Source organism: Ictalurus punctatus, chromosome 29 (genome assembly GCF_001660625.3).
Source record: "Ictalurus punctatus breed USDA103 chromosome 29, Coco_2.0, whole genome shotgun sequence".
NCBI classification, from domain to species: domain Eukaryota; kingdom Metazoa; phylum Chordata; class Actinopteri; order Siluriformes; family Ictaluridae; genus Ictalurus; species Ictalurus punctatus.
Window position 1 is genome coordinate 8,840,205 of NC_030444.2, and position 115,894 is coordinate 8,956,098.

A 115,894-nucleotide genomic window follows, 5' to 3' on the forward strand; every position below is an offset into this window, starting at 1 on the left:
GGATTTCAAGAAACAAGTCCTAAACATGACCGCAGTTAACATGCAGCACTGTGGACACTCAGGCTTGTGACAGTAGGACATCATGTCCTTGAAAGCATGACATACTTGAGTCTCCTGCTGCTATGCAGCATGTCATAAATGGTGGGAGAGACTGGGGGACTGGAGAAGCCTGAATAATGATGCTTGGCTATGCACTCATTTACAGTCATGTAAAAAAAAAAAAAGAAGAAAAAAGTATACTCTACGGAAATTGTTGGCTTTTTTTGTTTGTTTGTTTTTTTGTTTTTTGGTTGTTGTTTTTTTTACATATTTGGACAAGCAAACATTTGACCATCATTGAAACAGTGCCTTTTAATAAAGTTGATATACTTGAACAAAACCATAAGGAAAATTAGCCTTTTCAGTCATTTAGTCAACAGAAATATCAATAGATGATATTGATAGTGATATTGTTCTGTGGAAAAAGTACAGTAAGTACACCCTTGGCCTCAGAAGCTAGTATTGTCACTTTTAACAGAAATAACGTCTTATAGGTGTTTTGCATAATTGTCCACCAGGCTTGCTGGAATTTATGACCACTCTTCCATACAAGATTCTTCAGCTGCAAGATGTTTGAATGATTTCTTGCATGTACTGCCTGTTTTAAATCTCCTCACAAAATTTAAATGGGATTTAAATCTGACAAGTTTTGACTAGGCCATTCTATTAACCTCCATTTCTTCATTTTGAGCCATTCATTGGTGGATTTGCTAGTATGCATAGGATCATTATCCTATTGAAAGGTCCATTTTTTTATTAATCTTCAACTTTCAGATAGATGGCCTCACATTATCTTCAAGCACTCTTTGATACGATGCAGAATTCATAGTTGAATCAATGAATGCAAGCTCTCTGGACCCTAAGGCAGCAAAGCAACCCCAAACCATAACATTTCTACCTCTGTGCTTCACAGTTGGTGCTTCTCCTGAAAAGCTGTCTTTGGTCTGGGCCAAACATGTCTGCTGTTACTGTGGCCAAACAACTCTATCTTTGATTTGTCAGTCCAGAGCACATTATTCCAAAAGGCCTGGTCTTTGTCTATATGCTCATTAGCTAACTGTAGTCTTGCCCTAATGTTCTTTTTAGACCGCGAAGGCTTTTTCCTGGAATGCCTCCTATGCAGGTCAAATTTGTGCAATCTCTTTCTGATTATAGACGCATGCACTTTGACAGCATCCCTTGCAAGACTTACTAGCAGATCCTGTGATAAAATTTTGGGGTTCTTGGAGACTTCTTTTTGCATCAGACGTTCTGCTCTTGGGCTGAATTTGCTGGGACAGCTAGTCCGGGACAAATTGGCAGTCGTTTGAAATCTGTGCCATTTGTAGATTATTTTCCTTACAGTGGAATGATGTATTTCAAATCATTTGGAGATCTTTTTAAATCCCTTGCCAGACTCATAAGCATCCACAACCTTTTTTTTTCTGAAGGCATTATATATCTCTCTAGATCTTGCCATGATGACACCACACACTTCAATAGCAAAGGGAACAGCAGACACTCGATACGAGAGGGGTATAAATAAGACAGGTTCCACCTGCACTCCCTAAACAGGTTCTAATCACTAGCACCCAATCCTGAACACCTGATTCTAATTTCATGGATTTGAAGGGGGTATAAATGTATAAATGTAGGGGTGTACTTGCTTTTTCCATGTGACTGATCTGTTTTTGTTAATTTAAATTGTGGAAAATTACTACAAAATGTCTACAAAATTACATCATCAATCATTTGATAGAGTGTATCAACTTTATTCATAGGCACTGTTTCAAAGAGGATCAACTGTTTGCTTGTCTATATATCTATCTATATCTATATCTATCTATATCTATATCTATCTATATCTATCTATATCTATATCTATATCTATATCTATCTCTCTCTCTCTCTCTCTCTCTCTCTATATATATATATATATATATATATATATATATATATACACATATACACATATACATATACATATACATATACACACACGCACACACAGTATCTCAGTGAGTGTACCCCTCACATTTTTGTAAATATTTGATTATATCTTTTCATGTGACAACACTGAAGAAATGACACTTTGCTACAATGTAAAGTAGTGAGAGTACAGCTTGTGTAACAGTGTATATTTGCTGTCCGCTCAAAATAACTCAACACACAGCCATTAATGTCTAAACCACTGACAACAAAAGTGAGTACACCCCTAAGTGAAAAAAAAGATTTAAAAAAATAAATAACAATGTAAAATTAAGATATCAATAAGTTAATGAATGTCTCCCTGCCTGACTCCCATATTGTCTCCCTGCCCTCATTGTGTGAGTACCGAATTGAGCTCTCTTTAGCGGCTTATTGCGCTTGGATAGTCAAACAAATACACACACATCATGTCAAAATGCAAGTCTGGCTGAGTATTCATGAAAACACAGTCAGTTATGTCTTAAGTGAATGTAAACAGTTGGGAAAGAAATCGGAGGTCTGTCAATACAGTATATTGGGCCTGTGCATTAGGTCTTAAAGTGACAGCAGTCTAAAAAAACCTGCTGCTCTGGGTGTCATTAATGTTAATCAAACCAAAGACAAAGAGAAAAATCACTTACTCACTCATTCGACTGAATAACTTCAGTAAATTTAATAAGAATCATCGTACCTGTCATACAGTGACGTCTATTTTATTTTACATGTAATTGCTTTATTCAATTTCCGTAGTGTTTCTTACATGAATACTACTGATAGACCTACCTGAGAAAACGTATCGTTATCGTTAATGTCACAGTTCAAAGGTAGAGACGGAAGCAAGCACAGATTCTCAAACATGTAATAAACAAACAAACAACAAAACAAAGACACTAAGATAATTAGGCAAAATACTGTGGCTAAGGCTAAACATAAACAATGAAACAAAACATGCTACAGGGACAAAGGTCAAGATAGACAATACATAAGATAAGGAAGCAGTACAAACAGTGGCTATTTATGAGTGTTCGTTAAACAGAAACGTGATACAGGTGCAGGTGGTCATGTGACAATGATGTAGTATGGTGCAGTGGCTGCTGGGAAATGAAGTCCAGAGTTACCTCCTTGATATATGACAGAACCCCCCCAAGGGCGCCTCTCCCGGAGCACCCAAAATGCACTCCCTCCCTCTGGTGATCCTGGCCCCTGGGGCAGAATGTCCCCAGCTGAACCAGGAGACTGAGCGGCATCCTCAGCGGAGCAAGAAAGCAACGCAATGTCGTCAGATGAAACAGGTAAGCAGAGCGACGTCCTCAGCGGGGATGGAGCTCAGAGAGACATCCTCTGCGGGGGAGGACAGCATAACAACTTCCTCAGCAGGACAAGAGAGGGGAGCGATGTTCTCCGCGAGGCCCGAGGGAAGCTCCAAGATTTCTGCGAGGCCATAGAGGTGATCAAGGTTCTCCACGAGGCCAGAGAGGGGAGCGAGGTTCTCCGTGAGGCCAAAGGGAGGAACGATGCTCTCCGCAGAGCATGAGGGGGAAACAATGCCCTCCGTGGAGCAGGAAGGGGGAGTGACATACGGCACGCAGTAAAGAGGAACGACGTCTTCAGCGGAACATGGAGGCAGAGCGACGTCCTCAGCGAAGCAGGATGGCAGAGCAACGACCTCAGCCAAGTAGGATGGCAGAGCAACAACCTCAGCCAAGCAGGAAGGCAGAGCGACATCTTCAGCTGAGCAGGAAGGCAGAGCAACGTCCTCAGCCGAGCAGGAAGGCAGAGTGATGTCCTCAGACGAGCAGGAAGGCAGAGCCAAGTCCTCAGCCAAGCAGGAAGGCAGAGCCAAGTCCTCAGCTGAGCACGTAGGCAGAGTGATGCCCTCAGAGGTGGAGAAAAGCAGGGTGAGTCCCTCAGCAGAGCAGGCAAGCACAGCGGCGTTGTGCGCAGGGTTGGCGAACAGAGGGGAGCACTTGGGTATGTCGGTAGATGGAGCAACATCTTCAGCCAACCAGGGCGACTGATCCGAAAGATTGAGCGGCGTCCTCAGACGAGCAGGGAGGCTGACTCATGTTCTCCACTGACTCCGTCCGCTGGACCAGATCCACAATAGGGAAGGGAGGGTGGGAGATGGCACCAGCCCAGTCAACAGGCTCCCACTTGTACCCGGACTTCTCCATGTCCTCCTGCAGCTTGGTACTCCTCCTCTTGTTGGCGCAGCATAGCATAGTTCTCCGTGAACATAGCTGGCAGAGTGAAGCCCAGGTTTTTCATGATTCATCTGCTGCTTCCGAGTTTTAGGTCTTACGTTTTGTCACGGTTCAAAGGTAGAGATGGAAGCAAGCGCAGATTCTCAAACATTTAATAAACAAACAAACAACAAAACAAAGACACTAAGACAACTAGGCAAAATACTGTGGCTAAGGCTAAACATAAACGATGAAACAAAACATGCTACATGGACAAAGGTCAAGATAGACAATACGTAAGACAAGGAAGCAGTACAAACAGTGGTTATGTTAAACAGAAACGTGATACAGGTGCAGGTGGTCATGTGACAATGATGCAGTGGCTGCTGGGAAATGAAGTCCAGACTTACCTCCTTGATATATAACAGTTAAATAAGATTGTAGTCAGATCACCCACCCCTAAACTTTGGTATTTAGTGATTCCAGTCTTGAATTTCACAAACAACGTGAAATGTACTTCTTAATGTAGTAAATATCATAAACCCTTCGGATAGCGATTTTTTTTTCTTTCATTTTGGGAATTAAAATTTTAAAAGTTACAATATCACAGCTGTGTTCAGAAATGAGTTTGTTGTCATTCATAGACAGATTAAAAGCAGTAATAAAGCATGAGGCTTGTTGTTATGACATGCTGCTAAATGTAACTCTACTCTGTATTCTCTTTCTCAGCCTATATAACTGTGAGGGAGATACCTCAAATCATTGAAATGTTAACTCGAACTGGTGGACACAATATAGTGTGATACAATAGCAAAACAGGTTCATTTGTATTTTCATACACTTGTAATATAATAAAAGAAAAAATATCCCTTTTTTCTTTGAAACCATAGGAAATTAGTTGAAGTGCTAATGACATGAAATTTAAAAAATTAAATGGCAATGGCAAGATGTAATAGTGTATTTTTTGTTACATTTATGTTGCCATTGATTTGTGAATGTTAAAATATTAATTTAACAGCTCAGTGTTGAGTTGACAATTGCAATTAATTTTATTTCAATTTAATTACTTTCTGAACTTGGCTGGACTTGACTCAGACTTGAGTCCACGCGGACTTGCACTCGATTGGTTAAGGACTTTGTTTCGACTCAAACTCGACAAAGGTGGACTCGGACCCAACACTATTAACACATTATTTGATGTTTTACTTTGTGAATTTATTTATTTATTTTTTAAAATATACACTCATTTCAAATCTGATGACTGCAACACACTCCAAAAAAGTTGGGACAGTTGACTGTTTACCACTGTGTAACATCAGCTTTTCTTTTAATAACACTTATTAAGCATTTGGGTGCCGAAGACACCCGTTGGTTAAGTTTAGCAAGCACAATCTCCCCTATTCATCCACTATGCATTTCTTCAGCTGCGCTGTACAGGGCCTTCATTGCCTTATTTTGCACTTCATAATGCACCACACATTCTCAATCGGAGACAGGTCAGGACTGCAGACAGGCCATGCTAGCATCCGCATGCTCTGCTTACACAGCCATGCACTTGTAATCCGGGCAGAATGTGGTTTGGCGTTGTTATGCTCTGGATGGCAACATATGTTACTCCAAAATGTGTACATATATTTCTGCATTAATGGTGCCCTCACAGATGTTTCCCATGGGATAACTGACACACCCACATACTCTGACAGGCGCTGGCTTTTGGACCTGATATTTGGATGGTCCTTTTCCACTTTGGCCCGGAAAACACGACGGCTGTTTTGTCCAAAAGCTATCTGAAATGGTGTTAACTGTTAAAGATTCACCAAAGTATTCCCAAGCCCATGTCAGGATATCCATTACAGACTCGTGTTTTTAAGACAGTGACGTCTGAGGGATCGGAGATCACGTGCATTCAGAAGTGGTTTACGGCCTTTCCCCTTTACACCCCCATATTTGACCAGATTCCTTGAATCTTTTAATTATATTGTGCACTGTAGAAGGTGAAATGCCCAAAATCCTACCGATTTGTCTTTCGGGAATGTTGTTCTCAAAGTGTTGGATTATTCTCTGAAGCATGTGTTAGCAGACTAGCGAGTCTTGACCCATCCTTGCTCTTGAAGGACTAGGCCTTTTTGGAGGCTCCTTATATACCATGACTAGACGATTGCCTCACCTGTTTCACATCACCCTTGTATTTCAACTCGTCACATCGCTGTTAGTCCTAAATTGCCCCTCTCTCAACATTTTTCTAATGTGTTGCATGCATCAATATCAAAATAAACATTTACCTTCAAAAAACTATGCAGTTGATTAGGTAAAACATCAAATACCTTGTCTTTATACTTTTTTTTTGTTTGTTTAAATACAAGCCAAAGTACATTTACAAATCACTACTCTTTGTTTTATAGCATTTTCCTTAATGTCCCAACATTTTTGGAATTGAGGTTGTAAAATGTATATCCATTATACTTGTAGCAGGCTATGTATTAATCATTGCACCCTGTTAACCTTGCCATTTTGAGTTGATTCAATGGATTTGTGAAGGTAAAGGTGCATATTCCATTCCATCGGGTCATCTGTGATTTCATTTTCCACTCACTGGAGGGTTCATATTATAAATTGATGTGGCTGCTTATGTAATAATCAACACACACACACACACACACACACACACACACACACACACACACACACTTAAACTGCTTTGTTTCATGTGAACAATAAATTACAAGAAAACTGATAGCATTTTTCTGTACTGATTACACAGTTGAACATCCATGCTAAATAAATGCCAAGTGGTTTCTAGAGCAGTGATAAATATTACACACACAACACACACACACACACACACACACACACACACACACACACACACACACAAACTTCACTGATTTTCATGCTAATGAGGAAATATCTTATTGACAACAAACAACAAAAACTGGCATAATTGTTTCACTAAAGCTTGTAAATGTCTGGTCTAATTTCATTTGCTTGACAGCAGGGCTGTCAAACATCTCCCCATCTTGTGAAAGAGCAAGATCTACTAAAAAATGTAGTCCTCAAAATCAGAATTTATTTATTTATTATTATTATTATTATTATTATTATTATTATTATTATTATTATTATTATTATATCACAGCACTGTTGAATTGTGCAGAAAGTTGGACAGGTGTAGATTAATTTTATATAACTTTTATAATTTTCTGTTTTATTAATTTCAGGAATAAGAAACAAAAACGTGAGAGAATGACTGTAGCTACTATAAGCGACAACAGGAACTAACTTGTCTCACAGACATTCCACAACATTAAATGTAACTATAAATGGCTAAAACTCCTGTTGTGTTATTCATTAATAGATTCATAAAATCTAATCTGTGACAAATTACTGTAGCATAAAAGTCTTTTTGACATGCTGTTACAGGAAAATAATCAACTTTGTCATGGTAAAAGTAACTCATTTTCACACTGTGCCACATCTTCACCCCCACCCTCACCCCATCTTTGATTATTTTCCTTTAACAAATGGCATGTTTTTTATTCCTTACTGAGCCAATGAATATTTCACAAGAAATTGTTTTCTTGGCCATGAAGTCATAGTAAGACCCAGGCTAACAGAATCAACCAGGTGGATTAAAAAAACTATGGACTTTGCTAAAGACATAATTCTCTACAATAAAAGGTACACAGTGGAGGAATGTCATGGGCTTTGGAGAGGAGGTAATAGAGGCTAAAATTAGTGGCTAACAGACAGTCACCAGGCTATGTCCATCAAGAGCTATTCTGGCACACTGAAGTGTTTTGGCGCCTCTTAAAACTTGCTGACATGCATAACAAGCCACAGTTTCTCCTTAACAAGCACTGCAGAATTATGGGAGGAAAAGCACGTTCATCATGCCACTAAATCCCATGAAGGTTTATGAATTTAAAGTATGGGCAAGTCAGTCAGTTTTCCTTGACAAATGTTCTATGGAAGTACTAGGTGATTTTCTACAGGTAATTTTCCCTAGGTTGGCTTAACTCAATTCCTGGAGTTTAGCCACAATCCTACTGAGATTTGTGTGTTCCTTCTTTTAAAAGCCTTGGTAATTATCTAATGAGTAAATCAGGTTTGCTAAATAGGCTAGATAAACTCTGTGCAATGCTCTGTGCCTATGTGGGGGTCTGACACCACTGTAATAATGTATTAAATAATATGAACCTGCATAATACAGCTGCATGTTCTATTTCTCAGGCAGGTTCCATAATTGCACCTTCTATTCATGCTGAATTATTTATTTTCAATTATTAACATTCCTCTCTTCTGAGGAACAACATTAACTGATAGATAGAGGGGTTAGCTATGAATTTTTCTATGGTAACACAATTCTCTGGAGGCCAAAATTAGCTGCTAACATGCCTTGTGGGATAAATTTGTTATCCTGTTCATTCAATTATAAATTAGAAGAATTATATAAAAATAGACAAATACCATAGAAGATTATATCAACTTCTTTGTCTATACTGCAGTGCCATCTAAGACGATAAGCTGCTACCTTAATAATAAACCTTGAGTCACCAGAAACCTGAAGGCCCTCATGAATGAAGAGAAAAAGGTCTTTAAGGCAGGAGCCAAAGGGGAAGTGAAGTGTGTGCAGTGGGGGCTGAAGGTTAGAATCAGAGATAGTAAAGAGGATTACAGAAGGAAATTGGAGGGCAATCTGCAAAGTGGCATGACCAGAGAGGTATGGAAATGAATAAGAAAATCTCGTGTTACAAACTGCAATGTGACCAACAATGAGCAGTGAGTTTACTAAGGCAAATGAGCTAAATCATTTCTATAATCTCCCCCTTCACCCATTGTCATCCAGGGTACCTCCGCTACACACCCCCTCAACTGGCCTACAGCTGCCACCTTTCTACCCATCCCCCAGGGCAGCTCCTCACCACTACTTCACTGGTCCATCATCATCATGACCAACACATAGTGATGAGAACCCTTCACTGCACCCCTCTCTCCTCCATCCCCCAGTAGGAGTGACAAGTCATCATAAGTTTCAGCTGATGTTGTCAGCTCTAAATTGCGGAAGACCTGCCCAGACCAGCTATGCAGAGTGGTACAGCATATATACAGTCTGAAAGTGGAAAATGTCCTGAGGCTGTGGAAGACATCCTACTTGGTACCTGTGCCTAAGAAAAAAAATCCAAAGAATCTGAATGACTAAAGAACAGTAGCACTGACATCACATCTCATGAAGACCATGGAAAAGCTAGTCCTTGATCACCCCAGAAAGCAGACAACCATAACAATGGATCCCCTACAATTGGCTTACTGGCCACTTGAGGTGGTGGAGGATGCAGGAACATTCCTGCAACACAAAACTATCTCCCACTTGGAGAATTATGTGAGAATCATGTGAGAATCATGTTCTTTGACTTTTCAAGTCTGTTTAATACCATTCAGCCCACACTCCTGAGGGACAAGCTGAGGTCTGCACAGGTGGTCAATGCTCTGGTGTAATGGATCAGAGACTACCCAACCTGCAGACCTGTGTTTCTGATAGCAGATTATTAGCAGCACGGGTACTTCTCAAAGGACTGTTCTGGCTGCCTTCCTCTTTACTTTTTACACCATACATTTCAGGTACATCTCTGAGACCTGCCATCTACAAAGGTTCTCATATGGGACAGGAGGGAGGGAAGGAGGGGGGTGATAGAGGAATGTGATCAAAAGCTGTGTGGAGATGTCTCAGCTTAATCATCTTTGGCAGACTACAGGAAAAACAAAATAGATTGTGGTGGACTTCTGCAGGATGAACTCGTCTCCAGCCCTGGTGACCATACAGGTTCACAACATTGAGATACTACAGACATACAATTACCTGGGTGCACAACTGGATGACATGCTGGGATAGTCAGGGGAACACAGACAGTCTTTACAGAAAGGAGTAGAGCCAACTCTAGTCTCTGAGGTCTGAGGTCCTTCGATGTTCATTGCAATCTACTACATAGTTTTTATGAGTCAGTGGTGTAGTATTATCTTATATGTAGCTGTGTGCTGGGGTAGCAGCTTAAATGGTAAAGACACCAACAGACTCCACAGCGTTATTAGATAGGAGCGCTCAGAATGGACTGAGACTCAACTGATGGTCGAGAGGCGAATGCTAGCCAAACTCTCAGTCATTAGTACTAAACCCAACCATCCACTCCATGCTGAAATTATTGCTCTGCAGAGTACAATGATCAGCAGGCTCCTTTTGCCTCAGCTGTCACAATGCATAACCCTGTCATCACTCTCATCATCTAGTTAGCTTTTCTGTTAGTTTCTTAACTGCACAGGCTTCTGCATTTTCTTCAGTCCAAGGCTAAAAAATCAAACTAAATTTTCCATAATTTATGTCAAAAAGTGGAACTTTCATATATTCTAGATTCATTACACATAAAGTAAAATATTTTAAGCCTTTTTTGTTTTAATCTTGATGATTATGGCTTACAGCTCATGGAAATCAAAAATCCAGTATCTCAAAATATTAGAATAATCCCTGGCACGTACCGGGCAGAGCCCCGCCCCCACCTCGGCCACAACCAGAAGCCGTGGATGACTGTGGAGGTGTGTACACTGCTGAGGCCTGGAGATTCTGCTTTCAGGGTAGGTGACAAGGCGGCCCTAAGAACAGCAAGGGCCAAACTGTCCCGGGCCATCAGAGAGGCGAAGCGCGCGCACACACATAAAATCCACAGTCACTTCACGGCAACTACAGGACAACATCACCTGCCTGTGACAATGATGCCTCCTTTCCAGATGCGCTGAACAACTTCTACACTCAGTTTGAGGCGCAGAATGACGTGGTGGGAAGGAAGACCATCCCTCCTCCCAACAACCAGGTACTGTGTCTAACCACGGCTGATGTGAGGAAAACTCTACTCAGGGTCAACCCATGGAAGGCTGCTGGACCAGACAACATTGCTGGCAGAGTGCTCAGAGGATGTGCATACCAGCTGGCAGATGTACTCACTGACATGTTCAACATCTCCCTGAGCAGCATTGTCGTTCCAACGTGCTTCAAGGCCACCACCATTGTCCCCATGCCGAGGAAGTCTTCAATGTCCCGCCTCAATGACTACCATCCGGTTGCACTCACATCCATCATCAAGAAGTGCTTTGAGAGGCTCGTCCTGGGGCACATCAAGATCCTGCTGCCCCTCTCACTGGACCCCACTGCAGTTTGCGTATCACCCCAGCCGCTCAACGGATGATGCCATCATCATCACCCTACATCTAGCCCTCACCCACCTGGACAAAAAGGACACCTATGTTTGAATGCTGTTCATAGACTTCACCCACAGTCATTCCTCAGCAACTGCTTGGGAAGCTAAACTTACTGGGCCTGAACACCTCCATCTGCAACTGGATCCTGGACTTCCTGACTGTAGGACCTCAGTCAATCTGGATCGGGAACAGCATCTCCAGCACCACTACACCACAGGGGCCCCCCAGGGCTGTGTGCTCAGTCCACTGCTGTTCACTCTGCTGACTCATGACTGTGCAGAAACACACAGCTCCAATAACATCATCAAGTTTGCTTATGACATAACTGTGGTGGGTCTCATCAGAAAGAACGATGAGTCAGCATACAGAGAGGATGTGCAATGGCTAACAGACTGGTGCAGAGCCAACAACCTGTCTCTGAATGTGGACAAAATGAAAGAGATGGTTGTTGACTTTAGAAGAGCATGGAGCGACCATGTCCACTGAATATCGACGAATCCTCAATGGAGATCATCAAGAGCACCAAATCCTTTGGTGTCCACCTGGTGGAGAACCTCATCTGGTCCCGCAACACCAGCTCCATTGCCAAGAAAGCCCAATAGCATCTCTACTTTCTGAGAACGCTGAAAAAAGCCCATCTCCCACCCCTCATCCTCACCATGTTCTACAGAGGAACTATTGAGAGCATCCTGAGCAGCTGCATCACTATCTGGTTTGGAAATTGCACCTTATCGGATTGCAAGACCCTGCAGTGGATAATGAGGACAACTGAGAAGATCATTGGGCTCTCTCTTCCCTACATCATAGACATTTACACCACACGCTGCATCCGCTAAAAAGCCACCAGCATAGTGGATGACCGATACATCCCTCACACAAACTCTTCACCCTCCAGCCGTCTGGAAAAATACTCAGAGACTGGACTGACACACACACACACGCACACGTGCACACACACACTCTGAACTGAACACCATCCCACTCCCACTGTAATATTTGCATATTTCCTCCATCGACTCTATTGTATTTTTGCTGCTACTGTACTTATAAAAGATGTTGGATTTCATTTCTTGTCACTATTACGCACTTTACCTGTTTGCTACTGCAATAACCGCTGTGTCCATATTTGGTATAAGGTAATCTGCGAAATACTAAGTCATAGCATGTTAAGTTTACATTTACACCTTTTAAATTATTTTGTTACTCTTTGGCACCTATCTTTTGCACTACCAATTGTATATTGGACATTAAAACTGTGTACTGGTCGGCGCTGAACTGTCACTTACTGTCCCTATTGTCCTGTTTTAGTAGTACTGTACTGTCTTGTGTTACACATTTGCATGTGCACTTTATGTGCACTGTATATGGTTGAAATTACAATAAAGCCACTTGAACTTTGAACTTCTTAATCTAGCATTTATTTTATATATTATAACTGTAAACTGTTATTTTGCATACTGTTATTTTATTTAATTGTCCCTCTCAGCATGGTCCTGAACACAACAAGTGCTGCTTTTATGTTTTGTTTTGGGTTCTTGTTTGCTTTTGTCATGTGCCATTCGTCCTGTCCTAGTTCTGTCTCTAATGTGTTCATCTGTTCTATGCCTTCATTTAAAAAGAAAAAAAAAAAAGAAAAAGAAAAAAAAGTTATTCTACCTTGTTGTTTCTGTTCAGTGTTGCGAAGTGTTATGTCCAGGCATTGTTTTCTAGGCCCTGTTCTGAGTGTAGTACTTCCTGGTTTTGACGCTCACCCTGTTTTCACCGTTTTATGATTATGTATTATCATAGTTTGTTGCTATTTGGCTGTGTTCTGATCCCTGTAATGGAAGGAATCTTGGATTTCGTGCCATTCTAGGTGAACTGTTTTATTATTATTATTATTATTATTATTATTATTATTATTATTATTATTTAGGTATAAAGTACATCTTTTGGAAGGGACATTACATTTATTTTCATTTGTAACATTCCACGGATTCTGATGATCTTTTCTGATTTTCTAAACCCTATAACAATAGCAAATAATATAATACGGTATTACCAATTTTAGGATTTGCTCATTTATACACAGATATACAAAGTGATTCAAGCCATTTTTAACACATCTTTGGTTAAAAAAAAGAATTTAATATATTAAATGTTTTAATTGTTTGATCTCTATGTTCTGCTGCCTCATGGCAGCTAATAAGAGTCTGACAGAAAATGAAGTCTCTGGTGCCTTGTAGAGAGAGAACATTAGCATAGAGCTACCATATAATCATGTGGTTACCATGACACGTCTGAAACAGCTTGAGGGACTTCCTTTATGGGATTTGGAACACAACTAATGAGAAGGCAAACAGATTAGATAATGAAACCTAAGTCCGGTTGTAACACCAGAGTGAAAGGCAGCAAACATACTGATTATGGCTTTTGGAGGTTAGTCTAAATGTTGTTAGTTTACTTTGGGCTGTAGTTTACTCTGGTGATATAGCATGAAACTAGTGCAGATTCTTGTTAGCTGAGTAGAAACTCCAGTAATAGTTCAAATGAAAACTAATTTTCACATTCATAGAAGTATTTAAGTAATGTCAGGTTTATCCAGGATAATCACAGGACATTTTTTTTTCTAATAATCTTAAGGTGCCAAATAGTTATGATGAAAGTAATGATGCATTGTGTAATGATGACAATGGGGTTCTGTTTGTGTGGAGGTCTGGGAAATCCATGTCAAGTTTTAATGAATACTGAGGTTCTTCTGTCAATAATATACTTTGTCATCTCTACTTTAAGAAAACATAAATATACAGTGATGAGAAAAAATATTTCTTGTGTTTTTGTGTATATCTCATATTAAATAGTTTTAGCTCTTCAAACGAAATACAACATAAAACAAAGGCAACCTGAGTAAACAGACAATACAGTTTTTATTTATTTATTTTTATTGAAGAAAAAAACATGTATCCAACACCTATCACTCATGTGAAACACTAATTGCCCCCTTAAACTTAAAATCTGATTGTGCCACCTTTAGCAGCAATAACTCCAACCAAATGCTTCCGAGTGCTGGAGATTGGTGTTTCACTTACTTCTAAGACTAGGACTTACTCCTATGCTTTGGATCATTGTCTTGCCGCATAATCCAGTTGTGTTCGAGTTTCAACTTACGGACTGAAGTCTAGACATTCTCCTTCAGGATTTTCTGCTAGAGAGGAGAATTCATGTTTCCCTCAATTATTGCATGTTCCCCAGGCCCTGAAGCAGCAAAGAATCCTAACACCATCACACTGCCACCACCATGCTTGACCATAGGTATGATGGAATTCTGTGTTTGGTTTACACCAGATGTAATGGGACTACTGTCTTCCAAACAGTTCCACTTTCAACTCTTCAGTCCACAGAATATCCTCCCAAAAGTTTTAAGGATCATCAAGGTGTGTTTTGGCACAATTCAGACGAGCCTTAATGTTCTTCTGGGTTAGAAGTGGTTTTCACCTCACCACTCTTCCATGGATGCCATTTTGTCCGGTGTCTTTCTGATAGTGGCATCATGAACAGTGACCTTTATTGATGCAAGAGAGGCCTGTAGGTCCTTTGGTGTTGTCCTGGGCTCTTTGGTGACTTCCTGGATGAGTAGTTGCTATGCTATTGGAGGAATTTTGGAAGGTCAGCCACTTCTGGGAAGGTTCACTACTGTGTTGAGTTTTTCCATTTGGAAATAATGTCTCTCACTGCTGTTCTTTGGAGTCCCAGAGCCTTTGAAATAACTTTGTGGCCCTTCAAAAACTGATGTATTTCAATCACCTTCTTCCTCATCATTTCTGGAATATCTTTCAATTTTGACATAGTGTGTTACTGGGTAAGACCTTTTAACCAACTTTATGCTGTTGAAAAAGTTCTATTTAAGTGTTTATTTGATTGAACAGGTTTTGCAGTAATCAGGCCTGGTTGCGTCTAGTCCAGCTGAATCCTATTATGAATGCCATTTCATAGATTTGGGGAAATTATTAACTATGGGGGCAAATAAATTTTCACACAGGCCCAGTTAGTATTGTATAACTTTATTGCTTCAATAAATAAAAATTGTCATTTTGTGTTTACTCAGGTTGGCTTTGTATTATCTTAGATTTTGCTTTAATTTCTGAAACAATTTAGTATGACAAATCAGGAAAATTCTTTTTCACAGCACTGTATTTTCCCTAAATGTACACTTTCTAACTTTGCTTTGATATCTGCCTGCAAAGATTATGTTTGGTAATGAGCCAGTTTAACAACTGCAGCAGAAAATTCTGTCAGTTTGCCTAAAAATGTCTAAAACCTTGCTAGTTTCTCATGCTTTCATTAAGTTTTTGGATGGTTACATGCCGTATGCAATTGACATAAGCCTAATAAACTCCTGTAACCAGATATCAGCTATGAAAATGAGAAGAGTGCTTAGACACTCTGTATAGATGACAGTTTTAAAATGTTTAAATAATGTAATATAAAGACATTAATAAAAAATAAATTCAGTCAATAAAACAGAAATTACTTTTACCTCAGGAGACTGATGTGGATGATATTAATTATCAAAGTTAGATCTGATCTCACATTTTTAGCATTTTTAGTAGTAATCTAATTATTGACCTTACTCTGAGTAAGACAATATTGTGATTAAGATGTTTGCATGAGTCGCTTTTAGAATACTCCTTTCATGTTCAGGTTTTACATGTTATAGAACATAGATCGATTAACAGCACACGTCATTACGTCCCCACGTCACACCGTCTGACGTTCCCTCCAGAATTTCACGTATCAACATACAGTTCGTCTTCATTATGGTACCGTATACAGTTTTGGGTGTTTTTATTTAAAATTTTTACAAACGCTTCAAGTACGGTTAATTATTTGTCATGCTGTACGTGCAAATAGACGACTGCTTGAAACCGTGGGCTGCGTCCCAAACCGCGTACTTACCTACTACATAGTAGCCGAGATACATGTATTTCGTCTACTATAGGCCTATAGTAAGTAAGTACGCAGTTTCGGACGCAGCCGTGCTCTCTTGGTTGCTGTAAAATGGTTGAACACTGCCATGTGTGATCGTGTCCTGTTGCAAAATGCGGTGAAAACTCTCACACGACGTTAATAGTGTGATTAAGGTGTGTACATGTCTGTAATACACGTCAATAATGCGACTAAAACAGGAGTACTCCACATGTCTTAATTCCATTTGTGTTTACTTCGAGTATGACCTTAATCGGATTAAGGGCATTAAAAATTGCTGTTTACATGGTAGTCTCTTAATCAGAGTATTGTCTTAATCAGGTTAATATTGGGTTATTGTTGCCCATGTAAACGTACTGACTGATATATAACAAACTCTCAAGCTCTTAGGGCTCTAAAGTACTGAAATGCAGAACAATGGAAGTGCCCCTTTTCTTCTTCTTCCTCTTCTTCACATATCTGTTACAATTCTGCCAAGTGTAAGACACTGTCTTCCTCAAATCAGTTCTGAAGACTTAATAGTTCATGGGAAAACTTCTTACTATCCTTGTTTTACAACATTTCTTCTAATGATCTTATATTTTGGATTGCTTTCTCAGTACACTCCTCTTCAGGTTTGGTGGCTACATTTCTACAGTGAATCATCTAAACTCATTGTAATTTTAAATGGAAATAATTCACTAAACTGTGAAAAATATTAAGTGAATAAACCTTATTAAAAAGAAGAACACAGTTAAGAAGAATGCATGTTTAAACATGAAACGAATAACCTGGATAAATAAATGGGTATTTCCCATTTTTGTCCTCAACTAACATTGAGTTGTGTGGAAATGCACTTCAAGATGCTGACACTTAAAAGTGAAGTCCTTTAACCTTGGTCTAACATTGCTATCATTAGCAACTCCGCATAGCATGCTCTAAGTTTCTCACATGTTTTACTTTCAGCTGAGGTGTAGGAATTCTGCAGATGTCAGCACGTATCACCATTTCACTCAGTATTCAGAAGATAATGCCCTTGCCACTAGGCAGGAGACAAATGATTAAAGTGATTTGTGGTGACTGTAAGAGATGAGCCATCTGTTGAACACTTTGTGGTGCAACTAAGTAGACAGTTTTTCCTCAGCACTGTTTAAGCTATTCAATTTCAGTGCTGAATGAAATTACAGTTAAAGCTTGGGTTATTCGACCCAAGAACAACTTCAACGTTGATGAATACACCATGGCAAGCTGCAGCTTGTTGCAGTACACATATAGATACTTAGATAACTCAGATGTGCAATGTTTACCAATTCCAATCTTGTCAGGGTGGCTACCAGATGTCAGATAATCCAATAGTCCATTGCTGACTGTTGTATCAATAATCTGGCCCCAGTATTGGATGTCTAAGTTCACCTCAAACCAATCCTTGCTAACTGTCTAACAATCTAACCATGCTAACCAATCCTCTTCACAGATCTTTAGCTGTGTCCGGATATCCCTACTACCCTACTATACAGTAGGCGAAAAGCAGTATGCCAAATGAGTAGTATGTCCAAATTCTCAGTATTCATAAAACAGTAGGCAAGAAACACGCAGATGACCTACTGCTTCTGCTGAGATTCTGAGATGCTGAGATGATGGAACCACTGGACACTGTGGATACTGCACTATATCATAAGGCAATGGGATTGGTGCGGAAGAGCTATCAGAATCAAATATGGCACGTCGGCTCTTTTGAAGCTGACAATGCCAACATGGCGGATGTAGCACATCCAGATTGTATTCATGCTTACCACCTATACTGATCAGTACATACTGTATTAATGGTCGAGCAGTAGGTACTGAATAAAATGCAGTAGCTACTGTCACATTATGCGATTTCGGATGCAGCCTTAGTGTTATCTTCTTTCTGACATTTTTGGATTAAATTAGCAAAACCTTGAGATTGGAAAAAAAATACAGAATTAAACTGTTGTATAAATGTAGTTAAGTAGTATATATCAGGGGTATCAACTAAAATTTGGTCCAGCTACATACATTTTCTTGCTTACAAAGGCCAGGAATGGTGACAACAATTACATTTTAATGCTCAATCATTAAAACTTAGTGTTAAAAATAAGTTTGAAGTATTCATATTTTGTTTCACAGTTGTGATTCATGTTACCGCCATTGACTAGGGCCATGAACTCTGAACAGATAAGACATCTGGTTTGAAATTGATGCATAATTAAATTTTTTGTCCATTGACTTAATTATCTTTAAACATTCTATTTCTGAAACTGACTCTTTTATTTTTAAACAAGTCATGTTAGTATGCTGATCAGAGAAGGTAAATAAAATGAAAAATCTTTGAAACTCTGAACACTATCCTTTCTGTGCTAATATCTCTAGCCCTGTAGCTAGTCTCTGATCTCAGGAACAGCCATCAGCTAAATATTTTACATAAATGCTTGCTATTAGATAAGCCTCAACAGAGGTTCTGCTACAGACGCTGAGCTGGTTCATATTTAGAAAACCGGAGTCAATGAACTTCAGCTAGTTTTGTAAATATATTTATCAACTCTGCTACAGTAAATATTTTTCCAAATACTTTGTGCTGGTCATCTGAAATATTTTGGTGGGTCTGCATTCAGTTGATAACCCTTCACATATAGAATATAGCACAATCATATTTCCCAAATCTAACATTTTACCTACCAAAGATCCATTCTACCAGAGAGAATTTAAAGGCTACATAGCTTCTATGCATATACGTTCCAGCTCTTTAATGTGAGAGATGGAAATTCTAGCTTTTTGCAAAGCCATCAGTTTATAGACAGCAGGAGTGCTGTTGTTTTGAGCCTGGACCTCAAATTGGAAGTGAGCTAAATCAATAAGATCCAAAAACAACAATATTGATTTGAATCAAAAAGGCAGACAAAAATGCTGGTGATTTATGACATTGATTCCTGCAGTAAGTGCAGGATGCTCAAGAGAGAAAGGGTTAGAATACAACTGGGTGAGTTTCAACTCTTATCCTCAGAGTTTTCTCTCTGTACTGTTGTCCAGGTTTGCTGAGGTTACCTTAGCTGGCCTAGCCTGGAAGAGGACACTTCTACTGTGCAACTTTTCACTCAACTGCCTGAATAAAAACACTTGCTTTAGGTGATATTACCTGGACATTCAATTGCTTGATTACAAAACAATCAAACCCCAGGGAATCAAGCTTATACCATGATTTTGCTGGTAAACAAATAAAGTATGGCTTGGTTAGAATTCAGCAACTTGAGGACAAACCAGCAAATTACTTTCCTTCACTGACTGGAATAGACAAACTCCAATTCATTTGACTTCATGTCTCTGGCATCACTAAACTCTTACAGTATCTTGCAAGTTAAGAGGCTTAATGAGTGACAGACTATCTGGTTGAACTTAAAGGTTAGGCAGTACTTTCTGCTGACAGGCTAGCAATGGGAGCCATCATGAACTACCAGATAGCCATCTGGTAAAGACACTACATACATAGACAGGTTCCTCTTAAAACCACTTGGATCTTATTTCAGCCTTGTCGGGGTATGGCATGGTAATGTGAAATGGAACACTGGATGGATTCCACTATTCCACCATATTGGTCATCAACTGTAACATGAACTGCTAACATCTTGATCTTCTCTTTGCTGAAACATGATGCCTTCTTGCCTTTTAAGGGTCAATCTAGTCAAACCTTGATATTTATTTTTGACTAAATATCCATCTCCAATATTCTTAATTCTTTTACTTGATTCCTTTCCTTTCTTTCTACCAAATATAATGTAGCCCATCAACACACCTCCAAAGCGAGCTCTTCCACTTCAAACTGCTTCTTGGCCATGCGGTTTTCCCCAATAGCTTTATGATAGTAGATCACCATGACATCGTACTTCTTCATCACAGATTTGTAGTTTTTGTTGGTCAGTTCATGGACACGATCCTTGCCATCATACTCGGGGATGTCCAGGACTTTTACTCCCCAACAGAGAATTCCCCAGGTGAGGAGAACAACTCCAAGCCACAAGCCCCACTTCATGTTCCCGACACTTCAATCAGTAATAAAAAATCAAAATGGTTTCCTAATTTTTTTTCTTTTTTTTGCTTTGTTCCTAACGGGAGGTCACATAAACAGTTAGGAACAAGGTCCAGTCCGTGTGTCTGCCGCCCTGAAAAGAGCAGGACTGATAATTCACACGTCCTTTTAAACACACACATGCACACAAATCTTGCTTATGACTCTGGGAGGGGGTGAGGGTGAGGAGGGGTAAATTTGTTGGAGAGAAGTTGGACTTGCATAGGCAACATGATGGAAGCAGTGGAAGAAGGTATTAGCAGCATAAAATCAGACCAGGATGTGATTGGATAACTTAAATAAGGAAGGGTGGATATGTCAAAAAGGTGGGACCAAATCTGAGCACCTGTTTAAACCACCAGAGGGGTACTGGGGTAGTGAGATGGACACTGATATGGTCCCTCAAAGAGACATAGGTACAGTTGAGCCAGCGATCAAGGCAATAAGATTCCATTTCCATATTAAGTTTTGATGACCGCTTCAACCCTAACTAAAAATAAGAGCTTGCTTGGACAGTGAAAACAGGGAAGTCTGTGGCTCTCATGCCTGTGCTGATTATGCATACATTTAGCTCACAAACTCATTTGGCTCTATTCCCTTTGTAATGCAGCAAAAAAAAAAAAAAAAAAAAAAAAAAACATGTATGTAAAATTTCTATTTCATTTATAAATCCAAAGCTAAACCAAGGAGAGTTCGTGTATGTGAGCCTGAGCCAAACAAAAATGTATATACAGACTCAGAGAGCTAGATGAGGCAGTGTCAAATTTACAGTGTGTAACTGGAGACTAGAGTTATTAATAAGTTTGACATATGACCTCTGTTCTTTTATTCTGTTGACTCAAACAGATCATAGCATTTGGAGAGGTCAAGCATGGAAAGAGGTGGAGTGTAGCCAGAGGTGGGTAATACAGCCAAAAACTTACTTTATTGAAATAAAAAAAGATAAGGGACATGGAATAAGGTACTGTATGCTTCTGTGAGCTCAATGTACTGTACATGGACTCACATCTCATTTAAAGCTATGATAAAAGCCATAAGAGTGGAACAAGAGAAGCTATTATTCCTCACCTTTTTCCCACCTGTTTTTGGACAAATCTCATTTAGAGGTTGATGAAGTCCATGATGATTGATTGATTTGACTGGTCACTTGAATTGACTGGGTTCAATTCAATCAATAAAAGTTATTGATAAGCTAAACTACTATAAATAATAACTTAAAGATAAGTAGGTGAATAATATAAAGGATGTAATATATATATATATATATATATATATATATATATATATATATATATATATATATATATATATGTTTATATATATATATATAATATAAAGAACTTTAAATATTGGACTTAATGTCTTTTTTTTCCTCAACGGACATTTGAATTGCCCCACATTTATTTAATAAATAGTTAATAAAAATTAAAATAAAATGAAAACTGTATTGACCTTAAGGGGTTCCTTGGCTACACAAGAGTTGAGAGCCTCTTTTTAGAAGATATTCATAGGCACAGGAAAATTGGCCACTTGGTGTGTTGGCTGCATAGCTTCCTAGACATATCAGTAGCTTTAAAAAGATTATATATATATATATATATATATATATATATATATATATATATATATATATATATATATATATATATATATATATAATACTAAGGTTACTGAAGACATGGATAAAAACGAAACAACAGAGATTACACATAGCCCCAGTTATTATTTGCTTATTCACCTGTATTATTTCTTTACTACACCTGTAATTGCAGGTAGACTATCATTGATGGGTATGTTAGTAACACTGTTGCTATGCAGATAGTCTTTGATTAGGCTACCCACTGCGCCACCATGCCATTAGCTTCTCATGTGCTGGAAGGTATTTTTCTTCATTTTACACAGATTCTCAACTGCCAAATCGTCAGAATGGTTGATTAGGAACTACTAGCAAGTCCTCACACAGGAGGTGGTAATCAGAATATTGGTGGAATAATGCAGTAAAAAATTAATTCATACCCATCTTCTCCAAGTTTATTGATATATTGCAAATCCACATTTTATGTGTAAACCACTACATGGAAACAGTATGGTGACACATCAGTACAACAGCACCACCAATGGTCATTAAGAACAATATACAGAATTATATGAAGAAGCAAGGTTGGGGGTGATTTCTTTCTAACCCCAGCTGTACATTCATGCAGCCTATCAAAGATAGTCATGCCAGGTGATTCCACAGAGTGAAACACCCCTTAAATCTGATTTCAAATTTAAATTTCAGTAGCAGTGATTGAGAAAGCACATGTGAAACACAGTTGCAGGTATAATGAATATGAATCCATCCATCCATCTTCTATACCGCTTATCCTTCTTCAGTGTCACGGGGGAACCTGGAGGCTATCCCAGGGAACATCGGGCACGAGGCAGGGCACACCCTGGACAGGGTGCCAATCCATCGCAGGGCACACTCACATACACATTCACACACCCATTCATACACTACAGACACTTTGGACATATGAATATGAATTAGATGGATTATTTACTATGTCATCCTTTGTAGGTAGACTGAGCACACATTGTCTAGTCAAAGTACAAATTACACATGTCTAGTGTGTGTGTGTGTGTGTGTGTGTGTGTGTGTGTGTGTGTGTGTGTGTGTGTGTGTGTGTGTGCAATGAGATCTCATGATGTGATGCATTACTCAACTCTAATAGTTTGTCAAGCTACTGTTAGTTAATAGATTTTTAATATCAGATTTTAATAATATTAATATCATCATCACCACTTTAAACTATGCATAATGTTGCAAGTAATGCCATATTGCTTATTTAGGTTAATCATATTCCTAAATGTGTACAACACCAATATTAATCAACTTATCATTTGCTGAAGGTGAGAATACATTGAAATATTATCAAAAACAAAGATCAAGGAATTTTTTTTTTTTTTTTTTTTTTTTTTTTTGGGGGCAAGCACCGACATTCAGATTTCTATTAATGCATTCATTTCATGTGGATACATAAGAGGCTATGCAGAACATCTAGAAAGTAAATATCTAGTGCAGCTATTGATCTCATTTTATCAGAAAAACAGCAGTAACAGTGAATTGGAAAGTGGAATTTAGATCTCATAAATAAATCCCACAATCCTACACCCATATGCAAAGCATGAAAGGAAGAAAAGAAAAAAACGAGTAGGAGTGATGGAAACAAGATCTGTATATCAATCCCTATATACTGTGGATGAAAAAGAATCAAGGAAGTAACTTCAGTGTACTTTAGTCATCGTTTGCAAACATGCAACAAGCAGGCCCACTCTACAGCGCCCTCACATGGCAGAGCCCAAAACAGACCACTTTCCAACTTTTACCTGTATATTTGTGCATCGTTGTGTGTGTGTGTGTGTGTGTGTGTGTGTGTGTGTGTGTGTGTGTGTGTTTGCCCGCACATGTTTGTGTGTGTGTGTGTGTGTGTGTGTGTGTGTGTGTGTGTGTGTGTGCGTGCGTGTGTGTTTGTGTGTGTGTGTGTGTGTTTGCTCGCACATGTTTGTGAGTAGGTGGCTATGTGGGTGTTCTGTTTTCTTGTGTGCAGCATTTTTCATCTCTTAATCTCTGTTTATGCTTGAGACCAGCATTTTTCTGAACCTACATATGGACTGTGAACTAAAACCAGATAGCACCAAAGCAATGAAAATTACTGTACCTGACTGCAGGTGCAAAGGAACAGAGGAAAAGGAATACGGAGAGAGAGTGAGAGAGCGAGAGAGAGAGAGAGAGAGAGAGAGAGAGAGAGAGAGAGAGAGAGAGAGAGAATAAATTGCACACCTAAAATCCAAAGAGCTTATTAAGCGAATCAATGGTCGTGACCATGATGTTGCATTTCAACTCCAGGGAGATAGCTTCTGTTTGTACCAGAATGTTCGATCTTTTATCTTTGCTTTACATGAATGCATTAAAATGCTTATCAGTAAATAAACATCAAAACTATTATTATGACATGCTTACCACACTTTTATTTAAAGTTTACCTATCCTGAACATGAACATGAAAATCAACCATATCCTTGGTAAACCTTTACTATTGACGATTGGTTTACCTCACACATCTGTCTTCTATTGTAATCATACTTTTATTTCATTTCTAATTGTAATTTCTCTTGCATCCTCAGGATGATCAGTATGGATGGTCCTGGGTTCTTGTAAAGCTGTGTTGTGATCATTTGTTAATTTAAGTATGTTTAAAAGGATGTTAAAAAGTAGCCATATGCCAGTAAAATGGAAATACTGATTGGATGCACAATACTTGAAGACATAGGAGCCAGGTGGGTTGATCTATTAAGCAGTCTTTTTAGCTTTACTGTTAGGCACTAAATAGTGCTTTTCAGATGCTCGATTTCAGATAATCAAACATAAATAGAACAGTTTTCTTGTGCTTTTAGCTAGCTTAGTCTCTGCAGGGTTTCCATCTTTCTCTGGGCAACATGTTGACAAAAATACAGGCACATATTTAGGCTTCTGTAAATAACACACAAGTGTAGAGAATCACTCATTATATGCTCACTGCCTCCAACCCCTCATTCTCTCTGAAGAAAATTAGTACCCATGAGGAATCAAAAGTCCAAGGGCTGAAGTTTGACCTGATCCATAATCCTCCTACCTGGGCTGAGTCGAAGTAAAGGTCCAGGGGTGGAAACATCTCAGTGTGTTTCAGGTTGGATAACAGTGTTGATGAAAATTTTGGTATTGCATGGCTAATGGGTTAAGGGTTATGGTTATAGAAGGCATTGGTTCAGGTCCAGCTCTACCCCTGCAATTTTGGTTCTGCTGCTCAAGCACACCGCTATTGACACAACACCAGACGCACCCTGCCATTGATTACCCACCCTAGTGAGAGAGAAAATCCACCACAGCCTGTTTTTTGTGCAATCAGTTATGTCCTGGTGATGTCCAAATAATTAGGCACAAACCTGCAATAATGGGAACAGCCAGCCCCAAGCACTGTCTCACCTCTTTTTTGGTCTTGGGTCTCAAGCAGGCTGAAATTATTAAATTGAGAACCCATCTGACCATGCCCCAATAGGAAGCCCTGACAACATCCTTCTACCCACCCAAAAGCATACTTTTTAGTGTTTGCTGTGAGTTCGGCCCATCTCAGGGATTTCAGGATAGTTCCCAAATGCTGTGCCACTGCTAGCCATTTCTATAGATAATTATATTATTAAAAAGGCATACAAGCTGAACGTAATTTTGTCCATGAATTGTTGAAATGACCCTTGAACAAGCAGAAAGGTTGTTACAAATTGGTGTAATCCATTTGGATACTGGAGAAAAAACTGTCAAAGGAATCTGCCAGTAACCCTTACTCAAGGGTCCTTACTCAAATCGAGTGTTGAATAAAAGAGAGTTGTGCTCAACTGATTAAGCAGTTCATCAATGCACAGCAATGGAAAGCATCAAACTGCAACACTGCACTGACTTTTCTAAAGGCTGCTGGCCCAAATTTAGCCTATTACCCAAAGACACTTAAAATTCAACATAGAAGCAAATACTCACATCTGTGAACCCAGTTGGAGATAGAAAAAAAGACACCAGCCGTGAGTGAGAAGAAGCAAGGGTCCAGATTTATTGGTTCCATTCCACCACACGAGATCCACACCGATGAGAATTCTCAGAAGTGATCTGACACCTGGAGCTCAAGCTCCAGTATTTATACTGTATTTACACAGTAGATAACCAATATATTTCAGAAAGACTATGATATCAATACCAATAGGGTTAAAAAAAGAGCTCATCTACATTACCATTTTGTTTTGAAAGAAGCTTATCAAATCTACCATTATGTTTTGAAAGAGGACTTTCTGGATACCATTATGTTTTGAAAGAGGACTTTCTGGATACCATTAGGATCGAAAGTGGGAGAGAGACAAAACAATTTAGAGAGACCTTGGTCTCACTCGCGGAGGCAGCTTGACTCAGCTACCCTTATAAATGGCTACTCATGGTTTTCTCTTAAAATTAAGGCCTTCCTTGCGAAACAAGAATCTTTATCATCTGAATTATGAGTAAGTTTCTTTTACATTTTTCTGTATTTATGGTTTATAATTTACTTTCATATTTGCTCTATACCTCTATTTTCTATATAGTTATACTGCTTGCAAATGGTTTACTGTACTTCCTACTTCATAATATCATTATATTACCCTTCTAATATCCTACATATCCTACTACTCTTTATATTACCCTTATAATATCTTAATGCTCCTTTTTATTATTCTTATAAAGTTATAATGTTATGTGTGTGTGTGTGAGAGAGAGAGAGAGAGAGTGTGTGTGCGTGGGTGTTATGTCTGCACGCCTGCCCTTGACTGTACGAGAGTGTGTGTGTTTCTCAGCCTGCACGCCTCAGTTCTTATATTTCTCTATGACTAATAAACCATAGTGTGTTTACTCTTAAAAGATCTTAAAGTGTGAATCCAATTCGTCAATATCCGCCTAATACCGCTTCTGTGTGTCTAGGTGCCCGTCGTCATTTTTCCTTCTCTCCTTTACTGGAGGGGCTGGATTTGAATCTGACCATTCTTCTCTCTTCTCACCTGTCAGTCCGCTGTACTCTCAGTGGTCTCCTTATTTCTCCTTTGCTGACTATCCCATGTCACCAGGACACACCCCATTTTCTTCCCCCTACCGCTCTCCCCAAGATTACGCACCCACCAGTCTTGTGAATTTTCAATAAAATTACATATTACTCATACTAGGTCTCCCTCATGTTTATTTCATGTCACTTTTATCCAAAACAAGACCTCTGGACCAGTTCACTGTGGAAACTAGGACCACAGTGCTGTTCCAATCTCTATGGATCTCCTTGATTCCTCCCATGTCAGTCATACCCTGGAGTTCTTCCTGAACCACTTTTTTGTGTTCAGGTAATCTGTAGGGATGGCTGCATACAACCATTTCCCATTTCAATGTGGTCTTCTATGTAGTTAGTGAAAACAAGTAGTTTCACGTACCGTAGAGAATACGGAAGCAGATGCAGGTGACAGATTCAGGCAGTATAATCCAGAGGAGTAGTCAAAGTTCGTAGTCGAGAAACATTCGAGGGTCACGCAATCATGCAAACAAAACAAAATGTGGAAAGACAGAAATCGAGGTTGGGGGACGTAAGCAATGGTCAAAGTCACTTTGCAATAAACACCGTAGAAAAGGCTTGGATAACAACAGAGAAACAAATCAGCTGAACGTTTATTTCGCAAAGTCTGCATGCATACAAAGTATCTTATATGCTGTGGTGAGAGGGTGGTAATGATTGGCTGCAGGTGTGTGTGATCAGAACTCCAGGGAAGGTGAGCGCAAGTGGGAAATGTAGTTCTCAGCGGCCATGTTTGAAGTAAGTGTTCCTTCTCGGGAAACCGAGTCGTGGCTGGGATGAGATATGACAGAATGGCCCCCCAAAAGGCTCACTCTGGGAGCAGAGTCCTTTCTGGGTTTCCCCCGAGGTCGTGGACCGGGAAGTTCAGGGTGAGCTGCATGGAAGTCCTTACAGAGCTGTGGGTCCAGGATGTCTTGCGTCGGAATCCAGTATTGTTCTTCTGGTCCGTAGCCCTCCCACTCAACTAAAACCCCTCCTGCGCCTAGAGTTGAGGATATTCTTGATTCAATTCAATTCAATTCAATTTTATTTGTACAGCACTTTTTACAATAGACATTGTCTCAAAGCAGCTTTACAGAAATCAAGTATGCAGGTTGCCCATCGATCTCCAGTGGTACAGGAGGGGTTTCGGAGGGCACCTCCATGGCTAGAGGTCCTGTGATAACGGGCTTAAGTCGTGACACATTTAAGGAGGGGGCTATGCGACTGTGTTGAGGTAATTCCAGACGGTAGGTGACCTCATTGATTTGTTTTAGGATCTTGAATGGCCCCGTGTATCTTGGGGTGAGTTTTTTGCAGACATGTGGTTGTCTCAAGTCCCTTGTGGACAACCAAACCCTATCGCCAGGCTGGTAATGTGGATGCTCACTGCGGCGGCGATCAGCTCTACACTTGTAGGTGTGTGCTGTCTGTCTCAGGCGCTGGTGTGTGTTGGACCAAACGTGTTTGCTCCTCTGGAACTACTGATCCACTGCTGGTGATTCTGTGGGAGTCGCATTCCAAGGAATCAGTGGGGGTTGGTAACCTAGTATGCACTGAAATGGTGTGAGGCCCGTGGCTGAGTGTTGTAGTGAATTTTGTGTGTACTCGGCCCACGGGAGGAATCTGCTCCAATCCTCGGGATTTGAGGTACAGAATGTCCTAAGGAACCGGTTTAATTCCTGGTTGACTCGTTCCACTTGGCCGTTAGCTTGTAGGTGATAACCAGATGTGAGATTGGCGGTGATCCCCATTTTTTTCCATAAAACTGGACCATTCCCTGGATGTGAAGTGAGGTCCTCGATCACTGACTATTTCCTCTGGGATGCCAAAGTACCTGAATACATGCTGAAATAGTAATTCGGCTGTCATGAATGCGGTGGGCAGGGCGTCTAGTGGAACGAGCCTTACTGGCTTAGAAAATTGGTCCACTGTTACTAGAATGGTTGTGTTACCTTGGGACTTGGGTAGATCTGTAACAAAGTCAATAGAGATATGTGACCATGGGCGTTCTGGTACGGGTAGAGGTTTGAGCTTGCCAGCAGGAAGTGTCCGTGGTACTTTACTCTGATCACATGATGAACATGATGCCACCACTCTGTGTATCTCTCTCTCATATTAGGCCACCAGTACTTTTCCCATAACAGATGGTAGGTGCGTTGTGCCCCTGGGTGACCTGTGCAAACCACCGTGTGGGCCCAGACGATGAGTTCCTGTCAGTACCATTCAGGCATGAATCATCTTCCCAAAGGGCATGTTTCTGGAACTTGTGACTGGGGAATGTTCTCTAGCGCTTGATCCAGCTCCCACTCCAGGGCACTAATAATACATGAGGGTGGTAAGATGTATTCTTCGTTGTTCCTCAGAACCTCAGTGTTGTCCAGAAGAGACAGGGCGTCAGCCTTAGTATTCTTGGATCCGGGTCGGTATGACAGGGTGAACTGGAACCTGGTGAAAAACAGTGACCATCGGGCTTGACGGGGTGACAACCTCTTTGCAGTACGTAGATAAGTTCTTGTGATTAGTGAATATGATGAAAGTGTGTAGCTCCCTCCAGCCAGTGTCGCCATTCTTCCAGGGCTAGCTTAACAGCCAAAAGTTCTCTATTACCCACATTGTATTTTCTTTTGGCAGGTGATAGTTTACGTGAAAAGAATGCCACAGGATGGAGTTTGGCCTCTCTCCGAAACGCTGTGAGAGAACAGCTCCTACGGCTCTCTCTGATGCATCGACCTCAACCACAAATGGTTTGGGTGGGTCTGGGTGCTTGATAATGGGAGCGTTTGTTAAGGCCTTCTTCAGCTGATCTAGGGCTGCTTGGGCAGCTGGGTTCCATGGCAGGCGTTTAGGCTTTCCTTTCAAAAAGGACGTCAGTGGGTTTGCTGTGGAGCTGAAATTTCTGATGAACCTTCTGTAGAACTTGGTAAAACCCAGGAATCTCTGTAGCTCCTTCATGGTTGCAGGCGTAGGCCAGTCTACTACTGCTTTCACTTTTACTTGGTCCATGGTAACCCCCTCAGGGCTGATGATGTACCCCAGAAAGGAAATGGTGTCCTTAAGGAACTCACACTTTTCGGCTTTGATGTAAAGCTGGTGCTGGAGTAATCTTTGCAGGACTTTACGGGCATGGTGAACATGCTCCTCCTTGGAACTGGAATAGACAAATATCGTCGATGTACGTGATTACATTACGTCCCAGCATGTCCCTTAAGACATTGTTGATTAGACACTGGAAGACAGAGGGAGCGCTAGAAAGCCCATACGGCATTACCAGGTATTCCTAGTGCCAAGAGGTGGTGCTAAAACCCGTCTTCCACTCGTCTCCCTCTCTGATCCGGACCAGGTTGCATGCACTGCGGAGGTCCAGCTTTGTGAAGATGGTGGCAGCGCGAAGTTGTTTTAGAGCAACTGGTACTAACGGAAGAGGGTTAGCGATACTTGATACAGCATTGGTTTAAACCCCTGTAGTCTATGCATGGTCTTAGCCCTCCTCGCTTCTTCTCCACAAAGAAGAATCCTGCGGAGGCAGGGGACGTAGAAGGTCTTATGTAACCCTGTTGTAGTGCCTCTTGGATGTACTCCTCCATAGCTCTCTGTTCAGTCTGTGATAGTGGGTAAACCCTTCCTCGGGATGGCGTAGTTCCCAGAAGCAGATCAATGGTGCAGTTGTAGGGCCGATGAGGTGGTAATCCACTAGCCTTTTCTTTGCTAAACGCCTCGCTGAGGTCCTGGTATTCAGTGGGAATGTGGACTGTGGAGGTTTTGTTTGGGCTCTCGATGGAGGTGGTTGCTAGCGTGATCACGGGTGTCTGAAGACAATGGTTGATCCAATGGGGGGACTAGTGCGTGATCTCCTTGTGAGTCCAGGAAATAATTGGGTTGTGGTGTTCTAACCAGGGGAGGCCTAGCACCACTGGATGTCTGGCAGACACCGTGACATAGAACACCATGCTCTCCTAATGGAGTGCGCTGGTCCGGAGGTTGAGTGGTTCAGTACAATGCGTGATGAACACCCCCCCCCCCCCCCCCCCCAATGGGGGCCCTATCAATGGTGTGATTAGTGGACGAATGGGGATGTTGTGCTGCTGTATGGTGGTCTGGTCAATAAAAATCCCTGCTGCTCGTGAGTCACTCAGTGCTTCTAAGGTACAGCACAGTCCTGAATATTCTACTATGACAGGTAGCAAGAATGCAGATTGAACTACGCTCTGGGTTAAAGGACCCAAACTCACCCCTGGCTGATGTAGCTTAGCCGTTCCATTGTTTCCTACATCATGGCATTGCTTGAGAGGGCATTGTCTGACGAAGTGCTTCTCCTCACCGCAGTAGAAGCAACGAAGCTTGTGACGCCGTCTCTCTCTCCCCTCCGTATTAACCCGCGCCCATCCCAGCTGCATGGGTTCAGCGGGGAGACTTGGCACCGCAATATCCGCCTTGCTGCATACTGGGCGGTGGCTCTGTAGCAGGCGGTCTAGGCGAATAGCCAGACTAATAAGTGAATCTAGAGTTAGCTGATCATCGCGACATGCCAGTTTTGTCACTATATCTGGGTTCAATCCCTGGTGAAACATAGTCTTGAGGGCGGGTTGGTTCCATCCACTCCTGGCCGCGACAGTACGAAACTCTAAAGCATAATCCGCTACGCAGCGTGTCCCTTGCTTCAGGGTCAGTAGTTCCTCCCTGGTCTCCCGGTTGTCTGGAGAGTGATCAAAGACGATCCGAAACTGCTCCGTCAGTTGATCCATGGTAGTGATGGTGCTGTCTCCCTGTTCCCATTCCTCCGTGGCCCAGAGCAAAGCTCTCCCGGTCAGTAGCTCCATGAAATGGATCATTTTCCGACTCTCCGGCATGCCTGGGTAGCTGGAGAAAAACAGGGAGCACTGGAGGAGGAAACCCCGGCAGCGTGCCGGATCTCCGTCGTATTTCTCCCGCGCCGGTATGGGAGGAAAATGCGTAGTCGTCCGTGTAGTGGTGATCCATCACCACTAAACCTGATTGAGAAATCTACATCAATTATACATACACTGATTATTAGCATTATCAGTCTTTACCATATGGTATAACACTTTTCTGGTCTAGTACCATGTGAAAATGATAGAAGCACCCACACAGCTAGGCTGCCAAATTGTAGCTTCAATGTTTTACAACTTCTCAAGTAAAAGCCACTACCACTTACAAATGGCTAGCCAAAAAATTAAAGCATGGCACTTCCACTACCCTTAATTCACTCTCTGGAATGCTTCTGCTATGAACCAAGCTGCAGGGGGGAAGAGGCACTTGCACATGGCAGTGGTACATGTTGGGGTTTGTTGATGTCTGAAATGTCTCATGGTACCTGGCGTTCATCCTTGCTCATCCTCTGCCAGTCTGTGGGATTATTGTAGAGACACACACCATCGCCCACTGGCCTTATGAGAGCCAAAAAGGCACTAAGAGATGTCTGAGGTGCTCAGTGTTTGGGGCTAGACAAGCTGTTGACAGACTTTGGTGCCAGGATGAGAGGCATGTGGGCTAGAAAATCAGCAACAAAAAAAAGCTTTCAGAAGGTTTTGCACATAAGTGTGCTCGGTTCTGCTTATAATTCTTTGTCAGTATTTCAGGAATAATCCTGTTGCTGAGCAACTGCAGCCCTAATAGATGGCAGTCCATGGGAGATGAATCAATTTGGAGGGGATTTTTTTTTTTCATGCTTGTGTTTACAGATTTGTATAGCTACTGTCCCACTTTAAAAGTCTTAGTCTTGGGCTTCCAGTAACTCTGTCAATATTATGTGATTTTTCATTATTGTAGAAAAAAATTTTTTTTGCAACTATTTGAAAGTAAGTGTGAGTAACAACTGTAATGGCAGCCATTTTGCCCACAGTCCATATAGCTCAGTGAGCCTAAGAGCAGGGTACCAGAGCAAAGCAGTATGGCTTCACAATCTACTTGAGTTGGTAATTATGGTATGACATGAATCCAGAGAAGCTGTAAATAACTAGAGGTTGGTAAAGGCCATTAATTCGTCTATTAGCATGGTGAGATGGCACAGAAAGACCTGCTTGCTTGCTTTTAGGTGTGTTTAGTTGGATGACTTGCCTGATAAACCTATTTACAACAGAATACACTCATAAGGCTAGCACACACACATCCACAAACACACACACACACACAAACACACACACACACATGCTTTATATATGAATGCAATAATTTGGCTCAACGGAGTCATTAGGATCTACAGTATGTGCAGAGATTTATTAAATCACAATCCAGAATTGTAAACATTAAGCAGACAGTGGTCATACACAATAATGGCATCAAACATCAAACCAACAAGGTGAGTCCAAAGTGTAATGAAACAGATTGTAGTAAAACAGTCAAGGCACAGGAAACAAATAGAAAAGCGAGGCTTAGAACTTACCCAATTTAAGAGAAAGGATTTGCATTTAACCATTGCATGACTGGGCTTTATATAATACAGTCCCCTCTTAAAAAGTATTGAAACAGCAAGGCCAATTCTTTTGTTTTTGCTGTACACTGAAAACATTTGAATTTGCGACCAAGAGGTGAATATGACACAATATATCAGAATTTCAACTTTCATTTCCTGATATTTAAATCTAGATGTGTTAAACAACTTAGAACATGGAACCTTTGGTGCAGACCAATATTTAGGTGTACAAAAGTATTGGAACAGGTTAAAGTAAATAACACTTAATATTTGCTTGCATATCCCTTGCTTTCAATAACTCTATCAAGCTGGCAACTCACTGACATCACCAAACTGTTGCACTCTTCTTTGGTGTTGCTTTTCCAGGCTTTTACTGCAGCTTCTTTTAGTTGTTCTTTGTTTTGGGGGCTTTCTCTCTTTTTGGTTTCCTCTTCAGGAGGTGAAATGCATGTTCAGTTGGGTTAAAGTCTGATAATTGACCTGGCCAGTCTAAAACCTTCCACTTTTCCCCCCTGATGTTGTGTTAGCAGTGAGTTTTGTGGCACTGTCTTGCTGTATGATGAAGTTTCTCTGAAATTGATTGGATGCATTTCTCTGTAAATTGGCAGACAGAATGTTTCTGTAGACATCAGAATCAATTCAGCTGGTACCATTAGGAGTTGCATCATCAATAAAGATTAGTGAGCCCATTCCAGAAGCAGCCATGCAGCCATGATTTCTGAGCTCGTATGTTTTGGATTATGAGCAGATCCTTTCTTTCTCCATACTTTGGCCTTTCCATCACTTCAGCAGATGCTAATCTTGAACTACTAGAACTTTTATGGCTCATCTCTGTATTTCTCTGTGAATTCCAATCTGGCTTTCCGATTCTTACTGCTGTTCAGAGTTTTGCATCTTGTGGTATGGCTGCTATATTTTTGCTCTCGAAGTCTTCTTGTCTTGATTGTGATACCTTCACCCCTGCCCTGTAGAGGTTGTTGGTGATATTATTGACTGTTGTTTTGAGGTTTTGTTAATAGCTCTCACAATGTTTTGCCATCAAGTGCTGTTATTTTCCTTGGCTGACCTGTTAAATGTCTGGTTGTTAGTACACCTGTGGTGTATCGATAGATTTTCCCCTCTTTTCTCAGCTTCAAAATTACTTGACAACTCTCTAGTATTCATGTTGGTTTATCTTTTTAAACAACAAATCCAGACATCACATGCAAAATCCGGGGCATTTTTAAATGTATTTTATTCATTTTAGTTTGCAACCTTCCCACAATATTTTGTAAAAAATATATATTGGTTATACACGATATAACCAAAAATATGTGCACACTTGACCATTCAGACATTCAGAGCTACTTAACTGTTTAAACAATCAATCTAACAATGCACACCTGGGCAACAATAAACACCTGTCAGTCACATGTTCCAATATTTTTGATAACTTGAAAAGTTAATGAGTCCAAACAAATGGTGCCAAGTTGTTTAACACATCTACATGTATATGGAAATATATGGAAAGAAAAGCTGAAATTCTGATCTATCTCATATTCATCTTTTGATCACATATCCAAATGTCATCAGAGTACAGCAAAAACAAAAGAATTAGCCTTGCCATTAAGAAACTTTTAGAATTTTCTAGAATCGCTAGAATTCAGGAAATGGTGACCTCTTTTGTCGAGGAGGGGGACTTTCCTGGGCTGTTGTGACAATGACCATACACACATTTCTATGTAACAGCTCATTTCTGATTACAGCTACAGTTTACCATGATATTCATGTTTTAATATTGATGTAAAATATAAATCAACATTTGGACAAGCAGTGGATGTTTTTATGAGCAGAATTTAAATAAAAGATTCAAATTGTAACAACTATGAAACACCTAACATTGTGAAGACAAACATCATGGTAAATCACATTCATCATGTGACACCGCTTCTTTGCATCGCTCCGCAGGGTGTCAGGAAGTGAAAGCCGCTCTAGCACCAGACAAAGAGGGTTTGAAATGACTCTGCATTTTCTTTGTTACTTTTTCAGTTGATGCACTCCCCATTCAGACACACACACACACACACACACACACACACACACACACACACACACACACACACACATTTGCCTTACTATCCATGTGTTCTTTCCATTAAAATAAGTAACTATTAATGCAACTAATTAACACAGTGTCTAAAAGGAAACCTTTGGGTGCTTAAAAAAAAAGTGCAGTTTTTTGGAAAAACAGCAGTCTCGTGGGAAACAGCCAAATATCCCCACGGGGTCAAAACTGTCGGATATTTCTATCCTTGTTGGGACATTTGATATAAGATATACAGATTGCTATTAATGTTGCTATTAATCTAAAATCTCTACCAAAATAATTCAGCTATTTTATTCATTTAAAGCTTATTGTTTCGAAACAGCCCCAATGTCAGTCAAATTTCCATTTCTGAGAGAGAGATAGAGAGAGAGAGCGAGAGAGAGAGAGAGAGAGAGAGAGAGAGAGAGAGAGAGAGAGAGAGAGAGAGAGAGATTCATGCCTGCATACAACAAACAGTTCTTTCAGAGAAAGAGACATCACAGAGTGTGTGCAAGGGAGAGGAACATTCCAGAACATCAGATGACACACAGGCATGTGCTCTCACTCGCTCTATCTTTTGCCCCATCCCATTTTCGTCTTTCTCATACATTGTTAATAAAAACACATTCACACAAAATACCTATTAATCTTTTAAGATAGACTCAACCAAGAATATGAATGCTCTTTTTCATGTTTCCTATCTCCTACCAGTTTTATTTCTTAAGCACTTTCCTCTACTTTCTGCCAATTAAATGATCTTGTGATGGAGAGGAAATGACTTCCCCCATTATACAGTGCTGTGAAAAAATATTTGCTCCATCCTGATTTCTTCTGTTTTTGTGTATATCTCATACTAAATTGTTTCAGAAATTAAAACAAAATCTAAGATAAAACAAAGGCAGCCTGAGTAAACACAAAATGCAGTTTTTAAATGATAATGTTATTTATTGACACAAAAAAATGTACTCAATAGCAACTGGGCCTGTGTGAAAATGTATGTGCCCCCATAGTTATTATTTCCCCAAATCTATGAAACTGCATTCATAATGGGGTTCAGCTGGACTAGACACAACCAGGCCTGATTACTGTAAACCCTGTTCAATCAAATCAACACTTAAATAAAACTGTTTCAACAGCATGAAGTTGGTTAAAAGGTCTTACCCAATAAAATACTATGCCAAAATGGAAAGAAATTCCAGACATGATGAGGAAGAAGATGATTGAAATGCATCAGTCTGGGAAGGGTTACAGAGCTATTCCAAAGGCTCTGGGACTCCATAGAACTACAGTGAGAGACATAATCAATAGTGAACCTTCCCAGAAGTGGCTGACCTTCCAAAATTTCTCCAAGAGTACAGCAACTACTCATCCAGGAAGTCACAAAAGAGCCAATAACAACATCAAAGGACCTACAGGCCTCTCTTGCATCAATGAAGTTCACTATTCATGACTCCACTATCAGAAAAACACTGGGCAAAAATGGCATCCATGGAAGAGTGGTGAGGTGAAAACCACTGCTAACCCAGAAGAACATTAAGGCTCGTCTGAATTTTGCCAAAACACACCTTGATGATCCTCAAACCTTTTGGGAGAATGTTCTGTGGACTGATGAGTTGAAAGTGGAACTGTTTGGAAGACAGGGGTCCCGTTACATCTGGTGTAAACCAAACACAGAATTCCACAAAAAGAATATCATATATACAGTCATGCATGGTGGTGGAACTGTGATGGTGTGGGGATGCTTTGCTGCTTTAGGGCCTGGGAAACTTGCAATAATTGAGGAAAACATGAATTCTACTCTCTAGCAGAAAATCGTAAAGGAGAATGTCCGGTCTTTAGTCCGTAAGTTGAAACTCAAGCGCAACTGGATTATGCAGCAAGATAATGTTCCAAAGCATAGGAGTACTCCTCCTAGAAGTAAGTGAAAGACTGATCTCCAGTTGTCAGAAGCGTTAAGTTTCAGTTACTGCTGTTAAAGCTGGCACAACCAGATTTTAAGTTTAAGGGGGCAATTTGTTTTTTCACATGGGTGTCAGGTGCTGGATAATTTTTTTTGCTTCAATAAAATAATAATAAAATAATAAAAACTGTATTGTGTGTTTACTCAGGTCGTTTGAAGATCTAAAACTATTTAGCATTAGATATACACAAAAATGGAAGAAATCAGGATGGGGCAAATACTTTTTCAGAGCACTGTAATCTCTCTTGCTTTCTCCTGAAGTTCTCCTCTCATGTTTTCTTACAAGAGCGTTCCTAATTTCGAGGTAGGCAAGCTTTTAGGTAAGCTTTTGCAGTGTGCATACATTATTACAGAGCTTAGGTTACTCTTCTTTGGCCTTGCAACTACAAATAAGAGCAAACTTTGATTGCTTCACTTCCTTGCTTAGGAATAAATGTGAATTGTGTTCCACCTGTCTCTAAAAACTTCCAGGTCTGGTGCTGGATTTTTTTTGTACTCTATCCCTAAGCGCTTTCTTATTTTCATCCCCTTCTCCAGTTCTATGAAATGTCAGTATTTTCTGTTTCAGGCCTTCTGGTGGTTGTTTTCCCAATCCCACTGTTTCTTGACTGCTCATAGCAAAAGTGTGAGAGTTTAAGCCTGTTTGAACTATTCAAACCTTAAATAATACTTATCACTGTAATAATTACTTAATAATAACTGCTGAAAGACTCCATTTTTGCATAAACTGTTAAATTAAAGGATCTTTTTTAAATACTTTTATTTGGAGAATCAAGTAATTTAACCATGTAAATTGCAGACATTTGTACTCAATTAGGAAGAAAAAATAAAAAAGAAACACTGTCTTATGGGCAGTGTTAATACTATGCAATGATCTCTAAGCTGATATCATACCAGTGAATTATACCTAACATCCTACCTTCATCTCACTTATTAGCATTATAAACTGTATACACAACTACTGTTTAAAACAGGGTGTGCTGTTACAGAAAAATAATAAATTCTGCAACAGTGTGATGTAGCCTGATATGAAGCGGAGTTACTATTACCACCCCAAAGTTGAATATTTTCCAGTGTCAGTATGTCCTAAAATGTTTTATTCCTTTTACAAAACAGCCATTTGCCAAAGATTACAACTGTTATTAATTACAGATGATGTCTGTGGCAGCAGGAGCATGGTCAAGCATCTGCTGTGGTTAGAGAGGAGGCGGGTGGACTGGCAGGTAATGTGTGATGATTCTCACTTGTGCCTTATTACAGATAGGCGACTAATGTGTGTTTCTCTGTGTTTTCAGGAACACAACCAGAGAGAGAGAGAGAGAGTGCCATTGTTGGCAACACACACGCACACACACAAACACACTCACAGAGCATGAATTTGGACCTTGAACTTGAACCAGGTGAAAGCTGAAAAGTTAATAAAGGCCCCTTTTCAGTTGGGTGGTTTTTTTTTTGTTTGTTTGTTTGTTTTTGTTTTGTTTTTTTGTGCACTGAAAAGCATTGTGAAAATGAAATGTTTAACTTTGTTAAAAAATTTTAATATTTCCCAAGTCCTCCTTCCCACCCATACATTCCCAGGCTCTACAATGTAATACTTTAAACCCATTTATAAATAGATTTAATGTTGGGCAAATTCATCCGCAAAGTTTCATTATCACTTACATTCTAGCAGCTCATTCCCTCATCAGCCTCTCTTTCTTTCTCTCTCTTCAAGCTTTTCATGTTACTGTGATAAGGGCCTGAAGACTTTCCTGTGTTGTAAAACTTAAAGGGACAGATTTATCTCTGACTGCAAAGCACTAACACTGGAGGTTCTTTCCAAAAATGCCACATAAATGTCTCATCACAAAAAACAACACCATATCAACAGTTTGTGCCCCTCTGAAAGTTGTTACGATTATAATAAAGATTATGTATTAGAACAAATGCATTAATATAAACCTGGCAGTGGGAACTCTTGTCAGAGCTTCTGTTAAGGAAAGTTAATCAATACCTTCTGACGAGTCAGAATTGAGTCAAACAGAGTATTATTCTTTCTTATTTTCCTGTTCTTGTCCTTGAACTCTTGGTTCTTGACGTGTGTGTGTGTGTGTGTGTGTGTGTGTGTGTGTGTGCGCGCGTGTGTGTGTGTGTGTGTGTGTGTGCGTGTGTGTGTGTGTGTGTGTGTGTGTGTGTATTACAACCAACCAAAACAAAATATGACAATAATGGTTTGGTAGTTCAGCCAAAAAAAGCTGCACTACACACTTAATAAGACACGTGGTCAAAACCTGGAGCTGTGTTTTATATAGTTGCACAACAGCAGCAGCTCTCATTTAGTGAGTGCCTCAAGGGCTTCAATTAATCAGCATTACAACAGTCCAATCCCTCCACCTTCCCTGAGAGCTATACTTCATTAGATGCAACCCAGAGAGACACAAGCTCAAGCACACACAAATCTCAGTCTATCACTCACTCTTATCAAATAGAGAAACAAACAGGTAGCAGTTCCATTTTGAAACTGATTTTATTATTTGCATATAACTGCCATAGTGATATTCAAATCTACAGTATCTGATCTTAAGATTACAGTGAAAATACCTGTTTCACTTTTTGCCTGTGCCTACATTCCCTCTGTCTTTCTCTCTTTCTCTGTGCAGATCATATGAAGTGAGAATAGCTTTCTACTGGAGGCTTAAATTTCTTGAGGCATGTATATGTTAACAAATATCCCTCTTACATTCTTATAACCATGGGATATGGGCCTGGAAAATGTTAATGAACTGAACTGAATAATGTATTCTGTATCTTGCTTGTATTCAAGGTGCATCTCCTAGTTATTTTGCTGCCAACATTCACACAATTGTATATTTTGTTTGCTCTCATATACAAATCAATGTGCTCACTTAAAATTGATCCTGTTGGATGTGAATTTGCTTTGCATAAGCATAAAATTGTAGGTGAACTCTCAATTCATGCTGCTGTCATACAAATGTACTCTTTTTGCATTTAAAATGCATAGACATGCCTAAATTGATCTTATTTACACACAAACTTTCTGTGGGGGTACAAGGTAGACGTGTCCCCCACGTTTATTGTATTGTAATGTACTATAGTACATTACACAGTACTCATACACAGTGCTTACCTAATGGGGACTATTTAACTTGTGTATCCTAATGAGCTCTGCAATGACACTAAAATCTATGAATAGTCCAATAAGAAGTGTTAACAGTTGATGTGGGAAGTAGAATAAGCTCTGCACTGTATGAGTCTAAGTTTTTTCTTGTTTCTGTGGCATCCGTGTCCTCCATTAAAACGGATTATCCTATTTTTATGACTGAAAATTTCACTCAACATTGTGTAATGTCAATATCCATTGTGCGTATAAGCCTAGTGTATCCTGCTGTTGTCTATTTTGCATGGAATAGTTTACAATAGCATCATCAGATTTTCATCATCAATAAATTGAAATGGGTTGTGTGACACTGAGCAGTAACAAACAAGATTAAATATCTATTGCTTTGACTGGAAAGTTAACAGTATTGCATCATCTGTATACATTTACTTTTCATATTTGCCCACATTAATACAACATGTAAGAGTTACTATATTTTGCTAGGACATAATAGCTGTATTGCATTGACGAATCTACTGCATCTCTGAGTGAATGATCTATACACAGTATCATAACAAAAATCTGTTTACAGCATTCCCCAGCTGAGTCGTCATTTCAGACAAAACCATGCTAGCTCACTAGATTTTCATATATATATATATATATATATATATATATATATATATATATATATATATATATATATATATATATATATATACCAAACTAAGAAATAAATAACCAATGCTATAATTCTACCCCTCCATGTTTGAACCTACTATCCAACTTAACCTTTTTTTGGTAACAATTTGAGAAGAAATGGCCAAATAAATTCAGCTAGAGTGACCAGCAATCATGCATTAAAACAAAGTTGCACCTAAAGAATGAACTCTGGTACAACCAAAGAAATCCTAACTTGTACATCTAATAGCATTGCACCAGGCAAAGGAGAGACTGTGTTAAGGTTTGAGCAAGATAGATTGGAGTGTGGGTGTATATTTTTGCATGAAATCTGTGAGACCAGAAGGAATCATGCTCACTAATTAAACTATTGTGCTCATCACTTTTGGCACTAATGTAACAGCATACTTTATCACCTTCTGTACTAGAACAAGCTGAGATTGAATAGCTGTTTGAAAAGTACAGTTTAAACCACTCAGATACTCTGACTACAACGGCTGTACTGTGAGCCTGAAAACATGCTTACATCATGTGTAGCATATGCCAGAACCATGTGCCTTATGCTGTTTTGAGGTTGTTGGTCCAAGCCACACTGTTCTCTGTGGTATTTTTATAGATGTTGGAGTGGTAGTAGTATTGATAAACATCATGCTCAGATTGTCAGCAAGCTGTGAGTTAAGTTTGTATGTTAATTTTGAATATCTGTATTCAATCATTTTGAAAATTGGAAATGAAATGAGATACATGTGAAATTTCACTCTGCATTAACAAACTATTGCAAAGATTAATCTTGTACAAGGTGTAAAATTAAGAGACAGTTAGTTATTGACCAGTGCCTGTGTCTAAATACCAAATAGGATACTAAAGTAGGATATAGTATGTGAGAATTATAACTACGGTAACATGTGGTGGTGGTCGATTTGGTTACAGTATCAACCCTATTATTCATGTACAGTATATACAATATAGTATGTTTCCATACAAATGTTTTGCAAATGTTATGTAAATTTCCAAAACGTCTACAGCATGTGTCATTACATCTTTAATCAATGAAAGTTCTTTCAGCAATATTACTTAAGAAAAACTCCAGCCAAACAGTCACAACCACAAAATTGCTGTGCCATCATTCATTTATTCATGCATACATTCAGTCAGTCATTATTCAGTAACTGCTTTGTCCTGGTCAGGAAAGTGGTGGAAGCACTGGATGTGAGGATGGACAGGATGTCAGTCAGTCACAACTTTTATCATTTATTTGATAAAAACACCTATAGAGCACCTCTTATGTGCCAACTCAAATGTGACTTGCACTTATTTTCCAAGAATATTATATTTCTCCACCAGATAACTTGGAAGCACTGCAGACAGGCAGCTGGTATAACTGGGCTAACAGGGCTGTCATTCGACAACAAAAAGACATCAATCTAAGTGTCATTTTTAACATATTTTTCAGTCCATGCCACTGATACAGCTGTAGCACCTTATCAGCAGCTATTGAGAATATGTATGTAAATTAAATTTGCGGGTGTAATGAACATAAATTAATTGGATTATTTAGACTTTTAATTCAATTTTTTTAATCCCAAAAATGCTTTTGGATGAGAGAGTAATAACATAATAGGCTAAGCACACATTCTTCAATCAAAGTACAATTTACACAAAAGTTAAGATGACAGACACGTTAGTTGTTTACTATGTTTGGCATTCAGAGGAAACATGAACTCAGTAGAGCATTGTAGACTTGAAGCATTAGAAATAATGAACGAAGCTGCCTATCTGCTTTTAAGTGTATGTTTGTAATAGTTTGTTCCACAATATTCTTATGTCAGGGATGAGACCTCATTTGTCATTGTCAAGCTTTTTTGAGATATTTCTTCCCTCCCATCTAATATCTCGTCCAGCCGTCACTGACTGCAAATAATGTTGCAAATACGGCAAATAATGCATGAATGTCATGAAAAATGTTTTCTTGTTGAGGTACACTCAAAGCGAGGTCCATGAAGACATGGTTTGCCAAGGTTGGAATGGAAGAACTCGAGAGGCCTGTACAGAGCCTTGACCTCAACCCCACTGAACATCTTTGGGGTGAATTGGAACGCTGATTACACACCAGGTCAGTAACGCTCGTGGCTGAATGGACAAATCCTCACGTCATCACTCCAAAATCTAGTCGAAAAACTAAATCTGAAATGGGAAGTTCAAAAAGCAAATATGAGTATGATGGTCAGGTGTCCACAAAACTTTTGAACATGGATAGATGAACGGATGGATGGAAACATACATAACAAAAAACGTGTACATTTTGCGATATTTAGGTGCATTTCGACTACTTATTCCACCAGGGCAGAAATGTAACGTTATCATAAAATCAAATGGCTACAATCCACACTACACTCTACTGCCCACTGTGTCCAGAGTCGGTACTGCAGCACTCCAGAGTTCCCACAGAGAACATTCCATTCTCCTCCTGACATCCGCTTCACCCCATCTTAATCTTTAAAGGATATCTTTAACTCTTCCGTCAAAATACAGGGTTCACTTATACCTTCAGAAAATGTGTTCTTTATCATTGATAAGAACGTTAATGTTGTATTTTTGCTCGCTTGACGGTCCGGATGCGGCACGCCGGAAATGGAAATGGCGAGCGCTGAAAAGAAAGGAGGAATGACGAGACCGGATAGCGCGGTGACATCAGATCCGAAAAAATGTGTGTGTGTGTGTGTGTGTGTGTGTGTGTGTGTGTGACGGCCGTGTTCGGCAGCGTGTGACAGGAAAAGAGGGAGGACGGGCGAGAGAGAGTGAGAGAGAATCACACACACACTCAGAGAGAGAGAGAGAGAGAGAGAGAGAGAGAGAGAATCGCACACACTCAGAGAGAGAGAGAATCACGTCCACCCTGAGAGAGAGAGAGAGAGAGAGAGAGAATCACACACACTCAGAGAGAGAGAGAATCACGTCCACCCTGAGAGAGAGAGAGAGAGAGAGAGAATCACGTCCACTCTGTGTGTGTGTGTGTGTGTGTGAGAGAGAGAGAGAGAGAGAGAGAGAGAGAGAGAGAGAGGCGGTTTCCATTCGCAAGCCGGCGAGACAGCGGATGCACGCGCGCGGACGCAGTAACTTCGCCGGGGTCGGAAAAAAACGCATCGATATTTTCGTTGTTAACTGATTTAATCGATATTTTTTTTCATGCTTTGCTCCCGCGGGTTGTTTTAATTATTTGGACTTTGGCACTTGCAAATAATTCACAGCTTTACCTTCTATTCCAGCAGTAAAGAAGTGAGAGGAGAGCGATCATCACCATCCAGTCTCTCTCAGTGACTCAGTGCTACACCCAGAGTAAGTACAGGATGCCAATATTATTTCCTTTGACATCTTTCATACCTGATTTCTTTCATTCCTCTGTCCTCATGTCCACACTTTGAGATTCCACAGAATTCTCATAACTTGTCATGTCAGTGTCATGAACTGGGCGTGCTGTGACCCGTTAGTCAGATGGAGAAGTTAATCATCAGATGTCTTGAAGTAGCTCGAACTTGACACCTGTCTTGATTTCAACTCATTTATTCCTGATGATACCTCAACAGAATTAGAATTGATACCTAGAGAGTTGTATTAATTCAACAATTTATCATTCAACGATTAATCATCAGCTGGGTAGTAGTACTTCACTCAATCCTGTAGTAGCTACATTCTGTTTGCATTGAACATTATGCAGTGCGAATACACAAAATAAAAATATTCATACAATAAGTTCCATTAGGAGCAAAGGTAAGCGCCACAATATGACATAACCAAACAGATGGAGATAATAACGGAGCACACCGACATGATTAGAGTCTCTCTGTCCAGATCGATCCATATCGCCAGCTTTGACACTGTGCATTTAATTTTTCAGTCATGCCAGAAACCTGATTTGATTGCATTTTGAGACTGCATTTTTGAGACTGATTTTTGACCCCAGTGTCACGATCTGGGTGTGCTAGTCGGGTGGTAAGGTTACTTATCAGATGGATCTTGTGGCTATATATCATGAAGCAGTTTGAACTTGACACCTAAGGTATTATATTAATATCTAGGGAGTTGAATTAATACCAGCATTGTTGCATTACCATCTACAGTGCCCATGTACATCCAAACTAGTTTACTAGTTCATTCAATACAGTACATCCTATTTTAATGACACTTCTGATTAAGATGAATGCCGTGAGAACATACATACAGTAAAACCCTACAATAGCAGGTAAGCACTAGGCTGTCCAGAATAAAGAAGGCATTTGATCTGATTGAGATTGGCACAGAGCGCAGTCATGCTTAGAGTTGTCCTGTCCAGATTTTTCCATATCGACTGACTAAGAGAGTGACAAGAGACTAAGTTCTGCAAAAAGCATCCTGACTAAAGCTTCCTGGAATGCTAGCCATGAGCTAGACCAGTGTGGAATAAAACCTGCCAGAATTAAATATTTGATCAAAATGATAAGTATATAAATGTGTGTTTCACGGTCCCTTGCCTATTGTAGTGTTTCTGTTTTGTCGCTACTGAAAAAAAGCAGCAAAGCACAAACATCTTCTCTTCATCCACTTCCTGGCTCAGTGTGTTTGTGTGTATTTGTGGTTTCAGGCAAGGATTCAAGCAGTTGTTGACAACCAAAAAAATTCTCTCCATGCCTCTCTCTTATTTTTTGACTTGTCAAAAGTGGAAAAACTGCACTTTTCCAACTGCTTCTGCTTAGATTCCTGTTTTTTATTTTATTTTTTATTTTCATTGCATTTTCTACTTTGTCAGATCCTTAAACCCTGTCTCCCTTGCTGTCCCAACCCTGCTCTTTGTTTTTCACTGAGCTTCCCCCTTCTGCACAATGTAATTTCCGCAGGTCTGTCATTCACATTGTGCAGCCTTCATTATGTATCAAATAGCAGCAGAATCTCTCAGTGCAAAGGCAACAGATGTTTTTTTCTGTGCTGATAGCATTTGATGAGATAGGTAAGGAAATGTAATATAAAAACACGGCATGCTTTAGAGCTGTTATATAAGAATTCTTTCGGGGTAGCGGTTTTGTCCTGAATTTGGCTCTGTGTGTGTGTGTGCGCGCATGTGTGTGCGGACTTCCTTTCTAGACGTGCTCTGTTAAAATTTTGGTGCCAAATTGCAGGCCTTTCGAGTACCACAGGTTTTGGAAAAGTTGATGTCCACAATGAGATCACATTTCGCATGGTCCTCTGCTGTGGGAAACAAAGAGATCCAGTTATTTTTCCACTGTGAGAATCATGATCTTCAGTAAATGATCAGTAGGTGTGATAGAATAGTCTTCTAGATACATGTGTGTGAGAGTGTGTGTCTGAGCATTGGAGTTATTAACCTATAAGCCATCAGCTACTTGCCTTATTGCTTGTCCCGCTCAATGATCACACTGCCATTTTAAGAAATGAATCAGCATTGATTTTCATTGACTTTCCCCCTCTACACAGAATCAGCATCAAAGGTAATTGGTTTTGATATCCAACCCTTTGAAGGAGTGTTTTTACGTCATCCAACATGAATATTCCACATGAAAGATCAGGATGTTCACTGAAGTGGAAACACACAGGCAGTGGAAAAATCATGTAGCAGATCATTTTTGTAAAATGAATTTGTTTTGTGAACAGCAGTGTTGGCTTGCATGAAGCGATGGTTTTGGATTTTTATTACATAAAAAAAAAATCCATCCATCACTGAAGCATAAAGTCACCCATGCATTCTTTTATTGACCTGCTTGTCTAGCTTGTCATACATCATCCTGTTCAATCAGTTTGAGGCATGTATGCTGCTATTGTTTTGTTTAGTTTTAGGTTACAGTAGCTCTCCAATAATTTCTCCAGTTTGTCAAAGATAATCAATTTTTGTGTGGTATGTGCTCTTTGGACAGAGAAACTTGACAATTCACCCCAGTTAATCAACACATCCTGAGGTTATTGTGTGAATCATGAATATTTTAATGTATTTACATGATAGCAGTTTGTATCCAGTCATGTACAAATTGTATCAGTGGAACCTTGTCAACTTATGATTTATCCAACTGTTATTATTGAATCTTCTGTGATGTATTTAACAACAACTGCAAACAAAAAACAATGTTGTCTTGTTCAGTTGAATGATAGCAGAATTTATTTTTCTGTTGCCTGATTTAAGTTGTGTGGAACTATTTTTTGAGATAGGTGATACCAAGATCTACCAAAATACCCATCTGCCTAAAATTAGCTCCTCCTTTTACACCAAACACTGAGGTGACTTCTTTCTTTTCACTCAGCCTCTTTGTCTTTGACCAAACTTGAGCAAAACTGCATCTAGCAGCATTTTTTAAATTTATTTAGATTTTTCCATGATTTTCTCCATAATTTAGTTATAACAAATTCCCACCCATCAGGCAGCTCTTCCCTATCACAAGACAACTACCAACATGTGCTTCCTCCGAGGCACGTGAAGCCAGCCAGCCGCATCTTTTCGAACTGCTGCTCATTCAAAGTCGGGGGTGGTGTAATACGCATGAGCTCAGACGATTGGCTAGTATTCCTGAGATTGATGTGGGAGAGAGAGAGACCCCTCCCTCCATGCTGTAACTTTGAAAGCATGACCAGTTTTGCTCTTTTGGGCTCCTGGCCACAGATGGCTGTAGGATCATTAGGATTTCAACTTGCAATCTCCAGATGATAGAGAGAATGCTTTTCTGTTGTGCACCAGGATCAGAATGTAACACAATATGAGTTGTAGATTAATAAAAAAAAAAATCGATTTAATTTCAAATAGGCCCAAGTCAGGACAACAAACGACAAAGCAATGTGCTGGAAATATGTTCTCCCTCATTTTCTGCCTAATTTGGTCACCAAATTGGTCATCCATATAGCTGCCACTGTCAGTTTAGGACTCCCGGTAATGGATAGCTGTGGCATCATTGGGATTCATATTCATGATCTCTTTAGTGATATAAGTATTTCAGATATATTATTATATGATGACATACTGCACTTGCACTTGCTGTCTATAAGGGTATAAAATGACTACCTGACTATTAATTGTGTTAATCATGCACGTGCATATAAACTTGAGCAAGAGTACGAGCACAGATGAATGAAGACATCGAGAACATCACGTCTTACTCTTTGCTCATAGTCACAGTCATAACTTAACCAGTGTGAAGCCATCGGCCCACAGTCCATCTGACTGATCTAGACTCTCCCACACAAACTGCATTACCCACTACCCCCATGACTGGTGTCAACGCCATTCGGACAAACAGGTGTGCCCTCTCTGGGTATCTGGCCAGTGTCCAGAACCTGTTAGGCACAATTTACAGCATTAAAATGCTGAGCTATTAGCAGCAGTCAACAGCACTGAAAGCTTTTAGCATACGTTCCTGTTTATTACATGCTTATTAGAATGTGTGCCGCTAAACTGTAAATACAGTGTGTATGTGATAGTTGTAGTAGAGCACTAATGAATGCTCAGTTATGCTTGGTCCAAAGGTGTTTATTATTTTCTAAAACATCATCTTTGACAGTAGTTCCAGCTGCAAGGGTTATATTAATGTGCTCTTGACATAGAAACTTGTACAGTGGGTGCACCACATAAACGAATAAAAACATTTGGTTATGGTGGTGTTTTCTCTATGGAGATGAGGTTTTTTTTTTTTTGCTTTGTTTTTTAGCATTTTTGGAAGGAATCTCGAGTGTCTACAGTATGTAACAGGCTGTAACTGTAGGTTTTCTAACATGGGGAAGTCTTCAGGGTGGAGACTTTCCAGTTTCTTGGTAACTTTTACAAGCTGCATTTTTGGTTTTGGTTTCACAAGAGAGAAAAAAGGGAGGTGGGTGAGGGAGCAGCTGTTAGACTATACACTTAAATACATTTTTAAATACAGAACTGTAATCAATTGCAAACTAAAAAAAAAGAAGAATACAACACTACAGGGTAGTCATTGAATATTTTCCTATAAGAGCATGAACTAGTGTTTTATTCTTTACATACATTACAGTATGCTGCAGTGACTGTAAGACCCTAACCATAGTTTATGTTTGTGTTGTGGACATCTGATTAAAGTGTGAGTGATATCTTTACTGTTATTCTGATAGTTATTTTAAGTGTTTGTATGAGCAGAATCTGAAATTTATTGTACATTGAGCATGCCACTGTATAACAGTTTCACCACACAATTTTTATCGTCCAGTTGAGAACTCAGTGTGGAAAACCTGGCGTAAGGTGTGTCATATTTGCCCACATTTACATCTGATATGGCTAGTAAAAAACTATCTACAGGTGGTGGAATATCTTAAAACTGTCAGCATCAAACACACACATGCACGCACACACACACACACATATATACAGAGTAATGGCGTAAAACACTTATGTGGATTGAATTGTCAAGGCAATTGTCAAGTCTATACCAATAACAATCCATATTTTAGATCCACACATAACTTTGGATTGAAATGTCCCTATATTTTTCCATCCAATGTCAGTTCTTTCAGCATTAACACAAGGGATGTATTCAAACATGAACACATTACTTGGATTGAACACATGATACGGTCAAATGAATACAGATACAAATCATACGTGCCCTATTTTTTAATTTACTTTTGGCATTATTTATACTCAGATAATGCTTGTGGGACAAAGATAGACAACGCTGCAGTTACAGTGGGGTTTTTTTATGACATGTTGACACTACTGGCATTTCTACATCTGGATTTTTATCAATGAATATAAAATACAACAGACCAAAAAAATAAAACCCTTCTGGTAAACCATGCACACTTCAAGTTTAAATCTGAATACAGCTACAGATATGAATATGGAGCCCTAAACAGATACAGATATTTTTTTATTGTTCTTAACTGTTAATTACAGTTTTGTTTTGTTTTTGTAGTAGAAAGCTGGAACAATTTGAGAATAGGCAGCTCCTGAACCAGCACCAGCCCTTTATCAGGGGAAGAGTCTTTTTGTAATGAGTCATGAAATTATTTCACATTGATTATTCTTTAAACATTCAGGCAGCAATTATAAATTCTTATATGACACCATATGAGTTATAATGATGTTGCCACTTGTAATCACTTGTAGTAAGCATGTGATTAGTAATTAAACTGGAATGTGAACTGTAAATATGATGTATGTTCCATTTGTCGTCACTTTAATGTAAGTGACGATATCAGACCGTGTGTTATATCGGCAAAATAATAGTGTAGTGAGGAGTACTGTACGGGTAGGCTGGGTGATGAATCATGTATTAAACCTCACAAAGTTAGATTCACTTGAAGTAGTTCAAAAGAATCAAATCACTAAAATGAGTCATGACTCAGCACTATTATCCTGTCAGTTGTTCAGTGTTTGGTGTAGAGGCAGAGTGGGCAAAATGGTTGAATGCATTTATTGTACTGATGCTCATGATAATTGGGCAATGACTATTTTATACTGTAGAGACATTCAGTATAAACATAAATAACTGGAAAGTGGCAGATGATGTAATGTTCACACACTACCACCTACATTTTGTTTAAAAATTTAGAGTCTTTGTGTGTGGGTGTGTCTTTGAGAGAGTAAGAAAGAAAGACAGTAATCAGAATTCAGAACATGTGCAAGTTTTAGTGTCTGTCTGTGTGTGTGTGTGTGTGTGTGTGTGTGTGTGTGTGTGTGTGTGTGTGTGTGTGTGTTTGTCCAGTCTGCAGCTGTGACCCTGGCTGAACAGTGAGGTTAAGTCATCCTGTTCCCAGTTCCTCCTTCCTCCCTCTCTCTCTGTCTCTGTCTCTCGCTCTCTCTCTCTCTCTCTCTCTCTCTCTCTCTCTCTCTCTCTCTCTCACACACACACACACACACACACACACACACACACACACACACACACTCACTCACAGCTTTTGTCTTTATCTGCAATGCACTGATAATGCCCACACTGCTACCACAGTAGACCACTGTTTGTGTGTGTGTGTGTATGTGTGTGTGTGTGTGTGTGTTGGTTTAGATTGGTGTCAGAATGCAAAGCACTGAACATTCAGATAGATACTGCTGGGCTGAAGTGAAAGAGAGTGGAGGAGGAGAAGAATGAGAGAATAGGAAATGAAAGCTTTGACAAGCTTAGGAATGTGAGACTTCCTTTCTCTCCCTGTCTCTCAGTTTCTCTCGGGATCTTGTTAGCACCTGAAATGCAAGGTGTCACATTTTCACCATATTGCTCTGTAGAACTGATTGCTGCTTCATGCCATAGCGCAGTCTTTTATTACCACAGTATAATCCTATTCATTTAAAGGAGCTTTTGACGTAATATCCACCTACCACACCTGTAGCATATGAGAAGACCTTATATTTACATTCACTGTCCATTTTATTTTGGCCAAATGTCAAAAGTTCACAGTGAATGGTTTTCCCATGCGATTACACATGTACAGTCAGGTCCATAAATATTTGGACATCGACAAAGTTATTGGTATTTTAGCTGACTACCACAGTATATTGGAGTTGAAACGAATATTTCAGTGTTATTTAAGTACTGTAAGGCAGTTCATACAGGATTTTGCTTTTTTTTTTTTTTGTGATTGTTGTGGCCAAAAATGCTTGATTTTCCTGCTGCTTTTTGCAAAATTTGCAATGCAACTTGAGTTTTTTATTCTTTTTTTGCGAAAAACTACTTGAATTGCCGAAATCGCAATTGCACAAAATTGTTTTGTCTTTCACAGTGATGTATGCTGGTAAATGAGACCTTTTAGCTTTATTCATGTTCGGTACACATAAATCAAAGAGGGCTTTGGATGAATGTGCATTGTGATGACATGCAAATCTGCAGAAAATCTGTCGTCATTTTGAAAAATTGCCAGCTCCTCCGAAAACTGCGGTTCCTCACATTTTAACCGACTAAAAGTAATCATAAAAATAAATAGTCATTTTTAATACTTGGTTACAAATCCTTGCAGTCAGTGACTGCCTGAAGACTGGAACCCATAGACATTACCAGACACTGGGTTTCTTTCTTGTTGATACTCTTCAAGACCTTTACTACAGCTGTCTTGAGTTTCTGTTTGTTCATGGTGCATCTTGCCTTCAGTTTTTCCTTCAGAAATTGAAATCCATGCTCAAATGGATTCAGGTCAGGCCTTTGAAGAACATTTCCCTTTTTTACCTTAAAAAAAGTCTTGGGTTGCTTTTTAAGTATTCTTCGGGTCATTGTTAATCGGCAGAATTCATCCTGCTGCTTTTGTCAGCAGTCACGCCATCAATAAATACAAGAGAACCAGATCCATTGGCATGCATACATGTCATACATGACATAAGATGCACATGGCATAAGATGAGGTGGTATGCTGTGAATCATTAGCAGTTCCTTCCCTTCTTCATACTCTTGATTCACCTGCCCAGGAGATGTTCTACACATTTTTGGATGTGCTTGGCAAACTGTAATCTGACTTTCTGTTTTTGAGGCTTAGAAATGTTTTACATCTTGTGGTAACCCCTCTGTATTTACTTCACTCTGGTGAAGTCGTCTCTTGATTGTTGACTTTGACACATGTATCCCTACCTCCTGGAGGGTGTTCTTGATCTGGCCAACTGTTGTGTAGATGTCTTTCTTCACCAGGAAAAGAATTCTTGTCACTTGGCACCCTTGTTTTCCATGGTCTCCCAGGTATAACCGTATAACCTTTTAATGTTCCTGAGCTCAACAGTGCTTTCGTTCTTTTTCAGAATGTACTCAAGAGTTGATTTGGACATGCCTAATATTTTTGTTATATCTCTGATGGGTTTGTCTTGATCTTTCAAAAAGACTAATGATGTCTTGCTTCACTTGCAGTGACAACTCTGTGGACTTCATATTATAGTTATAGTTAACACACTTGAAAACACACTTGAAATAAACTCTAGACATGTTATCTGTTTACTTGTAAGTGAAATAATGAGGGAATAACATACACACACATGGCCAAGCCACAGTTGAACAGCCAATTATCCAATTATTTTTGATCCCTTAAAAAGCATATAAAATGGCCTGTAATTCCTACAACATTAATCCCATTTGGATGTAAATACCAATACGTAAATTATTTCTGAAAGTTTGCATTTGCCATTATTTAATTTCAACTCCAATATACTCTGGTAGACAGCTAAAATAACAATAACTTGTCAATGTCCAAATATTTATAGACCTGGCTGTAAGTTTGCCATGTTTCTGAAAGATAAGCTATTCTTAAAAGAGAATGATTTCTATTAGAGTAAATGGAAATGTTTCTTGAGTTGTTTGAACAGAAAATTTTAAACATTTTGGCTCATTGTTTTGGAGGGCACCAATAATTCAGGAGCAGATTGTAGTTGCACTAATTAATCTGGTAACTGAGTGTATACAGTTCCATTCAAAGGCTTTGTACTGAGTGTACAAAGGTGTGTCTCTCACATACTCCTTCAAGCACCAAATCTCTCCCCCTCCAGAGGCATTGTGATATTTTTATCCAGCACACTTCCTGAACGATAATGAAGTGAAAGCTGCGTTTGTGTGGCATTTGCAAAGTTAAAGTCAATCATTTTTTCCCAGCATTATTCAAGGTAAATAATCCAACCAACATCAAGTCTTATTAATTTATGCAATTGTGTGTCATGCAATATTTTTTTTTAAGAAGTGGATATAAAAAGTCTACAAACCCCGGTTAAAATTGCAGGTTTTTGTGGTGTAAAGATCTCTGACGTCAGATCTTTTTCCACCTATGGGTTACAGTACCTAGAAAGAAGCCCTTTCTCATGAAAAAAACAAACAAACACCCAAGCCTGCCTACATTTTGCCAGAACCAAGTGGCAAACCGTGTTATGGTCTGATGAGACCAAAATAGAACTTTTTGGGATTAATTCAAAAAGATATGTTTGCTGCAAAAACAAGACAGTTTATTACCCAAATGACACCATACACACAATGAAGCATGGTGATGGGAGCATCGTACTGTTTCTTTTCAGCTGGGACCGGGACTCTAGTCAAGAAAGAGGGAACCATCTATTTGGAAGGCCAAGGCATATCACTGACTATCAACACAAGTGGCATCTGACTAATAATGACCTTTATTAACACATTTATGTATTTCATATGGAGCCATTTGCTGTGTTTGTGTTGTGTGCAAGCTGTGAGATTCAGAAAGTAGGTCAGTGATGTAGCTCCCCTCGGTGCTGTGTGTCCATTAAAGCAGAAATGATCAAACTGCTGCAATTGTCTAGCTAGTTGAAGTTGCCCAAGGATTTGCAGTTGATGGAGAAAATTTTATATAATTAGGAATGGACAATTAGCTTACAGTAAATATTAGCACTTACATACTGGATGCATACTTAGTTTTAGTGGATGCTTATGTGGAAAGTCAGCATCCTCTTTTTATTTGAAGGTGTTTTCTTATTATGACTTTTGAATGTATGATGTATACATTGTAATCTATCAAATTGAGAATTACATAGGAAATAACTTCCACAATGTTGTATTTTTTCTTACTTAACAAAGTTTCTGTTCTCTTAAAAATTCCCAGTGGTTTAAAACTCACATCCTGTGGTGGAAAATTAAAGAAACCTTTAAACATTCCGGATGAGGCAGAAAATAAGCTAGGATGAATGTGTATTACAAAACAGTCAACGTTGCGTGAGCTTCACCCTGTGGGAAGTGCCCTCGCGCGTGACCGGTATCTGAAGTCTGTGTGAAATCACGCCTATTTATAGGCCTGCCGTGGGCAGGTGATGTGGTATGTTGTGCGTTCTGTGATTATAAAATCACCTGTAAACCATGCCATCTGCCTTATTATCTTCAGTGAAAGACCGCATGTCAGTTGTTTGTGTGAACACTCCTAAAAACTCTTCACTTCCTCTCTATTTTTCAGAAAAGAATATATGTATATACATATATATGTCTTAATTTTCTGTTCCTCACCTCTTTCGAGTATGAGTCAGAGAGAACTCAGGAAGTGTGTTACTCCGTGCTCCTATTTTATTTCTGGGACGAATGGACACACTTTCTTTGTGAAGTGTTTGGGGGCTGACTGCACACATTGTGAGCACTTCAAAAAAAAAGAAGAAGCAAGGCAGCTCTGCTCTCAGCTTCCTATCTTCTCAGCTGAAGGCAGTTGGGTTTCGGAGCCTTGGGATTCTGGGCTGGCCGCTGCTGAGACAGCCAGCCCGCTCAGGTCCTGGGGATCCCGTATGGATCTGGAGGAGGAACTGGAGACGAGCCCTGCTCTATCTCTTGCTCTATCCTCCGGATCTGACTCTCTGCTTCTGGGTTTTGTAGCATCCTCTTTCCAGTATGAAGAGTCAACCCACCCTCTCTGACTCCGAGGCGTCAGACGGGGTAGCCAGTGCATCACAAACTGAGAGCAGCTTTCAATCATATAACAAGCTGTTTGAAGCGATCACTAGGGCTGTAGAAAAGTTAAATTTGGAATGGCCCAGGGAAGAGGAAGTGGCTCGTAGCAGGCTGGATGTCCACTTTCTTCCCAGTGAAATTAAAAACTTTCTCACACCTCAGAAAACTCCCCTTTTTTTCCAGAAGTGCATGAAGAAACATCGTGCTTCTGGGGGAAAACCATACACTAGCCATATTTATAACCAAGCGGAGTATAATTATTTGGCCAGTGTGGGGAATAAACAGTACAGGTATTTGGCTATACCAAAGGTGGAGGAGGTGCTTGTGAGCAGGATTTTTAGGGGTGCTGGCTTTGCCATCCAAGCTTTGTAAGGCCACCTCTGTTATGGTTGGCAAAGCCTATGCGGTGGCAGGTCTTGCTTGTGGGTCACTGCATACAATGGCAGTGTTACAGGCCTACCAAGCAGGCCTGCTGAATGAGCACAACAGCGGGGAGGGAATTGGGCCCGAGGCACTGGCAGAGCTTAGCTGCGTCACGGATTTGTCTCTTCGGGCATTGAGGCACCTATGGCTCATCCTCTCAGGAATAGGGGATAAGGATAAGGATAAGGTCTCCCTGCTGGACGCCTGTGTTGAACCTTCCGGCCTGTTTGGCGGCACGATTTATGCCATCGCCAACAGGTTTTGCTAGGTGAAGCACCAAACGGCAGTGTTCACCCAGTTCCTTCCCCGTTGTCTCAAGTTCACTAGCACTAGAGTGAGGGAGGCACAGAGGCGAGTGTGGTGGCCCACCTCCCCCCGTGAAAAGCCAGGAGGACCAGACAGCCACAGTCGCAGCCTGCGAGTAGGCCCGATCTAAAAATGATCATTAATGCCAAGCAGGCAAAGAAGGAGCGGTTCTGATGGGCCGCAGAGGGAAGTATCAGGGGACATGAAGTTGTTAGGGCAGTTAGCCGCCAGTATTACTGTAGGGCCTCCCTAGCCAATATTGTCCAAAGTTTTCAGTCCCCTCTGGTCAGCAACTGTCACAGGGCAATGAAATTCTGATGCTTTACCTCCTACAAAATGTGGAAAAGTTACCGTCACTAAAAGACTACGTGGCAGCATTTAAACTACTGCCAAATGTGTCTCCATGGGTTCTGTCTACCACAGAAAAGTGTTACCAGGTCCAGTTCAGAGCTCGAACCCCTGGTTCAGAGGTGAGCTCACCACAGAAGTCAGCACAGAGCCAAGTCCGACATTAGCGCAGGAATTAAGCTCCCTCTTGTTCCACAGATTCAGTTCAAGGACTGGTTTGTGACGATAGACCTAAAAGACACATATTTCCGCACAGAAATATTGCCCAGTCACAGGATGTTCCTGAGGTTCACGTTTAGAGGCAACGTCTACCAATATTGAGTTCTTCCCTTCGGTCTAGCTTTATACTCTCGCACCTTCACGAAGTGCATGGATGCCGCTCTGGGACCTTGTACAAAACTACCTGGATGACTGGTTAACTCTAGCACAATCGAGGGAGTTGGCATCAGGACCTTGAGCTCATTTGAACCCAAAGTTAAGCATGCTTTCTCCAGTGCAAAGGATGATTTTTCTAGGGTTTATATGGTATTCCACTACGATGAGGGCGTATCTATCCCCAACACGTGTATGGTTAATCCTGTCAACATTGAGCAAGATAAAGCTGGGTCTGGGCATCCGCTCCAGTCTCTACGAGAGACTGTTGGGGCTTATGGCAGCAGCAGGCAGTGTCATACTATTGGGTGTTATTGCACATGAGACCATTTCAGTGGTGGCTGAAAAGTCTCAGGTTTCATCCGAGGACAAAAACCCAAAGAGTAATCAGTGTCATGTGGCGATCCTTATGTGCTCTGAGGATTTGGAGATGTCCCCGGTTTAGCATCGGGTCACACTCTAGGGGCGTCTCCTTTTCGCAAGATGTCAATGACAGACACCTCCCTCATGGCTGGGGTGTGGTCTCTGGAGTGGCCCTCATCTAGAGTAGCATATAAGTCGCCTGGAAATGCGGGCTGTATTCCTAGCACTGAAATTCTTTCTTCTTCAGTTGAGAGGTCACCATGTGCTAATTGTGACAGACAATACAGCGGTGGTCTCATATATCAACCACCAGGGAGGGTTACATTCACGCCCCCTGTTCAGGGAGGCGCAACTACTTCTCTGGGCGGAGGGAAAGTTTTTGGCTGTGAGTGCAATGTACATTCCGGGCAACCGGAATGTGGGGGCAAACATCCGTTCGAGGCCGTGGCTGAGGCCCGGGGATTGGAGGCTCCACCGACAAGTGGTGGAGTCCGTAAGGCGGTGGTTCAGCCAGTTACTAAATACTGTATGGGCTGGATACTATAGAAATGATGACCTACAGATTGAGTGCATCAGTATAAACCTGTAATATGAAATACAGCTGGCACTAATGTTAGAGCTGCTGGTATAGAAAATTGATCAATATCATCTCAGATTGGAGAATTCAACAGCACTGTGGTACAGTATACTGCTGTCAATACCATAGTCTATTCAACAAAAAAAACTTCACATTAGACTACACAGAAAATACATGTGTTTAAGAATATCATCTGCTGTTCTGAGCATGCTTTCTGGTGCGGCTTTCCTGCCACACAGTTTGTTGGTTTATGTTCTCCATTATACTTGTATTTTTTCTTAATCACTAATGACATTCTGACACAAGTATGTGCTGAGTTCAGCTGTCATCATAATAGATTAAGTAATATTGTAGTTTTTCTGCAGTCATAACTAATGCTTGGAAAATGAGGTCATGGTGGATGGCTGTCGTGCCATTTTTACAAGCTTAATGGCAGTAAATGGCAAACTAGGATAGGAAAGAAAGAAATTGTTAAAATTGAAGAGCATTGTAAGATAATTTGAATCAGCACGAATATTGCTGCTGAGAAAGATTTTATGGTCATGATTGTATTGTTCTCTCTGTTTTATCTATGGCTAAAAACCTCCATTGCGCTCATCTAAAAAATGAGGGTTCTTAAACAAGACAGAGACAGTGTGTGTGTGTGTGTGTGTGTGTGTGTGTGTGTGTGTGTGTGTGTGTGTGTGAAAGAGAGAGAGAGAGAGAGAGAGAGAGAGTATGTGGAAATGATTAACGGGTGTCTTACTGTAACTCCGATGTTCAGTCCAGCTGCTGTTATTTCCTCTGCCCTCTGAGTCCAGCCAGGATGTGTTCCCATGGTACGGAACTGAGTCTGGCCCACCAATCACAGCTGAATCTCCATAACAACTGGTAATATAAGTACTGTAGGATGTGCTTGTCTTAATGCATTTTCTTATTGTAGTCTGGATTCACACTGAGCACTGCAGAATGTGTGTGTGAGTGCATTGATGTTGATTTGACCTCAGTGCCTACTTACACACATGCACACAGGTGAACTGTGACCCAGAGTACAGTCAAGATTGAAGAGATTTTGTGTGTGTGTTCATGTTATAAGGACCATCTGGCTTCATATTACTAAGGAATGTGAACCAGATGTAAGAAGAGAAAGTCTCACTATATGGAAGCTAGACCCACTAACACATACACACACGTATTCCATCTTTATTTTTTCTGAACCTCTGTGTGTCTGCATGTGCCAGAGTGAGAGTGTGCCTCAGGATCAGCTGCGCCGATGTGAGCTGATGTATCGTGACTCTGTACATTACTCTGAGAGGATTTCTGAAAATAGAAAAATGACTGGCCTACATTTTCTCACTTGTGCACTGGCACAGTGGTTTCGTTTTCATTTTGTGTGTCCGGTTTGCACATGTTACTGTATTTATGTGTGTTTATGTGTTAAAGACTAAGAGTGAGCCTCTTAAAAACTAATAATCAATGCAGTGTTATATCACATTTAATGTGATACTGTTCGAAAGCACAGCTGTGACTTGTCAGATGTTCTGCCTGGGAATTTATTACTGTTTTGATGTGTTGTGTTTACAGTGTTTATGAGAAGTTTCCATATGAATGAGTTCCATGTGGCCCACCCGCATGGGTAATTACGAATATTCACAAAGTCGAAGTTTTCTACAGTGTGGATGTTTCTCAATACTTTGAAGTTTATTTGTGTTTGCTTGCGTGGGTTGAGTCCTATTTTGTGCCAGTAGTAAAAGCACAACGTTTACTTATCTGTGTTGGTTTGGTGTTCAACGTTAACTGACAAACTTTCTGCACTCTTATGTTGTGTAGCCGGACCACTACCAAACTAATTTGTCCTCATCAGTGACTACATTTACATACTATTCAATATTCCAAGATTAATCGGAATTTAGCAATATTCTAATTAGTACTGCATCATGTAAACACCGCAATCTGATTGCCCAATTCAGATTAAAACAATATTCTGATTCCCCAAATTCTGATTCCCACCCCTGGACTATGCCTGTTTTAATTTGAAATGTGTTGCATGTAAACAACTTATTCAGAAAATCCACTGAAAGAAGATATACGCCCGCTCAGTCCAAAAGGAATTGTGGGTGTTAACAGATGTTTAGCAGTAGGCTAGGTATTTACTGTTGGAATGGCAACTCAGTCATATTTACAACAACCATGTATACAGGAATATTCCGATGCATGTACACATATGAACATCGCATATGGAATACGGCTGCAACCTGAATATAGACCTTAAACTGAATTTGATGTGCATGTAAACGTAGTGAATGTTAGTAACATAATGACCACATGTGACTAAATCTTTTAATCTGGCATCATTTTAAATCAAATTATTACATTTATACCAGCATTATTGTGAGCAATCATTTATTTTATATTTTATACAACAGTGCGATTAAATTCTCAAATCTGAAGGTGTGGATTAACTTCCTTTAACAGCAGCTCTGACAGTACTTCCAGCTGTATAAATGCGCTAGTTCTGATACATTGTTATTTTTATGGTAACAGCTCATTCACAGGGACTTGTATGGCAGACGCTCCATCTATAATGGACCAATAACAAAGAAAAACATATAATCATTGATTATAGGGTGAAGTTTTCTAAGAGTTATAGTTAGCATTTATGGAAGGAGTCACCAAAGAAAGCCCTTTGGAATCATTGGTAAGTTTTCCGACAGAGTAGTTTATGTTTTCTGGTTTTTCAGTAACATGACAAGCTATTTGTCTAATTAATTTCAAGACAGGCAAAAAAAAAAAGAAGAAGAAAGAAACGTGAGGGAATGACTGTAGAAACTGGAGAAATGATTATTAGTTGCATTTTCAGTTGAATTTTGGGGAAATCACTGGAAGCATTCGTTGTGTTTAACAATTTCAACTGCTTTTGTTTGATTTGTTCATTACAAACAGCTGGAAGTCTGTAAATTTCAACAATAAACCTGATTTGCAATGAGGGTTGAATAATTTTGATTGTGACTGTGGCCCTAACTTTTCCTTTACATAATGATCACTTTAATTGTGTGTGTGTGTGTGTGTGTGTGTGTGTGTGTGTGTGTGTGTGCATGCATCTTTTAAGCCCTTTGTGAGGATGAAAAAATAATAAATGTCCTCAAAACAGTGATGTGTCACACATCTTCACATTCACCAGGTCCTCACAAAAACAATGTTTTTATTTTTAAAAATGCAGTTTAAATTTGAATAAAATTAAAAAAAGAGCCACATTGTTTCCTTTTGGTTATTGAGGTTAAAGGATGGGTTTGATTTACATGTAGGAATAGCATTAATTAGATATTAGCAGTATTAATTAGCAGTAAATATTACAGTATGTCGAAGGAATGTACTCACAAAGGTAGCAGAAACAGTGTGTGAGGGCGTGGGGTTGGGGCACATGTAATGGAGAGAAATGTTCAAATAATAAGTAAATAATAAGTTAAGCACAGTTTAAAAAGTAGAACGTCGAGTGGAAATTTGAATGTAAAAAAAAATTAGACAAATTGTTAAACAACACCTGTTTGTATTATATTATTTTAATCAGTTTATTCCAAGCAAGTTGGTTGCTTAATTGAAAAGTTCATTACTTACACACTTCAGTTAAGCTAATGAAATATTACAACAGCCTTTATAATGGAGACTGGGATTCCCCCAAGGGGGAAATAATAAGGGGAAGTGTGTTAAAATCCAGTGCATACAGCCAGTGAAAGAAACTGGCACTATAGAAACAAAATATTATTATAATATTGATGACTGCATCATTATGTATAAGCCCCATTCTGGGAACCCTGTAGATTTACTTCACAGTACATAATACATGTTTTGTAGACCAAAGAGTACTAAAAATGTTGGTAAAACACACACACACACACACACACACACACACACACACACACACACACACACACACACACACAGACATTTGAAAAAATGTGAATCTGGAATAAATTTGTGTGAAATGCAAATGGCTGTTACACATAATCAAAATATAATTCATTTTAATGTGATATTCAATATTGAAGAGCTTGCCATACAGTCTCTTGAGTTAACCTCTCCATCTTTCCTTTATCTTGTTTCTTTTCTTTTATTTGTGCACCAGACTTGAAAGAAACTAACAGCCAGAGACCCTCTAGAAAATGTTCGCAATTAGCCAAAGTTTCAGTGTGTGGAGAAGCTCTTTCAGCGAAAATGCAGACTAAACCATTTTTAAAAATAGATATAAAAAGTATTAAAATATAATATTAAGTGGATCTAAAAAGTCTGTAGACCCCTGTTAAAATTACAGGTTTTTGGTGATGGAATACAAATGAAACCAAGATTAATCATGTCAGATCTTTTTCACCGTTACTGTGATATAGCATCCAACAAATTTCATGTGAAAAACTAATAGATTAGTTTAAGGTGAAAAAAATAAGGAATTATGTGTGCACACCCTTTTATTATGAAGCATGTGACTCAATGTGTTCAGTGATTCACTGATCCCAAATAAAGATCAGCTGTTTCTGTACAATTTTCTTGACATCTTCTGGGTTTAATCTGACTGCTGAAGCCATGGTCCACAAAGTGCTTACAAAGCATGGATGGTATCTCATTGTCGAAAAGTATCGATCAGGAGTTGGGTACAAAAGAATTTCCAAAACATTAGATGTACCATGGAACACTCTTGATCGATAACTTTAGACAATGAGATACCATTAATGCTTTGTCATCAGCAAGTGGAGAAAATTGGGCACCACTTTGACATTACCAAGAACAGGACTTCCCTCCAAAATAGACAAAAGCACAAACCATAAACTAATCAGGGAGGCTGCCCAGAGAACTACTGCAACATTAAAGAAGCTACAGGAATATCTGGCAAGTACTGGACAACAATCTGTCATATTTTTCAGATGTCTGGGCTATGGGATAGGGTGGCTAGATGGAAGCCCTAGTTGGAAACCAAATCCAAGCCTGCCTAAATTTTGCCAAACAATGTGGCAATATTTGTTATGGTCTGATGAAACCGAGGTCGACTTTTCTGGGCATAATTCTAAAAGTTATGTTATGTGCAAAAACAAGACAGCCTACCACCCAAAGAACCCATACCCACGATGAAGCTTGGGTTGGCAGCATCATGCTATGGGGCTGCTTGTCTTTAGCTTCAGTCAAGATAGAGAAAATGCATGGATAGCTCCAAGTACCAATCTATTTTGGCACAAAACCTGCTGTTAGACAGCTGATGGTGAACAAAAATGTTACTTTCCAGCATCTGCAATTTTAGCAGGCATGTGTAGACATTTCCACTGTATGATGAGTCGCAAACGACGCATAGGCTTACATTTTTGACCATCGTTATTTGTTCAAATAAACATATTTTAGACCATTTTATTCTGCTAGTCAGTAGATTACTAAACCATCCTGGGCCCCAGATACAGCCTGGGCTCAGAACAGCTTCCTTGGCTATCCCTTGGCTATGTAAGACTGATGGTATTGCTTATTTCAATTAGTAACACCCACAAAACTTTATAAAAGGCAAAGCTCACAGAACTGAAAACAACAAAATGATGACAAAGCAGTGAAAGCGCACAGTATGCACTAAATCCTCTGGCTCAGCCACTGCAGCATGTCAGCTACCATAGACCATTGGAGGGCATGGTGGCTTAGTGGTTAGCACGTTTGCCTCGCTTTCAATGTTGGGGGTTTGATTCCCACCTCCACCCTGCATGCATGGACTTTGCATGTTCTCCCAGTCCAAATACGTGTGATGTAGGCTGTAGCATCTCTAAATTGTCCATAGTGTGTGAATGCTTGTGTGATCTAGGGTGTCCCCTGCCTTGTGCCCCAAGTCCCCTGGGATAGGCTCCAGGCTGCCCATGAGCCTGCATAGGATTACTGATGGATGGATGTACCCAGTGGCCCAGTGTGTGAGATGGCTTTTCCAGTAATAATAGTACTAACCTGACAGATTGTTGGAGTGGATTAATTCACAGTTGTGTGTATATGTGTATGTGTGTGATCAAGCCAGTAAGATCTGTCTTGCCAAATCCTCGTTGCCATAGATACTTTTTTCACTACAATTCAAGCCAACAACTAAAAGGAACCTGTTGCAGTGTTTGAGAAGATGCATAAAACCAGATTGATTGGATTTTCTGAGACAACCCAGATTCATTCCTTATGCTGAACTGATTTTAATTGTTGTTTTTTTTGTTTGTTTGTTTTTTTTTGTTTTTTACTAAAACTACAATATTTTGCCTGGATTGTTTGTAGTAAACAGAAATTAATCAGATGAGTATCAAAATCAAACTGGGTGGATTGGATGTGTAATTCTTTATATAACTGACATATAACTCAGTTGTGGTAAGGTTAAAAATCCAAATTGTATTTTATTATAATGAAATATACTGTACAAATTTAATATGGCACTTAATATAGAAAATATTGCTTTCTCTCATTTCTTTCCATGGTAGATGTCTGAAAAATGAAATACCATGACAAATAGTTCCATTTTTGACAGTGCTTTTGCCCATTGCAATGAATAATGAGAACAAATCACCATCATTAGAGAGAGAGAGATGTGTGTTCATGGCTCTAGCCTTGAAGCCTGCATTAGTGCACACTGTAGAGTCACTAAATAGCGAGCCTGCTGATGTCATCGGGAGTAGCTCTATTGGAAATAAGAAATATTCCTTTAAATCATCTTCACTAGATCTTCTGAGAGACAGCGTGTGTGGTTCACTGGTGGAACGTTTTGCAGACAGAGTGAGTAATACGATAACGGCATGTTGTTTTATTTTTCATTTCAGCTTAGAAATGACAGCTGCTGGCATAGAAAGGAAAGAATGATGTTTTATTACAGTCTCTTCACTTTTCTTTTTTACTATCCATTTAAAATAACAATTTGTCATATTTTGCACAGCTCCAAATATTTATATAATTATGTATAAATGGCAACATGAAGTGTTTGTGTCTGTGTAAGTGTGCATGTGAGTGCATGTGTGTGTGCATCACGATCACATATTTGTTATCTTGTGAATGATATTATGCTCCTTTCACTCATTGACTAAGTTGTTCCATCTATCTTTGTCATTTATTCTGTGACTCTATTTCTTCCTGGAGGGCCGGGTACGAGGGGCAAAGCGGGAAACTTCGTTGGGGGTTATACTCTTGCCCTGTTGCTAGGTTACAGTCTCCCATCTCTAAAAGGCAAGCTCGGTCTGGTTGTCATGGCAATCTCAGCCGTGTGAAGGGTGAATGGCGTTGCGGTGGTAGTGCCATGACTGGGTTTTGTACAAACAAACACACACACACACACACACATGCATGCACAATCACACATCAATGCACTGTATGTCTAATAGAAACAGTGGAATGGGTGGGATCAAAAGGAGGCTTGTGAAGCTTTTGTAGATCTATTTGTTAGAACAATCAAATAATTGAAAAGCTCAATTGCAGTGTCAGTAAATTTACTTAGCAATTAAAGCTATATCACTCCAAATTTGGTTCATTTGGCTAGAAAATATGCGTTCATGCTTGCTTTTTCATATTCCAACATGTTCCTCAGTATCATTTATCACTTTTTTCATGGTACTCCTTTCATGGGACATCAACCTACTTTTAGACTCCAAACACTTGAAATCATATCAAGTGTTTGTTTTAGATTGTTAGCTTTTATACGAAACTTCCCAGATGACTGAGTATAATCTGTTTAACAAAGGATTTTAATAGTTATTTTTGCGATAGTTCTTTTTTCAAAATCCATCAGATCTAACACTGCTGTTGTTTAATGGACACTAATTAATAAAGCACAGTTATTATGAATGAAGTGGAACATATTTAACCCAAGATGGTGGAAAAATCTTAGGATATCTGATCTCAAGCATAATTTTTCTAAGTAGGAATAACAAGCAGGATATGTTTCAAGAACTCATTTGTTTCTCAGATGTTCCACATTCCTCATTAACTATAACTATGTAAAAAAAATAAAAAATTACTCTGGCCCTTACACCTCTACTCTGCGCACTTTGCTTCTCTAAAACTCAATTATAAATCTTGCATGGTAGCACTACTTGTATTGTTCTCTGCTTGATATATCGCTTTGCTTGTATTTCCTCATTTGTAAGTGGCTTTGGATAAAAGCATCTGCTAAATGAATAAATGTAAATGTGATGTAAATGTAAACTGCCATTCTTTGATAAATATAAAAATGACTTGTTGTCAAATTGGTGTGGTACATATGACTAGGAAAATAATCAACTTCCAGGTGGTAAAATCCATCCTCTTCACATCAGGCCGCACAGACCACTCTGTCATTAATTATTTCTTACTTATCACTTATGTTATAACAGCTATAAGCATTCACTCAGTCACCAGCCTCTCTTTTTGCTCTCTTTGGAAGAAAAAAAAATGCCGCTTGTCATGTCACCGATAAACGCAAAACTCAAAGTCCTCTGTCCTGAAGACTTTCCTGTAGTGGAAAATGCACAGGAACAGCTTCACCTTTAACTATTATGAAGCACTGACACTAGAGACTCCTTCCATAATGTTAATAAACATCTCCTCACAGAAAGCTTCACCAGTTATATGTTTTTCGTCAATAAATACTAACACTTTAAAATCGGTTTATGATTAAGCTAAAAATAATGTGGCACATCCTCCATTCAAGTCTCATGTGAATTAGTCGTCACTATAAAAATGATAACGTATTACATCAAGCGCATTAATATAAACCTGTGATTCGGATTTCAGCCAGAACTACTGTCAGCTGCTGTTTTAGAATTTAATCAACACCTTCTGACCAATCAGATTTGAGAATTCAATGCTTCTGATCAACATTTTCTGACTAGATTAGACAATTCGACAGTTCTGTGTGTCACATGGCAATTACTTGTCATTAATAAGAATACTGTAGTGCTAGCATTTGGATTTGACATTAGTTTGAATTTAGCGTTGGGTTTTGCAAGTCCAGTACACTAACACTTGACATTGTAGATTCTGCAGCATTAAAAGAGCAGTGTGTGGAGCCTAAAAGAGCAGCCTGTAGACTGAGCGGCTCCCAGCCAGACCCTGTAAAAAAAAGGGGGGGGGGTTAAGAATTTAGTCATGGGGAAGAGGAACCGTCCCAATTGTTTTTATGCTCACACACACACATGCTTATGCACAAAAGCGACAAAATGGCATGCCCAGAACCAGTACAGCCCTGACAGCCCCTCTCTCTCTCTCTCTCTCTCTCTCTCTCTCTCTCTCTCTCTCTCTCTCTCTCTCTCACACACACACACACACACAAGGCAGAAAGCAGGAGACTGAGCAGGCAGACAAAAGCAGGCTTGTATGTGAGAATGTGAAGGACAGGTCCTTTCTCCAATTCTCTCTCGTGTGCCTGATGGGGGGCAGGCAGTGTGGGGAACAATGTCATACTCTTCCCAGAGAAGACAGACAAGAAGTGCAAAGAGAAGGAAAGAGGCATACGATCAAATCATGCATTGCAATAGATAGCCTAAAATCCATCCCTGTCATTGTTGCAAACTTTCCTCATGAATGCATCAAGCTTCCTGCTTAATGCTTATACTCATCACTGAGGAAAAAAGAAAAAAGGTAGCAGAAAATGTGCTATTCAAAAAGGAATTGGGTAATGTACTGTGGAGAAGCTTTTGTTTCTTACTCCCTCTTGTGCATATTTTCACCTGTGCGTAATGCAGGGCAGCCGTGCCGATCTTTCAACGTTGGCATAATTGAAAAGATGAACTGTGACGTTTATGGTAATGAGAGTGTGGGAGTATTTACAATCCTACTGTCAGTGTCTGGAGAGCACAAATCTCCATTACAGGAGCACTTTTGTTCAGCGAAGCCAATCAAACACCTTTCATTTAGCCTACCACTTAAACTTGACCTATCAAAGAGCTGCCATTTAACCTTTCTCCGAGATTCTGCATGTTTTTTTCTAGCATTTTAATGAAGCTGCATTAGACACGTAGAGCTGCTGGGGGTACTGAGGCTTAGGAATTACATTACTAGGTTAAATGCATTTAAACTAAAGATGTAACGGTTTGAAAAATTCACAGCATTATAACATTTACACATATTATTTTGTCATACCCATTTATGCAAAGACAGCCAAGTCTCTGTCTCTTTGTACTGTATTGTAATGACACCAGTACTGCTGTCATTGCTTTCAAAAAAGAAGTGCAAGGCAGATATTCCTAAAGCATAAAAGTATGACAATACCTCCGTGACAGTGTCTCATGCCTTGTACATCACAGACCACTTTAATAACACCAGTACACCTGCTCATGTAATTATCTAATCAGCCAATCATATAGCAGTGGTTTACAAAGCAATGTATATAAGCAATGTATAAAATCATGCAGGTGCAGTTGAAGAGCTTCAGTTGATGTTCACATCAAACATCAGAATGGGGAAAAATATGATCTCAGTGACTCTGACTGTGGCATGGTTGGTTTGAATATTTCTGAAACTGCTGATCTGGGATTTTCATGCACAGGTGGGTTGGTTTGAGCATTTCAAAAACTGATCTCAATTGATTAAGCTTATTAGTTGACACTTTGCTATCCAACAACTTGATCAAAATTTGTCATTCACTATAGAAGGTTTTTACCACCGTGTTTGTTAAACTAGCTCCTTACTCATCATAACTAGAAAGTTAGCCTAGGCAAGATTCAAAAGGAAATAAAAACATTCCTTGTTGCTTTGGTGAAATATACATTATATGGTCAAAAGTTTGTGGACACTTGACTGTCACACCCATATGCTTTTTGAACATCCCATTGGAGATTTAGTGCCCCCCTGTAATAACCTCCACTGTTCTTGGAAGGTTTTCCACTAGATTTTGGATTGTGGCTGTGGGGATTTGCCACAAGCGCATTAGTGAAGTCGGGCAGTGATGTCAGGTACGAACGCCTTATACTTTGTCTTTTTTGTCCATTTGCCAGAATTCAACCACCAACATTCAATGGATTTCCCAGACTGCCATATACTGTAAATACAATCATGTTCATAAGTATTTGGACATTGAAAGAATTGTTGTTATTTTAGCTGTCTAACACAGTATAGTATTTGAAATTAAATAATGAATAATGACCATGACCTGAAGCATACAGAAGTAATAAAGAAGTGGAATGTTCTGCAATGGCCATGTCAGTCACTTGACCTAAATCCAGCTGAGCATGGGTTTGACTTACAAAAGCAAAAACACCACAAGAACCAGCAGGAACTGAAGACTGTAGTAAAGGCCTTGCAGAGCATCAGGAAAGAAACCCAGCATCTGGTGATGTTTCTGGGTTCTGGCAGACTTCTGGATGTTATTGACTACAAAGGATTTGCAACTAAGTATTAAAAATGGCAATTTAATTTCTGATTGTTAGTTTGTCAAATTATTTTTGGTCGCTTAAAAAGGGGAAGCCCCATAAAAATTGCTGTAATTTCAACAGCGTTCACATGATCTTGATGTAAAAAGCCTCAAATGAAATATTCTTTTGGCCCATATTCATTTAATTTCAACTCCTATGTACTATGGAAGATAACTTAAATAACAATAAATTTGTCAATGTCCAAATATAGACTTGACTGTATGCTATATTGGTATAGACAGTGAAATCTTTAAATGCAGTTTTCTCTATTTTTCACTTTTGGGGTTATGCCTGAGATTTATGTGTATATATATATATACAGTATATGTAGTAGAAAATGTCAAAGATCTTTCTGAGGCCACCACATATAACTATTTTTGATTATCTTATTCAAGTATGCTGATGCTGAGTTTTGAAATAGTAATGATGTTGCCTTATTTGTTTAATCCTGTTTGAGCCCATTTCCTAGCCTCTGGTTTAGCTGTTTATTTTCACCTGAAACACTGAGTCTCTTGAGTCCCTCCTTTTTTCAGTTATTGCTGAATGCCTGTTACTAAGGCCCTCTATTGCCCAGATATTGTAATTGCAATGCTTGTATTTAGGCCATGGCTCTGTACCAGTTGTTTATTTATATGCAATTCACAATAGAGGAACTGCGGTGAGCAGAGGCTCATTTTCTAATTGAGTGTATGTGTGTAAAAGATGCCTTTGTGTCCCTGGTTTTATTCATTCTATTTTGTGGCTAATGCACATATATTTGTAAATACATACAGTACCACATAATAGTGGTAGATAGTGAAGCCTACAGCTGTGAACAGTACAATTTGGTCACATTTCATACACAGAGAGCACTATGTTTGTGCATACAGCGAAGGGGATGTGTTTTACTGCCCCAGGAGTTCATTTAATTCATTATAATTTAAAGTTGCTGCACTTTAGAATATGCAAGCTTGCGTAAGAGCTTCAGATTCTGCAGACTGCTTGTGTCCATTTTGATGTGGATGAATGATGTGGTATATAAATCTGCATTTGAGAACTACACCAATCAATCATTATAATGACAATATAACAGCACTTTCCAAAATATTTCCAAAATATAAGTCTTCTGAGTCTTTCTATCAAACCATGTTCAATAAGAGCTCCACTAGAGGGGCTCGGAGAGATGTGTGTCATCCTGAGCAAGCCAGAAGAGGCCATGTACAAGGCAAATTAACGTGAACTCCATATCTTGATTCCTCTTAAAACATAGCATGTCTTAATCTTTTTGTATTTTTTCCATCTAGTTTCTGGATAACTAGACTTAGGGTTTGGAAATGTAAAGGATATTTGAGGATCAAATGACCTTTAATGCATTTAAAAGGAAAAACCCACCCTGAAGGACTTGCATATTATCTTTATAATTCATATGGTGGCATGCAAGATTTATTCAGCAATTAAATTATTTGATTCTTTAGCTTAAATAATGTTAATGAAAGAAGTTTAACAGTTACCGAAATTTCCCATAATGCCATTTGACTACCTGCTAATAGTGGCACCAGTGTGATTTATCCTTAGCTTCATTGCTGCCTAAATAAATTGATGCAGCAGCACTTTATTCCTTTAGTCTGTCCAGCTCTACCACCTCCACATCTGTACACTCTGCTCAAATAGATCAGGTTCCAAAGCTTGAACCTTAATGGTAAATACAGCCATCAGTGTCATTGTGCCTGTCATCCTGTAGATCTTTTGTAGCTAACTAGCTGAGCCGAGTCTCTTCCATAACTGAGCCCAACTGCATCACATAGCAGCAGTTCATTCTGGAACTTAGAGTACAAGTTCGAATATGTTTAACAGCATTGGAATTTTTTTTTTCCTATTACATACCTTTGTACTGTAAGCAGTGTACCCCTGTGAATGCAGCTTTTAATGAAAAGATAGCACCAATCAACAATTAGCACTACGTTGCTACACAAATATTTAAATATAAACACATTTAATATGCTTTTTTGTGGTTTTAATTTCATTAATTGTAATTTCACATCTCTTGCATAGATCTTTGGAATTGAAACTATGGTGGCTACCCATTCAGGTGTTTATTTTTTTTTTAAAAATCCCTTTTTTTTCCAGAACATGTCGGAATACAGCTCTTTGCTGAGCGACCTGTGCGAGAACATCACTAACGAGGATCTGGAGCAGCTGAAATCGGCCTGCAAGGAGGACATCCCTGAAGACCAGAGCAACTCCATCACCTCGTCCAAAGAGTGGTTCAGTTACCTGGAAAAAAATGATAAGCTAGCTCAGGGTGAGAGAATGGACATGTGGGAAGAACAGACTTTAATTTTCTAGGTGTTAGACACTGTAATGTCTTTCATTTGTTTCCATTTCAGTCATGTCTGTTTTTTGAGATACAACTAGAAAATTTGTTTCTTTGTTTGGACGGATAACATATGTGTTTGTGTTCTGGTCTTTTCTTTGTCTGTCTGCAGATAACCTCTCCTACATTGAGCACATCTTTGAAATCTCACGACGGCCTGATCTTTTGACACGGGTCATTGAGTACCGTACAACAGTGCTGAAGATCTCAGAAGATGATGAAATTGACACTAAACTCACACGGATCCCATCAGCCAAGAAATACAAGGGTACCAACCATTTTTCTTTTTAAACCCTTATCAGAATTTACCGCCAGTCATTTCAGAGTATGGCTTTCCAACCACTATGCAAAAAATTCTAAATGTCCAGTGTGGAGAAGTGTATATTACTTCATTAGGTCTTCATTAGGACAAATACTGTATGCTAATTAGGGGTGTGATGATATATCACCATGTCATAATAGTCAAAAAATTGAATTTTACAAAAAAAAGTTATTTCCATGTACTTGAACTATGCTGTATTTTAAAGAGCAATCATAAAGCATCATGAGAAGAAAGGCATTATTGAAAGAAAAAAAAAAGCCATTATGTGTATGTATGTGGAAAAATGTTCTCTGGTCTGAGAAGACCAAAATGTTCCTTTTTTGGCTTTGGAACAAAGCAATAAGTTTAGGCAAAATCCTACACTACTCATCACCATGAGAACACCATCCCCATATTGAAGCATGTTGGTGATAGCATCATGCTATGGGGATGCAATTCATCAGCAGGGAATGGCCAGGGTTGAGGGAAGGAAAATGTATGTAACATTGCATACAACAGACATACATTGGGTACATTGGTAGACCATAGATAAAATGTGATAGATTACAAATTATACACAAAGTCACTGAAAAGCATAATTGGATTGGATTGTGTCACACTCAGAATTTTTGACCCCATTTTAACCAAATGTCACTTAAAAAATCAAAACCCTGCTGTTCTCATTTTTGCAGATATAATTCGCCAGCCTTCAGAAGATGAGATTATCAAGTTGGCTCCTCCCCCTAAGAAAGTCTGAGCTTGAAGTTTGTGACCTTTCTTCTTTGTCCATGGCACTCCACCTTGTCAAATCATCTTCAGCTCTCATCTCTAAACCCCGCATTGTCCCACTTGCTCACCAGAAGCCATCACCCAAACAACTAAACAGCCAATTGAATTGGCAAATGCTTCAAAGCCACATTCTGAAGCCTGGAGGCTCGAGAAGTTTTGAAATCTGGAAGAAGGTGAAAGAAGGAGTAAGAGAAGGAAAGATGTAATGGACCAATAGTTAGTGTTTGCCGTGAGTGTCACTGAGATTGTGATTCCTGCTATGGAAAATTGTTGTCAGTGAGTATGTAAGCGAATGTGTGTGTGAATGGAAGAGAATTTTTTTCTGACCATAGAAATGTTGAATGCAACAGTGTAGTCTTAGCAGCCCGAGTAACCGAGAACTTTTCACATATCTAATATGGTGATAAATCTTCCAGCCTGTTTCTTTTCAACTATGCTACTCTGAGTAATAGTGTAAGTACAGTTCACTTGGCTGTAGATTCCCTTTAAAACTCACAAGTTAACAACCTGCAAAACTGTTTAGAATTTAGTGGCAAGAATCATTTGATAATTGCAAAGCCAACATTTGCCTTCCGTAGAGACACATTACATGTGTGCATGATTAGATCTGTTTAAATTTAAATTATTATTTTTTTAATTATTTCTTTTGTTTATTTATCCTAAGCATTATATGATTAATAGCTTATATCGCATATCAAACATATCATGAGGGTTACCTGTTTTCCAGATATTGATAAGAATGCCCATATTAAAGCTTCATTGGCATATATATTGGGATTTTAGATTTAAATACCTCAAACATAAACAGTGTTTGTGATTGAGGATTAAACAGTGACCGAAAATACATCATTCCACGTAATTTTATTGGCTTCACGCTCATAAAATGACAACTTTTGCACAAGCACAGGGCTTGTTAGGGCTTAATATAATGTTGAGTTTGTATATTATTTTAAATCATAAACTGTGAATGAATTATTTGTACTTCTCAGCATACTATATATTTACATGAAAATGTCATAAGATGCATAATTAGAAATCTGAGAAATCTGATGGACATTAGCATTACAATTAACAATGTAATAATTCAGAATTATATAATCTGTACTAAAGTAATTCTCCAATTGGGGCATCAGGGGTGGATAAATCACAAATTTATTAGCTAGTTCACCAGTGAAGTGGAAGCACTAATGTGGTGCCTAGCCCCATTTTTCCGAGTTTTGGTAAATCTAACTGACTAGGCTAGAAAGTGGTAGCTCACATAATGTAACATATGGCCAGCTAGTTAAGTACATTAATACAGACTAAGGGAATGAGTTGAGTATATGAACTAAAACTGTAACCATAATCCTTATCCTATGATAAAGTTTGCGATGTATCACATTGTTTTTGCGACCTCAGCAAAAAAGTCAGCAAGTCATCGGTGAATGTTTTCTATAAGCTGTAATGTTGATTGGAGTCTGATGTCTTTATTTTATAATATGTTTAGTTATGACGTGACTGCTATCAACCAGATTGCCTTGGCTAATGTGTGCAATAGGCAGTGGTATTCAAGGTGTCGCATGAAAATCAAATGAAAACTTTTGTTTTGCGAAAGTAGTAAGGTTTTATTTTATTTCTTTGGTTGTTTAACCTACTTGTCTGCTGGGCAGCGAAGGAAAACAAACAAACAGCCCAGACAGAAAATCAGCTTGTCCTGGGCTAGTGATTTGTCCACCCCTGGTTTAAAATCCTAGCAAATAAAATAGGGTTCCAGCACTGCTAGTGCTTGGACCCCTAATAAACTGTCATATATAGTAAAGGAAACTGAAACAGTCTCTGAAATGAATTAGTATTACTGAATTAATGTACTATCAAAAACATTTCCAAGTGCATCTTCATCCTCCAAGCCATCATATGATCTTGTCCAGTTGCAGAAAGACTGTTGATTTAAAATTATTTAGCTAATATTAGCCAATATTTAGCTAGATCACTGTGTCTCTTTTGCCCAGCCTCAACAGACTGTTGCTTTTGCTATGCTAAATACCAGTATGCATTCATATGACATTAAGTGCTAGAATAATTGCTGAGTAAATAATGTGTTTTCGTGTGTATGCAATTGTGATGTTCTTTTTACAGCTAGTGTTAAATGTCAGCACTTGCAGGGTATATGTGGTCCCCAAAAATCCCCTAGACCTTAACTAGGTTTGTGTAACAACAACAAAGTCCAATTTATACCTCTCCTATCCTCTCCTCTCCTTGTGCCAACAAACAAAATGTATTTTTGGATTGGTTTACTTGTAGTAAACCTTTGTGTTTTGATTTATATTGCTAGCTATTTTCATGTGATTTTGTCTGGCAAATTATAGATGTCATAAGTTGAATTTTGCCTTTAGAATTCTCCAGTTGGACTGTGATAAACTTGATCCGAAATATCTTCAGAGTTGGATGTTAATTGGTTATGTAGTATTAAGCATTGTTGCAAATATCGTCTTTGTTTCTATAAAGTACTTTGGTCATACTGTTCTGTAACCTTGGTTGCCAAGTCTAACAGATGGAGTAAGTGAATTCATGATTTGATGCCTTCTGATAACAAATACCTGGTAGATCTGTGATTACTTGTCAGAACGTATCAGGGGTATTCAACTAAAACTTGTAAAGGACCAGTTTCATAAAATTCATTTCTTACATAGGGTTGGATAAACGACTCATCTGACTGAACGGCATCAACAATTACATTTTAATGCTTAACCATTAATGATTAGTTCATGGATAAAAATAAGACAATTTGAATAACATGTTTGTTTTTTTCGCAGTGGTGCTTCACGTTACCACTTTTGACTAGTCCCACAGATTCTTAACAGATGACATACATCGTTTTGAAGTATGTGTTTATTCTCCCTGTGTGAAATTAAAAACAGATGCTTATCCAGACCTTTGTAAGCAAGACTTTTTTTAAACATCAGATTGGATTGACAGTACGCTTTTTATTAAGGATTGTGAAGAATCGCCTAACAAGTTCAGTCTGAGGGTTGGAGGTTTTAGTTGTTTTACTGTTTTCCAGCTGTGTATGTAAGTTTCAATGTTTGTGACCATGTGATAGTTTTTGCTGTTTAATCTTCAACTGGGTAGTTTAAGAAGTCTGAATCTTTGCACATATAAGCCAATTTAATATAATTCATTTGGTTTATTTGCTTTAAAACCGGTGTAATGTTCTGCTTATTTTATTACCTAGTGTGAAAGTAACTCTAGACTTTGTCCTACATGGTTAGTCATTTTTGATGTCTGATCATTTATCAGACTGCCACAAGCTAATCAATCCTATTTCATGCAACAACAACATCAAAAATTGCAACAAGCGAGGTAAATTTTATTGTATAAATTAGACATGCCCCAACTATAACTCTTACAAATTTACAATTAATCATGATATAATAACTGACACCAACGAAAAGGGCCTTGAAATGTCCTCACTTTATTTTTATATATCTTGTTGGTCTGTGGGCAGTTCACAGTACCAGCTTGAATCATTGGTCACACTGCTTAGGCTCAGATTGCATTTGTAAATCCCAGCTTGTACCTGTTACTGTAGCTCTGACTTGCCAAGACGCTGACGAATCAGTTAGTTAATAACCCTTTTGGAAAAGTCATGGGCAGCATTTCAATACTATTTTTAACACACCATCACCTTCCCTGAGCCAGAATCCCTGTTGCCCTCTTAAAGGAAAAGTTCACCCTGTAACACATTAAACATGTTTATATTGAAATATTTGTTTTGTTTAACAATCCTTGTGCTCATTTGTGCTCTATTTTTATTATTCCTATGAGTATGTGCTCCGCTGATGTCACGGGGGACAATACTAGTGCAGTTACAATTGTATTTAATAGGAGAAACAAATTTGAACAATCTCAAACCTAAGGGATAACAGTTAGCTTTCACTGTTGGCTCCTAAAAACAAAAGCGCAATAATAATTTCTCACTCACCAATTTTCAGCAACATTCAACATCATATTAATGAGCATTCCAACATAGAAGTAACAGTATGAGATGCAGCTACACAACACAGTTGTGCTGAGTACAGCAGAGTCTTGGTTCCACTAGTGAACAAACGATGAGATGACGAGTGTGATGGCATTGGTGGTGGTATTAGCATGAAAGCTTTGAAGCTTTGGAAACTGATCTGTTTGAACAGAGTGCACAGATGGGAATGTGATAGAGCTGGACTGACTAAAAGTCTAAAGCTTTGCTGCATCGCTCCCTTTAGGTAGACATAAAATGAGAACTAATCCCACTGGCGCCACTAATAGCAGGTAGCTGAATGGCATTGTGGGTAATGTGGGAAACTGTTAAGCAAAGTGAAAATAGACAGCCATTTCAATGAGCGAAGTTTAAACAAAAAAAGTTTATATTATCATTATAAATAGTACCATGTAAGTCATTTAGGGTGGATTTTTCCTTTAAGAGTCGTTCCAGTACTGTATTCGCTCAATGCCAAGAAGTGTATTAGATGAGCAATAAGACATTTGTGTTGTGTTATGTAGACAAGACTACTTAATCTAAACAATACTGTAATACATGACTTTATTCTACTAGCTAGTTAGGAAGCTAGCTAATTAACACAGTCAGCAAACCAGCTGGTTTGCACACTGCATAAATTGGAAGAAGTGTACATATGGCTAAGTTATATGCTCATAATTCACATGGGATGTCAACAAGGGTGTGTTAAAAACAGTATAGGAAGGCAAGGATAATTACGTGTCTATAAAGTTAATCCGGTTTCAGTCCCTATATGATCATTGTACATTATTGCAAACCATTTTATATGAATGCAAACCAATTGCTTTGCCAGGTTCGCAGTATGAAATTAGTCGGTACTGATATAGCTCTATGCAGATAACACATAGTATGGCACTGTGCATATTTGTTACATATGTTCCTAGCATTTCTTGGTCATTGTACTTCAACATGCAAGTAATATATGAACTTGGTATTTGTGTTTGGGCATATAATTGACCAATAGTCTTAAAAAATTTGAATTTGACATTTCTAGTGTATAATGGACATCATCTTAAACATAAGAGCATAAGGTCCTACTGTCAAAATGTCATATTGGCAAATTGGATTTCATGACATTAAGAACATATCGACTTTAACAATGCTGCAAAAAACATCTAACGGTAAAAGTGAGCCGTTATCGGCTTATGACTGACCCACACAGTGTTTCATTTTAGCGTTAGCTTTATTACAAAAAAAAAAAAGTCTAGAGCAAACAAAAATCTAAATATAATAACCTTTAAAAATTATTTTTCAATTATGATTTAAACTTACAAAGTATTTTTTATTAATCAAAAGATTTTTCCAATTCTGGCTGATGTGTTCACCTTTAGGTAAGTTGTAAATATATATTCTGAATTTATAGCAGTGTGTTTTATTATTGATTTATTTATTTAATGCAAATGTATTTTTGGTTTTTATGTACTGAAATTTGCTTACTAACTGGAAAATATGAGAATGTGTGTCAATTAACAGTTGCAATGAATCTGACGTGTATTGAGCCTGATTTTGCTATTATTTCAATTGGAAAAAAAGACAAGTTTTTATTTGGGAGTCTTGCCTCAGGATTTTTTTGCAATCTGGCAGTAATGCTTTCTCTTTTGATACTCCTGTTTGGTCTTATTATTTTCATCCTCTGATTGCTATGAAATTTCAATTTCATTTTAAAACTGAATCAGACTCTGTAATTGGCCATCTGTAGCCATCAAACTTGGGGGAAATATAGCTACTTTATTTTCTCACTACTTCAGTACTGAATCCATTAATGTATTTTTGTTTCTATTCTACCTTCAGCTTAAGATATATATTTGTCTTGATATAAGACGATTTTTCTTTCTTATTTTATTCTAGTATTTTTGTTACAGTGATGTCAAATCATTTGTAGTTGATCATTTCTGACTATGCTTGTTTTGCTAACGCGACAGGATTCAAACATGATTTTGCTTGTAGATAAATTAGAACGTATTTGATAATAGTCTAGGAAGCTGTGTGATGGTTATGTGTTATTAACAAGGTAAACATAGAAAACATGGAGAGCTGATCAGAGTGTAAGTCTCAACTAACATGAAAATGTTCATATTTAAAAAATTAGATTGGAAAATGAGCCAATAACTTTTGCACATAAAGTTTTGCTAAAGGCATTATGAAAGGTAGAGTCCTTTAATATAGCGATTTTAGAAAGGAGCCAGTAATGAATTACTTACGACCTGTTATAGGAGCTCTAGTTAGGTATGTCGAGAGTTTTCATGTGCTGAAATACAATTCCTTGCATAAGTATTCACCCTCCTTGAACTTTTCAAAATTTTATACTGTTATAACCTGGAGTTAAAATGGGCTTAATTCGGATTTTTACCTTTCCATTTACACAATATGTCTAACATTTGAAGCTGCAAAATATAATTTTGTAACACACAGGTTAATTAAACAAACAAACAAACAAAAAAACAGACATTTGTTGGTTCCATAAGTATTCACCCCCTGGGTCAATTATAGTTGATTAGTAGTCTGCGGGAATACATTACGTCTCTGTTAGCTTTGCACCTCTGGATCCTGATATGTTTGCAAAATTGCTCAAGCTCTGTCAATCTGGATGGTGAACAATAATTTTTAAGTCTTGCCATAGATTCTTAACGGGCTTTGACTGGGCCATTCTAACATATTCAGGTTCTTGGTTTTGAACCGTTCCTGTGTTGGAAAAGGTCACGGGGCAGGGGGATACTCACGCAAGGCACTGTAAGTTCACTTGATTTTTCTTCAGTACCAAGAAATAAATATCATATTATTATTATTATTAGAAGCCATAAAGGATTTTTATATGTGAAATATTTCAAGAGATATAAAGTTTAAGTTATCTTCTCCTGCTTTGGTATTATGCCAAATTAGTCTGCTTAGAGACTGTACATAAACACTTGATCACAAATCATGCTGTAAATACAGCATATATTAAACAGAACGTTAAAGGCAAGAGTGCTGCAGTGTGTGTGTGTGTTTATGAGTGTGTTTTGAGGTGCTCAGTGCAGTGCTAGGCCCATGTGAGTGAAAATGAGTGTGATATTGTTACATGCCATGCTGAAATAAGTTATAATACAATAGATGTGTCTTAGGTATTGGTTTTTCCAATGAGTTCTGGCACATATTATTAACATGGAATTGTTCCTGGCAAGACATGCTTATGGTGTGATATTTATATTGCATTTGCAGCACTTTTTCCTTTTCAAGGGTCATTTAGAAATACAACCCCAATTCCAGTTGGGATGCTGTGTAAAATGTAGATAAAAACAGAATGCAATGTTTTGCAAATCTCATAAATGCATATGTTATAACACATGGGTTTATATGGGCTTATGAGATTTGCAAATCATTGCATTCTGTTTTTATTTACATTTTACACAGTGTCCCAAATTTTTTGGAATTGAGGTTGTAAAAAAAAAAAAAATTATGGAGCCTCAACTTGCATGTAAGGTTGCAACCAACAATTCAAGTGCATGGCTACTAAGGTCTGCTAAGTGCATCATCCAGCCTTGACCACATGCCATTTGATTATCTGCTCTCCAGAATTAACTTGTTTCTTTCAACAATGACACAAATCTCAACATTGAAGTGATGACTTCTTGAATTCTAGCATATTTTTATTTGAGAATCTTCAGCCAGGATCTTATTGGAAGTCCCAATAAACGATTGAAGTAGAGTATTAAGAATTTCCTGAAGGATCCTGTTGCACATGACTTGATCAGATTTTTTTTTTTACTTATGCTGATTATTTTGATATGCATCTCTTAATAGTTTATAATTTTCCTGACATCAAACTGCTTAACGTTTTTACGGGCTGTATGCTGTTTTATTTTATTTCATTTTATTTTCTTGAGGACAGCTATTTTGCGATTATAATAAACAAAATATAGATGTAGTATGAAAAATGAATAATACATTTATGAAGTAAATTAAACTGAAATGATGCCATTATGTCATTGTGCTGAAATCTGTATAAATATTTAATTATATATTATATTAAAATACATTTGCTAACCTATAGATGGGATTTTTATTTTTGTGGAAGGTGTGTGGAAGATGCTTCTCTTTCTGATGCCAAAATAATTTAGTGAAAACATAAGGGAAACCAAAAGTCCCTCAATAAAATGAGCCTGTTACAAGACAAGTAGAACTCAACACCAACATCAACTTGGATGCAAGTCTAGTCTAATTTGTATGGAAGAACTACTCTTAAAATACACTTCAAACAGGAAGAAAGCTATTGACGAAAAACTATTTCAGACATTTCACTTTGCTGTGACCTTCATCCTGTTCAGATTAATTCCTAAATCTAATCTGTTCATCTGCTGGTTACAATGACAACTCTGTATAGTTCCTTCACCACTTGATGGCAGAGGCATAAAAAGGCTACATGCATCTTAAAATCATTTAAGTATGAATGTTGAAGATGTTAGATTTATTTTTTTCTTCATCTGAAACAAACCTACATTATATGGTCAAAAATATGTGGACACCTTACAATCATATCCATTCCCTAAACTGTTGAACAAAACTGTGTAGGGTGTCTATGCTGGTAGCATTACAGTTTCCCTTGACTGGAACTAAGGGACCCAAACCTATTCCAGCATAACGATGCCCCTGTGCACAAAGCAAGCTCCTTGAAAACATGGTTTGCCAAAGCTAGACTGGAAGAACTCGAGTGCCTACACAGAGCCCTGACCTCAACCCCACTGAACACCTTTGAGATGAACTGGAATACCAGCCGCACCCCAGACTCACATAATATCAGTGCCTGAGCTCACTAATGCTCTTGTGGCTAATTGGGCAAATCTCCACAGCCACGCTCCAAAATCTAGTGGAAAGCCTTTGCAGTAGAGTGGTTATTATAACAGCAAAGGAGGAATAAATCTGTAATAGAATATTGAAACTGTGCTAAATGTCATTATGTTTCATTATGCTAAGTTTCATTATGCATCATATAAACAATATGCTCTTTATTACTATACAAAAAGGAAAACAATTTTCTACCAGATTTCTTTCTAAGCACTGACTGGAATCTTTGAAAATGCTCATTAATGAATGTCATATTAAACCCAATAATTCTTTTTTTTATTTGCTCATTTTTACAAACTATTTACAAATAAACTGTTGAGAAGAACATTAATTGCTAATCAGTCAGAAAACTATAAAACAGCAAATACCTTCATTATTTAATTTTTGTCTTAAATACACTACTAAATGTTACCTTTAAATAAATATATATATTCAAAAAAACAAATTTTTGGCTGGAAAACAAGTTGCAGTACACACATGAACATCTAGTCTAATATACACTCACCAGCCACTTTATTAGGAACACCTGTATACCTGCTCATTCATGCAATTATCCAATCGGTCAATCATGCAACAGCAGAACAATGTATAAAATCATGCAGATACAGGTCAAACACACATCAGACATGTGCGCATCACATGTTAGAATGGGGGAAAATTGTGATCTCAGTGGCTTATCTCCTGAGATTTTCACACACTATAGTTATATAAAAATAACTATTATATAAAAAGATGTGTTGGATGGATAACTGGTATAGAAAATGGATGGATGAAGTTCTGTAAACATCCTCCTAACCTCAAGAGGGCGCTGTGAAAAATCCCATTTACAGCATTGAGCCAATAAACTCTAATGCTCACGTGGCCACATTGCTTGGTGATGAAAAAGCCTGGCTTGACAATTTTCTGTAGCATCGCTGCCACACACACAAAAAAATCAAATCAAAAGTTTGAACTTGGATCTATCCGCAAAAATACTTGCTTGTGCATCAAGTGAAGATTAGTCGATTGATCCGCGATGTAACACTACGATTAGAGAATTTACAGAGAATTATGGAGAGCCATGTTTTCATCCGAGTAGTGGGGAAGGGGAGTTACGGTGAGGTGAACCTGGTGCAACACAAATCTGACCGTAAATAGTACGTCATCAAGAAGCTGAACCTGAGAACATCGTCGAAGCGAGAGCGCCGTCACAGCTCGAACATCCCAACATCGTCACCTACCGGGAATCATGGAAAGGAGAAGACTATCAGCTTTATATAGTTATGGGCTTCTGTGAGGGAGGAGACCTGTATCACAGGCTGAAGCAGCAGAAGGGTGAGCTGCTGCCTGAAAGACAGGTGGTGGGGTGGTTTGTCCAGATCGCCATGGTACTTCAGTATTTACACGAGAAACACATCTTGCACCGAGATCTGAAAATGCAGAACATCTTCCTGACCAAGACCAACATAATCAAAGAGGGTAATCTGGGCATCGTACGTGTTCTGGAGAATCAGAATGACATGGCCAGCACCCTGATCGGAACACCGTACTACATGAGTCCTGAGCTTTTCTCCAACAAGTCGTACAACTACAAGTCGGATGTTTGGGCTCTGGGCTGCTGCGTGTACGAGATGGCAACTCTTTAACACGCCTTCAATGCAAAAGACATGAACTCGCTCGTGTACCGTATCGTAGAGGGAAAGTTGCCTCAGATGCCATCTAAGTACGATCCTCAGCTAGGAGAGCTGATCAAGCGAATGCTGTGTAAGAGGCCAGACGACAGACCGGATGTCAAACACATTCTGCGGCAGCCCTATATCAAACAGCAGATTGCAGTCTTTTTGGAGGCCACTAAAGAGAAAACTGCCAGTTCCCAAAAGAAGGTGAACAGCAAGCCTAATAGAGACATACCAAGAGACGTGCATGTTCTTCAAAAGCAGGAGCCACAGTGTGTCAACTCTGAGCAGAAAAGCAGAGGAAGCAGGTCAGAGGAAAATCAATCCAAACATCACAACGGCATAAAGGACAATATTCTCCCAAACCCACCCCTGTTCATAAACTCCCCAAGTCAGGACATTTAGGACGTCCTGAATTCAACAGATCAGAACGTAGCAACCATCAGCAATACTGACATCGACATCCAACCTCAGGAATACAAGGACAAGCTACGGAAAGTGAAACCCCATCGACCCGCAGCTTCAGCGGCCAAACGGACAGAGAGAGACGAGAAAAAGAAAGAGGACACGGCCGTTCCTCAGCCACACCCCAGAACACAAGTATCAGGTGTCCTTATCGGAAAGGAAGAACGCTCGCTTGTTTTACTGAGTTCGAGTTTGACAGAATTGTTAAAACCCACGGAAAGAATCAAACCCGTAAAAGACAGCAGAGCTCCGTTTGTGGAGGAGGACACTATGAAACTGCTGCAGCAGGCAGCGATGGAGGACGTAAAAACTGAGGCAGGGCATCTTTCAGGAGAAAGAGGGACTATTCTGGAATCCACCGATAAGCTGCTTTGGCCATTTATTTCAGTGGCACTCATGGAGTCTTACAACCCAGAGCAAACTGCAGCTCCTTCAGAAACCAGCAAGCAACATATTCATCCTACTTTCTCTTCCGTGGAGCCGTCCACGTCCCGTCAGTGCAGACAGAGATGTGGCCCACGATGAGAGCAAAATTAAAGCAGCCAATTCCATGCCTCTGCCTCCACTTCATGAAAATTCCCCAACCGTAGGTATAAAAAGGAGAGAAGGAAGTGAAGTTGAGATGGCTAAACACTCTGATCACCAACATGACCCTATACCCCAGAATCGGCTTCTATCAGCCCGAGAGAGGAGGCAGCTGAGGAAGATACGAGAAAACCAGAGCGAGTCAGCTCCTGCTGTCAGAAGGGCGTCGTGCGATGTTGCCTCGGTAAATGCCAAGAACACGGACCAGCCTGAGAGAAAATCATTATTGTGTCACTCGGATGAGGAGTGCAGCTCATCCACCAGTACCACAGAGCGCTCTGAGGGAGACTACAGAGAGGGCAAAAGCAAGACCAACGAGATGCAAGACCTGGTCCAGATGATGACGCAGACATTACGAATGGACGCCAGAGACGTCCTGTGTGAGCAGGAAAGCTCGCGGTCTAACTCGGCCATGGTGCCCGAGTTCAAACTGAACACGACGTACCGAGACACGCTGATGCTTCATGGGAAAAGCAGAGCGGGAGAGCGCGACTTCTATTTCAGTGACGTCCGATCAAAGGACTCTTCAGGACCGGCTAAGATTAGGAGAGCCGTGGAGCACTCGCGCACAGACATGGTTAAAGGACTCTGAGTGAAACTGCTGGACAAAATCCTGGACCTCCTGCAGGAGGAGGACGAGGACAAGCGAGAGGTCTTGCTACGGCAGCAGATGGGGGAAGAAAAGTACAAAGCGTACGCCGTTATGGTGCGGCAACTAAAATTCTTCGAGGACGTCGCGTTCAAATGCTGAGTAAATCCGCTGACGCGCAAACCCTGATCATGTCTCCACTGATGATTAGTAGACTTTGGCGATTATACTTTGATTTCCTTTGTAAATATGAACTGATACAATGCACTGAATGAATCACATGTCTTTATGCAACTTATCTCAGTGACCAGCATTTCGTTTCTCCTGTATGATTGTAAATTTCTGATCCGGTTCTATATTGAAAGTCAACATTTTTCTATTGCCTACACGATATATATGTTTCGAAATGTAGGATGATTTATAATAAACACTTCGGTTTCTGTAAAAAAAAAAAAAAAAAAAATCGCCACTTCGTCTCCACTCCTGCCAGCCAAGTACAGGAATCTGAGCTATAGTGGGTACAGGATCACTGAAAATGGACAGGTAAAGGTTGGAAAAAGACCAAACAATGTTTTATAAACTCTAGAGACTTTTGAAAATACCAGGAGATACTTAAACCAACTGTGTTAGCTTCCACTGTTATGCTGATGATACACAGTTGTATGTTTCAGCGAAGCTAGAGGACAGACATAAGCTTAGTAAAGTTGAGGATTGTGTAAAGGACATTAGACATTGGATGTTAACTTCCTTCTGCTTAATTCTGATAAAACAGAAATACTTTCATTAGGCCCACGTGTAGCTAGAAGTAATCTTTCTGATCACATGGTTACTCTGGATGGTCTTTCTGTTTCATCATGTGCAGCAGTTAAAGACCTTGGAGTGATTATTGACTCCAGCCTATCATTTGATGCTCATGTAGATAATATTACTAGGATAGCCTTCTTTCATCTCAGAAATATTTCTAAAATAAGAAATATATTGTCACTACATGATGCGGAAATACTAGTTCATGCATTCGTCACCTCTAGATTAGATTACTGTAATGCCATACTGTCTGGATGTTCCAGTAGGAATATAAATAAGCTCCAATTAGTCCAGAATGCAGCTGCTAGAGTCCTAACTAGAACTAGAAGATACGACCATATCACACCGATATTATCAATACTGCATTGGCTCAAAGTAAAATCTCGCATTAATTATAAAATACTTTTATTAACCTATAAAGCACTAAATGGTCTCGCGCCACAATATCTAAGCGACCTTTTGGTTTTCTATGATCCGCCACGCCTACTTAGATCAAAAGATGCAGGCTATCTGACGGTACCTCGAATAGTGAAGGCTACAGCAGGGGGAAGAGCTTTCTCTTATAGAGCCCCACTGTTATAGAACAGTCTTCCTATTAGTGTTCAGGACTCAGGCACAGTCTCAGTGTTTAAGTCTAGGCTTAAAACGTATTTGTTTACTCAAGCCTACCCTGACTAGATTCTGTTCTACTTTCTCCCTCTCTCCTTCGCCGAGCCCCACACGAATTTATGGAGATACTAGAGATCCAGATCCTTTCTGCCTCTGGCTGGAGCTCAAATCTTCTTTAATTCCAGACTGCTGGGACTACGGCTGCTCTTAACGCCATACAGACTTCATATAAATCCATAATGAACTTTTTCACAATATCTGTTGTTACCCAGATGAGGATGGGTTCCCTTCTGAGTCGGGTTCCTCTCAAGGTTTCTTCCTCTTAAAACATCTTAGGGAGTTTTTCCTTGCCACCGTCGCCACTCAGTGGCTTGCTCAGTTGGGATAAATTCACACCTTTAATATCTGTATACCGTGTTGATATTTCTGTAAAGCTGCTTTGAGACAATGTCTATTGTAAAAAGCGCTATACAAATAAAATTGAATTGAATTGAATTGTGTCACGGTCAAAGTCACAGATTTTTCCTTTTTCTATTCTGATGTTTGATGCGGACATTAACTGAAGCTCTTGACCTGTATCTCCATGATTTTATGCACTGCTGGCACATGACAGGCAGATGGGATAATTTCAGGAATGAACAAGTGTACAGATGTTGCTAATAAAGTGGATTGTGAGTGTAATATAAATATTCAATGCCCAGTATATATTTATTTTAATGCAAAAATTAGCTTGCTACAGATTTAGAAATGTAGAAGAAGAAAAAAAAACACGCAATTACATTCAGTGCTTGAATTAGAAACAAGGCTCATTTTATATTACACCAACACATTCATCCTGAAAGGGCAGTTCAGATACACAACTACAAATTATTACACACACACACACACACACACACACACACACACACACACACACAGTAGTATCAAAACACTTTTTTGTTGTTTATTTTTATACAACTGCAGTTCTATCAAAAATGCTGTATACATCAATGTTTAATATTATTTTCTTAAAGCAAAGATGTTAATCACTATCAGACTCCAGGTTGAATTCACAGTATCAAGTAAAGTATCAAGTAATTTAGATGAGCGCACATCGCGATTCCCTATTGGCCAGCCTGGGATAGAAATTCTTACTAAGTATTTAGAGATATTAATGCATTTTTGGTTATCAAAAAGTAATGAAATAAGGTACAGAAGCAATCACTTTTAATCAAAGTGCTTACAAGTGCGGGGAAGGCTCAGTGAGGATAGCATCACTCATCCTCCTCTTCCTCTTCCTCCTCTGGGGTGTAGTCATAAGTAGACTCGCTGTGGTCAGAGTCTTCCTCATCATTGCTCATCTCCTCCTCTTGCTCTTCCTCTTCATTGCTGCTATCATTTTCATCTTCATTTTCTTCGCTGTTATCTTCCTCTTCCTCCTCTTCCACTCCCTCATCTCCTTCATCTACCTCATCACCTTTACCTGAAAGAGGAACACACACATATTTTTCTGCCTTTTAAATAAAGAACCGGTGAAGAGTACAGGTGGCAGAAATGAGGTCCCTCTGCAGGGAGAGGAGCTTGACAGTTTGGGAGAGCCTCGGAGTAGGACCGCTGCTACTCCGAAATGAGAGTAGCCCCTTTGGTCAGCTCCCGCTAGAGCTGTATCAGACACAGCCCACTGGATGGCCTGCACCCATTGCAAAGATTGTATCTTACAGTTGGCTTGGGAAAATGCAAGGATCCCCTAGGAGGAGCTAGAATCTGTGGCTGGAAATACAGAAGTCTGGACTGACTGACTTCTCTCCTATACAAGTAGTACCATTTGGTTTCAATGTTAATTATTAAAAAATGAAAGCTGTAATCATTGTCAATTTTTTGAGGTAAAGAAGGATACAACGCTTCCGGATGTGCTGTTATAGGGAAATGATCTTTTGTGGTGGTTTGTTTACTCTGCCTCACATCAGGCCGCATCATACATCCCGTCATTGTTTATTTTCCTAGAACAGCACACCCTGTCATGTTTTATACCTTAGAACAATTTAGTTCAGCATGTTAACTGCGTGTTCAGTTTCATCACTGGTGTTTTAAGTCTTAAAACCAAACTGTGTCAATCTTGGAGAAAACATGCTTTCACTTGCTGTACAGTACACAGGTACTGAAGGATATTTTTGTTTTAACAAATGAGCCAACAGATGGATTATGTAGTTTTAGCACAGCTACTCTTACTAACTCCAACTTACAGACAGTGTTAATCAATGTGGTGATGTGTTCCCGCAGATCAGTCATAAAATCCTCCAGTTTTCCTTCCATACATTCCTCAATGACCTCTGTATCCATTGTCACAGCATGTGGCTGAAACAGTGGCCTTTTCAGAAGCCTGCGGTAACTGAGAAACACAGACAGTAACTTACATCATCAAATTCACACTGGTGTCTTTTAATGCCACTGTAGCACTCAAACTCGCCTCTTACCTTTTGGCACATGACATATATTCCTGAAACAAAACAAAACAAAACAAAAAAACTAAACACAAAAACACAAACACCTTAATAAGCACAGTATCTACTGGAATATTAAAAGCTATTTACAGATTATAAGCCCTGCTCAATTCAGTGTTTAGGCTAATAAAATTAATGGTTCCAAATGCTTCATAACAGTCGTTAGGTTAGGTTAGTCGTTAGATTAATACTCTTCTGCACCCTCAAAAAATCCTGTATTATCTCGTTAGCTGTTCATGACCAGGGCAAGGACAATGCATCCCAAAGATCTGCGATCACGATCACCGTTGTTGATTATTTTCCTTTAACAGCTCGCCCAGTCTCATTTCATAAACAAAAGTGATGATGCATATGACCGTAGATGGAATTCAGGCTGACCTTAATGAACTGGAATGGGTCATTCTCCTGTAGTAGCTGCTCGATGCCTGCGTGGACAACTCCCAGGCGATTGCGGTCCTCTTCAGTTTGCACCACGCCCTGCTGGATGTTGAGGCTGTTCTCCCCTTCATAGGCACGCACGCCCTCACTCAGCGATGACAGGAATCCATCCAGCCTGGTCATCAGAACCCCTCGAAGGGTGTCCACTTGCTTGTCCACTTCCTCCAGGAAGGCCTACAACAGTGCAGGCAAGTATGTGCATAAAAGACATGCTTTGAGAGGGACAGAGGGAATCAAGTATGGTGCATTACCTTGTTTTGCTGTTCCACCTCTCTTTGCTCCTTTACATTTTTCTCTACTCTTCTGATCTTCCTGTTCACCTTCTGTAGTTGTGTGTCCAGAGATGCCTACAGAGAGACATATTAATGAGACCAAGGCACTTCCAAAATGGTTTAAAAACAAAAAAAGTGCCTCCCATTTTGTAGCGCAAGCTGAGCTCTAACTCAGTTGGTATACATGTACAAAACATTTATGTTCACTTTCTACAAATGACGTTTCAGTATTCTGTGCAAATAATTTAATGCATGTCATTTAAATCGAAAAATACACTATAGAAACATGGTGCAAGAGCCAAACATATTCGCAGTTCATATTCTCTACTGCTCAATGGTTCAATCAATGGACAAAGCACACAGGGGAAAAAAAAAACTGCTCTGCTTTTCTCCTGTGTTCCAGAGCTCTTTACTGAGATGGCACGTGATTGTATTGTTAATGATTTGAACAATTATGTAGGCATTATTGTACAAGAGACCTGAGTCATACAGAAGCTTCACACTTCTGTCACTTTCTACTTTCCACTTACATGTGCTCTACAAGTCCCTGTGTATGTTGGTACTACAGACATACTAGAATACTAGTAACATACTAGAATTGGTGCGTTAATATAAACCTTTGATTTGAGTTAAAGCCTGCAGAGCTGCTGTTATAGTAAAATAAGGAAAAACTTCTGACCAATTAGAAAAAAGCACTCTGAAACATTCAACTGCGCTCTGGTAATTTGACCAAATGCATTTTTAAAATTATATATAGAATGCTATACTCACAAACATTTTGATATTCACTGCAGTGTGATTGTAATCTTGATGAATATTCATTAGCCAAATGCATGCTGAAATGGATTGTGCTTGAACATATTCTGCCAATCATGTTTTTCTCTATAAACATCCAGTTCTGTAATAAAGACATGGTATTCAAGTGCAGTTCAATAAGTGCACTCTTGCCTGTTAAAAGGGTGACATACTGTATTACTGCATTGAGGGTATTTTTCTCGCTTTAGTACTACGGCATTTTAAACACCGGTCCTTCCCGTGCATGTTTCAAATCAATAACCTCAAGGCTCGAAATCGCAACCATTTTGGTCGCATATGTTCCCAAAATTTAATCTATGAGACCTCAAAGTATATTTGTGTGATGTACATAGAAAATGAATGGTTGTGGTCTAAATCATGTTATTTTCGAGTTTAAATCCAAATTCAGATACAGATACAATAATGGCATTGCATTACACCTCAACTCTTTATCATAGTACACAAAACTGTAGTATTTATTTATTTTATATATATATATATATATATATATATATATATATATATATATATATATATATATATATATATATATATACACACATATATATATACACATATATATATATATAAAGCTGCTTCAGACTTCATTGGGACAGAAAAAATATTTTATAAGCAATAAACTCATTTTATTTATACGTAACTTATTATTTATATAACAACAAAAGAACACTTTATAAGAAATATAATTTATTTTAATGCAATTCACATACTGGCTTAAAAGTATACTTCAAACTCATATTAAGGTAGAAAAAATAAAACTACAATCTGGCTAGTTTTCCATCCATCAGTTTGTGATTCCAATGAGATCCATAAAACCAGCACATTTTAATACTGAAATTGGATTTTAAAAATGGAAAAAATGAAAGTGTTGAAATCTCCCGACCACTGACTTAAAATTAATTTTAAATGAATATGATTCAACGAATACTACTGCTTGGTACTATGATAATTAGATTCGATTAAAATCTAATAAATAATCTAATGCTTACTAATCACTCTAACATTTAAGATTATCTTTAATGTTTAGGGATCTTTCAATGAATGTTTCTGAGATCGTTTGCTCCGTTTAATTTTTTTCCCATTGGACTGGAATGCAGAAATGATCCAACTGGAAGATATTCTGAAAAGATATCATGAATACTTATGTAAATGTGCTTTTTTTGCTTTTTATTTTTAATAAATTTGCCAAGATTTCAAACAAACTTCTTTCATGTTGTCATTATGGGGTATTGTTTGTAGAATTTTGAGGAAAAAAATAATGAATTTAATCCATTTTGGAATAAGGCTGTAACATAACAAAATGTGGGAAAAGTGAAGCGCTGTGAATACATTCCGGATGCACTGTATGTATGAGGCAGTCGCAGGGCATCCCTGAAACTGCAATTTATTTAAGTAAATTAGTTAACTAACATCAGGAGTTCACAAAGATCTGAGGTGGAAAAACGCAAAAACAAAAGGAAAAAAAGAAATGGTCCAGTATGGAATGAACACTAATCAGATTGAATCAGTTTATCCGATTTCTGTTTCAGTTTGTTGATGTAATAGAAAAAGTTAGTGGCTAACTAACTACAGTAGTTAGGCCAACATTTGTCTAGCTCTTTGCTAGCTTGTGCCTACTAGCTATGACAATGGTAGTGCTCAGGTGGTCGAAACTGTCATCACCTACAGGTCCTTTTCACAACTATAACTTATGTATTTATTTTATTTGAGTCATTTAAATGTGCGGTTTAATTGTTAAGCAATTTCCACGTAATACTTACTTTTAAGTACAAGCACATTGTTAAAATAATACTGCACTATAAAATGTCTTTTCAGCATCATAACTACTGCAGGCATCATGAGAGAGAACATGCCAACCCTCTGCGTCAGGTCTAAACATTTATTTTTCTTGAGTACAGCAAATGAACACTTGGAGTAGCAGATCAGACATGCTTATACATGATATTGAGTGAAACTTCCTGTCATGTTTCTTGATTCAGATTGCAAAGAAGAGAAAATGGGAAACAGCACAAGAGGAAGAGCTGCAGAAGCTAGCACTACAACTGGAAGACCGTTGCACTATAAACGCTATTGTGCTTCCTGAAAGCCACCCACAACCAGCAACCTCTGCTGCCACTGAACCAGGGACAAGCTCCATTAGAGAATCTCTGGTGGACCAATCCCTTATAATCCACGGTCTCAGCGGTCCAGAGTACCAAGGAGTCTACCACTCAGTGGTGGACCGGATGCTGGTGACATCCACCGGAAAGCCACTCCAGTTACTCCACGGTGCTGGGCCATAGGATCAAGCAGCGCCTGTGGGAGATGCTAAACTGTCCCTCCTTGATGGAGGAGGAGCAGTTACAGGATAGAGAGCAGATATATTAAACTGAGAAATTCAGCATGTCAACACTCCTTACTCCGACTTAGACACCAGTCAAGAACCCAAGCCTGAACAGCCATAGAGGAAACTGAAAAAGACATAAATGAAGGTGCAAGAGGAAAAAAAAAAAAAAAAGGCTCTATTCTAGTCCGGATCCCAGTGGGTCCAGAGTCAATCCTGGGAATGCTGGTGGGGATCCATCCTGGGAATGTGGAACAGGAAGCCAGACCTTTGCAGGGCACCATGCACAAACACATTCACATCTAGTGGGTATTTAAGAACAAGTTTTTGGACAGTGGGAGGAAACTGGAGGATGTGGAGCAAACCTATGCAGACATGGGGAGAACAGGTGAAACTCTACACATAAAGAAATCCGAGCTCAAGGCTGAACCAGGAACCAGTGTCCCCAATTTGCCCCTAGGTGTGAATTAGTGTAAGAATATAAATGTCTGTTGAACTTCATCCACCAGGACCTTGATCACGATAAAGTGCTTACTGAAGATAAATGAAGGAATACCACTTATTATGCCCTCGTTAATACCTCCTGAATAACACTCCTACCTGAGTTCACTGGGGTGGGGCTTTGTGTATTGATGGGCCAGAGCTCTACAGTGCAACCAAAAAGTACTGTGTGCGACTTTGAATAAATATATTGTTTAAGATATTTAAAACTAAATATTTTATGGTTGTTTATTTATAAATTAACCAACAGTATTTTTCATTGCTAATATTGTAATTCAATTAACCATAGCCGTGAGCAGAGATCTTACATTTAACTGTTTATGACAAATCTCCTGATTAAAGCTTAAACAGCAACATAAAGATTGGTATCTGGATCTTTATCAGTCGACCAAGATGACAAGAAATCGGCATCAGCTGTAAAAATCCTGATAATGCACCTCTAATGAACACCATTAAACCAAAGCATTTTGTATCTGGCAGGTAAATGAACTCGCCCAATCACATCCTATATGAGATTATTCAGATATGTACACAATATACACAGAGCAGTTCAAGAACTGGCTTTGGAGAATTTAGAAAATGGTCAATAATCATACCTGTAGACTACCCTCTTATTATTAAAGACCACATTCAGATGCTAATGCAAGTGTAAAACAATGTCGTGTCAGTATGTCATGTCAGTACTGTGCATCCTACCCGCAGGTCCTTCATGGTATTCTTGAGCGTTTTGATAGCATGCCTGTTGTGACCTCCCTCAATGGTGCATGCATTGCACAGGAACTTGCGCTCATCCATACAGTAATATCGAAACATCTCGTCATGCTCTATGCACTTTCTCTTCCTCATGTCGCTCAGTGGCTCTACCAGCGGATGCTCGCGGAAGGCAGGGAGCTCAAGGTGGTGCTGCACATGCTCTGGACACATGGACACCTCACACTTCAGACACGTCTTCACCGCTGTGTATCTCTTGGCTGAATCACCGGTGATGTCCGGACCACAATAATCACAGCGCACCTCAGCAGTCCTGTATGAGGGTCCTGGTCGGCTCTGGCTGGGCCGCTGGGTGCGGTTGCGTTGCCTAAAGCCATCAGCGATGCTGGCAAGTTTGAAGTTCTTCTGCCATTGCTTGGAGCAGCGGTGGCTCTCACGGCATTCAGGGCAGCGCAGACGGCCACGCTCTGAACGGCTCTTCAGCCTCCGCAGACACTGCAGGCAGAAGTTGTGGCCACATGGCAACAGGTGGGGTTCTCGATAAAGGTCTAGGCACACAGGGCAGGTCAGCTCTTCCTCCAGCACACTGGTGTCCTCCAAAGCTTTCGCCATGACGATGCTTCTTTAAGTCACTCTGCAAGCCAATGAGAACTTTGATTATCCTCCAAAATATTTATTTGACAACAAGTGAACTGATATATTAAAACATATTCACAGACAAGCAAGATACCGAATAAAGATAAAGGTTAAAATTAAAACAAGCGTATCCTGAGCAAACAACTTGTCGTTTATTTAAAAATAAAGAGGTGAATAAATAAAATAGTTAAATTATTTAGAAGACACAAGGCTTATTGTTTCTGAACAGAAATCTAAAACGAAAGCAAGACCTGGTGTGCCAGGCCTGCATGATCAAATCCACCCAGTGACCAAACAAAATTTAATACCTCACTATACATAATATATTCTTCATTTACAATGTTTCACTATACAATTTGCCAAAATGCTAGTAAAAACACACACTGGCCTTAAAATGGACACAAAATTTTATTATTTATAGTTTTACATAAATAATAGCCAATAACTTTGTTTCCTTATGCATGTGCATTTCCTTATAGTTATAATTCCTTTATTCAACCTGTTATTATTTTGTTTTGTTTTTTTTTTTTTAAATAAAATAATCTTACCTCTTTCTGACATGCAGGATATTAGTATATTAATCTAATCTACGTATAATAAGCTAACATGTCCATCTCCAAAGGGGAGAGAGAGAGAGAGAGAGAGAGAGAGAGAGAGAGAGAGAGAGAGAGAGAGAGAGAGAAACAAAACTCGTTACCGGAAATAAACTGATCGAATATATCTACTGTATACACTGACGGGTCACGTGCTTCTGCTTCATTCTGCCTGCGTCCAAATCAGCGGTTGCGCACTATTTTGACGTCCTATCTAGTGCAGTATAGCAGAGGGGTTTGAGATACGTGATCTCGGTCTCTCGGATCACATTAAAAATGAAGAGAAGTAGTGAGTCATACTGCACGGTTTGTCCAGAACTCACGCGCACAGCTTTACCAAAAAATAAACGCGCTAGACGTAAATATTTTGCCGACAATTAGCATACACGCTAACGGTCAAGTATGTTGATAATTTCAGCAAACGTTTATTATGAATATGTACATATCCAAAATGTTTAATAAATAAATAAATATATAAATAAATCTTGGTTCACTTTAGTCGCCGTTGTGTTTGTTTTAAAATAAACCGATGAATTAATCACGGCGGATTAGTCCCCTGTGACGAGGATTATCTCGCCTCCAATGACACCTGTAGCCTCGACAATATCAAAAAGACGGGCATTAACCAAATTTAATATTCATGTCAGCGTGCCATACACAATTACAAGCTGGGCTGAAAACCGGTATCAGATGAGCTCCTCACCTCACGCTTCCACTTTGAACTCTCCGATATTCTCAAATTCCGTCACTAGTCTTTCTTTTCTTGGAGTTTTAGTAAATATGTACGTCCCCGTGGTGGTGTTACTAAGATCTGGTTCATAATAAGTAGTTCCAAATCCCAAATCATAACATAAATGCACTTGCCGAATTGTAATACCTGCTCCTCAGTAGAGTCGATATACGTCGTTCGTGAAAGAGCCGGATCTTTTTTATTTGAACAATGTACGTTAACTGTCGACTCGCGCGAACGAGTCGGTTCTTCTAAGCGACCGTTAAACCTAAAGTATAGTTCGCTTTTTTTTCACGCATACGCATAGCCTTTCAAAATATACTCCATTTGGCATGTACGCGTTCGCAGGCCGTCGACGCATGCGCATTATGACAACTTGCACTACCCGTCCTGGCCTACAAGAGTCAGTACGGAGCAGTAAAGCAGGTTTTCTGGTGTGAAGGACGACAACGAAGAAGAACTACAACAACACGGAGCAATGGAGGAGAACGACATGCGGCTTCACTTGTAATTAGAGGAAGAATAAGAAAAAGAAAAAAGTAATAAACGGTTTCAGGCCTTCCGTGCCATAGTCCTTATATCGCGTCATCTTTATGTTTAAAAAACAATTAGCAGTGAGTTGTTTTGTTTGTTTGAAAACCACTGTCTTTGCTTCAGAAGCGATTGCCAGTTGCATTGCTTTTCATTGTACTGCAATCACAACCATAAGCCTTAGAATACATACATATTATATATAGTGTGTGTGTGAATACACTCACCTGGCACAATCTGTACACCTACCTACTCACACAATTATCTAATCAGCAAATAGTGTGCACTGCTGCAAACTGGAATAAAGTTGGTTTGACGTTGGACGTTCGATATTCGCGGAAATTAAGGGACCGTCTCTAAAGTTACATACGACATTGTTATGCATGATTCTAACTTCAATAGCATTTGAAGGGAATGACTTACAGTCACAAAACCAACGGGAAAGTTCATCTAGGTGTCAGGTATGAGACACACCTTTTAGATTTTCAATATTTATCAAAAAAAAAAATATATATATATATATATATATATATATATATATATATATATATATATATATATATATGAAATTATGTAATTTTATTAATAGGACATAATTTTTTTGAAGAAAACTATTCAATCCAGTACAGGTCATTTTGACCCCCTTTATGAATTCGTGAAGGTTTTTTTGGTTCAAGCATTGTAGGGTTAAATATCAAAAATTTAAAGGTGTGTCTCATACCTGACACCTAGATGAACACTTTCCAATTGGTTTTGTGACTGTAAGTCATTCCCTTCAAATGCTATTGAAGTTAGAATTGTGTATAACAATGTCGTATGTAACTTTAGAGACGGCCCCTTAATTTCCGCATTTCCGCGAATATCGTACGTCCAACGTCAAGACCAACTTTATTCCAGTCTGCAGCAATGCATAAAATAATGCAGATTCTTGTAATGTTCATATCAACCATCAGAATAGGGAAAAATGACCTCATTTATTTTGACTTTGGCATGATTGTTGGTGTCAGATGGGCTGGTTTAAGTATTTAAGTGCTGATCTCCTGGTGTTTTTTTTGACAGAAACGCCTTGTTGATGAGAGCTGTCAACGAAGAATGGCCAGAAAAGCATCTCAGAAGGCACAACTACTATGAGCTTTTAGCTAATATTTCTGCCTTGTCTTTTTCTGTGATAGCTATTCTTCCTTCTCCTGTTAATACCGGTATATTTCTGGTTTTATACAGCACAATCATCTTCTTTAACACACCTCACACAGTTCGTTCCTTCTGATATTCTTGTACTGCCACTGGTGTCAATGTTATTTTTTCAAACTAAATGCTTGATGTCTATTTTTAATTGTATGAGAACAATCTTCACTGCACCATGGAACAACTTTCTCCCTTCCATTTCCTTACACTTTAGGGATAGATTTCTCTGCTGCTCTGATTAATATTGAGCTTAATTTCTCTGTGCAGTTATGAAGTTCTCACTGTACCTGTTGCTTTGGGTTTCGTCAACACTCACTTGCACCACCTGATGGTGGAGACGGACTAGCAGCAGGTGGAGATTATGCATCATGCATGGATACGCTTCTGCTGTTCCTGCAGTTCCCAGATGTGCATTGCTGAATATCTTACTGAATCTGACCCACTGAATTTGTGGAAGTGAATTTTTAAAGCGAAGTCAAATGGACTAAAATTTGCCTGTCGAATATTATAGGTGGTATTTTTAAACGAACAGTATTTTTTTTAATGAACTTCAGAAGGTATATATTGATTATTGAATGTTTCATAATGAAATTGTATGTTAAATGTTTCCAGTTTAAATATTCACAGCTTAAATATACAACTATGTCAAACTGCACCCCCCAAAAATGCAAGGCCTGAAAATACAATGCATTAAAATACAAGAAATCTTATTACAAAGCATTATATTTTCAATTAGTGCAATTCAACATGCTTTTTTTTTATTTCAAAGACACGTCATTATTTTACTTCCATATGATATCCCCGTCTTAATTTTGTCTGAGGCTATATTGTTATTAATGTGATCCTGCTCCACCAAAATCTACACTCACAAGACACTCCATATCCGTAAAGTGCTTTTCTATAGTCAGGCTTGTGTTCATCTGTGGAAACAGTTACTTCAGAGTATCTAAATCTAAACTGTCTTAGCTTTTTCTGGTTAAGGTTAACAATGAGACTAAGAAGGCCTGCAAGGCTTCCAAGAAACAATTACTCATCTTTAATCAGCAAACCTCCAGTGTTTAATTAACACATAGTGCTAAATTGAGCCTTGCAGAGTTCAGTTTTTCAGTATGAACATTTTCACTCAGACTACTAATGTCTCAGCTAGGAATTAACTGCCAAAAATAAATTGATTAAGAGGCCTTTAGATGCTTTCGTTGATTTTATTTGTTTACAACAATGCATAATTACAATGTTATATTTAACAGCATGCACTGTTTCAAAGAATATTGTAATTCATCTAAGCTCTCAATGGAATCTAAAAATGAAAAAAAAAAAAAAAAATCTCCTCCACATCAGACCCTCCACCAACTCTTTAACAAGCTACATAATTATAATTAACTTTTAAAATAGAAATATGTTCCATGCCTTTTTAGATGACAGTGCAAAAGATCAACAACAACAAAATAAATATACAGTACATAGTGACCCTCTCTGCGGTAAACATGATTATTATTTCATTATCTAGAGGCATTTCTGCGGGACTGCCAAGCTGGTTATCTTAGAATAGTGATGTCTGGTTACAAAATAACTGACTCCCAAAATGTCTGTTTGCAGTACACCCAAGTTATTGATGTCAAACTATTAATTATTAATTGCATAAACACAAAGTGTGTTAGCTAAAGTCATGTCTTTTCATGTAGGTGTGGATGCTTTTAGTATTATTGTATTAATATAAATGAAGAAATTATATTCATGTAGTGAATTTTCAGGAAATGGATTACAGAGTGTGCAGGTACATACTGAGGGAAGTAATCAGAGTTATGCGTGCTATACTCTTCAGCTACATAACAAGGCGGAGTTTGCCCCTGACCTTGAATCTGACCTTGAATGATCCAGACAGTTTGATGTAAATATAATGCGTCACAGTGTATGTAAACTATGGATCAACTATTTTCATATACTATGAAAACTATGGAGTGTCATTTGAGGCTATTATTAAATACATACATATGACACTATTTAGTAATTAATAGCATTGTCTTTTACAAGTCTACAGAAAAGGGTTTTTTTCACTCAGAGGACACTGCATCATAATTGGAGACATTGCTGTCAAGCAGCATCTTTACCTTGGACAACTTTACTCAAGAAAATTCTGGCTATCTTGGAGCTACACACAAGTATTTTGTATAATCTGAATGGCAGCTGCAGAAAATCGATTTAAGCTTATGTGTAACCCATGTCTGAATATGAGGAACTTTCCCTGCATAAATATTGACATACTTTAAGTTACTTATGTTGACTCTGAATCTGCCCCAGACTGCATTTATAGTAAATTTAGAACATTTTAAACTTTAATGAGGAATTATATAGTATTTGATTTTTCTAGCAGTAAGATACAGAAGGTACGTCAAATTCTGCCATCCCATCGGAGATCTATTTATACAAAAGCAGTGTTTAAGATCATGTGTAGTTTGTGCAGTCGATGGTAGTCCAGCAAAACATGACCCATTATGAAGAACATTACTAAACCCATTATATTATGTACAATTGATTAAATCAACCCTACACTAGTGATGATATATTTATCAAAAATTTTGAATCCCTGTTTTTACTTTCATCCTTATTGGACGTTAATATTACATAAAGGTTACATTCATTCAATTTCTGTGTATTCACTGAACCCTAATGTTCAACTGGAGCTCAGATTCATATCTAATGTATTTATCTTCATCTTTATTGCTCATATCTAATGTTGTAAGCCACAGGTCCCTTGATGTTAAAGCCAAGATAGAAAGAAACCTTTCCTTCACCACGAACGCTGGCTGGACGATCAGGAGAAACCTCAATCTTCTCAGATCCTTCTACAGCAAAAGCCTTATAATTTCTCACCTCTCCTCTCACACGTCGCAGTTGTGGGATTTCAACTCTTTCACTTCCTTTAGTAAGAAGGTCAATTGAAGTTTCATCTACACATGATTTAGGGACAAATCCATGTAGTCCGTGGCCTACAGTGAGGAAGAAGAGAGGCACCAGGTAACGAGAGCGTAGGTAAATTTTGTACGTTCTTTCAAAGGAATGATGCATATGTCTAACACATTCAGACATGTCCAGACTGTTGGGTCTGCCCTGTTGTGCATCAGGCCAAAAGAGCAGAAGAACCAAGAGATAGAATTCTGGACTTCTGTTATCTTTTTGTTCTGTCCAGAGATTGTGTAGCATTGCCTGAAGTTCTTCCAATGATGCTATGGATGTGTTACTCCTTTGACTTAACATGACATTTGCAACAACGTAGTTTTGGATAATCTGCGCATCACTCGGTGATTGCAAATAATTTTCTTTCCATTGTTCAGTGATCAGTTCCAGTTCAGTGTCTCTGTCTTGTGTATACAGCAATCCTGCAAATGTGTTGGCCTTTTTCTCCTTGAGGATCTGAAATGCTGACTTATTCTGTTGGTATTGTGTTACAAATTTCATGTAGCATTCATCAACTTCTGGCCAGAAGTATGTGGGTTCATCTTTGTGGATGCTTGGCTTTGAGTAAAGGAGATACCATTCAAAAAATTCGAACTTGACCTCAACTTCATCTCTTAGACTTGTAATGAGACTCTTATACTTCTCACATTTGCCTTTTCCATAAGAGTTGAGAAAACGGTGCAGAGTTACTTCCTTTGTAAGCACTTTGGACCAGTCCTCGTGAAGGGTTGTGAGTTCGTCAAAAATGATCTTTGCCGCTTGCATGTAGCCAAAGGTACCCCTGTTGTTGAAGATGGTAGATGTGCTTGTCATGCCATGCTCTTTCATCTCTGGTGCCTTCTCTGCCTTAGCAACTTCTTCTTCATCCTTAAAACCCATAGTTGCTTGTTTTCCAAGATCCAGGATTTTTCTAGCATACGCTTCAGGGTTTTTCAAGGGCAATTGTTTTTTACGAATAATATATTTTAAATAGTTTTTATGCACTTGTCCAAGGGTGTCTCTGATAAAGGAGTTTCCTTTATCCCTCATAATTGCCATTTCAACCCAGTGTTTAGCTCGTTCATAATCTTCCATCTTAATGTAATAGAAACGGGCAAGAGCTTGTGGATAAAATGGATCCGTTGTAAATTTTTTCAAGGCCATTTTCAACACTGCAACACACATGGATGACCTTTCTGTCTCTCTTATATCTAGGATCACTTTGGAGAAATTTTCCTGTTTTTGCAACCTATATTCTCGCTTTGTGAGTAATTTTTTTATAGTTTTCACCAAACATGGAGGCGTGTCATCTTTGCACATTTCTCTCAGTAGCTTCAATGTAGTGTCACCTCTGGTTACCCCAGCTTCAGTTAACAATTTTAGACATTCATGAGCAATCATGGGATGTACCATACGTACATGCATGTCCTCACTTCTGGCCTTTTCTTCCTTTGTTGAGAATATGACCAGAAAGTCTGTGAAGGGCTGCATATTTTGCTCCAAAGAAAAAGCATCAACATTATTACCTTCCCTCCAAATGAACATCCGACAAAGATCATATGGGAGATCAGAGCCAGGGACATATGAATTAATCAGTGCCAAAAAAGCCAGAAGTTGTTCTTTGCGTGGCCTCCTTTTTTTCTTTAATGGCAGAAGATTTTTGCAGAGCTTTTTAACATAACTTTTATCGTAATTTCTCAGCATAATGTTAACGGCATGAAGTTGAGTGTGTCTGTTTCCATGTTTTTGAATGATGTCAGACTGTTTTCTCTTAAAATTGTCTTGTTCTTCCTCTGAAAGGCTTGAGGACAGTTTCACATTTTCTGTTCTTTCTGTCAAATCTTTCTGGCGTAGACAGTTTAAAATGATAACCATAGGGATTGTAGCAGTGATATTGTTTGCTTTAATTTCATCAAAGAGGTTTTCTTCAAGGTTTTCTCGAAATGAAGTATCATCAATTGTGTGCTTGTTGTCCAGAAGGAGGAGAACAGTGTTTTGGTTTTCTGAACCACCTGCAGAAAATAACTGCAGCACTTGCTGTGCAATTTCCTTCGTGTCTGTTGCAGAATCTATTACTCTGGCACACCTGAGCTTTTTTCTCAGGTCCCATAGTACCTGCATGGCCAAGGTGGACCCTCCACTGCCTGGTTCATGGGACAAATTAATAGAAGCAAAGCGCCACCTTTTAGTTTTATTTTCACTGATCTTTCTTTGTAGTACTTGATACATATCCCGCTTGACAAAAGGGGAGTTCTCTTGTTCAGCCCAATAGAAGTTCAGCCATTGTGGTGGGGCACCTTTGTAAAACTCGAATTCCATCTCCATGGCATTTGCAGAACTGATCATTTCACCCTCATATTTATTGGCCCACACAACATCAAGAGCTGACAGATGGTCTCTGTCTTGAGGTTGTAGTGGTATTTGCCCACCACGTTGAGAAGGAACAGTATAATTTGCCATCAGGCCTGAGTTCTGAGGTTAACCCTTGATTGATTTTAATTCTGTGACTTCCAAAGTGCCTTGCTGGAGAATGAAATGAAAAGAAATTATCAGTTGGATTTGGTTGTAAACTCAATATTTAATAATTTTTTAAAATAAATATTTTACAGTTTTGTAACACTTCACAATATGGTTCCTTAGTAAACTAGTAACTATTCAAGAGCAACATGTGTTAGAATGTATTAGGACACAAGATTAAGGTGGCGGAATATTGTATTTGGACGGCAATAACCACCAGGGAACTCCTTGATTTTTAAAATAGATATGCAAAAAACATACTTTACTATCATTTAGTGAAAGGTTTTATGCATCATGCAGTCAAAGGAGGCCCCCTCGTGGTGTGAAAAGAATAGAAATGGAAATTTACATAACTAAATTAGGTAACTAATGTAAGCAACATCAGAAAATCATGAAGAAGCAGTGATCATGAAGCCCCGTGTATACCCGGGTTGGAAAAATGCAAAAAGAAAAAGTACACCGACTAATTGTGTTTAGTCAGTTTAAAAGGAAAAAAGGTTAGTGGCTAGGTAGCTAGCTAGCTAGTATGTAGAGTAAAAAAATAAGGCTAGGACACACTAAGTTGCTAGCCATTTGTACACACAACCGCACAACAATTGGCGCAAATAATTCCACGGACCAATCGTATGGTGCAGTTGGTACAACATATCTTGCAATGAGTTCCCATGTACTGCTAAAGCTAGTATAGTTAGCGAGTACTGCTAACAAAGCTAATTCAAAGTGTGGCACGTAACACACATAAAACAACTACTTTTCATACATTTTTCACTTTATTAAAATGTTGTAGTTTATTAGTACGTTTCAAGACAATTACTTCTAAGCTAAAAATGCTGGATAGACGGTACAGTGGTTTAATAATTTATGTTTAATTAGCCGGGTTTTTTTGTTTTATTATGTACTGCCAGGAGATTGTGCCATTATTCAATTTCAGTTATTGTATTTTTATACTGTTGAATTTTTTTAATCAATTAAAAATGGAAATCTAAAGGTGCATTCCATACAGCGACTCGCAGCAACCGAAGACCATTAATTTTCAAAGAGAGCTGGTGACTTCTGGCAACATGAGTGACAGCTACCTTTGGCGACTAGACGTGGGCATGTCCAGAAGTGTCTAAAAAGTGTACAAAAATGTCTAAGAAGTGGGAAGTAATTTTTGAGAAAAGTAGATCTGTTTGCACAAAGAAGAAGGCCACTCTATTCTGATCAACACAACTTGTAAAAAGGTTTAAAGGTGGAGGACTTGTGAATAAAATCAGACAACGTATAGGCAGCCCCAGAAAGACCGCCAGCAGACTGGGTAAGGACAATTATGAGTAAAATCAAGAAAAACAGGTGAGAAATATCAGAACGGATTGCTTCAGACATCAGTAAGAATGACCAGATACAACTAGAGCACAAACTATTCAAAACAGGATCAACGAGCATGGATACACAGAAGTGGTGACTTATTGACAATATATTCACACATTATATATGCTCATTTAACATGAATGATTGGTTTATATGAACGCTCTCATTTTAACACGTTATCATTTCTACAGAAATAGCTTATTTACAGGGATTTGTATGCCCATCAATTTGTATGTAAGTCAATCAATTATACTATATCAAGACAGCTAAAAAGGGCCTTTTTTCGCTCCTTGACTTTTGAATTAAAATCTTGGGTATTGGTCTGCCTTTTGTTTCATTTTCAGTCTCTCTATATGTATGAGCATCAAAAGACTTTTCTAAAATCTGGTCAACATTGGCAGTTTCTGCCATTTCGTGCCATAAAAGCACAAGAGCTGCTAAATCACAGCACCACTGCAGCTCCAGTCGATTGTGACTGGTACTGATATGTAGAAATATCAGTCATGTTCATTTCACTGATTGGCATCTGGTTAAGAGGTTCCACCATTTGAAGGGGTCTCACAGTCATGAGACAAAGAGTGCACTGTCCAGTAAATGCTGGCCAACACTGGCACTAGCCCACACTCCATTCACTCTGTGAAGCCTGTGCACTCAGGCAGGGTGTCCATTGAGTGTTAATCTTTTGTCCCATTGAAACATGCATGGGCTTCACTAGGTGTCTGTTAGCTCTTTGTCGGGGCCTTCAAAAGAAACCCTGCTAGTAAGGTGCTAATACCTTCGGTAAACATTTTGTTGCTAATTTTGATGAAATTTTAAGGGAAGGCAGACTTCCTGTGTAGTCTTAAAACAATCACCTGTGGTACAGAGGGAGAGTAATGTGGGGGAAACCGTTCATCAGCCTCAAGAATCAGAAAGCAAGGTTGAAGTTTACAAAAGAACATGAACAGAAATAGGCATACTATCAAGCACAGACGTGGCCGTTTTTCCTACAGTGGCCAGTCCATATCAAATTTCAATGAGTGATTTCCTCTATGTATTGGCATTACAGAACCACCAGTTTATTAATATAAATATATTTTGTATTTTACAACATTTATATGTCATTGCACACAATAAATATTGGTTATACAGCTGTTTACAGAAACCTCATTATCTTGGCTCAGTTTGGGCCTAGCTCCATGGAACAAAAACTGATCTCTAGAGCACATTACAAGGTACATGGATATACATAACAATTTTAAACATTCATGTTCCATAGACTTAGAAGTTGAGTCCAAATGTAATGCTCAAGATGGCTCACAGTTCCACTTTTAGTGTAAATTTTCAATGGGAAGGGTTTGAGGGAAGGGAAGTCTTTTTACCTAGGTAAGAATAACTTCATAAACAGAGGTATGGTGTTCTTCCTCTTGTGATAAAAGCATTAAGTGACTTCTGTGCTGTAGTTACTTACTGCTTTTATCAGAGGAGAAACAAAACTATACCTCTATTTGACTCTCTTCATTTGTAAAACACCCAACTGAACACTGTAATTCCACATCTGGATAAAATATATTCAATGATGCCAACTGTCCACCTGTACCAACCTGATAGATCAGGGTTCTTCAAATCTGACCATCAAGGTCCTCTGTCCTGCAGAGTTTAGCTCCAGCCCTAATCAAACACACCTGGACAAGCTAACCAAGGTCTTCAGGATTACTAGAAAATTACAAGCAGGTATGTTTGGAGGTTGGAGCTAAACTCTGTAGATTTGAAGAACCCTGTGATAGATCATGCTTTACTGTCACCAGTATCAATGCAGTAACATTTTCGATCTCACACAAGCAATTGTATGTCAATCATAAACATAATTACTGTAAAGTATTGTTCATTTTTGTATCTGGTCCCCCACTAGAGATATTCAACCCAAAAGTGAAGGGATTTTTTTTTTATTGCACTTTCCCTCCCCCATAAAATAAGAGATGTCCCAAACCTGAAATGTTCTGCATGCACACAATACTGTACTTACCTAGGTACACCTTAAAAACAATTAAGACTGAGACTTGAACCTTTACCATTATAAATTGACCCTAAAACTGTGACCAATCTTGAGCATTACATTTGAAATTAAGTTCAAAGTCTAAGGAACAAGAACAGGCAAAATGTTTATGTATGTCCATACCTTCTGATGAGATCTAAGGTGCTAGGTCCATCCTGAGCCATATTGAATTTTGTTACATATCAAAATTTGTTGTGTGCCATAACACAAAGATGGCTGTTGTATTTAAACCAAGTAAAATAATTAAAAAATAATAATTAATTTAAAAAATGGCAATACGTAGAGGTAATCTCTCAAAAAACTTACAAAGAGTAAAAATGGTCAGGTAATCCGCATTGGACCACTTGAGATGGAATGACCCAAAATGATGTTGGCAATCTTGTGTTCATTCAACTTTATTAGTAAATAAATGATTCAAGTGATGAACGTGGATTTGTCAGCTGGATAACAAAGGTTTTGTTGGACAAAACTTCCACCACAACTGATTTCATGCCTGTCATGTCATGGCAAACTCACAACTCCATTTCCCAGAATGCCCAAATGTTGTAAAAGAACCTAAATAATAAAACACTGTAACTGTAATCTTTAGTGAAGATACTATTGGGTGTCCTAATTATGACCAGTATAGCTATTATTTTTATATTTTTAAACATAATCTATTTTTTGAGAATTGTTTAACTTATAACAATGTTTGTTGTATCTTTGTTTTACAAAAATAATGCCACTTGGTTTTACATTTTGTTTTCTAATGCATTGAAATTCATACATTTGTAAATGTGGCTTAAGTGTCCAAATACTTTTTGCAACCACGGTAAATCTGGCAGTAATTTCAGTCAGTTTGTTCAGGCAGACATGGTACTCACCATTTATTTATTTATTTATTTATTTTTTACCATAAATAAATTACCACAGTTTAATAAAAAAAATCGTACCCATTTATATATTTCAGAACTAACACATCTGCTTTTGCATATCTATGTTTTGCTTTTGTGACAGTAATGACAAGTGAGTGAGTGAGTGAATACAATTTCATCTAATGAAACTCAGTGGAATGTGTTCAGAGTTGCTGACTTTAGACCAAAAGATATGTAAGTGTTTACACAGGTAAATCTCAGTTTATTTAGACATGGTCAGGTTATGCAAATCACCTTCATGTAGTTCGAGGTTGTCTGCTTTTTCTTTAGTAGAAGAGTCCACGACAGACTTTTTCAATAAGCTTTAGACCACTGCTTTTAAACACAAGCACTTTCCTATAAACTAGGGGGGGGGGGGGGGGGGGGGGGACACTGGACTGAAGAATGAAATAGCTTTTTTTTTTTTTTTTTGCTGGCTAGTGCAATTGTTATAAATATTTTTTCTCTGTGTGTAGTGTGCTCCCCAGCATGACATACACTGTTCATGTTTTTTTTTCTTCTTTTTTTTCATTTTCTGTGCTTCTGTTCTTGTATATGATTATTGAGTATGCCTGTTTGCTTCTGTCTGCCTCTGTTTGGACACCTGCTACAGACTTTGATGATGAGTCATGAATTGCTCTTTATATACAACAATCTGATTTCTTACTCTTGCATCTTGTCTCTTACCATGCATTACAGAAATGTAAGAAGAGACAATTATAAAATGAAAAATAAAATGACTACAATGGTGATATATGAATGAGAACACTTTCACGTGTTTAGCCAAAATGACATGTCTATTTAAAGCCTAGAAATTTTGTGAGCTTTTAATTCACTTTAACCATGATAAAGTCAATTTGACATTTTACCAAAAAAAAAAAAAAAAAAAAAAAAGGTTTAATGGTTCTTTGGGGCTTTCCTGAAATCAAAACTTCTTCAGGAAGCCAATAATATATAATGTACTTTTACCTTTAAGCTGTGTTGCTTACTATTTATATGAATTTATGAATAGATAAATGATCTGTGCAGATTTCTTACCTGTGTGGTAGGAGGTAGAGGGTTCTCTCTGAATGTTGTTTGAATGTGCTCAGGTGTCATTTAAATGATATAGCAAAATACAGCCCCAGTTTTTCATCCAATGATTTGCATGAGGTTTGTTTAGCTCCACCCATTGTAATTTCCATTTGCAATGAAATGAAAGTATAGACTAACACAAACAATAGTCATTGTTTCTATATCTTGCATTTACTCTGAAATGAAAGTGAAGACTACTGTAGAGATTTGCCTTGCACCGTCATCTTGAAGTCTTCATTCATTTATGCTGTACAGTGTAATTGCACCTCCACATTCATTTACATTTGTATGACTTTATATACAGTATATTCTTAGAATGAAATATTTATTCAGGATTTCTTCAGGAGTTATAGGTGTAATTAAAACATTGAGCATTCCTCTGGCTCGTTCTTGACTTTTTCATTACTGCTACTACTCTCCTGGCTGCATACCTTTATCTGTCTATTCATAAAAAGGAAACATTTCCCAAATTTTCATGTATAATGTTTATCCAGGCAGGATGGTGGTGCAGTGGGTAGCATTGCTGCCTAACAACTCCAAGATCCTGTATGGACTCCAGGGTTACTGAATGGAGGTTTGCAGGGGTTTCCGTTGCGTGCTCTTCTTTCCTTCCACTGCCCAAAATCATGCACGTAGGTGGATGGCTATGGTAAATTGCCCATGTATGAACGAGTATACGAATGTGTGCCCTGCAATGGACTGGCATCCCATCCGGAGTGAATTCTTGCGACTGGGATTGACTCTGGATCCACCGTGACCCTGACAAGAATAAAGCTGTTACTGAAGATGATTGAATTAATGAATCTTCATCCAAGCCTGGTCTGAGTGTATGTTGTGTCTGCTTAGGTCTTCCTAGTCCATTTTTGTACAAGGGATATTAACTTTTAAGGATATTAAACAGCAATTAAACCACCCAACAACCCATGTGAATTTGCCTGTATAATGTAATGTGGTAATCTTGATAAATTTACACTATGATAATCTTTTAAAATTTTTACAAATAAACATCAGTAAGACATCCATATTGAAAGACAGGAGGCTGTGTAAACATATGGCAACAGGTTTGTTTTATATAGGTTTATTTTAATACAATATTTATATATTAAAGCACATTACAGTCGTATTTATATTGAACTTGTAACAGTAGTCATTGTCAAAAAAGCAGCTTTACAAAAATCCAGATGATGCTTTAGGTTTTGGCTTTTGTAAGCCAGAGGCAACAAGGACAAGTAAAATAAAACTTATCTAGAATCAAAAGGAAAATTATCCAGGTACTACCAGATAGATTAATCAGAAAGGTGTCAGACTTTTCCAGAAACCCAGTTATGAAATAATAGTTTCAGAGTAAAATACTGTTTATTTAGTATAATTCACACAGTGCAATTTTGAAATAGTCATTACCTCTACAGTAAAACCAGTACACAGTGGCTCTGATTTATTACCATTCCAAATAGAGATTTTAATTTGCATATGCAATGTGATAAAAAAAAATGTGTGTGTGTGTGTGTGTGTGTGTGTGTGTGTGTGTGTGTGTGTGTGTGTGTGTGTGTGTTATTTTATTTTTATTTTATTGTTTGAAAGTATTGGAACAGCAAGGTCATTTTTTTTTTTTTTTTGTTATACACTGAAGACATTTGGGGCTTGAGATCAAAAGATGAACTGAAAGTTGATAGATCAGAATTTCAGCTTCTTTTTCCCGATATGTACACCTAGATTAATCTACACCACCCAGTGTTTAGGTGAGACAAAGTATAGGAACAGATAGTCTTAAAGTAAATAACACTTAATATTTGGATGCATATCTGTTGCTTCCAATAACAGTAACCAATAATCCAGTGACCCACTGACATCACCAAACTGTTAAATTCTTTTTTCATGGTGCTTTTCCAGGCATTTTCTGCTGCTTCTTGGGAAGGGGGGGTGGGGGGGGGGGGTATTTGGCAGTGTGTTTTGGGTCATTGTCTTGCTGCATGATGAAGTTCCACTCAAATGGATGCACTTCATTGTAAATTGACAGACAGAATGTTTCTGCAGTTGTAGATCTAGTTGTCCAGATGTAAATAACAGGAATTAAAAGCTGAAATTCTGAACTATAGTCTCATATTCATCTTTTGATCTCAAACCTAAATGTGTTCAGTATATAGCAAAAAAAAAACAAAAAAAAAAAAAAAAAAAAAACAATGCAATATAGGCCTTCCCAATAATTCCAATATTTTAATCAGGACTGTACATGGGGTTGGTGATTTAAAAAAAAAAGAAACTATGTAATTGAGTAAAGTCATGTTTAAAGTAGCAGGTGGAAACAATCTTTAAATGAGTTGTCTCATGGGTGATAACTGCTTTTTGTCCTGGTAACAATAAGTGTTGTAAATTAACTTGCTGACTATTTTTACTGCAATTGAAAGAAGCCTGAAATTTAAATGGCTCAAGTTCTCTAGTTGCTTATTTTGAATTAAAATGATACATCTACAGTTTTGTGTGTACTGAGAAATGGCAAGTGTGAGTAAACTGTAAATGCATTACATGTTTCACTTTTCTTTAAGAGGACACACCTTTTCTTGGAACTCATTCTTTCAGGGCATAATGTTGGCACAGGATACATGAATGTTTTTCTTTGCTCTCAGCAGCACACTGTCCATTGTTACCCAGATGAGGATGGGTTCCCTTCTGAGTCTGGTTCATCTCAAGGTTTCTTTCTCATATCATCTTAGGGAGTTGTTCCTTGCCAACATTGCCACCGGCTTGCTCAATAGGGATAAATTCACACACTTAAAATCTGTATTCTGTGTTTATATGTTTCTGTAAAGCTGCTTTGAGACAATGTCCATTGTAAAAAGTGCTATACAAATAAAATTGAGTTGAATTGAATTGATCTAGGATTTTCACAGGCAGCAATCTCTTGAGTTTGCACAGAATGGCGGGGAAAATGAATTGAAAACCAAAAAAACTGGGTTAACATGGCATGATGCTGAAATGTATGTTCATTCACTGTGCAACATTGCCAGTTGATGGCTGAAAGCAAGAAAAATTGACAAAGGTTAAAAAGCAAAAAAAAAAACAAACACACATTAAAGCATACTACATATTTGGTAAAAGAAATGCCTAACCAGTTACAAACAACATCCTCATAATTTTATTTATAGGATTTTATCCTATGTTACTATACAGTTAAGCTGAAGAACCTAATTAAGTTTTTAGTCTTCAATATACATGTTAACTGTCACAATATTAGATGTTTTTACTGGAGTATGGAGTTTACAGTATATATAGCTCTAAAGAAAAATACAGGAAATAAATGCTGTGTAGTTCAGCATAGTAAACTAAGTTTCTGAAGGTTAAACCAGTATATATTCAAAATGGTTGATGATGTAATAGCTGTTGTCAAAACATGACATTTATTCCATGCGGTTCCGAATTACAGAGATTGTACAGTGCCATAAAAATGATTTCCCCCCTTCTAATTTTCTGTTTATTTTGCATATTTGCCATGCTAAATGGTTTCAGATGTCCAAACTAAAAAAATGCATGACAAAAAGAACATGAGGAAACACAAACTAATTTTTAAAAGATCATTTAAGTTGACCCATGTTAAACAATAATTGACACCCTAAACCAGGGCTCTACAGTGCGATCATTTCACTCGCATTTGCGACTGAAAAGTACTTTGTGCGACTGTGAAAAAATATTTAGGCGCACCGGTGCGAGTGACCTGTCCACTGTTATTGGCACCCTTAGTAAATATGAGCAAAGAAGTTTGTGAAAAATGGTCTTTATTGTTTAACCTTTTCATCTTTGTTAAAAAAAAAACAACACAAAAATACTTTGCTCTCATGGATATCCAACAATTTCAATCAAATCTTTATTAAATATAGGTGTGCAACAATTATTGGCATAAAGCATTAATTACCTAGTTATTCATTTACCTTTGAGGACATCTTCTGAAAATTTAGCTATATTTCATTGGCAATAATAACAAAACATGATAGTTTTTTAAGATAACATAACACAATAGTTAAGACACATTTTGAACATTGAACATGCAAAACTAAAACAGCTATTGATAAGTAAAAATGCTCTGTCATATAGTAGGTTAATGTTAGTTAAAGGCTTACTTTGTCCTGTAAAAAAAAAAAAATCAAAAACATGTTATTTTTATTACACAAGACATGTGCTTACTTACAAGTGCATTCGCGCTTATGACACGAGACTGTGAAAGTGGTTGAGACTAGAAAAAAGAAAGTGGTTTAGTTCCTTAACTAAAGTGGATTTGCAATCAAGCATTAAAAAAGACAGTTTCATTTATGATTATATAAGGTTGTCCAGTTACATTTGGTCCTTTAAATAGTTTTTCCACCCGATGACTAGAGTAATTTAAAAAAACAACAAAAAACAACTTTTGTCTACTTTTTTATTAGGAATTTTCTTGATCATTACTACAATAGCAGTATGTTTACTCAAATCAGCAGGTTTTGTACTTTTTCCACCACTGTTTATTAGACAAAACCTAGTTCATTATATGTGTTGACATGACTGTGTTCAGGTAAGAGGTCACATTCCAGTCAGGTAATCTTATATACAGGTAAACATTGTATATAAAATTGTATATAATGTACCCTGATGCTGTTTGTTTTTAAGAAATCATTCTGCAAGATTATTTGTCAGCTGTCTATTTTTTAAAGCATAAAGGAAGAAAACATTAGAAAACCAAGAAGTAAGTGTTTTAGTCCATATTTTAGAAACACTGTGGCTAAATGTCTTATAGATTTCTATTGTATTTTTATGTGAACTTATGTTGCAACATCTGCCTCATTAACATTGCTGACTTTCCAAGAAGGCTTCTCACCACCAGCTAACAGAGTTAAAAGTTCTAATGTGAAAATATGACAAAGCTCAGTAAACAACTGAAACAGCCTTTGCTTGTAAAACTGCACTAGTTTGCTTTTTAGCACACGGTGGCTTAGTGGTTAGCACGTTCGCCTCATACCTCCAGGGTCGGGGGTTCGATTCCCTGTGTGTGCGGAGTTTGCATGTTCTCCCTGTGGAGAGTTTGTGGGGGTTTCCTCCAGGTACTCCGGTTTTCTCCCCCAATCCAAAGACATGCAGGGTGGGCTGATTGGCATGTCTAAAGTATCCGTAGTATGTGAATGTGTATGTGACACATACACACACAATATTATGAAGATTGAAACAATGTGCTTAAAACAATATTGAATTGACCTGCTTAAAGCTTAGTGTTATGTGTGATAGCAATACATTTTGCATTTGCAAGAAGAAAAATGTTCAACGTCTGAATCAAAAATGTTTTCTCAGGTGGGCTATTTTATTTATATTTAGATTCAACCAATAAGATTTCATAAAATTTAAGGCAATTTGCTTGATGAGTGTATAGTAGTAGGATGTGACTGCAGCATAAAAGGTATGTGTATCTGGAAGGAGGTGTTTGAATTTCACAATTTTAGCTGCTTAGATACATGGATGAGAGCTGCAAAAGTAAATGCATGCACACACATGTACACAGTATCTGAAATCTCAGTATCTGAACTCCGTATCTGTCAGTTAAAGAAGTAAAAGCATTTCAGACTATATTAACTGACTATACAATAGCAACAACTAATAATAATATTAATAACAATAATAATAACAATAAATAATAATAATAATAATAATAATAATAATAATAATTATTATTATTATTATTATTATTATTATTATTATTATTATTATTATTATTATTATTATCCATCCATTTATCTTCTATACCGCTTCTCCTTCAGGGGTCATGGGGCACAAGGCGGGGTACACTCTGGACAGGATACCAATCCATTGCAGGGCACATACATATTCACAGACCCACTCATACAATACGGACACTTTGGACATACCAGTTAGCCTATCATACATGTCTTTATACTGGGGGAGGAAACCAGAGTACCCGGAGGAAACCCCTGCAGCACGGGGAGAGCTTGCAAACTCTGCACACACAGGGCAGCGGCAGGAATCGAACCCCCAACCCTGGTGCTGTGAGACGAACATGCTAACCACTAATATAAAAAGAACACTGAATTTAGGTGTTTATTTTGCACACAGTGTGATATCATTTAACCAAAATTTAATTAACTACATGTTTATTTAAGTGTGATTCATTCTGCCATCTATAATTAGCAAAATCCCTTTGATGATTAAAAAAGATTTCCATTTGTAAAAAGCTTAAATGGTTTCTGAAGCAGTTCAAATCAGTTTTGTTAATAATCATTTGTGCATATTCCTATCATCCCCATATTTATTTAAAAGAAAAAGGAAGAAAATTCATTTATGGTTTGTATTCAGAATTGGTGGTCTTTACCTCCACCAGCTGGTGGCAGTAGAGAGCATGCTTTCTCTCAAAGGCCAGGTCTGCTCTTCTCATGTTTTTTCTCCTCTCTGCTTTAGATATTTTGACTAATTTGGTTTTTGTATTGAGAATCGATAATAAAAGTGCAGTTTGTAAATTAAAACATTTAGTATATCTTAAAATAGTTTTACATATCAAGCAAAAGGAAATTATGTGTTTTGTTATTGTAACTGTACTGGCCTATCTAATGTTTTTTTAGCATCTAGTTGCACCAGTCGAACTTAACCTCGCTCACACACTAGTTTAAATATAAATTAGAAGCCTTTATTTGGAGTATTGGGTAAGTTAATCAAAAAACATAATCCACTACAGATTACTAATTACTACTTTAAAATAGCAATTTGATTATATTACTGATTACTGCATGTAAAAAGTAATTGGATTGCTAATCACTTTCTTTCAAGTTACTTTAAAAAACTATCAAACCTACAAAAATACACTTCAAAGTGAAATTCATAGTTCTTTCAGTAATTTTAGCATGCGTTCATGCTCATTGCTCATTAAACTGCGCAGCCACTAGGGGCGTTAGCTGGACTGTTAATCATTTCTGATCATGTCACACATTGACAGCTAAGTTACCTCAGCGTCCATAAAACAAAACTTAGGCTACTAGCTGAGCTGGAAAAAATTCATGGAGGAGAATCTGGGCTCAGACCCAGGTGATTAAGAGTCCAGCTAACGCCCCTGGTTTTGACTAATTGGAAACACTGATGTTTTTAAATGAATTATGTTATAAAAAGTTGTTAACATAACGATTGCTAGTCTGATCAGGTCAAACATGGTACAGGCAGTGGAAGATGTGTTTTACTTGGAGTAGAAGTGAATTGTTCTTTCTCATAACTATAAAAAAATAAAGATTATCTTACTGCTCATAAAACATTCGCTACTAGGCTCAAGAGATAAGACCAGTTTAGATGGAAAGGGTCACAAGCTGATTAATCAGCTGAAAACATTGTTAATTTAGCTACACATTAGGTTTATAATTTGCACAGTCCTTCCTTGAAAATAAAATCCAGCACTGTGCAATAACAACCCACACAGAAATCACCCTTTATAATATGTAATGCTTTACAATGAACTGTGTTAGAGAGCTAGATGGCT

General features: G+C 38.5%; 5 protein-coding genes and 2 long non-coding RNA genes across 12 annotated transcripts in view; 3 read left to right on the forward strand and 4 right to left on the reverse strand.

Moving 5' to 3' along the window:
* casq1b (calsequestrin 1b) overlaps positions 1 to 20,560 on the reverse strand; it is a 50,193-nt gene extending 29,633 nt beyond the window's left edge. The window contains exon 1 of one of the 2 annotated variants that reach the window (XM_017461672.3): positions 20,167 to 20,560. In XM_017461672.3, the coding sequence (XP_017317161.2) occupies positions 20,167 to 20,403 (237 nt within the window). In that variant the 5' untranslated portion in view covers positions 20,404 to 20,560. The remainder of the gene's footprint in view (positions 1 to 20,166) is intronic. The other variant, XM_017461673.3, reaches the window with a different exon arrangement.
* Positions 20,561 to 42,415: 21,855 nt separating this feature from the next.
* On the reverse strand, positions 42,416 to 44,127 carry LOC108260928 (uncharacterized). Its single transcript, XR_001811287.3, has 2 exons — positions 43,849 to 44,127; positions 42,416 to 43,487 (listed from the first exon to the last, which is right to left on the reverse strand). It is a non-coding gene; the product is annotated as an uncharacterized LOC108260928 (long non-coding RNA).
* Positions 44,128 to 44,373: 246 nt separating this feature from the next.
* On the forward strand, positions 44,374 to 72,935 carry LOC108260927 (proliferation and apoptosis adaptor protein 15). The gene is made up of 4 exons (XM_053677315.1): positions 44,374 to 44,639; positions 71,486 to 71,660; positions 71,845 to 72,000; positions 72,726 to 72,935. Exons 2-4 carry the CDS (start codon positions 71,489 to 71,491, stop codon positions 72,788 to 72,790), a joined length of 393 nt encoding a protein of 130 aa, XP_053533290.1. The 5' UTR covers positions 44,374 to 44,639; positions 71,486 to 71,488; the 3' UTR covers positions 72,791 to 72,935.
* Positions 72,936 to 73,031: 96 nt separating this feature from the next.
* LOC128629397 (serine/threonine-protein kinase Nek4-like) lies at positions 73,032 to 86,280 on the forward strand. Its single transcript, XM_053677347.1, is given in 3 exon segments — positions 73,032 to 82,862; positions 82,865 to 84,099; positions 84,185 to 86,280. Coding segments are annotated over 3 exon segments (2,319 nt in total). The 5' UTR covers positions 73,032 to 82,726; the 3' UTR covers positions 85,133 to 86,280.
* Positions 86,281 to 87,079: 799 nt separating this feature from the next.
* Positions 87,080 to 96,791, reverse strand: zgc:92594 (RING_Ubox and BBOX domain-containing protein). 5 transcript variants are annotated; one of them, XM_017461693.3, is made up of 7 exons: positions 96,642 to 96,791; positions 93,910 to 94,558; positions 89,553 to 89,648; positions 89,242 to 89,475; positions 88,837 to 88,859; positions 88,606 to 88,751; positions 87,080 to 87,845 (listed from the first exon to the last, which is right to left on the reverse strand). In XM_017461693.3, the coding sequence occupies exons 2-7, from the start codon at positions 94,534 to 94,536 to the stop codon at positions 87,637 to 87,639; spliced, it is 1,335 nt and encodes a 444-aa protein (XP_017317182.1). In that variant the 5' UTR covers positions 94,537 to 94,558; positions 96,642 to 96,791; the 3' UTR covers positions 87,080 to 87,636. The 5 variants fall into 5 exon arrangements, with proteins under 5 accessions (XP_017317182.1, XP_017317180.1, XP_017317179.1 ...); XM_017461691.3 differs by lacking the exon at positions 96,642 to 96,791 and adding an exon at positions 96,018 to 96,195; XM_017461690.3 differs by lacking the exon at positions 96,642 to 96,791 and adding an exon at positions 95,857 to 96,195.
* On the forward strand, positions 96,277 to 99,028 carry LOC108260948 (uncharacterized). Its single transcript, XR_001811291.3, has 2 exons — positions 96,277 to 96,497; positions 97,474 to 99,028. It is a non-coding gene; the product is annotated as an uncharacterized LOC108260948 (long non-coding RNA).
* Positions 99,029 to 99,127: 99 nt separating this feature from the next.
* Positions 99,128 to 108,511, reverse strand: sb:cb1081 (sterile alpha motif domain-containing protein 9-like). The gene is made up of 2 exons (XM_017461685.3): positions 108,367 to 108,511; positions 99,128 to 103,056 (listed from the first exon to the last, which is right to left on the reverse strand). The coding sequence occupies exon 2, from the start codon at positions 102,991 to 102,993 to the stop codon at positions 100,315 to 100,317; it is 2,679 nt and encodes an 892-aa protein (XP_017317174.1). The 5' UTR covers positions 102,994 to 103,056; positions 108,367 to 108,511; the 3' UTR covers positions 99,128 to 100,314.
* Between the last annotated feature and the right edge of the window lie 7,383 nt (positions 108,512 to 115,894).

Bases quoted from the DNA above. Each gene is read 5' to 3' on its own strand.
- LOC108260927 (XM_053677315.1), top strand. From the start codon at position 71,489: ATGTCGGAATACAGCTCTTTGCTGAGCGACCTGTGCGAGAACATCACT. The intron at 71,661-71,844 runs GTGAGAGAATGG...GTCTGTCTGCAG, and splicing joins AAATGATAAGCTAGCTCAGG to ATAACCTCTCCTACATTGAG. The intron at 72,001-72,725 runs GTACCAACCATT...TCATTTTTGCAG, and splicing joins ATCAGCCAAGAAATACAAGG to ATATAATTCGCCAGCCTTCA.
- zgc:92594 (XM_017461693.3), bottom strand. From the start codon at position 94,536: ATGGCGAAAGCTTTGGAGGACACCAGTGTGCTGGAGGAAGAGCTGACC. The intron at 88,752-88,836 runs GTAAGAGGCGAG...TGTGTTTCTCAG, and splicing joins TATATGTCATGTGCCAAAAG to TTACCGCAGGCTTCTGAAAA. The intron at 87,846-88,605 runs GTAAGTTGGAGT...TTCCTCTTTCAG, and splicing joins CACATTGATTAACACTGTCT to GTAAAGGTGATGAGGTAGAT.
- sb:cb1081 (XM_017461685.3), bottom strand. From the start codon at position 102,993: ATGGCAAATTATACTGTTCCTTCTCAACGTGGTGGGCAAATACCACTA.